The 144,179-nt window shown below is 37.4% G+C and overlaps 4 protein-coding genes and 1 long non-coding RNA gene across 7 annotated transcripts; 2 read left to right on the top strand and 3 right to left on the bottom strand.

Annotated features, from left to right (window-relative positions):
* Positions 1-55,266: 55,266 nt before the first annotated feature.
* LOC124169467 lies at positions 55,267-58,833 on the bottom strand. Its single transcript, XM_046548087.1, has 2 exons — positions 58,470-58,833; positions 55,267-56,952 (listed from the first exon to the last, which is right to left on the bottom strand). Exons 1-2 carry the CDS (start codon positions 58,648-58,650, stop codon positions 55,307-55,309), a joined length of 1,827 nt encoding a protein of 608 aa, XP_046404043.1. The 5' UTR covers positions 58,651-58,833; the 3' UTR covers positions 55,267-55,306.
* A 133-nt stretch (positions 58,834-58,966) lies between these two features.
* LOC124169466 (glycerophosphocholine phosphodiesterase GPCPD1-like) lies at positions 58,967-118,491 on the top strand. 3 transcript variants are annotated; one of them, XM_046548081.1, is made up of 15 exons: positions 58,967-59,450; positions 59,522-59,679; positions 60,547-60,603; positions 63,225-63,385; positions 65,687-65,827; positions 66,634-66,747; positions 70,885-71,034; positions 74,513-74,706; positions 78,489-78,756; positions 85,040-85,108; positions 97,349-97,504; positions 103,431-103,561; positions 111,507-111,642; positions 113,028-113,188; positions 117,935-118,491. In XM_046548081.1, exons 1-15 carry the CDS (start codon positions 59,302-59,304, stop codon positions 118,086-118,088), a joined length of 2,199 nt encoding a protein of 732 aa, XP_046404037.1. In that variant the 5' UTR covers positions 58,967-59,301; the 3' UTR covers positions 118,089-118,491. The 3 variants fall into 3 exon arrangements, with proteins under 3 accessions (XP_046404037.1, XP_046404038.1, XP_046404039.1); XM_046548082.1 differs by lacking the exon at positions 60,547-60,603; XM_046548083.1 differs by lacking the exon at positions 85,040-85,108 and having other exon boundaries at positions 58,968-59,450.
* Positions 88,480-92,438, bottom strand: LOC124169468 (piggyBac transposable element-derived protein 4-like). Its single transcript, XM_046548088.1, has 2 exons — positions 90,840-92,438; positions 88,480-90,729 (listed from the first exon to the last, which is right to left on the bottom strand). Exon 2 carries the CDS (start codon positions 89,958-89,960, stop codon positions 88,950-88,952), a length of 1,011 nt encoding a protein of 336 aa, XP_046404044.1. The 5' UTR covers positions 89,961-90,729; positions 90,840-92,438; the 3' UTR covers positions 88,480-88,949.
* A 2,407-nt stretch (positions 118,492-120,898) lies between the features above and the next one.
* LOC124169553 lies at positions 120,899-126,010 on the top strand. The gene is made up of 2 exons (XR_006867152.1): positions 120,899-121,283; positions 124,343-126,010. It is a non-coding gene; the product is annotated as an uncharacterized LOC124169553 (long non-coding RNA).
* A 4,436-nt stretch (positions 126,011-130,446) lies between these two features.
* On the bottom strand, positions 130,447-131,241 carry LOC124168712. The gene has a single exon (XM_046546977.1). The coding sequence runs from the start codon at positions 131,239-131,241 to the stop codon at positions 130,447-130,449; it is 795 nt and encodes a 264-aa protein (XP_046402933.1).
* Positions 131,242-144,179: the final 12,938 nt, after the last annotated feature.

Below are 144,179 nucleotides of genomic sequence, written 5' to 3'. Positions count from 1 at the left end.
ACACACTACAGCACAACAATCACATCAAGACTTCCACTATATATCACGGAAGAAACACACGAATGACCTAAAACAACGCTGTGGGGATCAAGCACAGGTTAAATAACAACGATACTAAATAGTCTTTTCTCCACAAGCAAAAAATTGACCACAACCCAGTCAACCATGTGCACGTAAACATATGAATAACGGTATAACGGTATTTTTGATTTCAATTGAGTATTTGAGATTTCAATGGAGTATTTGAGATTTCAATAGGATATTTGGGAATTCCATTGAAAATTTGAGAATCCAATGGAATACTTGAAAATTCAATTGTATCTTTCCTTCGAATTCCATTGAATTTCCTAATATTCAATGGAATATTCGTATTTTCAGTTGTAAATTTGAAAATCCAATGGAATTTTTGGATATTCCATTGAAAACAAGGAAATTCCATTGAAAATTGGCATTTTCAATTGATTTCAATTGGAATTTTCAATGGAATCGGATGATTTTTTCCAATAGGGTTATGCTTTTTCCACCTTGCCCATAGTTGTATTTTTGCCTTAACAAGGAAATGATCGGTGCATATATTTGCTCCTCTATATACATGTGTATCAGTTATCCTCGAGGCTAATTTTCGGTTAACAATTATGTAATCAATTAGGGATCGGTGACCCCTGGCTGACCAGGTGAATTTATTGATATCTTTTTTCTTGAAAAATGTGTTTGTTACTTTTAATTCGTTGAAAGTTATAAATTCTCTTAATTTACTTCCATTTTGGTTCAGATGGTCTTCTCCATGTACTCCAATCAATTGTGGAATTGGCTCTTTCCCAATTCTAGCGTTAAGATCACCAGCTATTATTAAGTAGTCCCTGTTATTTAACTTCCCTATTTCTTTTTGCAATTGCTCATAGAAAATCTCCGTTTCTTCCTTTTTCCCATCTTCAGGTGCATATGTTCCAAGTATTGTTAAATAACCCCTATCAAATTTGAGTCGCACCGTTATTATTCTTTCGTTTATGAAAGTGTATTCCCTGATATTATTTTTCCATTTTTTGTCTATTAAAACACTCACTCCACAACGTGCTCTTTTATTCTGATCAACTCCACTGTATATCATTACGTAATCTTCCAAGTCTTTTGTCCCTTTGAGTTTCTTCTTTGTTTCAGTGATGATCGCCATATTCACTTTGTATTCTTTAAGGGTGTTGTTAAGTTCTAACTCGTGATTGCCTAAGCCTTGTACATTCCATGTGGCTATGTTTAATATATCCGTTATACCCGTATTCATGTCCTTACTTTTGCCTAGTCGTCGTCTGTTGAATCCTAACCTATTCCGAGGCTCTCTGTGAAGCTTATGAGTTAACCCATTAATCCCCAGCGTTGCGTAAACGCAACATTATAAAATCGTAATTATTAGAAAAAATCTTTGCGTCAGGATATTTTTTTCTCTGGTTTTCTGAATTCCTGAAATACCTTTTGTTCTTATTCAGTTAATTTTGGACAAATTTTCATTAAAATAACAATTTTTATGTTACTTCGAAATTTGCCTATTTCGAATAGTTGGAGTACTACATATTGTAAATCATTTTTTACAAAGATTTTTTGAGTAATCTTACTATAGGTAATGTTTTCTCTTAGTTCGAAGTTTCTTTATTCATCATGGTTATTTTTGTCACAAACTTCCGTCTTTACTGGCATAAATATGGTTGTTGTAAATAATGTTGCCTTTACGCAACGATGGGAATTCTCTGGTAGACCAGAGGGCTTTTCTCAAAGCATAACGAAACTCGTCAGTATGGCTTTTTTTCGACAACTTAGTCTTTTAGAGGCAGTTTAGCTGCATTTTTGGCACTCAAAGGTTGTGAGTTTACAAAGAAAAGGTGGGCAAAATTCCAAAATGGCCATCGGTACGAATTTTACATTGAACACTGGTACTTCGTGAAGTCAAACTTGCGCGCACATGTGGAACCGATACAGGGCAATGTCACTCCCATGTCGTTTAGTAGACGTTAAATTCAGCTTCTAATGCATTCAGTTTCAGAGATGGTAGAATGAGAGGGTGAGAAACGTATTAGTTGATGCAGGATTGTGATGGAAGGTGGAGTGTTCCTCTATTCACTCATTGTAATTTTCTCCGTGCAATCCTGAGTTACCTATTTTTTCTTTTATCGCTTAGGTGATGTAAGGCTAATAATCTAGCTTCAGCTGGATTCGTACCAGTCAGAAAGTCCTCTGAAATGCATCTTTATCTCTCGTCCAGTAATCCTATCAATAATACTGCAGTACTTTTTGCTCGGTGTTTTGCAAAATGATTTATCCAGGGGTTTCATTCAGATTTAAATGTGAAGAAAATTTTACCCGTTATTTCTACGCCTCAGACGTATACTTTAGAAGAACCGTCAAGAAGGTACCTGAAGAATATAAATTAACAGGAGAGGTGATGTATAATATTTTCTAAGCTTTGGAACTACAATGGGGATTACATCTTCTCAGTATTTCAAATATGGATGATTGCAGTAGGCAATTCAAGGCAAATCACAGTTTACTCAAGTAGTATCTAAAGAAAAATCGTCCAGTTAACGCGCACGCCCAGGAAAAAAATGCAGAGAACAAACAGGTTCATCTAAATGTGAAAAAATAAAATCTACATCCGTAGTAGTCCCAAATTTCTGCGTGAAAAAAGTGATAGAAACACTTGTTACTCAGTATGGAGGCCACTCACCAATCTGTCACTTATTTCTCAGTCGAAAATTACTTGAAATAATTTTGAGGTACTCAAATAACTACGATGAGGAGATAAATAACCACGCATTTACTCAGAGTAAGGCAGATTAAAAAAATATAATTGGAATCCTAATGTTGTCGGGATATCATATATTACCGCGCACTAAGTTGTACTTGACAAGCTAAGAGGAGATGTCTGTCGCAATTGTGAGGCAATGTATGATGCGGATTCGGTTTGATGAATTACCTAAATAAATACCGACAGCTCTCCGATAATTCTCAACTACACAAAGTGATAAATTTTTGAAAGTCGGATCTGTTCTCAACAGACTAAACGAAAATTCCATTCAGTTAGGAATTTTCCTAACAAATGATTCCATATTTCAGGTGGCACACAGCTAAAATGTTATTGGTTGGGAACAATTCAGAGTAGGTTATACATTGTGGTGTCTGGTCTCTTCTACAGGCTATTTTTATCAATATTTGCCATATGGAGAGGCGGAACTTGAAAGTGATATTTCGTGAAAGGTGTTCACGAAGATTCCCGAGGAAAATCGAAATATCATCAACGATTACTATCAGGGAATGGGAGGGGTAGATTTACTCGATAATTATGTTGCATGTTACCATATCCAGATTTAGGGCAAAAAACTCTATTCCGAAAAGGGGTTGATAGTCCAAAGGTGATTCCGTGGTGATTTTACACCAGTCACGGGCAAAGCAATTCATTTGTTAGAATTTTGGTCTGAGATCGTAAAATTTTACTGAGGCAAGTAATCGTTTCCAATACAATGCTGATGAATATGCTGATTTGGCATAAAAATCGGTGCCCGCTGGCGGGACACCTTAGGAAAAATGACATACCAAGAGATGCCCGTGAAGGGAGAATTGGGCATTTCATCCGCAGGCATACTTATAACTTCCGGCAAAGATGTCGAGTGTGCAAATCAAAGATAAGTAATGTTGTGAAAAGTGCTACGTTTAATTCTACGCTGAATATTATTGAAAATTACATCAAAAAAGACGATAAAAATAAAATACGCAACCTAAGTTATAAAAGGTTATTTTTTAATTTTATTTAGCGGGGTTTTCCCAGCGTTGCGTAGACGCAACATTATGTAAATCATATATCATGATGAATATAACATTTTTTTCTGAAAATTAATCTTAATTAGGCCAAAATAAACCGTAAAATACGAAATAACCAAAGGTAAACGCCCTATATGCAGTCTGGGGAATAATGGGTTAAAGAAGGTTTTACATGGGCAGGTTACCGGCCTGTCGCACAACCCCCAACCTGGAGGACCAGTGGGCTACACTTAGTCAGTCCCCTACCCTTCGACCTGTCTGGCTTGGGTGGCCCTACCAGGAGCATACGCTCCCGCCAGCATAGCTCTCCGGGTCATTGGGGCACTCAAACCTCTCCACCACGATAAGGTGGTAGCCCTGGGAGAGGATCAGGAGATTCAGGTTCAAATTCCGACTGAGCCAAATTATTTTTTTAAAGTGAATTTCATCTTTAGGATATATAACTTTCCACCCGTGAACAAGACTGCATTAAAGTTCGTTATGACATGCAGTGCTTTGCTGTGCGATGGTAAATGCGATTCTCGGGCTGAAAATTTTGGATACCAATGGTATAAAGCAAAGACCCGTTGTGCTAAACGATTTTTGTTTTTTTTTCCTGCAGGTTTTACACCAGATTAATTCAGTCTAATTGTCCGACGTTTCGGAAAACGACTTGTCTTCCATTCTCAAGGCGTGTTACTGTCTGAATGTCCAATTTAAATTTGAAATTGAAGTATGAAAACAGAGTTACTGTCTGAATGTCCCATCAACTAGTGCTACAACCAGTGCTGTAGTTGGGCCGGTACGGCGTATCCCCTTAAATCCAAACTCGTTCTAAGCGTACCGTTTAAACTACCTTTTTAAATCTGTTAGAAATAGCCCTAATGTAAATTGTCCAATGGATTTTAGAAAGAAAAATCGGTAATGATTTTTTACATATTCAGCGTTATCTCGCGGCACAACTTGGCACTAATATAAGAGTTGGAGTTTGACATTTCAATCGCGGCCAGCTGTATAATGCATGTTCAGCTGTTGGCAAATTTTGGTGAGTACCGCCTAAATTTTTTTCCTAACGACTGCACTGGCTACAACTATTACCAACAAGTATTCTTACTCCAGATAGACCTTGAAAGACGGTGGTTTGGTGGTGTAACTGGTATCTGGAGATTCAGGTTCGAATCCCGGCTAAGCCAAATAATTTTTTCATTGCGAATTTCTTCTTGGCGTACATAACTTTACACCCTTGCGCGTGACTGCATCAAAGTTAATTGTTACACGCGGTGCTTTAATGTATTATTGTTTAAACGATCCATGTACTGAAAAGTGTAGAGGCCCCTGATATAAAGCAAATACCCGTGGTTCTAGTTTCCACTCCATATAAAGGGCATTTTTAATTTAATTAGTATTCGCTATGCGAGAGTTTTATTATTTTTTTAAACTTGATTTTTAGACCCCCGAATTTTTTTCCGTATTACCGTCATCCGCAATTAACGTGCCAGGGCGAGGGCTATTTTTTTCCACCTTTAAGACGCAGAATCCATTTAATTGAATCGAACATCATTTCCTCTTTTCTGATTCCCCCGAAGGGTTTTTTCTCCAATCCATCCGTTCGTGGTTGTAGGGAGACCCAGCGTGGATAACCAAACGAGCGCGTTGATAACAGTTTTTATCGGCTATCCACCGCGCAGGAAATGGGATCGTTCGAGGTTAGTTTTTTTTTTGTTCTCGGTGACAACGTAACCTTGGGAGACGCTAATTTTACAGCCTCGTTCGTCGGCGTTCTACCAATCCACCTTGAAATTTCATCACGGTCGGAATTTTGGCTTCGGAAATTTCAGCGGAGGGCCGAAAGATTGGATGGTTACCTTAGTCTTAACGACACTGGGAGCAACTCCTCATTAGCAAGTACAAAAGCGTTTTAGGCTTAAATTTTTTAATATTCTTGCCTGTAATTAGTGTTAAAATATTTAGACTCATTCGAGTACTTGGTAATTTTTGTTCCGTTTTTAATAATGAAATATCGTTACAGGGAGTGTAGAAATTACGGATGAATTCGTTTAAAACTCGAAAAGAGAAGGCGGAGTTACCCGACGGAAGCCGAAATTCGAAGCAGAAAAATTGAACCAAAAAAAATTAAATACTACAGTGATAGTAAGAATGGAACAACAAAGTGCGGAAACATGATATGTGTACGGAAAATATTATACGACGAAATAAAGTGGCTCAAAATATGAATGGAAAACCTTAAAACGATTTATAAAATTATTAAAAAATTAGACAGTAAGACTAGACTAAATAAGCATGAACTTAAAAATGCAAAACCAGAAAGTAAATTGCTAAAAGATAAGGAAATTTAAAAAGTGCACTTGTTTAAGAGAACGATTGATATACCATAAACTACAGAAAAGGAATAGACGCTAAAATTTCGAAACATAATGAGCTGCTACCTACTTAAGAAACAACATTGAATTAAATCTTCGAATTAAAAAAAAAACACCCCTTATAGCCCGGTCAAATTAGCCCAAAAAATAGGGGTAACCTTGCATAAATTGACAACAAGCTGAAAATTTGCATGAACCTCAAGGATACCACTCTAATGAAATTCTGAAAAGTCCCCATCGATCCCGTGTGTGCAAAAATTTTTATTCAAGGTCAAAGGTCACAAAAATGTTTTTTTTGCATTTTTTGGCCAAACGGTTAGTTTTATGATAAAAATTGCTCAAACCAAAATTGTAGATCAGAAATTTATCTACAAAATTGGCATTTCTATCTTTTCTAAGATTTACCGTTCTGAGAAAAAGCCTTTTAAATAATAATTAATGATGTTCCAATGATGTTCGGAGAACTCAACAATATAGTCGAGCATTTTACGGAGAATGCAGCTCCAGCCTACATTCGAAAGGCTTTTTCTCAGAAACGGTAAATCTTAGAGAAAAAATAGAAATAACAATTTTGTAGATAATTTTCTGATCTAAAATTTTTATCTGAGCAATTTTTCTCATAAAACTAATCGCCAAAAAATGCATAAAACTCATTTTTGTGACCTTTGACCTTGAATAAAAAATGTTGCACACACGGGATTGATGGGGACTTTTCAGGATTTCATTAGAGTGGTATCCTTGAGGTTCATGCAAATTTTCAGCTTGTTGGCAATTTATGCAAGGGTCAATGTCTATTTTGACCGGGCTATTATTTACTACTGCGAATACAGAAAGGTTGCCTAAGATACTGAAAGAATCAGAAAATGCTCTTCTCTGACATTCATGTAAAGGCTGTTTTTGGCTTAAATTTGTGAATATTCTTGTTTTTAAGTCGTGTTAAAATTTTGAGACTCATTCGAGTACTAGGTAATTTTTGTTCCGTTTTTAATAATGAAATATCGTTACAGAGAGTGTAGAAATTACGGATGAATTTGTTTAAAACTCGAAATTATAAGGCGGCGAACGTTTTACACGTGATTGCGCAGTTTAGAACAGCATTAATTTCTCATTATGGCGTGAAAATGCACGAATGCACGATCGAAATTAAAACGGGTTATTTTGCCATTTCACGCCCATGCATTCTCGCATGCGTTGTCGCAATTCTGCTTCTCACGATGTAGTTTTGACTGCGTATTCGTATACGCGTCAGATTGTGCAATGATGTGCCCCGTGTAAAACGGCCTTAAGAATTCAAACAACGGTTATTTTTTACAGCGGTCTTTTCAACTTCTCATCACCTGAAGTTGGTTTTTAGAACCTAAGCCATTATCAAAGGTGCCTATCGCGTATTCTGAGTTTTTACGGTATACTTGGATAAGAGGCAAATTCAATATATGGTTAGGTTTAGTCATTTTAAAAAAGGGACACCCTATGATATTTTATATTTGCAAGAAAATTGACATTGATGAAAAATAAGCAATATTATTAGCAAATAAGCACTATTAGTCGGAACGGGAGTTCCACGCAAGCTCTAATCGCTACACATTTTCCTCATTTTGGATGGGAGCTCCGTAGAGTTGTTCCATTTTAAGTCGTTGTGAACTAACAAACTCTCTTCTTCAGTTTTCAACCCTGTAATAACACTGCGACAAGTTAAGCTTTCGTGAATGAGGATTTAGTTGCATTCAGCACCGAATAAAATTGTATCTGACGTACTCGAATTCACGGAAAATGCTGGGAAAATTGCACAAATTTTAATTGTAATTAGTTCTGTAAAGTGGAGCCTTTGCATCTATTTGGTTGATTATTTTCATCGAGAATTTCATACGTATATACGTATCGACTCCCCTCACGTCTGGAAACTAGTCGATCGACGCAATGCAACAACTGGCCTTGGCTTTGTCCAGGAATCATGCTGCCCTTCGTCTTCTTTATTTTATTTTTCAGCCAAAACACGCTCTCAAGCCGGGTAAAAGAACATTGACTCCTACACCATTATCGTAAGTAAACAATCCTGAGATTGGTTTGACGCAGCTCCCCATTTCGCTCTCCTATCCGCTAGCCTTTTCGTAGTGACGTATTTTCTCTATTTTACATCCTTTAAAACCTGTCCTATGTATCTAATTCGGGGCCGTCCTTTGCCCTTCTTCCCTTCCACCTGTCCTTCTACGATTGTTTCTATCAGGCCGTCATGCCTCATAATGTGACCAACTAAGTTATCTTATCCTCTCATTGAGGTTTTAAGAAGATTTCTCTTTTCTCCCAGTTTTTTTAGCACTTCCTCATTACTCTGTCGATCCATTTTATCGTCATAATACTTCAGTGGAACTACTTCTCGAATGCTTCCAATCTTGAATGCGTCAACGTCCAAGCCTCGATCCCATCGAGAAACATGGTTCATGTGTGGCATCTGATGAATCGTTTCCTCACTTCTGTGCTGGTATTTTCATCCGTAAGTAGATTCTTCTTAATGTAGAAAGCCCTCCTCACCAGTGATATTATACTAATTTTTTTTTGCTTCGTCCATATCGAGTGAATTTCCACCAAGCTGGAGCGAAGCAATTTTTTGAAGCAAATTTTATCCGCGCAACAACTCTCAGGTTATCGAATGAAACTGGAAATCCTCGTCAAGTACCATTCAAAAAATTAATCATACCGAGATGACAGGGGTCAGATGACCGAATTAGGGAAACAAATTAATTGTGAGGCTCTTAAATATCTTCGAGCACTAGGGTCGGCTAATTTTTTACCACTGTCTTTCACGAACCCCTACTCGCACTCTCATATCACGACTTTGAATGTTTATTAGATGGTTTATTGGAATTTTTAATATAATTTTTTAAATATGTTCCACAACTTGACGAAATGACCAGAAAAATTTGAATGAAATCAGAGACATATTCCCGCTGAAATTATAGTCCCATTCAACTTTAAAATATCTTTTTCGTTTTGAAGTGCCGTGTTATAATAATTGTATAGTGAACAATACTTAAAAGGGTAACAGTGATGCATTTTAGCCGATTTTTTAACAATATTTTTGATAATGTATCAAAGATGAGTATTTTTTCTCACCTGAGTTTCTTCTCTCTTCTTCGTCATCAGAATTTTTTCTATTTTGATGATGCTGTTTGTGTTTATTATGTCTTAAATAGAAATAGAAGGTAATTCACTTCTTTGCCGTGCGTTTGCGTAAGGAATGACCGACAAAATAAGGAGAGTCCTTCGGAAATTTGTCATCAATGTAATTCTTGAACCCAATCCTTCTAAAACTCTTCTTTCATCATGATGTCGGCGGCATACACCGCCGAATTAAAGGAAAAAATATTTAAAATTATCAAGCATGAAGATTTTACACGTTATGAAATACTATGGTGTAATTTTCATGTTTTATATGATCGGAGGGTTGAATCGCTGTTATTTTCAAGTCCTTATAATTTGAAAAATAGTCAAAATTTTAAATAAGTCAATCGATGTGAAAAATAGCCGTTGGAGCGGAAGTGAAGCCAAGGGGGCGACATACCCATAAGGATAATGCGTATAGGTTTTGATACACCAGTGCCATCTATGCCAGTGGTCCAATGCTGCCGCGAAGTTTGAATGCACATCTCGGCGCGTGTTTCAATTTTTTTTACGCGTCACGATAGAGCGTGCTATTCAGGCCTAATAATGATACTGCAATTGCGAGAAACTTAAAAGCAGTGAATGTAGGAAAATCTTCCTGAAGAACTTCCCCAGGTTACTAAAGCAGTAACCATAATACAAGATTAATGTACAAAGTCAACTGGCGATCTGGTGGTTGGTAAGAAAAATGATCTCGGAAACTTACTTCAGTGGACATTAGTATTTATTGATACAATAACTGGCAAAAGAAATACAACAATAACAATTTCAATATGACATACTAGAGATGAAATCTGAGAAAGTTAACCATTCTACAAGCACATGAGATGCACAAGCAACAAATATCAATGACAACATGTGATGAGCAGCCTTTGCGTAATAGGAGAAAGATTCCATTACTTAAGTAAACACTCCACAGTTATAGACAAAGAGGGTGACCCAATTTTCCTTGAGGTAGATGTATCTTGCAATAGCTCTGGTACAGGGAAAACAATGCTAATCCTGAAACCATAGACCATAACAATACTTCACTAGAAATAAGCATGCAAGTTTGGATATCATTTCATGGAAGATAATTATTTAATTATGAAAGGAGGACATTATTTCGTAGGAAGTTGTTCATGATGAGTACCCATTAAGATATGCAACATATCTTGGCAGAGGAGTCTTAAAATGAAAGGTTCTTATAAGTTAATATCAATCACTTATACGAAAGAAAGTATTCCAAAAGTAGAAAACGAGAAAAGTGAAGAATATTTTATACCAATGTAGTAGAAAATAAGTTCTTACTTCAAAATGAAAGAGATTAAAGTTTTAAGAAATGTAAACATCGTAGAACACTTAATGAATAATGCTCAATTAATGACAATTAAACAGTTGAAAGGACAGAGTTGAAATAGCAAATTACATACATAACCAACAAAATGATTAGCATTAAACAAACGAAAGCATAGCACTAGCGATAAATGAGTAGTTTGAACACTAGAAAAACTGCTAGTACAATGAAAAACATATTGAAATATAAGGAATACAAGACACCATAAAATTTTGAAAACATGAGAAAAGGTTAGCTAATCACAGGTTGAAATCAAAATGGAATAATGAAGGAAACAGAATTACTCACATTTTCATCACCAAATACATTTCATACCCATGCAATTTTGCAATAACCAAGATCATTGAGACTCGTATCCTTCATCGAGCACATTCCAAAATCGTAAGGGACACTATAAGCAATAAAAAAAAGTCCGCAGTTAACACTAATGACTATCAATAAGCCTCAATATCACGTTTGTTTACATCGAGATTCAATATGGCAGCCCCCAGTTCATTACTGCACAGAAAAACAGGCTACACCAGCGCCTCTATGTTGGGTAGGCCGTTGGACCACTGGGGCTCCGGAAAAATCGAATCGAAAGAGGTTTTCTATACGATATATCGCAGTTCTGTCGCCCCCTTGGTGAAGCTTATAGTGATGGCAAAATCGATTTCGATTAAAATCGGATATCGAGTTTTAATAGTCCAATGCCCCGTTTACACCACGATCGTACCGACGTTGATCGCGACTACTGCACGTTTACACGTCTAAAAGTTACCATCGTAACTCAGTGCTGCCCTCGTTGTGGAATTGTGTCAGATAACAACTGACGACGACACTGCGTGAGAAAATTGAAATCCTGGAAATTAAGAAGCAAAAGAATATTAATGTTTTCATGTGCTAAAACTGAAGCTAGACCGAACTGTCGGTAAAACGTTAAAGAATGTAGGTTTCTTTATGGGAATCTGTCCAAAGTTTAGCAATATTCATGCGGTAAAGATAGTATATATGTCTCCTTGCTACGTTCCAAATTGGAATATTTTGCTAATTGGTCACTTTATTATAATATCGACTCAATCCGGATTGAACGTGTCCAAAATAAATTTTTCAAATTAAATAATTACGATTTATTAATCTCTTTGTCTGATTACAACACTTCATATATTCTTACCCTAGTTAATTTGAAAACTCTTGCACGACCAAGGATCCTCCAACAAAGGCATATTCATCTACAAAATTATCAATTAATATTTAGATTGTTCCTATCTCCTTTATTAGTAACTTTTAATGGATCCCGTCATAGCCATATAAATCCTCACCTGCTTGTTTTTAATTACCATAGAGAAAATTATGTCTTCAACTCCCAGCTATGATGAGATAAAACTAAAACTAGTCATAACAGTCCGTGAAGTCTTTAAGAAACTAGATTCTTCGAGAGAATATGTCAAAACATTCAAGAATATTCACGCATTAAAGACAGTACATATTGCTGCTATAATTTAACTAGAAAATGATTAGATTTCGGCTTGATTCGGCACAATATCACCATGTCCTCATCTAAATGTTATGGTTATTTCTGGCGAATTTTATTGTGAAATCCTGTATACAATGATTTAATTGGTTAACATTTTGTGCATGTTTGTTATTTTCCATCATCTGTGAAGTATAATGCAAGGATACATGGTTATGGGTTAACCTTTAAATAAAGAAATACATAAAACTGGTATAGTACAGAATATCCGATATCATTTGGTTAATAGAACATCAGAAAAAACTTTCCCATCACGTCCTTCCATTAGGTACCTGCTGAATAATGTCTTCAATCGTTGCCATATATCTTTGATATATTAGAGTTATTTATGAAATATCAATTATTGTATCAAGATTGCAACGGCGCGAAAGAATCGTATATGCATCGATCTTCATTTCCTAACTCTTTTTTCTTGGCACACTAGCGCTAACCATCGTAAGTTCGGCAGTGTTAGGTACTAAGGCCTACGATGGTAACTCTGCGCGTTTACACGACGTTTTGAGGTTACGATCGTAAGGATCAACGTCGCGACGATCGTTGTGTAAACGGGGCACAAGAACGAGGAAATCGACATCGATCTAAATGCGATTTTTTTACTTCGATTTTGGCCATTTTGTTTGATCTCAGCAGCGTCGCTACCGGCCTATAATGACTTCATCTATCCCGAGGGATAGAAAATACTTACGGCCGGTAAATTTGGAAAAGAATGCCCTTGATATTCAAGAGAGCATCTCAATCGGTTGATCCTTCATAAAAAATTTAGTGGAACCGAATGGTCCAAGCGGTAATCCCAAAAATTTAATGCGCATGTATTCGTACATTTTTACTACTAATAATCCTAGTATGTGTTATATGTACATTTTTTCTATTGATCGAATTTTTATTTTGAGTGTTTTTCGAATGAATAATAAACATATCTTGTCTGATGTTGGGCACGATATGGTGGAAGTTCTCAATATTATTAAAATTAGACATAGCAATATTTCCACTGAGTTTAATCATAAGAGTAAGTATACTCTTACTCTATGGTTTTATGTTGTTTGTAACGACGTAACGCGTTGTGTCATAATAAAACTCAGTGGAAATATTGCAATGTCCAATTTAAATAAGAATAATAAACATGTTTATTTAAGAACAGTGTAAAAAAAGGACCGTCGATTTTTTTTAGATTAATCGAGCTTTTGCTTCGAATTTCTATTTTTTTTTAAGTCGAGATTTTCTTTTCAATTAAAAATCGATTGATCGATTTGACCGACATTTTTCCATCACTAGATGCGTATCCTTGTGAATGTGATTCACTTCCCGAATGGCTCTTCGTCGCTTATGATTAATCTTCGAATGGACTTCGTGTCATCAACGTGTGATTGTTGTCCTCGTGACGCGCGCCTCCGCCTCTGCCAAGAAGGAATTTCTCCATCAGATATGGCGAGGAGACAAGCATCTGTCCTCCTCGCGACAAAAAAATATCCGCCCAGGAGGAAAATTGTATCTCAGGGAGTCCCCGCTCTCGCTCACAAGGGGTTGATTGATTGGAAAGTTTTCAATCCCTTCGCAGCGCGCAATTCCCCCACACAAGTCACGTGCCTCCGACGACGCCTATTCGAGAATCCAGACAAGCAAAACGTCAAATATCGGCCGAATTCGGAAGTAGAGCTCCGAGGATACCAAGCAGTTACCTAAGGAAATCACTTTGAAAAATCATTGGGATTGTTGGGTATTTTCTGGTTTTTCAAATTATATTTGCTATCATAACGTCGTAATTAATATGTTACATACATTCATAATAATGTTTAATGCCTTTCAGTTGCCATTCATTGCAAAAATTCATCATCATTTACTGTGACAGTGGTTTGAAGGTTTATAGCGTTTATGGTAGCCAACGTTTTAGACTTTTATTTTCTACCTCATTTAGAATATTGTTTTTTATCGATGTTAAGCAATTATGGTCATTAGAAAGTCTTTCAATAATCGCCGCGAGCTGTTACAGGCTATTTCAGATATATTTATTGATTCCTGAATATTAAATGCAATTTATGGTTGGTCCTAAAAATCGAAATACCTCCTCAAAACTCTTCCATGATATTTTCTACTTTAATATTCGCACCGGCTCGACGATTCATCCTATTACACCTATGTTATCATCACAAAAATATCCTCAATGTGTCGGCCATATTGGCCATATTGGCTCGACCTTCTGCCACGCCACTCATGAATGAGGGACAACCTGTGACTCTCAATTCCAAGGTGTGACGTCGCGATCCGTCTTAACCCTTTACAACCCAATGTTGCCTCTAAGCAACATCAAAAATGTTTAAGCTTTCAGCTCTATTTAGGAGATGTATAAACTACCCATTATTTTGTAGTGTACATTTTAGTGACGAAATATTTAGCTGCCAGGGTGATTATCAATGAGTGTAAAATTTTCAAGTTTTCAAAATGAAAAATCTCGAAATTTGATCTCACACAGAATCACCTCTGGGTTAGAACGAGTTAAAGAGTTGCGTTCTCGACTGCGTGGTCCAAAACAAAGATTATGCGAAAAAATGGAACTACGAATAAAGCGCAAATATATAAATGAGGGAAGAAAGTGCACCAAGGCTTATATACAGAATCCTTGTACCAGTGGCGCATCGAGGGGGGGACTTAGGGGGATAAACCCCCCCCCCCAGAGCTCAGAGAAATTTTTAAGTTTAATCCATTTTACTTAATTAGATCAGTATTACTTATAGCATAGTTTTAGGATTAATTAAATATCCCTCAGAAAGCCGTGAAACTCCCCATTTTGAACGATTATTCTTAAAATTTTTCTAGAGGAGGCCCCCGCAACTCCTGCTTACCCCTGAGGGTATGCAATACCTCCATTCCCCTAAGTATTAGTTGCGCCTAAAACCCCCCTAGCCTTAATTCTTGGCTGCGCCCCTGCCTTATACAACCTTATATACAGAACGTATATAAAAACCTTATATACTACGCATATATAAACCGTATACTTAAGGACCAACCCCTATGAAAAAATTGTGTAAACCTGTATAAAATTTGTCTACAATCTTATACATTGTCATGACAATTGTATGAGAATGTAGAAAAATTTTATACAGGTTTATACAATTTTTTCATAGGGGAAGCAAGGGCCAATGTGACAGTTGAGGGTAAGAGGTTACCAGGAAATGAATATTTGGAGCTGCTCGGAGGTGAGTCAATTCACGCATCATGGCAGCATCAAAGCGTGTTTAAAGACATGAAGACATTCATATCTACAAAAACTTAGCTTAACTTTCTGACAAGACAAGAAAAGAATTTAAAAAGTACACATATAATAGTGACGAAGTTACATTCATGCCGATTTAAAATGAGCCTAAGTAAACTGTAAAAATGTAAATTAATTGTTGAAATGTCCAGATGGCAACCAAAAATGATTTGCACCTTTCATTTTCTGTGTGCGTAACATTCTTTTTCCTAAAAAGATAGGGGCTGGATTCCTTATGTAAGCCCAACAGGTTTAACTGTGCACTTTCTTCACAATGCGCTTTTTTCGCGACTGCAAATCAAAAACTATGAGAAATGTATTGAATATGAATATGTATTGAATGAATTGCCTTGAAATGAAATATTAATTTGAGAAATACTTCGCGAAATGTGCCCTATTTCACTGAGAAAATAATTGTTAGTATAGAATTCAGAAAAGCCATAATATATCAAGGTTCTTCTCATTATTTACTTGCGGTTGAACATAAACTTTCCCTTGAAGTTCGTTCATAGCCGTATATCGTGCGTCATTCGTTTAAAATGCGATGCCGAAACGAATTTCTTTTCTGCTACCTAGCTTTTAATAAAAAATTAAAAAGGTGTAGTTTTTATTTGAGCCAATTTAAAAAAGTATGAAAAACAATAAGATAATCTAAAAAGTGAAAATCGCTTTGGAGTTACCTATCCCAGTCCACAATTTCATCGTTGCCATTGCGACTGAATCTGTAACATGTTATTTTTGCATTTTTGGCTCCGCTGGACTCTTCTTAGAAAACAAATGTTATATAAAACAATGTTACATGTAACTTGTTACATACACCATGTTTATATAACATGTTATACAGTGTAAATGCACCTTAAGACGAAGAGGTTCATGAACCACTACTTCAATCTGTCATTGGCTTAAATATCCATATGATCTAATCCATTGTTGGGATTTATATGTACTTAGTATGATATTTTTTGCGTTGCTTACCGTTCATATGAGTAATCACTGCTGCTGAGCGAAAGCTATAACAATAAAAAAATATTAGGTGTATGAAATCTCAATTTTCTTCTTTAGTATTTGTATATTTTTCTGTGCTAAACCCCATTTTCATTTACTAATTGTTAATGGAAGGGTTTCAACGTACTGACTGTAATACTTTATTTTTCATGTAGAAATTGTGAATATTTTAGTTATTATTTTGAGCCCGTAATTTCGGAATTCAAATCAGAAATAAAAAATTGTAAAGGCTAATTTTCAAATAACCTGTAAATATTAATTTCCGATGATATGATTGAACAGACGACTCACTAAAATATGAGAAGAAAAATTCTCACGATGATATATTATTTGTTTTCCATATGCTCATATACATTTAGCGAGGAAATTACCACGGATGTATTTTAAAATTAATATTTTAAGGATTATCTCAGTATTGATATTTTTCATAGGTGTCTTTGGGTAAAAAAAAACTCAAAAATCGCTATGAAACTAACAGCCTCAATCTGGTTGCTTGTTATCTTTCAAATCGTATTGACTTCTATGAGGCATGAAGGTTCATGGCCTCAGATAATTTATATTTCAGAATCTTAAATGAGGAAGCTGAGCATTTTTTTGTGTACTGCTTACTTTCAATTCTCGCAAGTTCCTCGGAAATATCAGGGCGAGTAGAAAAGCGTGAAAACCAATGCATCACGAGTTGGTCAGTGAATTGATCGCTTTGAGACGTGCCAAGACCGTTACATATTAATGTAGATCCCGGAGTTCGAAAGCCGTGATGCCCTTCTGCTTTTGAACCGGCAACCCTGGCTTCTGATTTTGTGAGCACTGAATTTCCATGTTCCATGCCTACGATAGCGGGTCGCAGAAGAGACAGGAGGAGCTCAAAATTCCTTTCACCAACTCCAGCTTCGAATTTTTGATTAAAGAAAAGTTATTTGAATAAAATCAGCGACGTATTTGTATTGAAATTACAGTCACGAACAACTTAACAATGTCTTTTTCGGTTTATAGAGTCGTTTTCTAATGATTGAATAGAAACTGATACCTAAAAACGCAACATTGATGCATATTTATCCGAAATAATTTACAATATTGTTTTAAACAAGTCAAAGCTGTGGTAATTTGTCTTACCAGAGATATTCTTGAGATTTGTATGCTGCTATGAATAGAATAGCAATCTTAAACGCATTATTGATGGATTTACTAGATAAATTTAATATATTTTGTGTCGTTCTTAAATGGATTGGTATTTCGAAAGAACATATTTGCTGTTCTAAATGTACTAAATTTTGGCAGAGGTATGAATTTTCACAAATCTGCACACAGAGGTAAAAAAGATATTTCCATTTTCTGATTCTATCTTGCACTCCTGATACATGACCCTCTAGTATGAAGCGTTCGTTTTTTTGTGATAATAATGATGACGATGGAAGAACTACTTTAAAAACCCGGAATTAATGGAAAAATTAAGTCAATCATGAATATTATCTCTTTACGCTCTTTTGGAGGGCTCATTTAAAATACCTTGTTTTCTGAGCGCCCGTTGGAAGTAGGCCAATGCCATCCCAAGTTATCCTTCCAACCTTCTTTTGTTCTTCCATTGACCTTCCCTGCTGAGCGTTTTTCCTCGCGTCAGGAAATGTATATTTTAACATCGATTCGAAAAGCGAGGGACCGTGGAGGAAGCGTAATCGGCCCGTAATGTTGTTTTTTTGGATTCAATTCAATTTTGACTGACTCCTTAGTCTCTCTTAAAATGAATTATTATTTGAAGTATGGATAAATAAGTTATCCTGTTCATTTTCCATTCACGTGATACTCGCAACGGGCTGCAAAGAGGAGGCCCAATTCCATCTCACAGAAGACTGATATCTGTTGCCACTTCGGTCGCATTTGAATCGGTTTCAAAAATGTCTGCGGTGATGAGTAGATGGATGTACTCAGTGGGGGGTACGAGGTGGCCCTCCACTGAGTACACCCGTGCTCCTTGACAGCGAAGTTGCCTACTCGTTGCCTACGGAAACGTTAATAACAAGAAAATTCAAATCATGCCTTTGTTACCAGAAATGGCCTTATGATGGCCAATCTCCTGCTGAGATAGCAGTTGCGCAGGTAGTGTCCTATACACTACAAGGAAATTAAGACAATTCAAAGATTTTCCACATAACTAAAAAAATATATCCCTGTCGTATGATGTAATTCGACATCAAATTAAGCGAACTATTTTAAGAGAAACCTAATTCCCCATAAAAGAATATCTGAACGATAAAATGTTAGTTGAAATGTGAATATATATAAACATTTAAAAAGGCCTAACGATATATTTCCCAATGCTAAAACCTTAATTTGAAGGATTTATATGTAAAAAATATCTGCCTGCCCCCAGAAGCATAAATCGCATGTGTGTTAGGAAAATCAGGACTGGATTGAAACGAAAAATTTCAACAAATTTTCCTTAATTCCATGAAAAATGATATTAGTATAAGACATGCAGATAAAATAATTTTTTAAAGCAGGTAATTTTAAAAAATAATAAAGTTCTGTTTTAATTTTCCTAAAATGCTGGGTTCATTCAACTTTTTCATGCTAAAATGTTATTATTTGAAAGACCATGGGTTGCCCCCACCTAGTTTTGATACTGGGTACACCCTTGGATGAGTGCAATGCGATACAATTTTTACCATTATTTTGCATTATAATGCTTGTAATATGCGAGGAATATCATTTAAAAGTAATGAATTTGATAAATCACATCAGCACGCACGCAAATTTCGGTTAACACCTTTAATTATACCATATTTCACCGTGAAACTCGGATCAATTTGTCCGTCAGCGACGCAAGTGACGACTTTTGTAAACGCATTTAAATGCGCAGTGAGAGACAACAATTTTAGAGGCATTTGAGGAACCTATTTTGTAATATTCGTGGATACTCGATTCACCCCAGATTGGAAGTTACTCACTTGATAGGCATCTTTTCCGCACCTGTCAGATAACACTAAAAAACAGTACGTAGGCTAGCAAACGTATTAGATATTACGAGAATATTATTTGAGCTAATTGAATTGGTAATTGGCAAGTTATCAGTTCGCTAATAATTCCAAGTAAGACTTAGTAGCCATCTAATCTTTCAATAGCAGTTGCCCCGTGTCCACCATTTTTGTTTCTCTCCGGCATAAGCAATAATTTAGCAATAATTCCTTCACTTCCTTGGAAACTAAAATTCAGTAATCGTATGGAACCGTCTAGAATGTTTCCTATTTTTCCTTCTTACCCTAAATTTATGGGTAAATAGTGAAACTTGACATTGAGGCTGTATTTTTCGTCAGAAGCCAGTGATTGAACGTTTAAACTAATACCACATTTTATCACTTTAGGTGTAGTATTAACGGAGCATTTATGGAATGACAGAAAATCACCTTTCTGTAATAATATTTATGATTAGATGCCCCGAGCATGTACTCAAAATTGTTAACTAACTTAGAAATGAAATTGTTTATTTAGTATTACTGTTTTAAATAATATAAAAGCGACGTTGCCTGCTCGCGCTTACCGGTGCGTAGTAAATTGTGTGGCTCGCAAAAGATATTTGTCGTGGCGCCAAGCTCGGCAGCCAAGTTGAAGTGGAGAGTGTTAACTCCATCGCTCGGTGCGTAAACGAAATGCAGTTACACACGCTAAGGGAAGTGGAGCAGCGAGCTTGAATCGAAGCCCTTCTAGATCAAACGCGGAAATCGGGTCAAGGGCGCGGAGTGCTTTTTTTGTCAGTTCCTCTCAAGCCAATTTTTATATATACGTTCGTCGTCCGTGATTCCAAAGTCCTCTGAAACTAAAGCGCTGCTGCTGTGATGGTTTCGTTAGGTCATCATCGTCTTTCCTCGTCACCCTTTTCGGTAAGCTGAAACTGGTTGAATGTATGACGCATAGCGGGAAAGCGCGTTTGTTTTTCTTCAAATATGAAGAATTTCTACGATAAGTCGCCTGAATGTATTCCAAATATTTCCGATTTTCAATTGCATGAAATGAAATGGAAATGTACAAATTATTTTAAATTCTCATATTTTTGTTTCAAAGCTACTAAAACTTTCTGTACTATGTTGTTTTTTTCTGTTTAGGAAGCTGTAACTTGTGATGTAATATAAATGCTATGCTTTCAATGTTGCCACTATGTAGGATAAATGGAACCTTCTAACAAGTCATATGGCTTAGAAGGGCCAAGTTTTTATATGCTAATAAAGGCAATCTAATATTTAAAAAAAATATTTTGCATTTATCTATACATATATTTCTATTTTTATTTGTAATTTTCAGTTATTTTGTATGTTTACCTTTTTATCGTTGATGTTTTTTTCCTCGTTGATTGGCGACCTCTTTATTTATGTACTCTCAGCAACAATACCTTCTTAATTCTTTAAATGAAGTGTCAGTCGATCTGAGTTGAAGTCTTCTTATTCATTTACGCTATAACCAGTTACTTCCACAAGGAATATAAGTTCACGTTATGAAAATAACAATTTCTCCTGCTATTTATTTTGCCGGCGTTCTCTTGGAAGACGTACGCTTGAAAATGAATGTTGCGCAATTAGGTTCTCTTTTCTCTTGCAATGGAGATATTTGCGGTTTCTATGGAGAACTGCCCTTATTGAGTTCATCGACCACTCAAAGATAAACGCTTGGGAAGTAAATGACACGAAATAGGTGAAATTTTAATAAATTCAACAGATTCAGGCGAAGTATCGAAGAAGTTCATCATATTTTGAGAAAATCAAATGCACTTTTCTGCTATTATGAAACGTTCCACCAGTTTCAGCTCACCAAGCCATATTCATATAAAAGACCTGCGAAGATGCAAAAGTGCATGTTTTTTTCAGAAATATGTATGTTAAAATTAATGCAAACAATATGCACATGTTGTTATCCAAAATCTAAATGCAGCGGTAAATTTATTTTTCAGGATGAGCTGAACCTTTCTTAATAAACATGCAAACGGTGTCATAGCTTCCTATTATAATGTAAGATTGTATAGTAATTAGTCCTTGTAATTAAATTAAGCACGATTGAATTTATTCTTAAATAATTTAGTACGAAGTAATTTAGTATCCTACGAAGTGAGTCTAAATACGTAAATTTTATCAATGTAAAAAGGGGAACATATACGTATTCTCTGCACGTATTTAGAAGAAATATCCTTTGCACAATGCTGCCCAACATGTATCAAAAAATAAAAGTATAAAATAGGTCAATTCATCAAAATTTCTTTATAGGCAGGTACGAGGATACTATTATATCGGTTGAAGATCGATGTTTTAACACAGAACTATTCCGCATATATAATATGCCAAATGTCTGGAACATTTGTTCAGTTACTGTTCTATGTGACATTTGGGTGAATCGGCATCAACCCATTTTTCATTTTGTTGAAAGCCTCAAGTGAAATTCTACATTTCATATATTAATTTTTCATTGAAGCAGATTAGCAATAATTCGCGCCGATATAAATTCCGCAACATGGAATGTGGACTAATGAACTGACAGTACTTTTGCCCAATGAGTATTCAAAGTTTGATTTGTAATGGGTTGCTACACGATAAACAGAGCAGCGTGAGCGCATTGCTAGATGAGTCAGGATCGGAGTAATTATTTGAGTGAGGAACGAGATATAAAGTGAGCCTACAAAGCAGATCATGTTCGCAGGTGACATGAAAGGTACCCTCACTCATCGTAGAAGGCATAAATAGAGGATGATACAAAAATTAGACTGCCGAAGAGAGGTGTTTATGATGCCGTTTTTTCTTACGACTATCAGGGATGATAAAATATGTGCCATGAATGTAATTAATCTCTGCACTCGTTAGGGCGACTAAATGTATTCATTTTAAGTTTTTTATTCTTTTTTTTATTTTTTCCCTTTTTCTGGTTTGGGCCTGTTGGCCCTTGTTTTCCTTTTCGACATCTAACTAGCTTAAGGTTGGATGGCAATATTTGGTGGAACTTGTTCGCAGGAAACATAATGAAATACACTTTTGTATGTTCCACAAGAGTTTTTAATCCCGACCTAGGTTTCGGCAGTACACACTGTCATTATCAAGGTGAATATACAAACATTTTGCGAGCTTACATAGCTTAGGGAGAGGGGGCTAAGGCAGGGAGGAGGTGGTCCCCCCCCCCCCCCCCCTCCCACCATCACCACCTCCTCCCTGCCTTAGCCCCCTCTCCCTAAGCTATATAAGCTCGCAAAATGTTTGTATATTCACCTTGATAATGACAGTGTGTACTGCCGAAACCTAGGTCGGGATTAAAAACTCTTGTGGAACATACAAAAGTGTATTTCATTATGTTTCCGACATCTAACTAATTTTATGTAAATTTTGAAAAAAATAACAAACTTTGCCTTCTACAAACTTTACCTTCTACACCTTTAATCTTTGACTAGTTTATATACACTGTATCATTTTCAAGACAGGTGCTAGTCCACTTGTCCACTACTTTCGAAAATGATACAGGGCATCGAAACTAGTCGGCGATTAAAGGTTAAGTTGTAGGAAGTAAAGTTTGTTGTTTTTCCAAACTTAAAGTGGAATAGGGTAGTTTCCTTCATCAAAGAAAACGAAAGGAATTGATTGCAAATCGTTACTCACTATTAGTGTATTCATAAAATACAAATTATTTGGTTTTAAAAATCCCAGTTTAGACGAATGTTAATCATCAATTTTAACATCATTTGAAAAAGGCCAGATTGGCGCTCATGCGATGCCAATCCACGTGACGTCACACGGGCCCACTAGTAGGTGCTATACGAGTAGTCAGAAGTCGAGTCATCGCCTGAGATTACCGAGGCACAGAGCTCAGGGAAACATCTCTTTATAATCACCTATTAAAATTGCCTATGGTCGGAAAGTTTCCTTCGTTTGATACGGTATTAATAATCCTTATTTAAGCCAAGCGCTAACTCCTAGCAGGGTAGTCTGCTACCTGCTAGCAGCCTGCATCGTAGCGGCGCTCAAAGCCTCACACCAAGGTGGCATCACACGGTGGCGGCTGGAGCCAGAATGACGTCACACGGGCTTTTCCCAGCGTAAGTACTTAGCCGTCGCGTTTTCGCGCGCTTGAAAATTTTCACTTTTCATTTAATCGCGAAAAATAGATATCGTCATTTAAAAATCTAAAAGCGTGAAATACGTATTCCAGGATTAATAATCTTTCGATTTAGGCAATAAAAATATAGGAAACCACCCTAATCTATAAGGTTAAGGCCTCAACAGTTCAGTGCATAATTTTATGTGCTTGTATGGATATTTATCCATTTAATAATTTTGTATATTTTACTTGGTTGGAGTCAGCTTGTATGGAGCAATACATGACCGCTGAGAGCTCACACCACCAGCTGGCAAGTGCATGTGTTATGGCTTTTTATCGATGAGTTCGAGGACGTAGCGTATTGCATGTTGCAAGTTGTAGTATACTCACCCTCTATCAACACTCTAGAGGTAGTTCGTATTATGTAGATTTAGATAGTGAGGTGTTTCTTGTTTAAGTTCATTATCCTATGCGTAATCATTATTATAATTCTATTGAAAATTTCTGAAAACAAAGGTAAGCTACAAGATACGGCGATATGCTTTCCTATTTCAAAACTTAATACAGTCTAGTGTAAGTATACCGGGACAAGCCGCGGTGAAAACCTTGATGATTTTTCGTTGAAAACTGCAATAATATTTCGCTGTGGAATTTTTACCCTTAGTAAAATCCATTGTATGAATAGCATTTTTGTTTTTTTTTATAATTAAGGAACATATCTAAAGTTCTGTTTTGATGAGTTAATGAGGTAGGTATCGTTCCCCATTCTCCTTACTGAGTAAACCTATTTCTTGTTTTTGTCATGACTCTTGCCTGCATAACAGGGGTTATATTGGAAATTTCCTCCTCGATGTCAGTCTTCATGGCTTGCAGGGCCCTTGGACGGTTCCTTTTTAGCCAGGAAGTTCGTTCGGGGGGGGGGGGGGGGGGGGGGGGGTTATTTTTGAAAAACATTGTACTAGGTAATGGGTTTTAAACTAATTTTAACACTTTATATAATCGAAATAACTTCATTTGTTAAAGAGATATTTTGTAAAGCTATGATTTTTCAATATTTTGTTTTCTTTTACGAAGGAAAATAAATGTGTTTTTATATTTCGGAGGGGATCCGTACCCCCCGCTCCCCCCTGGCTACGCCACTGGAATAAAGAATTCCATGCGAGTAAGATTGCGTTTAAGAAGGTGAGTTACACTTACAGATATGCTGGGTACTTTCTCTTTACAATCGTGAAATCTCAATGAACGCACCCACGAGAACACTTGACGATTGGCATCTTGGGATAGTGACTGCGTCTGAATGCTTTTCATGCGTTGCGTAACGAACTCAACAATAAAAAACCGAATGATGCAATCATTACGAGCGTGTTGATGTTGAGGAAAAGTGATCACAGGTGGACGAAGTGTTTATTTTTATCGGAAAAACAATGTCTTTTTTTAATCGCTTAGACCATTATCCCAGTGCGTACCGCAACGTAAACGCTTGCCGTGCGTGGTTTATTTTGAGAGTGAGAAGGCGATTTTCCTTCTGCGAGAGCGGCTCTCTGATTGGTCGCGATGACGTATCGCTGTGCAGTGCTTGCCACGCCCTTAAAAAGATCGAAACGCAATCTTCACTGCGAGTGCGATGTCTGGCGAAGGATATTGAACTCCGTGATGTGTCTCGCGGCCGCTAAAAGGAGCCACGTGTCCTACTTTTGACTCAAGGAGAAATCGGCTCCATTCAAGACGGATTCATTCCTTTTTATCAAGGTCCGATTCAGTGGTGGTTGAAGGAGTAAATTTTGACGTTGCATTCGGGATGTACGTTGACCTTAAAAATCTCGATAAGTCATGGCATTTTATTTTAAGTAGAAAATTCGTGGCACTTCCCTAAAACTTTAAAAATATACTTTGGGTCGCTTGAATTGTCGTGAGAAAAATTGACTTGAGCCTGGAATCGAAAAGCGTACCATTGGCTTTCGGGGCCACCAAGCTGTCCAGGTTCCTGATTTTCCAATGCACTATGATATCTACGCAGTCTGTTACTATAGGGTGAACTTTGGCGCATTAAAAACGCTTTAGTCAATCATAGGCTTGACAGAAGCAGAAAATTCAATAGTAGAAGCATTCGAAATATGCTGCTACCGAAGAGTGATGAAGATCAAAATGATCTACCCAGTAAATAAGGAGGAAGTGATAAGAAGGGTGGGAGAAAAGAGAAGTCTTCTAAAAACCTTAAGCAGAAGACTGGACAACCTAGCTGGCTACGTAAAGAGGCAAGGGTGTACACAGGATCATAACTAGGGGGCATGGTCTACGGAGGGGCAAGGCAAGTTGTGACATTTTAGCATGGAAAAGGTGAATGAAACCAACATTTTAAGAAAATTATAACAGCGCTTTATTAGTTTATGAGATTATTTCCTTGAAAAAATAGTTTTATTTCAGTTACATATCTTCTAATAATGCATATCATTTTTCGTGGGTTGAAGGAAAATTTGTTGAATACTTTCGTTTCGATTCAGCACTGATTTTGCTTAAAGACATTTGAGATTTTTGCTCTTGGGGGGAGCTGCCCCTAGCTGGGTACGCCCATGTAATGAGGCATGATGGCCTGATGAAAGCAATCGTTGAAGGACAAGTGGAAGAGAAGAAGAACAAGGGATGGCCCCGAATGAGTTACATAGAACAGTTTATGAAAGATGTGAAAGAGGAGGAATACGTCACTATGAAAAGGCTAGCATGCAGAAGAGAGGATTCGAGAGCTGCGTCAAACCAATCTTGGTATCGTTGAATAGGGTGGTTTCCTATTATTTTTTTATTGCCTAAATCGAAAGATTATTACACCTGGAGTACGTATTTCACGCATTTAGATTTTTAAATGACGATATCTATTTTTCGCGATTAAATGAAAAGTGAAAATTTTCAAGCGCGCGAAAACGCGACGCGTAAGTATGAATGCCGGGAAATCTCTCCGTGAGACTTATTTCTGGTTCCCGCTGCCCCCCTGTGAGGTGACCTTGAGGCGAGGCTTAGCGTTGATACGACGCAGGCTGCTAGCGGGTAGCTGAGTACCCTGCTGGCTGGTAGCGCTTGTCTTAAATAAGGATTATTAATACCTTATCAAATGAAGAAAACTTTCCGACCTTAGCCAGTTTTAATAAGTGATTATTAAGACATGTTTCCCTGAGCTCTGCGCCTCATGCATGCATTGGTAACCTCAGACGATGTATAACTCCTATCTTCTCGTATAGAAACTAGGTCCCTGTGACGTCACGTGGAGTGGCATCGCATGGGCGCCAATCTGGCCCTTTTCAAATGAGGATAAAAATGGACCATTGCCATTCGTCTAAATCGCTATTTCCAAAACGAAATAATTTGTAGATTATGAATACAGTAATGGTGGGTAACGAATCGCAATCAATGCCTTTTGTTTTCTTTGATGAAGGAAACTACCCTGTTATGGTGATGATGAATCGGATTATTGCAAATAATCGATTTAAAAACATCCCTTATTGATAAGTAACCGCCCAGCAATTCTGCAAACTCTTGAACAGACGTTACGATCGTATGGTGGTCCATGCATATGTGCCTAGATGCATCCGTTCACGCTTCAAGTTCAAGAAACTGTGTTGTCCTTGGTTTTGTGCGTTGACTTATTATCACTGCTTTTAAAATCATACAAGTTTCAGTCGCTACTTGAAAATGCACAGTATTGCCAACGACTCCCGATTTAAGTAGTTAAAGCAGTATCGGCTGAAGTCAAGTGATATACTCGAGCTACCTATTATTTGCACAAAAGAGTCGCCAATAACATTCAAACAAAACAAAACTAGAAATAAAATGCGATTGCAATCTTGCGCCTCAGAACAATGCAAACGTCGAAAATTATTTTAAAGGATATTTTATCTACTATTACTAAAAGGTATTTAAAAGGTATAGTAGTCAATTTACCTAGTTTCAACGCTGCTTTCAACCTTTGCGCACTGAACTGTTGACGACACACCTCGACTAAATAATCACAATCTAATTGGTAAATCCTAAATTGATATATATTTATTAGTACACAAAAGGTATGTAAGACGTATGTAAAATCCGCGAAACTAACTATATTTGCGAAATTCAAGCGAAGTCTATGTAGTGGTTTTCGTTTTGTAATGTTGGTATCATAGATTCCCAGCCGCCTTGCCAGTTTCAAGCAGTTTTTCGCAAATATCTTTCTTGTTTTATCATGGACATATACTTTCCCGTACATATTTAGATTTTCCACAATTTTTTGCTTTAAATAAGTGCCATTTCAACAATTTCTTGTTACAAACAGATCCGCTAGCTCGAAAAACCCGTATTTCCCCGTAAGAGTACATGTTACATTATCCTAATTTTACCGTCAAATATCTCAAAAACAGCACTTGGATATCTCATTTTCTTTGGATCATTGAAATTACGTCTTTCAAAGAATATGTGGCCAAATTTTCATCAAATTCTTGTTACTTTTACCTAGGCGCTCTAACCACCTCTTTGATTAATTGACCTTCCCCCATTCCTTTTCATGGACTCCATATCCCTAAAACGTAATAAATGTAAGCGAAATGCTTATACCCATTTTTACCCTAATTTTGATTTTTACCTGGTTTAAATAGGAGCTATCCCAATTTGGTATACCCTAATTTAGATATTTACCTGGTTGAAATAAAATTTATTTTAAATCGAACTTTTATGCAGAAAAAAAGAGATTAATTATGTCCGCGAATGTACAATCAAAAGAAACACTTTTCACGTTGAAAAAAATTTGCCTCCATCAAAAGATTATTTTCTTGGTGTAATCGATGGCTTGCTTTTCATGTAATACGTAGGAATTTGCTCATGATCTGAAGAAACAGTGTTGTTTCCTTGAAATTAATTTGGTTAACCTCGACACCAAGTAGTCGTAAATGCATATTTTTGTGTCCATTGAGGTGGCTGTAATTTTTCCAATAATATACGCAGTGACAAAATTGTCATGGCAAAATTGATATTGGCGGAACGCACTCTTCTTAACTTTTTTAGAACTGAAATATTGCTCTTTGTGTTTTTTTATCACAAGTTTTTATTTAAATTTTATAACATTTTTTTTGGATAAGAATGTATATGTTAGAAATTTTTTGGCAGCAAAAATTTATAGAAGTGCTATTTGTCCATTATGTCTTTTGTTAACCAGTGCCGGAACGGCGTTCCGGCACCATGCCACCATTGAAGAAAATACGTGAAAAGTGTTCTCTCTTGATTGCGCAGCCGCAGACCTGCGGAATGCCTTTCTTCTGGATAAAGGTTCGATTTAATCTAAACCATGCCTCGCGAGCGGGAAGTTCAGGGGATTCAAAACCCCTCCGAGACGTTTGAAAAATTCGAGATACGGTCATATGTTTACTTACTCCAAATGCAGCCCTCCTCCCTCAAAAATTCTCCCGAATTTCAAGGCCGTTTTACACGGGGCACGGAATTGTGAAGGTTAGAACTGCATTAATTTCTAAAATGGCATGGAATTGTGCGAATTGTGCATGAATGAAATTAAAAAAGGGGCTATTTTGCCATCTCGCGTCCACGAATTCTCGCATGTGTTCTAGCAATTCACCGCTTTACACGACGCAATTTTGACTGCGCTTTCGTTAACACGAATGTGCAAGTACGTGCCCCGCGTTAAGCGGCCTTTAGAGTTGATAATATCCATATAATTGCAATCGTGGGATTTGTATACTGCAGTCATCCCTATAACAAGCTATTTCTTTTACCTTCCCCGTATCAATCCTGATCACTCCTCGGTGTTATCTCGCAGTGTTCCTGTAGGGGCTTTTCCATAATTTTTTCCATCTTTTATTCCCCTCGTAACTGCTGTCTCATTACGTGGGTATCGGCTGTGTTCTTCTGTGGCGTATAGTGATCTATAGTGTCTTTTCTTCTATATTCCTATATCATCATCAATGGTCAACAATCCTAAGATTGGTTTGACGTAGCTCTCCACTCAATTGTCATTTTAGCTAATTTTTTCATACCTACATATTTATTCTCTTGCACATCCTTCTTTACCTGTTCCATGTATTTTGTTCGAGGTCTTACTGTTCTGTTCTTACCATATCGTCCCTCAACGATTGTCTTCATCAGACCATCATGTCACAAGATGTGGCCTATAAGGTTGTTCCGTCTTCTTATCAAGGTTTTCATTAGGCTTCTCTTCTCTTCTACTACTTCTTCTTCTACTACTCTTATTAGGACTTCCTCATTACTAACTCCATCAACCCATTTGATCCTCAACATTCTTCTGTAGTACCAAATTTCGGAGGCCTCTTGCCTCGATTTCTCCGCTGCTGTCATTGTCCATGCCTTTATTCTGCAGAGAACCAAACTCCAAATGTAAATTCTGACGAACTGCTTCCTTACTTCTATGTTTAATCTCCTATACACCTTTACATTCATCACCATATCCGTCCCTTTTATCTTCAGATTCTTCCTCCAACACCAGGCCTCCAAGGCCTATATTATTTTCTGATCACTTTCTCCGATGTTCCAAGCTTCTGAACCGTAGAGTGTCACTAACCACACGAATGCTTTCACGTTTACAAAAGTAGAAGTCCTTTTTTCTGGCATTTATGTTTTTTGAAACTGATATGCACCAACTTATAATAAGAAAAATGCAGAACTAAAATTCATTTTCTTTACCGTCATGGAAAATTCTCTTAAAAAATAGACGAACTGTCAAGCTACGTAACACCACCCGCAAATCTAATTCATTGGAGTCTGAACTCCTTTAGAACATAGCATTAAATTACAAGCTTTGCATTTACAATGGACAAAGGGGTAACAAAGAAATCCTACAAAAATTGGAAAAAACCGAATTTCTCCTTCTAACACTAAATAAACATTAAACGTATCCATGGATAAATAAAGCAATTAACTCAGTTTACAATAGACACAGGGGTGACAAAAAATCATACAGCAATATGAAAAGAGTTCATTTCTTCTTCTAGAATTAAATGAACATTAACGTATCCCTAAGCAAATAAATCAATTAACTCAGTCGACAATGGACTTAGGGCCAACAAAATATTCATACAAAAAACTGAAGAAAAAAAACTAAATTTTCTTCTTCTGACACGGCTCTGATTTAAAGGGAATGGCTGTTCTAGTATTTTCCATACACCGTAACACATTGCCCCCCATATCGAAGAGTCAAAGGTTTTCCAGCCGATGGGTACATCATGACGTTGATTAGTGACAAGACTGTCCCTCTTGGGAGCAGTTAGATAAAACATTTTAATGGTTCACAAGGTCGCGGCCAATATAAGCCAGTTTGACCTTCGCTGCTATTTATTACTCGTTAAGCAAGCGGCCCAACTTTAATAGAGATTGGAATGCAATTCACTTATAAATCAACGATAAATCACTTCGATACCTTTTTATCCATAGAGGTGAACGCAGAATAGGATGGAAAGAGTGACTAGCCGTAAAATACCTCTCTCTGTACCTTTCACACTGACATTTTACGTCCAATCATGGTTTCGACATTGTTATGTCACCATCAAAGATGCCACGGGCGCGTTAGAAGCTGTACCGGTGAACCATATTTAGCCCAACAACCCAATCATCAATATAATAATTTTGTAGAGCATTTCTTTATTGCTGTGTGAGTAATATGTCGTGTGTGACTACAGAAACTTATATATTACATTTAGCATATTTATCAGAAAACATTGATAGCAAAATAAGTTTTTTTGCAATTTTTCATTTTTTTCCATTTAAATTAATTTTATTATTTTTTCGTTGCAATCAGCTGTTTTTTTGTTATCTATTATGTATTTATTTTATCTTATCTTTTATTTTTTCGGCACAATTCATCAAACATTAACTTTTCGTACCAAGTGAATTTTCGTTATGTGTTTAAGCAGCGAATTGCGGCAGGAATATAGTATCGGACGTGAAATTATTTCCCGATTGTAAACTCGTGAGAGTAGCCTGGAAAGAAAGGATGTTTTGAGTAGTCAGCCACCATCTATCGCTCTTCAAGCGACATGTGATATGAGATTTCCCAACGGACCCCTTGGAGGTTTGGATTCGCGTCTAGCCTCTCGTCTGGCACAACGCGTAGTACTCAGCCAAACAGTGACGTCTCCGATGTGCACGGGCTAAGTTTAGAAACAAAAGCGAATGCGCTCCAAAGTCTCACCATATCCACAAGTGCACACTGTCTGTGCATCATTTCACCCCAACCGTTCGCAAGCCGTCGTCATTGACACGTGCCGGGATGCGAGTTTCAATTTTTTTTTCATTTGCTCCGCTTCGCATTTCTCGCTCTGGCGCGTGGATGAGGACAATCCACCGCGCGAAAGAAGGGCATACGTGTTGAAATCAGCGCCGCGTATTGTGATTGGTCGCGCACTAATACCGTGATGGACTAGTGGATAAACATAGATGATGCATACATATTTCCCACCCTCCTGCCGTTAGAAGACCTAAATAAATAAAAGAGTTTGTAAAGATATAGTTAACCGTAGAACTTCACGTGATGGATATAAATAGTTCATATTAATAAGCCTAATCTTCAAGAGAGCGGTTTGTGGCTAATAATTTTTTTTCAAAATACAGGATTATCATAAACAATGGTGCTATTTTAGTAATTCTCGGGAGCAGTGGCGTAAGTATGAGAGGTGATGAGGGGATAGACCCCCCCCCCCCCCCAAGCCTCAGAGAAATAAAAAAAAATATTTAAAGTTATCGTCTAGTTTTGACATATAATAACTTCATCTGTTTAAAGTTAAATTTTTAGTGCCAAAATGATGCAAACTGTATTTCCCGGTATGCCATTTTCAAAAATTTTCCCCGACCACCGTTGCCCCGGAGGGGGGTGGATCGCCATCCCCCCCCCCCCAAAAGCATATTTCTAGTTACGCCACTGCATAGGAGAATAGTAGGGATAGGGTGGCCTATATTTTTCAGAAGCTGCCCGGTCCCTGCTTTAGTACCTTCAGGTGCAGCACTTCGTCCGTCGGATGGGACGTTAAGCCGTGGTCCCCTTGGCGCCTTTCGTTAGGAGTAGGCTAATTTCGACGCCGGGTTTCTCCCTTGTCGAGCGAATAAGGGCGCACATATTGAACTTCATCAATTACGTAAAAAAAGCGTTTGAGACGACAAATTTTAAAAGTAAATAAAACATAAACTGTAAGTATATCTATTTTAATTTATACCAAGTTCAAAACCGCACCATTCTTTTGTGATAACCGGGTATTAAGCTTCATTATTTTCCAAAAATAGCATCTAAAATTATTTTTTTGTAGAAACAGCAAAGCAACATATACAAGAAAATGTAACTGGGTTACCACTAACCACTTAATTTTTCGGATATTTTTTATATCAATCATTACTAAATTAAGAAATGTAGCGCTTGGTACTAACACTCATTATATTCTTATCTAACACTATGTCAAGAATATTATATTGAATATTTTTTTGTAGTTTTGGCCCTGGAAATAATTTGTGACTTGAATATTGTGACTAACATTGAGGAACCAAACGAAGATTTCCCATAATCTACTCGCTTTCCCCCGAAAGTAATTATAATTGTTTAGATCTTTGTATCGGGTGATTAATTAGAATTTAATTTAGCCGATACCCGTAAGTATCTTCTGCTTTTCTAAGTCAATGGCTTCAGTACAATAATAGTGATTTTATAATTCGGCATTAATAAGCAATCATCGGTAAATGTGTTGGATTAATTCTTACAACTAAATTTAACATTGAAACTTAAAAAAACAAACGCCATTTCATGTTGATCGGCTGAATATCGGCTGATCGGATGAATTTCGGCGGTCTGTCTCAATAATTTCGTGTAGTCCCCTGTTGTGTAGTCGTGTTTCCCTCTGACATAACACCCACATGCTACGGCTTTGGCCGCAAGTATGAATATATAGATTTCCTAGAACTTCACGCGATAAGTCTAAAGTGATCATATAAACAAGCTCAACCCTCAAGAGAGCAGTTCATAGCTAATAATTTTCTCAAAATATTAAGCATTATTATTATTATCCAACAATAGCTTCAACACCAAAATGGTTTAATCCGTGAAATATCTAAGAGTTAGACTCAATAATTATCTATCGTGGAATAAACATATTCGAGAAATAACCGGTCAAGCTAATCGTAAAATGGGTTTTGTTGAAAGAATACTAGGAAAGTGCGACGACAAAGTGAGAGAAATTTGCTACTTTTCCCTCGTTAGACCACATTTGGAATACGATGCCAGTGTTTGGGACCCTCATGAAAAAGGCTTAATAACAGAGTTAGAACGCGTGCAAAGAAGAGCTGCCAGGTATGTGAAAGGTCGTTACGATAGTCTTGTTAGTGTAACTGGCCTCTTAGATAAACTCGGATGGGAATCTCTGTCGGACCGTAGATTGAAAAATAGACTAAACCTTTTAGATAAATTCAAGAGCAGTGTCTTTTCTGACGAAGTTAACCATATCTTACGGACGCCAACATACTACGGAAGATCAGATCATATAAATAAAATAAGAGAGATAGATTGTAGAACAGACAGATTCCGAATGTCATTTTTTCCACGATCAATAAGAGATTATAACGGCAGCAATAGAACTCGTAAATAGATTGCATGACTTGTAGTGTAGCCTACTAACCTATGTAAAAAATAATGCATGTTTCTTAATTCAATTATTATTTCTAACAGCATATAGTAGTATAGTTTGTTAGTATACGGGACGTTTTTTGGACGGTGTGGTGTGCATGTGGGAGTCCAAATGCATGCTGCATGCTGGTGATTGATCACCCCCTGCCAAACACCCTAGAGGTGGCTCGCAGGGTATTATGTAGATGTAGATGTATGTAGATGGTTTCTGTAAAAAAAATGAAAGCATTGGCAGGATTAATTTTTCAACCCCTAATTAAGGACTAGGGTCTCGTAGAAGCAAAAAATAGATCATCTCTAAGCTATGCAAATTATTGATGTCGATCTCCATCGCGCTTTGCAGTGAAGTGATATTCCGCCGTTCCATCTAAGCAAAAGCGGTTTGACACGCAATCCTCCGAAAAAGAAACTAAGGGATTTGGATAGGAAAAGAAGGAAATCTACTTACATCTACGAGGCACCGTGTAAGCTACGATCAGGGTGTGTGGCTTCCCTCCTAGCCTTAATCAGACACGCGCTTGTTCGCCTGACACAGGTCAAGCACACAGGACAACGACACACGGTCAGACCAGAAACTAGGATAGTGGTAAGGACACGGATGCTACTATGAACATGAAACTACCAGTTATTCGTAGAAAAAGCAAAATTTAACGTAGAAGGTGATTAATGCATGATTTATAACATGCCAGAAAATTCATGCTGATAGGATTTACGAATATAATAAGTTATAACTAAAGATTCTGAGCCTATTTTGCTTCAAGTCAAGCAATCTTTATGATAAACTATCGATAGTATTATGGTCCATTGTTAATTGTGGGTGTAAAAAACTACGTCTTAAACATATCGGTTCGGCGGCATTTTTCCCTAATCATGTTATCATTTCCACCATAATAATTAGGCTCTCTTAAAATATCTTGAATATGAAGTAAAAATCATTCAACTAGAAATTTCATAAATAATTAAACCTGAAATCTTCCCTTCAATCGGTCCGAATTTCCAACCATGAAATCTTAATTAATTCATTTACAGTATTATGTGCATCGTAACTAATGATACTCATACTAAATCATAGGGAGATTAAGGGAGGAGCACGGGGCATGTGCCCCCCTTCCCCCAGACGCTTAAAAATAGACAATATTTTTAATGAGGTTATCATTACGTTCATTTTGTTTTGAATATTACGTAGCCTCAATCATTTAAGCCGTGAGCCCAAGTTCGGTGGACAGATTTGTGGTCATTGGCCATTCGCCAGTCAGCGCTCGAAAGAAAGCGCCACCCAAGTGCGTAAGGGACACGAAAAGTGTCGTTATTATGTATAAATGTCGTTATTATGTATATTATCATCTTTCATATAAAAATAAAGAGAATATTTCGTTAAGTAATAGGGTAGTTTCCTTCATCAAAGAAAACGAAGGGCATTGATTGCGATTCTTCACCTACCATTAGTGTATTCATAATATACAAATTATTTCGTTTTAGAAATACCGGTTTAGACGAATGGCAATGGTCAATTTTATCCTCATTTGAAAACGGCCAGATTGGCGCCCATGCGATGCCACTCCACGTGACGTCACAGGGACCTAGATTCTATGCGAGTAGATAGGAGTTTTACATCGTCTGAGATTACCAATGCATGCATGAGGCACAGAGCTCAGGGAAACATCTCTTAATAATTACCTATTAAAACAGCCTAAGGTCGGAAAGTTTCCTTCGTTTGATAAGGTATTAATAATCCTTATTTAAGCCTAGCGCTACCTGCTAGCAGCCTGCATCGTATCAGCGCTCAAAGCCTTGCCCCAAAGTCACCTCACAATGCGGCAGCGGAAAGCAGACTGACGTCACACGGGCTTTTCCCATCATTCATACTTAGCCGTCGCGTTTTCGTGCGCTTGAAAATTTTCACTTTTAATTTAATCGCAAAAAATAGATATCGTCATTTAAAAATCTAAGAGCGTGAAATGCATTCTCCAGGAGTAATAATCTTTGGATTTAGGCAATAAAAAAATAAAAGGAAACCACCCTATTGTTAAATGTTGTTTTTAATCTGAAATATGAGAAGACCGCCTGCCTGTCAGACCCTTAAGGCCCCCCAGAAAAGATCCTTGGCCTTGCTTAACATATCAAGAACATTTTTTTTTAGTTTTTCACCTTTTAGAGCTCTAGAGAAGGTAGGATATAACAATTGGCGAATAGGTTTAGACGATTAAAATTCTTTCTGGTCGACTTCACACTTTTCCGGGATCGATGATCGCGTGCAATGCTCGTTGCTCATTGGTCGAAGCGAGATTTCCTCTTCGTCGAGGTTAGCAAACCACGCAAGTAGGTCGTATGAGGCATTCTATGTGTACGCTGCGGTCCAGATGTCGGCAGGCATATCACATTCGCTGCATTGCGAATGAACGGGCAACTTGCCAGGACTCCATAGCGGGGATAAATACACCTGTCTGTGAGACAATAGCATTTGTTAAACCTTGTACTTTGGCTTGCTCTGGAAAGCGACGCGATTCGTCAAAGCTGCTACGAGCGTGAAGAAAGCGTCTAAAAGTTTTTACTGGAATGATTCGATAGGGAGCCACTCAAGTCTCGGAGGCTACGTGCTAGGTGTACATTACGTGACCTATAAAGAACATATCGTTCTTCATAGCACAAGCAGGGGTGGGCCAAATACAGGTCTAGGAGTATTTGAAATAAATAATACAGCACCAAATGTATTTGAAATACAAAATACCTTTGACTTGAGTATTTGCAGAACAAACAACAAAATAGTATTTTAAATACCTTTTAAAAAACAAAATACATTTTTATGGAAGCCAAGAGATCTTTAAAAAATATAAACTGCCTTGGCATGTAATAGATAGTTGCAAACACGAAGAAAACGATTCTAGTAAAAACGAAGTAATCTCTGAATCATAAAGTTACAGAATTGTTATCAGAGCTACTTCAAAAGTATTTTACTAATGTTTTTTATTTAGAATGGGAAATTACCAAAAATCTGTATTTGAAATACAAAATACACCCAGTTCGTGTACTTGAAATACCAAGTACAAATTACAAATCTATTTCAAATACGTATTTTAAAATTATTGTTCTTGAAATACTGCCCAGCCCTGAGCACAAGTCATGCACTCGTCCGGTCAAATACTCACACGAACATGGGAGTGGCTTTAAACAGCCGCGGAGAGTAAACGAAGCCTATGACAACTCTTGGATATAAAATACTTACTGAGAAAATATTTACCGGATAATTTCAGCTGGGAATGAGCTATATCATTCCAGAATGTTACAATGCCCTGTAGAAGCTTGGATTCGTCTGGTGCGTTGTGGGAAGAGTTTTGGATGGAAAGGTAAAGAAAGGTGCTATTTTACACTCGTCCGGCCACACCTTGAATGTGCATCGAGCGTAAGGAACCCGGTCAGTGGTGTCATGGTGGCGAAACGCGCAGGAACGCCTTTCCGGTACTGGTTAGTAAAAGACATAATAGTCACATAACACTTTTATCAATTTTGTTGCCTCAAAATTTCTAACACATACATTCGCATTCAAAGCAAAAAGTTTTGTTAAAAAATGTAAATAATAATTTGCAATAAAAAAAACACACGGAGTAATATTTCACTTGTAAAAAAGTTTAGGAAAGTGCGTCAAGGCACTGCTAATTTTGCATGAATTCGCTGGACCCGGCGCGGAAATAATCAATCTGTGAGCTTTATAAAATACAAAAAAATCTACGCGATCCGCCAGAAACTTGTACGGACGCACACGTAGCGTAACACAGATGTTGAAGGAATAAGGTTGGGAGCCGCTAGACACTCGAAGGCTGCGCGCTAGGCTTGCTTGAAAAATTGTGAATGGATATCTTTAAGAGCGACACGGAGAATATAATATTAGAGCCGCATTATATTTCCAGGTCCGAAAGAAGCGATAAATTAAGAGAGATGTTTTGCCGAACAGATAGGCGTGGACATATTTTTTCCCTCGAACAATGAAGGACCTCGATAAATGCTAGGTGAACTTCGATAGGAAATTTCTTTTTTATTCGTAAACGGCTGGTGTACTAACACCCCTTAAAGTTTTTTATGTAATAATCGTATGGAGGACGGCTGAACGATGAGGTTATTTTTCATCGTAACTTATGTTTCCGTATCATCTGCCCAAATTCCTCCCATTTCGGGCCTGAGCGAGTAACCCATTCGGGCCCATTGAGGGGAGAGTTACGTCAGTTTCGTCAACCCAATATCAGTATTTTTGATCGATAATTGCCTTCAAAATGCATGACATTTTCATTTTAATCGCAGTTTGACGCGCCTGATTATTATTTTTTCAGTTAATGTTAAGTTATCCACACCAATCAGCTTAACGATATTTCATCCTTGTACTTCCTTTCGTTTTCTGCGCAGTATCGACATGCGGTTTATTTAGGTATATCCACCCAATTGTAAGAAGTGCCATTATAAACAGCAACCTTTCGGATTGAGTTGGTATCATAATTTGCTAAGCATTCATTATTTTTTAAATTCCACATCTAACGCTGAGCCTGGAAGTCGTGAAGTATGCCTCGCCTTTCATTTTTTTCCCTTACCCCAATGTGATTACATAAGCATTACGAAGAGATTCCTTAAATGCGAGTTCCCAGCGCCTCAATGAAAATATTTTCCTCCATGACAATGGAAACATTATTGGCGGACTGAATTTGCTTATTCTGATGTTCCATATCGTATACTTTATTCGAATTTTTTGCCGAGAATGAATATTCTTAAAAAAATAAAACGGAATGTTACGTTTACTAATATATAGGTTACTATGTACTTATTTTGCTTCCATATTGCACCCTATCGGATGCACTGATTTCAATCACAATACCATACCGTGGCTATTTACGCTTCTCTGAGTGACTATTTTATATGGTAGTGCATTATTTACTATCTATTATTCCTATTTGAGTGTTTTTATTATCCCTGAGCGTAGTTTTTTTTGGTGCAATGATTATTAGTGATGTATGATTCTAGAAGTACGTATATATGATGTAAAATTTAATTTTAAAAATAATAATAAGTTTATTAACTCAAAAAATTCAAAAACTCATACACATACAATAATACGAATCTGTAGTTAACTGCTAATTTGTTAATGACTTGTCAGCAGATGACTTCATTTGAATATATAATTACTTAGCAACATTTTACATTTTTATACATACATTACCCCATTCCAAAACTCAATATACAATAAAATATATAGTTTAAATACCTTATACGCACTATACATTATACCAATATCAACACATGAAAAATATTTAGTCAAAATTTTATTCTTCGACAATATTAGTAAATATATCCGTATTTCAAATCAATACAATTTTATTTTCATTTGGGTAATATCATTTTTCAATCAACCATCTTTTAATTTTTTACCCTAATTTCGTTTGGGTGATCTTTGTGGCCATAGGTATGCCTACTGGTAATATATCCGTTTATTCCCTTCCTCCAAATCAGCTAACTCGCGACATAGTACTTGCATTAGCAGAGGCAGACAGGAAAACTTTTCCGTTCATGCATGAGTAAAAACACTGCTGTGTAAAGACTAGAGCTCAGACTCCACGTCCGAATGCACTTCACTGCATTACGGTGGCATACAAAATCTTATCAAACTCGTAGCCGGGAGAGGGGAGGCCAGGGCTTGGGAGTTCAGTCCACCCTCCCTGCGAGTTTTTTTTCCCATGTAGCGACTACCCGCGATAAATGACCTCTGCTCCCGAATTAGCAGTAAAATACGTTTATTTGCCGACGACGCTGTATCTATCGCGAAATTAGTGATCACTCTGACTATGAAATTCTATCATCGGATTTAACGTTTATTTGTGGAGCCAAGAGTGGGGACTCGAACCTAATCTGAGGAAATACATGTCGGTGCATTTTTTGCAGAGTTCGCCCAACTTTAACCATGTTTATAATGTGGATGGTATTAACATAAAGGCAACAGACTAACTGAAGTACCTAGGAGTTACGATAACCTCGAACCTCACGTGGGGAACAAATATAAGGAATATTTGCGGCATAGCCCTGAAGAAATTAGGATTCGTCAAGCGTATTGTGGGAAGATTTTCGGATGAGAAAGTAAAAGAAAGGTGCTATTTCGCACTCGTTCGACCGCACCACGATTATCCAGCGAGCGTATGGGATCCGGTGCAGTAAGACTTTATCCGGGAACTGAATGAAATACAAAGGAAGCCTGCGCGGTTCGTCAAAAACTGCTACGGGCGTACAGACAGCTTTACCCACGTGTTAAGCAAATTAGGCTGGGAGCCGCTGGAGACTCGGATGCTGCGCGCTAGCCTTAGATTGCTAGAACAATTGAGAATGGATATCTTTAAGGGCGACACGGAGAACATAATATTAGAGCACCACTATATTTCCAGGTCCGATAGAAGCGATAAATTAAGAGAGGTATTTTGCCGAACGGGTAGATATGGGAATTCGTTTTTCCCCCGAACCATAAATGACTTAAATAAATGCTAATCGTAATTTCCTTAGAGCACTTCCTTCATATGTGTAAATGGCTGGTGTCGTAATACCCCCTGTGTCACACCTTTTAGGCAGCTTGAGGGGTAGTATGAAGAATCTAATGCTATGCCAGTTACAAAAACAGTTACAAAAGTTAGTATTATAGCAAAACTTGAATTGCGATGCCAAAATTAATGAATTTGCCGAAAAGAAGACAAGAAGGAAGCTTTTGAAGTAGTTCTCGTTGTGCTTGAGGCAGGCCCCGATATGTCATCATTCATGTTTTTAATCTGCACTGTAATTTCTCTATAAGATATTGCAGGAAGATATGCAGTTGATCGTTTTTTTATTTTAGAGGCTTTGTTCAATTGAAAATGTTGTTCGTGCCACTGCTCTTCATGCGTTTTAAAATTTGTTAATTTATATTATATTTCGTGCTACCGCAGTTCATTCAGTTACAGCAGTATGTAATGTTTTTATTTTTGAAGTCTACTCTTATTTTTTGTTGTATGAATTGAGGCTAGAAATGATTTTTGGAAAGGGTATTCATGAAGTGTTTTAGTTGCATAAAAGTTAAACTGTTTCATATAGTTATACTCCGAGCTGTTTTATTGTATTGAATCGTCTATGTTTGTTCCCTGCAAATTTCCCTAAAAAATCAAGCATAAACTTATGCGGTCAGCTATATATCTATTTATTCCTTTTTTACGAACCTTACGTCATGCGAGTGTCTATGCCTTATCATAAAAATCGGGGAGGCGGGGGCTCAAGTGAGGAGGGGCGCTCAATGGAGAGGTGCCTAGAGCGTAAATTTAGGTAAATCCGGCCCTACGTATAGCTACATTTCATAGTGTCTGCCAATAACCAACGATGAATTTAACGTCTAGCATTCTTCTTCTTTCTCTGCAGCTATTCCCGTAAGGGTTCGCTGTTCTCAACTATTATAGTCTTTTCCAAGTCATAAGATCGTGGCTATCCCTTTCAGTCAAACCCTTCTCCCTCAAACCATTCTCGACCTCAAGGTAAGGCCTCCGCGCGTCGCTCGTGATGTACCAGAGCCACCTAGAACTTTCTAGGTGGCTCTGGAGGTGCGCTCTAGCCGTTGCAGCAGTTTCCGTTAGACGACTCTCCACCCTGAGTTTTGGTGGGTTCTTTTACGATCGGACGCCCTTCCTGACGTCAAATCTCTCCATTTATACGGGCTTGTGACCGGCACCGAGTTGTGATTTGCTGCCCCGCCGGCTGTATTAAATGAATGGATAGAAAATGAATTTAACTGTCAGTATTATTTAAACGAAATATACTGCTGATTTAATGAAATTTATGGTTTACATATTTGCACGAATTGACAACAAAATATCAGTGTGAGCAACCTGCACAACACCAAAAAACCCCTAAAGTATTTTTTTGGCTACTTGCCTGCATCTCACTGTAGTATCTCCTACGTAACTGAATAACTACGCATCTGTTGCTGGTCTCCAGCGGCGTCAGTGGGAGAAGGTTAATATCGGCCTATGCCTCCAGTGATCTCATACTCAATCCAGCCGTGTAGTCACATTTACCTTAAGCGTTGAGAAAAAAAACTAGGCGTGGTAGAAGAAAACTGGCTACATTTTTAAAGTCAGCATACATATTTTGCCATGAAACAGCTCAAAATTCAAGGTCAACAGAAATTGTGTTTAAAATTGTTCCCCAGTGTGATTGATATCAATTACATATATCATTTGCATGTGCAGTAAATGTGGTAAGGGATGATTATATCACTAACTTTTTTCAAATTTTTTTTGCGAATGATTTTATCGTTGAAAACTATCAAGTTCAGCATACTACGATTCGATGAACTGTGTGATTAATTGCGATTAATTCGAGCCATATCACGGTGTATATGCGTCTCCAATCTTTTTTTACATGCCAAATAGTATCCGTCTATCTTATTTGAAGCAGGCGGAAGTGGAGAGATCATTAGGGAAGAGATTATAAAACCTTTTTGTAGGGATTATCAAGGAAAGATATCAAAATGCCAGGTTTGATGTAGAGGATATGACGCGCAGAGTGCAATTTTAGTTCATTATCGCTGTCACCAGAAGATGAGCAGGGCGTTTTTTCAGTTCCAAAGCAATTATGAAGTGCTCTGAATGGTACTCTTCGTTTCTATTGAAGCGAAGATTAACCAGTTAAGTTTAAAACCCCATTCAGCGAAAAGAAAAATTGAATTGTTGTGAAAATATTTAACCCAAGTATGTAGATTAGGATTTTCTTATACATTTGAACACCCTGGTACCCATATAGCTAAAACTGGAATATATGGCATATTTACGGTCTTATCAGTCAAGTATTTTATTTAATTCTCACAAAATATAATTTTATTAAAAATCATTATTTTCTACTTTTTAAAAATTATCAGTAAATGTCGCTGGGTGTATTTGTGGATACTCTATCTAAACTGCGAAAACTGTGATGAAGACTTGCGAAAATCAAATATTATAAATTATGTTTATCTCAGTAAATAATGCCGGTAATTAATCAATGCTTATTTGATGGTGAAATAATTAACATTGCAAAATAGTAGATTTAAAGTAAAAAATGAAGCGAATACGCGTGGATGAAGAATCGCGTGATTGTGGTTCTAATTAGCGGACTACAGCGATAACTTTTGTTTTCGTACTGTCTATTACGATTTAAACTACACTTAATTTCCACGAGGAAAGAGAAGTGTCAGAATTTAAAGTAAAGTTATTTCCTTTTAAATAATAATCTTTATTGGAAACTGATTAAATGAAACACACAAAATATTCCTTTATCTGGGAGGTAGATGGCACTATGACAGTTTTTCTAGTTTTTCAGGGGAGAAGTTTTAAGTTTTTTAAAAATTAAACCAGTTATCACTAGATGGTTAGGTTATTATACCAATAACATAATTATTTAAAAATCTTGTTCTAGTTATACTCGTTATATTTTTTTAATCTAAAAACTGCTTTCCTGAAAAAATTAGGAAAACGTAATGTCCTTTACCTCCAAGGTACAGATATATCGCTAATTTTACTAAAATATTGATTTTTTAAAAGATTATGCCTCACCTATCGTGCTAACCGCTTGCTGAGTTAAAGAGTCGATAACTTCTTTTACTGGCTTTTCTCCATCCACCATGAAAAAAAAATTAGGAAAACGGGCATAATGTCCTTTACCTCCAAGGTACAGATATATCGCTAATTTTACTAAAATATTTGTTGGAGTTTGTTTTTTTTTGTTAGACACGATACAACACTTTGACCAGCCATAAGAGAACCTGTTTCAGTATCTCCCTCAATTACAAGTAGGTTGAATTTTTTTTACATTATGAGTCCTTCTGAGCCATATGTGGCTCATCAAAATGTTATTTTCCCTATATTTTTCCCATTTTGCATTAATATACATAATAATCAATTAACACGACATAATAAACAAGTTGATGGACTATTTTGGTGGTAATGATGGTAATTTTGTTCCTGTAATAAAAATACGGTTAATGCATAATTAAATTAATAACAGCAGTACACTTGTCATCACATTAAAATTTCACAATTGAAAATTAGCAAAATATTTATAAAATTGTAAAATATTTAAAGGCGAAAAATAATATATTCACAATGCTTTATAAATCGTGCAATGGTCAGATGATTCATCATTTATGGGATTTATTTCATTAGCTAACTTTTTTCTTTTCTCCTAATACCAATGTTTAGAGTCCAATGCTGGCCTTGGGTTTTGGTAATTCTGCAGCCTCCTTGACCAATTTTGCTTATTATTACTGTATGGGCGACTGCAATGCATATCTGTCAAACAATACCCACGACAAGTTGGAGTCAAGTGTTTGTTTTGAACTGCGTAGTCGCGGTGGAACTTCTTCAAGCGCTGGCGAGGAAGGTTGGCGTGACTCCCTGTTTACTTACAAATGCCAACAAATAGAGAAGGGGAAAATTTGGTGGAAAATTTAAGGAGCGCAATGGAGGTCTGTTGCAAGAAGGTCGGAGTCCTAGGGAGGACTGAGTTGAGGAACCTTTTGTGAAGAGCAGGGTAAAGGGAGAGCGCAATGTTTGAAGGCCTGTACCAAGGGGCAAGGGCGTATATAGGATCAAAACTAGGGGGAGGGGGGTAAGCCATGGTTGCTCAAGTAGTATCATTTTAGCACGAAAAAGGTGAATGAAACCAACATTTAAAAAAAACTATAACAGCACTTTATAATTTTTTAAAAATTATTTGCTTGAAAAACAATATTTTCGTTACATGTCTTGTACAAATATCATTTTTCGTTAGTTTAAACAAAATTTCTTGAAAACTTTCGTTTCAATCCAGTCATGATTTTCCTTACTGACTTTTGAAATTTTTGCTTATAGGGGGGGCAGCTGCCCCCTCCTGTCCCTCGCTGGGTACGCCCATGGCAAGGGGGCTGCATATAGGATACCCAATTCCATTCCATAGAAGGCTGATTTCTGTTGCCAATTCGGTCGCATTTTAATCGCTTTTCATAGATATCCTCGGCGCGGTGATGCTTTTCTAGTACGTAGGTTATAGACGTAACTAAGCGACACGTTAAGTCCTTATTTGAGTGTGACTTAATTTTAATTACATTCGAATGATGCTACTCTTTTCTGATTTCGCCCTGTCATGAAAATGTGGTAAAAGTCATTTTCTCAAGAAGGGCTCAGTCATTTTTCGTTTTGGAAAATATATGATCCGGAATTTAAGTACTTTTAAACGCACGAAGGAAATTCAGAGGTAATTTTTGCTAATAATGTTTTTAAAAAAATAGTGGAAAAAAGGGGATGCAATGCGATGTAAACTTTCAGCTCTATTAAGGAAATATCTAAACCATCCATTATTTTTTAGTGTAAATTTTAATGATGAAATAGTTAGCTGCCACGATAATTAATTATCATTGAGTGCAAAATTTTCAAGTTTTCAAAATGAAAAATCTTGAAATTTGATTTCTCCCAAAATTAGCTCTGGGTTATAAAGGGCCAACATCCCCAATTCTACCTTGTTTTCCGGTGAAACTCGGGTCCCTCTGTCCATCAGCGACGCTAGTGGCGACTTTTGTAAACCCATGTGGGTTACAACACATCAGGAGGTCGTCTAGAGGATCCTCTTTTGTAATATTCGCGGCCTATACACACAATACATTAGCCCCTACAAGTTTATGTATGAATGCATTGAAGATATTGGTGGACCTTAACGGAACATGTGAATCATCGAGCCACAGTGAGATGTACGAAGTGCGTTTAGAAAATAACAGGAATTTTAGGTTTTTGAAAAAATATTTATTCATTCGTCTACATTAATATTTTCACCTTTAAAATAGTCCCTATTATATCAGTAACAGATACAGAAATAAAACTCAAGGTGAGAGGCGCAAAATATATCTTGAGACACCTTTACTTTTAGCGTAATGAAAAATTATCAAGTCACTGGCAACGTTTAAGTAAGTTTTATTTAAACTGATTTTACAAATATAGAAGACATTGCCATTTCATTATGTAAAAAAAGTTACAATTGTGGTTCAGCAACGTTAGGCAATGCGGGCAGCCCCGCAGGGGGGCGCCCCCATATATATCCGCCAATGCATTAGATATTCATTAGATTAGGTGTTAATAACCACCTCGTTCACTTTTTCAATGTTTTTATCGGTAGTTGATGTGCTGGGGCGCCATCTTCAACGTCTCCACGTGCTGTAATGCAGTAAAAACAGTTTCATGAAACCGGCGCAGTGATTGGTTCAAATACCTGGAAACAAATGACTAAAAAATATAATGAGTTGTATGTTATCAATGTAATGGGTGCTTTAACATTGATTTTCAATCTCGCATCTTTTCAATGTCCTTATGACTTTTTTTTAAACACTATACGAAAAAATTACTTGTACTGCGCTCTGTATCTCTAAAATTTCTTTGTGCGTTTAAAAGTACTTTACTTCCGAATCTCATATTTTCCAAAACGAAAAATGACGGAGACCTTTTTGAGAAAAATCATTTCCACGATATTTTCATGACAGGGCGAAATCAGAAAAGACGTTGCATAGTTCTAATGTAATCATAATTAAGTCACACACAAATAAGGACTTAATGTGTCGCTTAGTTATGACCTATAACCTACGTACGAAAAAATAAAATAAGTCTATAGCATAATATTAGTGTTTTTCAAAAAAATGTAACGCCTTGAAAGTCGAAACTTACAACGTACTTACATAAAGGCTTCTAATCACCCGTTTATATTCAGCGTGGCACATATTTTTAAGGGGTCAATGGCGTGAGGTAAGGCTTTAAAAAAACACTTTTACTATGTTAAAGATAGATATTAAAAATATAATTAGAAGCATAACCTGGTTCTACTTAAATTACTTATATTACCCGCAAGAGAATAATATTAAAAAATGTGCGCCGTATTTCTCGAATTTACATTATCATAAAAAAAGGCATTTCATTTTGGGGGATCAGATAAAATTAACTGTATGCATAAGATAATTATACGCATGCTTTTATTTTTCTTGAGAGCTGGTCAATTAAAAAAATGAATGCAGAATGATGTCTCGACAGCGTTTCAACAATTACGCATATTATGATACTCAGAGCTTGAAATTTATTCATGAAAATGGAAAACGAAAATCGACCATTCAGTTTTTTTTTTAATATTGTATGGCATTGTTATATGTTGCATATTCAAACAAGGGCGTACCCAGGGTCATAACTAATGGGGGGCAAGCCATGGTCTAGAGAGGGGCAAGCCATGTTGTGACATTTTAGCATGGAAAAGGTGAATGACACCAACATTTTAAGAAAATTATAACAGCGCTTTATTAGTTTATAATATCATTTTCTTGAAAAAATAGTTTTTTTTAGTTACATATCTTATACTAATACCTATCATTTTTCGTGGGTTTAAAGAAAATTTGTTGAATACTTTCGTTTCATTTCAGTACTGATTTTGCTTAAAGACTTTAGCGATTTTTGCTTCAAGGGGGGCAGCTGCAACCCTTTGCCCCTCGCTGGGTACGCCCATGTATTCAAATTCTGAATAGTTTATTTTAGTACCTCAGTTTCTTAAATAAATTCTTAGCCCTGACGATGACGGTATGACTGTCTAATGTTGGCGAGTAATTAATGTTCTTACATTTTTATTGGTCAATTCGCAAGGCAATTAAAATTATGCTTATATTACTTGGTGGTCAAGAGATGATCTCTTTAAAATAAATGAATAAGAGCCCAGAATATTAACTGTAGGTACACAACGTCATCACCGTCGTTTTATATCTTTTAGTGAACTTATTTAAATTTCGATACATGTGGAGCTATTAAGTACGCCTAGATATTGTAGTACCCGCCGCAAAAAGTTTTCTTTCATTTTAACCGAAAATTTCCGTTAATATTTCGAAACTTTAAATCGGTGGCCATTCCTGTGGTATTTCTCGCGAATACTCCGATTTATCGATCGTGGTTTCCTGTGGTATTCTTCTCAAATATTCCAATTTATCGATCGTTATAGCAGCAAGTAAATCGTAGTAAAGAGTGGTAAATTAGTTGAGTAGTAGTTGTAAAAGGTAAAGAAGAACAAGCAATATCACAAGACTAAGTAACTATCTTCTGGTGAACTATCCGATATTACTTCAGGCGTAGAGCTCGGATATCTTCTAATTCTGCTCTGATATAAATGATTCTGAAGCTTGATACAGCGTTTTATTGCTGTGCACACCTTTGCGAATTCAGATCGAGCGTAAACAAGTCTTTGTTTGTTCATCGCCGCGCGATAAGCGTCATATGTCTTCGATAACTCTCACAAGCGGCAACTCAATTGGCTTGAGCCTTTTACTCTTCTCCACATAGTCCAGCAACGCACATCCTATAGATCTTGAGAGGCAATTGAAAATACGTTTAGCCATCAACGACTTTTTTCCGTCCGATTAACCACTATTCCTAACGTAGTATCCAGAAAAAAGGTAGTCATCCCTTGATGGAAATTATATGAGCAAAAAAAAGCAAAAAAAGAGATGGGTGGTACTCATTGTCAGTACTCCGTGGTAACTACGGATCAGAAAAGGTGCAGTAAAACGAAATCACCGAAAACAAAACGAATTGACGATCGAAGTAATGAATATCCTAATTGGTCGCAGTTAAAAATTCTCATTGGAGCTATTTATGTTCCTTTTACCATCCAAAAGTGACAGGGTTTTGCATAAATTATAATATCAGCCCCTTGAGTACTCGCAGTATACGCTGAGGCTGTCATATTTTTATATTGCTTATGTTCTAGACCCGTTGTTTTAATTTTTATAAATATCTTGAAGAAAATGTTGCCGTGTCGAAAATTTATTTTCCATTCTCAAGGCTTATTACATGAAAAGATGAGAGGTACGATGTATACAAAAGCTGGTCAAGTATTAAAGATTAATTTAACATCGCAAAAAAATCCAGTGAAATATTTTAACTTATAGATTCCAAATTAATAAAAAAACTATCTTACTGTCGGCATCAAAATGATGTGCCACTTTACACTGCAAATTTATATCTGGACTTCAGAGCATGCCATAATAAGTAATAATACGTCTTTTAAAGGAAATTTTATTTTCAATTATGATTTATTTTTTTGTTTTAAGAAAATTTCAAAAATTAAGACTCGCGAATGCAATAAATAACTCCGCGCACCATAAAATTAGCCGTTTTGTCAACTTCATGAACTTTGTTACTCAACCTAGGGAAAACTACTTCGTCTACAACATTCATCTTCCACAATAAGTTGAAAACATCAATGTAGATTAATAAAATGGCTTTTGCATATTTTTAGAACGCATATTTCGTTGTAAAATAATTAAAATGTTTTAAACACTTTCTACTCATTCTAGTCAGCGGAGTCATTTATTGCACGCGCGGGTATTAATTTTTGAATTTTTAGTAAAACAATAAAATAAATCAGAATTAAGAATTAACTCTCCTTTAAAATGTTGTATTATTCATTATTATGGCATGCACTGAAGTCCAGATATAAATTTGCAAAGTACAGCGGCACATCATTTTGACGCCGACAGTAGTAACGTTTTTGTCCTCACATGGCGGACTGTGAAAACGACGCAAAGCTGGTGGCATCAATATTTTGTTGTTTGGCTACCCCCGCAGACAGGTCGAAAAAGGGAAAAATGTGGTTCTCTTTATTTGTAAATCTCTATCAAAATAGGAAAATAAAAAAAATGGTGAATGGCCCCATGCTGTTTTAACGTTCTACATTTTAGCGTATTTTGTACTGCATTTTGTCGAGAGCAGCTCGTAGCCTAACAGTGTGAGGGTATATCCTCTAAACTATAGCTAGCTAAAGGGACGAGGGAGAGATAAAATATTAGATGGAAGCGTCGCCTAAAAATAAAGGAAGGCACACTGGCGCATAAAAGCGGCAGCGACAGGATGAGAGTACTTTCCATTTTGCCGGGTCCCACCGAGCGAACACGAGATACATTCACAGATGTAACTGTTGACTAGATCCGCAATGGTGGTGTAGTGGAGCCGCGACAGCTATACAAATACCTCGATATAAAAAACAAAATATTATGAAGAAAAAGCTTACATTTGGCCGTTCAAATTTGGAGAAGTGTATATTAATGAGATTATGACGATATTGTCGTCCGGTTATCGCGATAAGTCGTTGGCCGATTACCGGGACACATCGAATTCCCATTATTTTTACGATTTCATTGCGCGCGTGATGGCCACTGTCACTGTTCATAAAAATTATCATTTCGCGATATCTGATTCGAGATGCCTCTCAGGCCTAGATTTATTACATACTCCAGATTTGGAGAGTAGTAGAAACATATTTCGTGATTCACGAGAGTACTCCACAATATATCCGCGCCATATGTATTACAAAGCATTATATGTGGAAACATTTTAATGCATGCACTTGAAAAACTGTATCTTCTCAATACTTAAGCGAACCAAACGCGCGATTCTCGAGAAAAAACCTTATTACTTGATGCAAGTGATGCAATGCACACGATTTCGCGATATTATAATTGATTTGGTTGTGACGCTTGCTTATCACCGGCAATATATAATTGGAAAAAAGAAGATATGATTAATGTGTAACTCTTCACTTAAATCGAAGAGGTATTGTGCAAGCCATCACCAAGGTGTTTGGCACGGGGCGATTCTACATTGGGCATGCAGCACTCATCCTAGCCTTAATCAGAAACGCGCTCATTCGCGGGATACAGCACTCGGGACAACGCCTGACCAACGGCACGAGGTCAGGCCAGAAACTAGGAGAGTACTAAGAACACGAACAGGCTACCACGCAAGAAAACTACTACTTAATTATAAAAGTTAGCTTAGTAAGCTATTAACTACACATGCAGAGCCTATTTTACATAGTCCTAGTCAAGCAACCCAAGAGTTAAACTATCGTAAGTATTATGGTATATTTATGTGCGCGGAAAAAATGACTTCTAAATCTATCGTTTCTTCAGTCTCTTTCCCAAATATTATCCACTTCATATTTTCTACCACAATAATTAGACTCTCTCAAAATATCTTGAGCATCAGGCTAAAAGTATTAAACTTGAAATTTCCTCAAAAGATGTAATACAAACTTTTTCCCTTCTATCGGACAGAATTTCCCATTCTTAATTCCTAATTCATTCAGTTACACTATTCGCTATGTTAATCGTAGTCTTGATTAAGCAAAATGCATTGTACATCTGAAAGAGTATTTTCCATTCCCTAGTGCTCAAAGTTTAAATTTAACTGTTAGTTATGAAATCGTTGGGGAGGGCTTCGATCAACGCCTGGGAATTCAGATATTCTGGAAAATTGTGCAAGCCGTAGCTTAAAACCGCCCTTCCATTGAAGTATGAAGGGAGTTTAAATGTGAATGACGTCCCGCACCAGTGATTCAGATTCACATATACATATTTATAACATTAATTACTACTAACTCCTCAAACCGCCGTTATTATAGGGTGGTTTCCTTCAACAAAGAAAACGAAAGGCATTTAATGCGATTCGTTCCACACCATTAGTATATTCATGATTATTTTTATTCATGATTATTATTATACAAATTATTTGGTTTTAGAAACCCCAGTTTAAACGAATGTTAATGGTCAATTTTAACCTCATTTGAAAAGGGTCAGATTGGCGCCCATGCGATGCCACTCCACGTGACATCACAGGGAACTAGATTCTATTCGAGTAGTCAGGAGTTTTACATCGTCTGAGATTACTATTTCATGCATGAGGCACAAAGTTCAGGGAAACATCTCTTAATAATCACCTATGACAATTGCCTATGGTGGGAAAGTTTCCATCGTTTGATAGGGTATTAATAATCCTTATTTAAGCCAAGCGCTACCTGCTAAGGATACTCTGCTACCTGCTAGCAGCCTCCATCGTTGCGGCGCTCATAGCCTCACTCCAACTTGGCCTCACAGAGCGGCAGCCGGAACCAGAAAGACGTCACACGGGCTTTTCCCAGTATTCATACTTAGTTTTCGCGTACCTACAAAGGAGGATTCTCAAGTCGGCCTCGAAAAGTGCTGTCTCCTACCGCGCATTTAAATGGGTTTACAAAAGTCGCCACTCGTGTCGCTGACGGACAAATTGATCCAAGTTCTACGGGTAAATAAGGTATAATTGGGAGTATTAACGGATATTTATGCATGTGATATATCAAATTCATTGCTTATCAATGTATTCCTCGCAATGGCAAACATTTTACAGCAAAATATTGGAAAAAAGTGGATCGCATTGCACTCGTCATCGCGCCGCGGACACTTTTGAAAGCCGATTAAAACGCGACCGAAGAGGCAACAGAAATCAGCCTTCAATGGGATGAATTTGGGCCTCCTCTACGCAGTCCCCTTGAGTCCATAAATATCATTCATTCATAGCCCTAATGGTGCTTAAATACGTTGGCAAAAACTTGCATTAAAAATTCTTCAAGGCCTATATTACAAGACACTGAATCAACATTCACTGATAATGTTGCTGACTCCTTTGAGAAATCTAATAGGAAATTGTAAGCTGATTTGGTAACTTCAAATTTGGAATCGGAGGAGGAAGCCCCCATCAGAAAGAAGTGGATGCCAGAGAGGTTCCAATATTCAGGAAGAATCCCCATAAGTCATCCTACCATTACCACCTGCTCCACCAGAGGGCTTTTAGTCGAAAATAAACTCTTTTTATACTGAAAAATATTATATTTTAGCCATTTATCCTGAATTTTACCAATGGATCCACTTTGAATGTCTAGAAAATATCTTCTCAAAGATATTTTGTAGATATTAGAAAAGCGGACATTCATATATCTACATCTAAAAGATATCTATAAGATATTTTCTAGACATTAGCTTAAGACATTCTAAATGTTTTTTAGACATCTAGAAGATATTTTGTGCTACGTGGAAAGTCCCCTCCCCGAAATATTTCCCCTTGTTGCGACCACCCGTCATACGTCTTCTTAGGAGACCACTGGGGAAGTACCTACACCTATTCTCCAACGCTCCATTTTTCGATTGTGGTTATTTAAGTACTTAATTTTTAAGGTAGGTTTCCATGGAGTACTTAATAAGTATTCAGGCCGCCTCCCCTTCTTTCATGTACTTCCCTCTTCAATTCACAGTGAGGCCTACTCCCTTTCATTCTACCTAAAATTCCTATACATACTCTTTCTTCCTCTCCCTCGTTTACCTAACATGCTACCCTCTAAGGCCGTTTTACACGGGGCACGTTATTGCGCAATCTGAAGTACGAGCGACGGCGCATTCAAAATTGCGTCGTGTAAAGATACGAATTGCTAGAAACACATGCGAGAATGCGTGGATGCGAGACGGCAAAATAGCCTCTGTTCTAATTTCATTCATGCATTCGCGCAACATGCAACTCTAACGTGTGCAATTACATGCCCCGAATAAAACGGCTTTAGCACTGTTTTCAACATCCTCTCCCGCTAAGTACTCCCTCCATCCTTACCTTCTGTCTCCTCCGTTTCGCAACAGCATAGTTATGTTTTATCATGACTACCAAAATAGACCGATGAATGTATTTCACTTTCCGAACTATGAAAACGTTATATTACCTGATGTATACACTTCGAAAAAAAAAGTTCTACACAATATTTTTGCCCCATAATGGGGCCAACGCAACAGGAGGATGCTGACCTTTAGAGCATTAATATCTGGTTACGCGACACATTAACATGTAAGTCATTCACGCAAACAGACATTTACTCGTGCGTGTTAATGCACCGTGTGACCAGGCCTTTAAGAGCCCTCTACCAAGATCCCGACACCATTGCCCAAATTAAAAGCAGAAGAATAAGATGAGCTGGCCACGTCAGTGGCGCAGCGAGGGGGGGTTTTGGGGGTTAAACCCCCCCCCCCCCCCCAGAGCTCAGAGAAATGCTTAAGTTTAATCCATTTTACTTGATTGGTTTGATATTACTAATAGAATAGTGTAAGGATTTATAAAATATCCCGTAAAACTCACCATTTTGAACCATTAATCTTAAAATTCCGCAATTTATTAATCTCGCATCTACCGCTTATCCTGGTGGGTATTCCACACCCCCAAACACTCCGGTATTAGTTGCACCTAAACCCCCCCCCCCAGCCTCAATTCCTGGCTGCGCCCCTGGGCCACGTAAACAGGAGGGAGTCGGACTCCACGCTGAGGATTGAGGCAGAAAAACATGCGTGAGAAGTGACAGCGTAATACCAGTACAGGCAACCCGCACACCACCAAAGCAACTTCCCTCCCTCTCCCCCTGAAATAAATGTAAGTCTTAAGCGCCTAATGCTGACTGAAATTTAAAAAAGTTTTCTATTAAAGAGGTGTGGCTGCCTCCCCTTACTTTTACCCTAGGCAAGGATTACAGACAATTAGGAAAAGGGATCTACTCATAATGTTCTACCTCCATGGCCATAGCTAGAAACAAATCTTTGAGAGGGATCAAATTCTTGGTAGCACTTAACAATGCATGGGCTTCCAAAGTATTTGCGCTGGTGTTTTGAATTCTCTGACCCCCTCCCCTGTCCTGCTCAGTATGACCTTGCTCACTCTTGGATTTTAGGGGATTCATTGGATCAGGAGCATAGTTGGATGTTTAAAAGGGAACCCGCCCTATTTAGATAGGTAATATTGCCAAGTACATATAAGTTGTAACCGTACTTGGAATGAATTCCATATGCCCCACCAGTAAGGTGTTTTTGTTCAGTCCATAAATAATCAGAATTCAAATGAAGGAGTTTTGGCTAAGAAACTGAGGGCTCAGAAACAGCGATGGTACTCATTATGCTTGAGCATGATGGAACATAAAATATAGTATCTAAATTCTCAAGAAAATCGTAAAGTTGCCACCGAGTACCGAATTTATCCTACACTTACTTCACAATAAGGATTTACATAGGGGTGGCGATTGAGAACCAGAAGAGGGGTGTGCAAAATCACAGGTAAATATTTTGCTAGAGTCCGGTCTGAGGGGAATTCTATTCTTCAAATTTATGGGTCGAACAGCACAACCACCACTTCAGAACACAGAATCATTAAAAAAATTCAAACAACATTTTTAGATGCAAGTATTTAACATCTAAAATAATGTATTAGGGTCATAAGGAAAGGTTTCCAGTTAAAAATGTTTCTGGTTTTATTCTCAATAGTAGCAGCAATTACTTCACACTTACACCAAGAATGTTCACCAGTCCCCATGCCAGAACTTCATTCTGAATTTTAACAGCAGATTTCCTATGCAAAGGCCATTCGTATGAACAGTATTTTAGTCTGTAACACCAAGAAGTTCGGTGACCTTGTGCGACTCTTTCGGCTGTCGGATGGTAACAATCAATCAATTCAACACTTATAACCACATCACCTAATAGATGCCACAAAAGACACCAAAATTCATCTTCTGAGTAAAACCCATTTTCTGAAAAGCACACATCAAGGGTAAATGTTGGAGGATATAAGCTCTCAGGGATAAATTTCATACCTTGATTAGAAACATGTGTTTTATCTTGAACAACTACCTTACTCCTAACACTTGAACATTCATCTTGAAATGGATGTCTCATAATACAAACACTTGGCAACACCTGACAACTGTTAGTCCTAATTTCTCTCCAGTCCATAATATTAAACATCAGCAATGCAACATTGTCCAGGTTAACTGTACACACATCTTCCAATCCTGGTAAGCCACAAAACACATGCCCAAGCACTAGCATTCGATCTAGAGAGATTATTTCAAAAGTTGGGGGGTTGAAGTTGCACCTTGTATAGTTTTGACTATAAGAGTGATTTGCATTCACAATTTTCAGAACACAGTGCCCAGGACCACCAGAAAGCTTTGTCAAGACACTGAGAACAGAATTCAGAGAGCCTTCTCCAAAGAACATGGCTTCAGTCCCAACTGGAGGCAAGGAAAATGTCTCACCAAGGTGCCGAAAAACACACCCTTTGAAAAGAATGACAGAATTTGATGGTGGGGATAAGTTTTCTAAAGAATACACCAAAGAGTCTCTGAGATATGCTGGAGAACCATCCACCATGCATTTTGCCAATTGTGTTGACCTTTTGCACTTAGGAGAAAATAAACTGCACTCCCTACAAAGGTGAGTATTCTCATGCATAGTTCTTCCAATGTGTAAAGGCACTTCTTCGTCTGCATTTATTACTTTTTTAGCATTAACTTGAGTCATTAAAAACTGCACCACATAAGATATTGGAGCACTTGCAATTGGTCTTTTAGAATATAAGGCAGAATGAACTCTTGAACAGTTTATTAATCCAGAGCAAGAGTTGATTGAATCAGGTAGAACAAGTTCGTGCAAACATTCTGGCATAAAAGGGTCATTGCCTAAAGGCAATCCAATTCTATGGGGTCGAGACTTACAAAATACATACGTAAGACTATCTTCTACATGGAAACCTTTTTCACCATGTTTCCCATAGCCACTAGGAGTGTAGCTAGGGAAAAGATTGGCTTGAAAATTTTCAACTCTCTTAAGAATTAGGCCACCATAAGCAGCCATTTCCACCACTTTCCATGTGTCTCCATACGCTCTTTGGCGACGAGGTAGATCACACGGGATTCCTCCTTGACCTTGGCACAGTGTTACGATCACACACGATGTTTTTTCTTCATCCAGACAGGATGAAGCAGAAATGAAGAAGGAGAGGAGTAATTCTCGATTGAGATGGATTCGGCTCTTACCTCCTACATGTGGAAAATTGAAAATTATGCAGTCATACTTATCTTCTAAGTCTTGGTTTTCTTTGAGCTTCGTAGCATCAACACCAAGCAGGATACGAACACCTAATGGTGGAAAGAGAAAATTTAATTTCACTAACTTTCATGGTTTTGCCTTCACTTTTTATGTAACTGATGAAAACCAAAAATTATTTTTGGGAAAGTACTTATTTCAAAATAATAATACTGATGTGAAGCTAAAAATTGTTCTTATAGAACAAAGACCTGCAGTACAGCAATATCTGTGTATTCTACTCAAAAATGTAAATAATATTTTACTAGAGGGTTAACCTAACAATTAGCCCAGGCTGTAGCCAGTGGTGATTACAGGATTCAATCCCTTTCTCTTTCTAGGGGGAACTATTTTACTTTCTTTCAATATACCCTCACTAACTGCTTTAGCTGAGGTTTTGCCATGAGTAAAGTCTCATGCATAATTTATGCACAAGGATGCAATTCTTTTAGAAACAAAACCCTTGCCATGGCAAATTGGCAGTCTCAGCTTCGGATCACACCAGAGGAGCCTAGGTACATAAAAGCGTTTGAGTTTTAAAGCATTTCCTATGAAGTTCACCGGTTGACGAAACTAATAATTTTAAAACAATTACCTACTACCGAAATCCAAATTCGCTACTTTGCATTTAAAACGTTACGTTTTGGTAGTTTTTTTTCCATTCAAATTCCACTTAAGTAAGTAACTATGACATACAATTAGGTCACTTGACTAGAATTATTTCTCCAGTTACTTGGAGGAGGCGACCGACAGCTGAGGTCATTTGCGCAATGAGGAAAGGGTATGGAAGGAAGGGTGGAGAGAAACCCGGCGTCGGCATTATCCTGCTCTTGTCGAAAGGCCCCCAGGGGACCACGGCTTAACGTCCCAACCGACGGACGGAGTGTTGAGCTTGAAATGTCCTCTACACAACATTTAAGCACGGATAAGACAGTCTCTAAAAATTCTCTGCAACCTCCGGGATTTGTTATTTCTTCTGACAGGAGAGGTAATTTCCTCTGATAAGGTATTTTTCCCGCTACTAATTTTTGGTGAAAATGTGCACACCTTTTGTGTGGTCAAAGAAGTGGCGCAACACTTGATCAAAGACATTGGCCCAAAATAGAACTATTGTAAGAATAAGCAAGGCGAAACGTAGGCTTATAATTACCAGTTTCGGAGGAAACGGGACGCTATAACACATTTTGAAGTGCATGTGAAAATTTTCTCATGCGTGAAGGATACACACAAACGCATATTGCGTCAGCACAAAACTCACGAGAGTGAAAGCGGGTAAAAATGTTTATTTCCATACAGTGTACAATAAAATACATCTTGGACTGTGGCATTTAAGTTTTTGCCGATATAAAACAGAAAAAAGACATGCAACATTCATCGCTAATTAGTCACATAATAATTGATAGAAGAGCCACAGCTAGTTGAAACTTAAGACGATTTCAAGAAATATGAACTCCAGATACAATATCTTGTATTTCACTGACAAACATTAACCTTAATCCATCAACAGCCATTTAAAATTAACACAAAATCTTTCAAGGAAACAAAATTAACCTTTAAACGATTACAGCACCTTTTTCACGCAGTAATGTTACATTCTCCTTCCTGGGTTGCTCCTCAGGGTCAGTTTCCAAACAGGTAGCAGTTAAAATAGACGGTTGGTCAACGATGTATAGCAAGCTCACGGAGAAGGAAAAGTTACATTCACCGACAAGTAACACAGCACGAGCATCTCTTAAGAGACCTGGCCACATGATTATGACTTCTATAATAAGATATTAAACGAAGAAAGTAGTTTTCAATCATATAATCAGTTGCCTCTCCGTAGAACTTGCCGACATCATGCCACGAGGCACATGCATACTGCCTCGAAATTTGGTAAACACCGCACACGCTTGTCGTGTTGTTTTTCATTCAAGAGCTTGGCAATGGCGAGGGGAGGAGGGGTTGGGGAGAGAACAAAGAGTGGAAGGGGAAGACAGGGAGAGATCTCTTGCGCATGCGCTGGTCATTGCGACTCAATTTGCGTGTTTCCTCGGCGACGGCAGGCAGGTACCGTGAGCTCGAAGGAGCATGCGCGCATTCGTGGTCCAGTATCTGCGGTGTATCTTTCTGTGGTTGTGAGTAAATTATTGTATTAGAGGAAATTTTGTTGCCCAGATTTAAATTTTGCAGTATTTCGCTGGGTAGAGGAACTTCATCGTTGACGGAAGTGCAACCGAGGGGCGTCATGGAATGTCAGCATAGCACGCAAGTTGTATTGGGCGTGTGGTATGCAGTGCAGTCACCGTTGTTTTGCACAAAGATGCATTGACAAGAAATCAGTGGACATTTTTAAGTTATTTAAGGAGTTTTACGGAAGACCCTTAAAGTGATATTATAGTGTTTCTTAACAATCAGTGGCAATGGCGAAAAGAGATTGGAAATTTCGTGTAAAGTGTAACGCAGGAGTTGGGGAAACTGTTTGTGTTGTGGGGAATTGTGAGGAGCTTGGAAGTTGGAAAAACAGGAATGCGGTCATACTTACAAAGGAAATTTGTTCTGGAGAAGATGAGTGAGTTTCAATTTCTGTGTTGTGTATTGCAATCTGTCTGTCAACATGCTAATAAGTCCTCTTTTCCTTAGCAATATTTGGTCGTGTGTGGTGAGCATACCCGCGGATGATGTTGAGTACCGGTATTTTATTTGCGTCATTATCGAGCCATTTGGTGATATGTTGGAAAGACAAAGCATTGTTCGTCAATGGGAAACCAGTTTCCAACCTCGCACAATATTACGTCAAGGTAAGATACAAAATTTAAGTATGTAAACTACTCGTAGCTCACGCTATTTAAAATTAATTCAGTTAAGTTATTGTGAAAATGATGTGATTTTCTAAACTTATGAGGTATAAAATTTTCGTTGGGCTAGTTTTTCTATTTATCATTACGATCGAATGAATTAAAATATGGCATTCTGTATAACTTATGTTGTAGCATCTCCTGCCCCCATGTTTTATGCCGCGAGAATACTTTGACTCGGTTAATAGTGAATTTAAACAATTAACGTGGTTTTTATGAATTATGGAGAATATTTAATCTCGATATTTGATCCCCCTCTATTTGTTATATATTTTATTCCCAGTTCGAAGTGGGGCTTCATTATTACCGTTTCTATGTAATACATCTCAATACCATTTCGTGTGGGTTCATTTGAATTTCACGGGTGAATGTTTTGTAGTAAAGATTACCTACCTTTTATGTCGGTTGCGTTTTCAATATTATTTACATTCAGTCAAAATCCTGGAAAGATGCCAAACAATAGTATTCATCAAGTTTTATATTTTGTTTACGTGGGAGGGTAATTAAGTCGGGAAGTCTCGTAGTAGGTGGGTGGGTATTTGGGTGAAACTACCCTAGAAATTTAGATGCATAGGAGTTAAGACAATAAATCATTTATTTCAGTATCTCTTTCGTTTTAGATTTTGAATTAAAGTGTGAATTAACTTAATTATAAGGCAATATCCCCCATGTATTACTATTGGTGCGTTTTCCATTTCATCATATATTTTGTTCTCTGCTGATGCAGCTATTTTATGATTTGCTTAAGCCATTTAGATAGTGGGGTGGATGCTATTATATTTGTTAATATTTATGGGTACGGGTTTTCAGGAGCTGAGAATGGGATGGATTTTCTAACTCAACCACCTCTGCCCCCTCAGCAAAGCTGTGAGTTGCTCATTGATGTGTTTTTCCCAGTTTTTACTCCCATGCTGCTAAAATTCTTAAGTAATGTAGATATTTCTTTAGCCTGCATCTAGGAACAATTTGAATGTATTTCCACTTGAAGGGGATGTATGATTATTTATTAACTGCTGAATAATTATCACCGTCTCTTTTGTTAATGAACTTGTGAAAATACCACAATGTAATTTCGAGGTGCTCATAGGTTTTCTGAGTGTATTTAGTTTACAGTCCGCAACTGAGGAACAAACTCAAGTTAACATAAGAAAAAATTCAGCAGTAATGGCTAAGGCTCTGATCTGTGTTTGGCATTTGGTTGTCTCCTTTTCAATAATTTTTTTTGCATTATCTACAGTGGAGAAGTACATGCCCCATGAGAACATATATTACTTATCTGATTAATGATTTGAGTTTGATTATGCATCATTATATAAAATAATGCTTGTAAATCTATGGGGGTAGCTGAGGCCAGGGAGGATTCAGAGCAGGACTGCACCATAAAATAAATTTAATCTACTTTGTCCTTCCGAGCAAATTCAGTTTGTGAATTGTCAACAAAATCTGTTATTAAGTCCCGATTTCACAATGCATGAATCAAATTATAACATTGGTTTCTTTTTCTGTTCATGCATTTGTACAATTGTGGTGGTTATGTGGTGAATTTTGATCATTTTCACATTCACAAATCCATTAATTTGTAGTTTTTTATGCATCATATTATCAGGACTTATGATATGGGAGCCGTGGCTACACCCTTGTATTAATTAGCTTCCTTTTTTATGGACTTATGGAGTTTTTCAAGTAGCAGTGTGATGATTGACTTAGAATACTGCTTTTTAGCTGATGCCTTGTTATGTTCAGGCATAAAAAAACTTGTTTTCTTGCATTATTTATTCTGGAAAATAAAGAAGCACTGTGATGGAAGATCTCGTGCTTGCCTGGTGATTTTTTTAAAGTACAGCTTCTCTCTTTTTTGATTTGTTGGAAATGACCTTGGAGTAGCCTGAGGCATACCTTAACAGAGCCACCTGCATGCTCACACAATGTGAAAAATTCCACCCCGAAAAATTCATCTTCTGAATCCATGATCCAATCTTTAGATTGTTGCGTAATGTACCATTTTCCTCTGTGGTCCATAGTCCAGCATGGTTGTTGTCATTACTACCCCTTATGCTGAGAGTCATGTCAAACCTTGAAATGATAAAGGCACTGGACCATCTCACCTTGCGGGAAACCCCAGAAGCCTTATTCCAACAGAACACAATTAGCTTGATTGTTTCAACCAACATTGTTGTGTTATTCACATGAATAGCTATGATAAAAAATTCCCCTGGACTGGGAATAAAATCACGGACCTTTGGCTTCCCACGCCACTGTGTAGACCACCATGCTCTCAAGGTTCCTCGATTTCCACGCCAATTGTGTCTTGGCTCTTGTTACTAGATGGAAGTCCTATCTTCCTCGTGTTGCCATCTTGGATGGATCACTAGGACCTAACATATAGTTCTATGAGCCTCTGTACAATTGCCATGGAATATCAGGAAGTTGGATAGCATAGTGATCTGTCCAGTGGCTCGGAAAGCCAAAAGCCCATGGATAAATTCCTTGTGCAGGGGAATTTTTGTTAAGACAATTCATGCAAATTTCATTCATCGCCCTTCATGAGGCAGGATAGAAATACATATTATGCATTGGTTAGTTATTCTCTACATCGTTGCATTTGCCTATAAGATACTGTTCTTTTATTCTACTCCAAATTTAATGCATTATCCTCCTGAAACTGCTAAGCTAATAGTCCTAATATTGATTTTATGAATGAAGTACACAGAGCATGTTTTTGCGCACAGAAATTCACTCAATTCTTCCATCAGTCACTGCATTTTTTGTATCTTTTCCACTTAACAGATTGTGTACCCTTTATGTTATTATATATTCTTGTTTTCAATAAGTTTTGTAGCTCATCTTAAGTGGGTCTGGTCAGGGCCAGTGATGTTTCTTGAGTAAAAGGGGCATGTTTTATGTAAAAAATAGTTTTTTTATCAAATTACCTTAATTTTGATACATTCATGTGCCTTTGAGTCCTTGTAATATCATCCAATTGTCCCCAAAGACTAATACTAATCCACTAATCATTGGCTACTAGTTACAACTAGAAATATAGTTCCTTGTTCAATTATTGTCAATCCAAATTGAAAAGTCGATTGATTTTTCTTCAAGTTGGTTGGTCTTTGGAATTTCAACAGTTTTTTGCATTAAGTAAAAGTTTGCTACTGTGGATTGAATTATGTTCAGAATTCATTATTTTTATATTTTCATTCATTCAGTCTGTAAGTTCATTCTAACTGCTCTGATATGATAGCCAATCACATAACTCAAGAAAGTTTTCAACATGCAGTTGCAGTTTTGAAAAAAATACTTCAGTGAATCTATTTTTATGTGGAAAGAAATTCATTCCTTTGACAAAGATAATGTCACTTTCATTAGAATGTTATAGTATTGGTCTTTAATAATGTGAACCTTGTAAATAAGTTTGATGCTATATGTCCTGGTTTTATGCTTGTGTTACTTTTGAACTTGCTAATAATGACTTGTTTTTCTTTTCCAAGATGGCTCTAACTGTATAGATAACCCTGAACCTGAGGAGTTTGGAATACATAACAATATGAGCCGAGTGGAAAGGGGTTGGTTAACAAGTGACACTGTACTTCAACTAAAACTCTTTGATAATCCTATCCAATTATGGAAAAAGAAACTTAAAGGCAAAAAGGTGAGTCTAAATCTTTGATAGGAGAAGTGAAAGCTTGATGATTTCTTTGTGCTTAATCTCAGCCTTACTGAATGAAATAGTTGATTGAACAATATGTTGATGGTCGTTTGGTAACATCACTGGGTACCTAACAAAACTATTTGAACTTCACCAATTGGCAGTAGTTATAATTTAGAGACTTATCTGCAATAGACCGAGTCAACCTTAAATCTACTGTTATAAAATATTTGCAAAGAATATACAGGGTATAATTGTAATAGATCAATGTTGCATTAGATCAATAAATATCATGGCTTTATTCAAGTTTAACGAAAAATATTGCAAAAAATTAGATACAATTTCCATTAACCGTTGACAATATGAATAACTATCAAGCAACCTCATCATAGAAACAGTACGCAATGTAAAATAAATTGATAAACTAAATAGGATACTCGCACACGGATCGAGAGCAAAAAAGGAACAACATGTACATTGTCATATTTTGCACAGACACAAACCTAAATTTTTTCTCCTAATTTATAACACTTCTATATTTTAGTTTTGAATAATTCCTGCAAAAAATAGAAAGGCCTTGAAAAAAGCCAATCAAACCATTTTCTTTAAACGAATAAATAGGTATGTATATTAACCATACTACATGGGAACTTATTGTAAATTCTCATCGCAATGCTCTTATGACTATTTAGTGATTTAGACAATCTGCAATGAGTGCTTAGGAAGGTACCACTCAAAAAGACTTCCAGAAAAATGACTGAGTGGTCATGCTGAGCAGCTGGGGTGTGATTGTATTATCTGAGAAATTCCATGTGTGTTGTTCAGGGGTGTCTTGAATGTTCATTCTCCCTGAATCGTCCTCTCTCTCTCTCCATTGTGTTGGTTGGTTGAGTAGTTAATCTTAGAAGATCTGTGTTCTTCCTTAAGCCAAAATGAAATATTAGCTAGGGATGGGTGGAATAGCATTTTACTCAAATTCGAATATCAAGTATACACGTACCTCAATCTTATATCGAATATTGCATTACTGAGTATGCATTTTTCCACCAATTTTAAATACAAAAAGGCAATGAAAATAAAAAAGCTGAACTCTTTGCAAGTTATTCTACTTCAATATGACTTCTAAATCCTAATGCAACTGTCATTCACGATTACATCAGAATTGTGTGCTTCGGGAGCACAGCAATTCTTTTGTTTTTTTTATTGCATGCATATTGAAGGTTATATAAATAGCAACGCTTTACTAAATTTATTGCAAACCTTAAATAAATAATTGACAATTACTTTAAAATTGGAATATGTTAAGTGCAAATTTCGTCATGTAACGGGGTGTCATGAAAGAAAAAGCCAATCTTGCGTGTATTTGAAAGTATGCATACAATCTTCTTAGTGTTGTTCTCTAGGAGTCATCAAATAATTGATAACTTTGTGTCATCGAATATCGAATTGTGGAAAAAGCTCATTATTTGAGGTATTCGGTGATTCTACCATTCGAACATCCCATCCCAATAAATTATTATTTTTTCTAGTCAAATGAGTCTTCTTTTGTTCCTGTGTAGGAATAGCTCAAAATATTGCTTATAAACTACTTTTTAATGTGAATGATCTGAGATGGCTACAATGATAGGGCTCCCCATAGCTTTTACCATTGCTGTGCAGATTACTTTTTTGATACCTAAAAACATAATTTAGTCAATCGGAGTCCAAATATCAGAAACACAACTATTTCCATTTTTCCACTTTTAAGGAATAAAAGTTGTGAGCATTGATGGCATGTAAAAAAAAACAGAAAAGTAAACTACCTATATGATCTTGCAGTTCAGGAAGTCTTAACTTTCACTATCCTTTTCACTGTAGCTGAAATAGCTATCCATCAGAGAGACAGTAGAAGTCGATCCAGGATTTAGCCTTGGTTCATCCCCACTAATCCACAATAAGATAACCTTATGCGTTTCATTGATTCAAGAGCGTGTAGCCTATTTCAGTTGATGGTGTTAACACTTTTCCAGTTGAATTATTTTTTCTCTGTGGATATTTCCATTATAGATATTCCAACTCATTATGAATTAATATATGATTAAAGGTCAAAGTACTATTTGATCACTTTTGACCGTTATTTAGGATTATTCTCCCATATGCTGCAGCTGATTTATGCTAAAATTCAGAATAGAAGTTAGCCAGCTCTCTCTTTTAGGTTGTTAGTTTAATGGTTTTGTACTTAAAAAAGTGTAAAATATCCTTTTCTGTGTCGTCTTGGTTCATTTCTATCTTTAATAATGTTAATTATGGCATATTTTTGCATAGGTGAGTGTGAAAGTCACACCAGTATCTATCAACACATCTCATGTGGGCATTCCAACATTTATGGAAAATTCTATGGATGAAAGTGTTGACACCGGAGATGTCACTGACAAACAGCAGTGCTGGCCAATTGTAGAAGTAGTGGTAAGTTTTCAGATATGCCTAGTTGAGAGGCTGAATAATCCTCTCTTAAATTTTTAGCAATCTTTAAATGTTTAAACTACCTAATTTTAGCACAAATTTAAAGTCTTAATCGATAAGATTTTCTTAATTTATGATTGGTTATCCATAGACGAAATCTACTTAAATTGATCGAGAGTTGTTTTCCACTGCTCATCATTTCCTGCAATACTAGAGTAAACTTGAAACATTCCTTGGCAGCAATTAAGGATTATAATTACGTTTTACTAAGGGAAAACTAGTAGAAATGACAACCCCTTGTGTATCCTTGGATTAAAATACAATAACACTTGTTTTTGAGTCTGATTTTCTTTTTAAAAAAGTTTGCAGAAAATATTGAAGGAGGAGGATACCCCTCCACAGATAGTTGAGAGTTAACTCTATACCATACTTTTAGATGTTTCAAGCTGTAATTATTCGAGTGAATAAAAAGTAATTAATTTGCCAATTTGATTAATACTTCACTATGGGAATATTTTTCTAACTACTTAGGGAGAAGAAAATGTGATTAGTCATAATCTATCAACCACGTTATTTGAAGCATAATAGTTAAGAGTAGACTTTGATGAATTGCATTGAAAATTCATGATTTTTTTAAATGCAACTCATTCATAAATTTTCAAGTTCCATATGCTGTGAAAATAATTTTATACGCGGAATTTTTATCCATTATTGCCTTAAAAATAGTTGTAATGGATTTTATTTGTTTTTCGTATTGAAATATCATATTTTATCACTCATTAGCTCAAATTTATAATTTGCAATTGCAGACCTTAAATGAAGACAGCAGTGGTGAACTAAAGAAGCAGACTCAGTTTGGGTGTCTGTACAATGAGGGCGATTTCCTTATGTTCCAAATCCATGTTACCTATTTAGAGCGAGTGGTGAGTAGTGCCTTTCATGTTTGTTGAAATAAGATAATAATCTTGGGTAATATTAGAATTACCTTTTAACCCATCAGCTTCAATTCAAAATTTGTCCGGTGTCCTCTGCAGAACCAGTTGAATGCTTTGTATAAAAATGACACCATTTGGCATAATCAAGCTCCGTGAGTCTGTCCAAGATGATATCAATTGGTATGATCCGCAGTGAATCTGTTTGTGTTGGTTAATGCAGTAAGGCCCTTGTATAACGAACCTTCATCTAGGGAAATGTAACAAAAACCTCCTTATAATGTAATCATAATCATGGTCCCAGACTCTTACCACGCATAATGAGTGGAAGAAACCTCATGTGGTGAACCTCTGCAGTTACAAAATGTCTCTTGTGGGCTCCAGTTTGAAAATCTCAGTTGGAAAATAGCCTTTAAAGGGAAATTTTTCTCCTTGCCATATTTTTGAATGCAATTTCACTTTCAAATCCCAAATTATCCTAAGAGTTTCTCTTTGTTGTGACCTATAGGCTTGCATGTAAGAGGCATTTTATATTATGGGCATACCTTATTTGTGCTACAGTCAGAATTGGTCATCCATTTTAAAAATGTACGAACAGGAATCCAATGCAGCTGCTATAATTGTGGCTAACATCTCAGTCTATGTCAACTCTTTGATTGTCCTGTGAAAGCACAATCCGCGAAGCATCCCCATTTACCAAACTTCCTCACAAAGATGTATCTATTTTCCAGTCCATTTGAATTTGTTTTTATGGAGATTTCACTCTATGGTAGCATACAGGTCAATTTTGTCTTTCATATCTTAGGACTCTGAATATCCAAACTTATCTTTCTGTTGGTGAACCATCTACACTTGAAGCTTATTCTGTAACTAAGGCATTTTGTGAGAATCACGTTATAACAAGTGATTGGTAGTGTATGGTCAGAAAGCCTATGATTAACACGTGAAAAAATATGGATATGATGTGGCCAAGATGTCCCTGCCACAGTATGCCCTCGGTAATACTAGATATATATCTCCAGAGCCCTGAGCAGATTACAGTGGAACCTCGTTAAAGCAAGTACGGGCTATAGCGACACCCCCGCTATTACGAGAGATAGCCGATGCACCGTCAATTGACCCCATAACATTCGTGTTAAAGAATTCGTTTTTACGAGACCCTTTCGGTGTTGGCTCTCGCCATAGCGAGGGTTTTACCGACGGAAGACTTTCATGAAGACTCCTTAACCTCTATAATTGCTAGCGATCTGTTAGAAATGAAGTTAACCTTTTCCCTACCGTACACGTATATATACGTGTGGACGTTTCCTGACCCGGGAGACCACGGACGTATATATACGTGTGAGAGCTTCCCGGTCAAGAAAACGAAACCCGTATAAATACGTTTTCTAGCTCTCCCCTTTTCAGGACGGTCGTGGGTTTGGGTCGCCTTTGTCTCGGGACCCAACGCTTCGGGGTTTAGGATTAACCCTCCGAATCCGGGAGCAGGTACCCGGACCCTTCGTCTTTTATAACCCCTCTCAGCGGTAAGGGACAGCGGTCATACAATTGTTTATAGAGTCAATTTTCGAAATAAATATTTGTTCATTTCTCAAGAAATATAAACTAAGAATTGAATTGTTTGTATTTTGAGCCACGTTTAGAATTTTTAAACGAAATTCTACGACAAATATTAACTTATATCTCGAGTTATGCATAAACATCAACATGGAAATTGTTGCTGCGTTAAATGCTTTGATAATGGCCTTAGAACTTCGTTTAAAATTTGACAATGCTCAGATAAAAATGAGGAATTATATTCTATGTCTGTAATTTACGTGCAAGCAACAATTATTCATTTGCTAAATACATATAAGCAATACATAAGTTGACCGCGAACCAATGCCGCAGGTATGGTCGTAAACCCGGAAAGGAGGGAGCACAACTACTCTCGGAGTCCGAGATAATGCGGAGTCCCACCGAGATAATGCGGAGTCCCACCGTGGAGGGGTCGAAAAAGGTTCAGCGAGACCCTTCTTAACGAATGCCCTCCAAAAATGCTCCGTACCACGAGAAAGAAGAGTCTCTTGGGGCTCGGTACAGCAGTCAAGCTAAGACGAAAACTCCGCGGTCTCGAAAGGGTTAATGGAGTGCTCAGTCTCAAATTTATGTGGTAAACTGTCGTTCGATAAATATAATGATGACGAAACAATGCTTTGCATGATTTTTATTCAGTGCGGCGCTTATAAACTGTTTGAATAGTTAGTCGTTATTTGAGTAATGAAATTTAGTGATGCAAAAAAACATCGCCTTTCGTCTGGATTTATGCTTACGTTTATCGGATAGATGTTTATCCGTCGCCGCACCACTCCTGTTCCTGTATATCTGTTCGCAACAGGTATATTGGCTATTACTTGCTCCACTTCCGGTAAAGCGACAATTCGCTATAGCGAGTGTTTATTAGTGCACCGTGGGGTGTCGTTATATCGAGGTTTCACTGTAGTTAACTTGACAGTCACCCATTATACTGGTGACGGCAGAAATAACGAACCTGGTAAACAATATTTATTTTGTCAGCCCCTCTACATCGAAGCATCATTAATCAATGTACGTCACCTCACTGATTGGGCACTGAGTCTTCACGAAAGATCTGCAGCATTAAGGCCAGAATATCTAGCCTGGAGGAATACTCATGTCTGCATGTCGTGCTGCTTGTTGTTGATTGGGGCCAGTGAGCTTACTGAGGCCGTGAGCCAGGCTGATTGGAGCCCTGGCACGCTAATCGACCCATTATCAGAGCTGGGCAGAGATCTTGGCACAAACTAATGCGTTTTATTGCAGTGTTGTTTGTCAACAAAAAGTAGGAATGCAAGATGTTCCACGTGTATGTTATGAATAGTCCGACCATCGCCTTAGTATTCACAACTTGTCTTAGCCACGCCACTGACTTCGAACCATTTCCTTGACATGAATATTTAATTTCAGACTTAGGTGCTCCCAAAATTGTCTCTTCACTTAGAAATTTATTTTGCTCTCCACTTCTAATTTCTTTAAGCAGAAATCATGGTCGTCAATCACTAATTCATGTTATGTAAGTGCACAGTGTTTTCAGTGAGTAGTCTCTGGCCCAAAGTCTGGAAAGTCTGGGACCGCCTGTAAGTAAATTCATCTATTTCTTGTGGTTTCAAACGATTAGAGTATTCATGTGGCCCAAATTGTTTTCATTATAAGTTTTACCATTATCAAAAAATTAGAGTATTTGAACAAATTAAACTTTCAATTTCCATAATCTTTCCACCATCTTATACCTTTTGCCTTGGCTAGTGTATTTGATTTTATTATGCCAATTAAATATTATTAAACAATAATTGGTGCTTGTTTCCAATAGATATGCACCCATGGCTGTGTGTTCTATAATAGGTAGCTACATGGTCATGGATCTGGGGTCTGCCAGGATTGGTAAGATAAGTTAAAGTGGTGTGCAATGGCAAAAACTATGTTCTATACGAAGCCCATTCGCAAGAATTGGCATTGCACAAAGTTGTATGAGAGGATGGTGGTCATAGCAGGATGCGGTGCTGTGAGCATGTGACACATGAAGCATGCTACCCGCAACTCTTGGAAACAATAAACAAAGGTCTATCGTAAAGGCAAATGGCACACAATATTACCGTGTTATTTTATCCATAAAACCAGTTATTATGGCAGTTGCATGGCCAGATAAGCTATGCACTGAAATGAAAACAATCTAAATACTGGAAAAAATCGTTTTTGTGGAATATCCGTGGCCCTGCGTGAACGTGTATCTGTGATCACGGGGCGCGGTTGCGTGCTGCGAGGCTTGGAAAGCAGGAACACGGAGCTCCCGTAAATGCTGTTCAGCTTTACGAAGGGGATTCTAATGGAAATAATTAGCCCGGTGTATCCTAGCATTCAAATGAAGTAATTCTGGTGATTTTGCGTCCGATTGTATTTTTTATAAAGATCGCGGAAAATATTGAGCAAGTCTGAAAATCATGCCCGGATAATCCGCAACACGGATATACCGCAGCCAGATCATCGGGAGTCTGCTGTATCTGTTTTCCATTGTACTTGATATTCAATTTAATTTATTACATGTACTTATTTTGTTATGAAATTTATGTTCAGGCTTACATCGTTGATTTCTACACTGGTGTTGAAGAGGACGTATGGCCAGAAGAGCCAGCATCATTTCACCCACCTATGTCGACCGAACTTCCCGAGCATGTTGGATCCTGCCACCTCCTTCCAGCAGCAATGGTGGAGAGCACTGGGAAGGTCAGTGTGATGGAAAATTGAGCTTATAAAGAAAGATACCATGCCGTAATTAGGGTTCCCACAAGTCTGGAAAGTCTTGGAAATCCAGGGAAAATGAAAGTGATGGTGGAAATTTTTGGCTGGTCTTGGGAGAATTGAGAGTGTTCCCATTACATCTGCCAACCATTGGGTATGATCCCAGCTTACTAGACGTTTTCCCCCTTTCACCACCGCTAGATCACTGCTGTGGACTAAAGGGCCATGTTATTCAAATTATGCACGGACAGTCACTTTTTTTTGTAATTATAGGTACAGTAGAGTATATTTAATGTGAACCACCTTGTTACGAAGTCCTCGTTGTTACAAAACAAATATCCTGAAAAAAATGCCAATCCGATCTATAGTAAAAGAAACATTATTACGAAATTTTAGTTACCGTATTTACTCGTGTAAACCGTGACCTTGTGAATCCCACGCACCTCCATTTTTGGACTAGCTCGTGAGGGAAAAAAACTTCCTAACGCGTTTTGGGTGCAGTCTTATATAGGAACTCGTGATTCGTTGCTAAATCAATAAATTTACGTTTCCTTGATTAATGAGGTTAAATAATGTTAGAAATGTAATTCCTGTGAAGGTTTTATAGTTACAATGCTAAACTCTGGAGAAATAAACGATAAGAATTTGAGGGAAAATGGTACGTGGCTTACATTACAATTTGGAAGATTCGTGCCAGCATTTCCGGTAAAAAAGTGTGGGGCCTCTACGGTTAAATACAATATTATGAAATTACGAACCTCAGTCTCGGTCCCAGCAGTTACAAGGAGAACTTTAGTACAAAGTTCCATGAACAAGCTAGGTCATTTAGGTGGATATACACTATGCTACGTTCTAATCATTGCGATGTGTTTAAGTGGTCCTCGTGTTCAGTGCCCAAGAGCATCAATTATGGTTCTTTCTTCTGTAGGAGATACTTCAGTACGTATGTATATCATGTAGTAAGCTTCATTCCTGTGGAATCATGGCGACCCACTCATTACTGCTCGTAAATTGGACGTACAGTAGGTCCTCTTCGTACGAACATTTGATTTATGCACTTTCAGAGATATGAACATTCGAAAAATTCAAGCGTGCCCGAAATTTCAAATTTGGTATCTTTATAGTTGGCTCATGCAACACACTGTGGCGTAGAGGAGGAATTCACGCTTTGGGCATAATCTGAACAAAGTATCATATAATCCGGTGTGAAGTCAGGAACTGTTCAGCGTTTTGTCAATTCTTCCCGCAGGTAGCGATCTTTTTCAGCTCTGGCTACGTTGCACGCCCAACTAGATCAGTTCGTCACAATCGTGAGTAAACGCACAATTGTAATGCAGTGTTGCATTCTGCAGGATATACCCTTTTCGATGCCTTGCACAGGTTTATCAACTTATGAGCGAGCCTTCGGAATGCATCTTTTTCGTATATCGAGGACTTTCTGTACCTGGTAAGATATCTACCCTTGATTACATCATACCACATTCTTTTATAGAGAAAATCGAACAAGTGTCCTTGTTTTCATATATTTGTGCGTAATTTAATTGTGTATATTATACACATGGCTCTAAAGTTCTTCTGCAGTGCAGCTACAAGTATATGAGATTGAAGAGACAAGAAATTTTGACTAAGTATGTATTTTGACTAAGTATGATTCCTGAAAGAAACATTCATACAAACTTCATTATTATGAACCTCTGGTGTTTCCATCCTGTAACTTTGTAGTTACGAGAGTCCACTGTACTTCCTTTTCTGTTAATTTGAGGTACCTCACAAACTCGTGTAAGAGGCATGCATTTTTTTCCACTGAAAAGCAGCTGAAAGTTAGGGTGTGCCTCTTATAATCCTGCCTAACTCATATCCCTGGAGAGCTGAGTGACCTTGGTGCCCAGCAAGAGGGAGGGGATTGTTCACTTGCTAGTTTTGGGGTGACGCAGGATAGCCTATAAACTTGTGATTGCTTATTGTTAAAGAAGGCTAGGATGTGTGGTGCATTTTCAGGAAACCGATCGACCGCAAGTCCAAGCACTTGTGTTTTCCACTCCCCTCTTTTTCTCACATTGAGAAACTTTGCCTCACTCTGCTGTATGCAGCTACCCTAAGCATAGCCAAGATAATGTTGTGATTATTCACATTTTTATATGCACCACAGTACCGTATATGTCTGAATATAGTCCCTCCTTTTTTTTCCAAAAATTCCTGTGGTAAAAGTGAAGGGGGGACTACCTATATTGAAACACATTTTTTTTAGCTTTTCCCGAAACTGAAGCCTCAAAATTAGGGGGAGAGGGACTATATTCGGAGAAATACGGTAAGTCAGTGTTATTCCAAAATGAACAAGGGAGAAAATAAGTGATCTTTTAGAGCAGCAGAAAAAAATTCAATTTATCAAAGCCTCTGAGGAATTTGGAAACTTCTCTGCCAGACAAAAGCATGATGTGCTTGAATAGGCAATTTATTTTGTAGTTTATTGAAGATATTTGTTGGGCCATATTGAAGATGTAAGTGCTTTCAATTCTAATGACAGTTATGATTTCTTTCAGCTTGATTTTTTTTCTGGTTTTCATGCCATATCCATGTGTTATGATTCATTTTTTGTGTTTTATGCTTGGGACAATTGTATTCAACATGTTCGTGATTCTGCTTATCATCACTCGCAGAAAAATCTGACTTGTATAATATATATGCAGTTACTAAGACCCCTACTAACAGCAACTAATGCTTGTGCATTCAGAAAATGGTGGGATAAAACAGAGTGAAAAATTAATTTGGTGGGGCTGTCAGCAGTTACCAACCAAACTTGAATTGTGGTAATGTAAGCTTTGTCTTGTTTTTAAGGAATATCAATTACTCGACTCATTCCATATTATAATTTAAAGGCTAAGGCTACTGCTGAATACATACCTTCTAGGTCTATACATGCCTGTGTAATATGCTGCATAAATTAAAGAGAATATTGCAAGCAGAAGCCTTTGGTATAGGCCAAAAGTTTGAAGTGTGGATTATTCAAAACTCCAGGGTTCAAAGTTAGGTGTGCACAATATAAGAAAAAGAGTCCCAGATTTTTTTCTTCAATTTAATCTCTTACACATTTTTAGATGGCCCACTAGTCACACAAAAACCATATGTTGAATGTTGGAAAATTGTAGATTTTGACCTGGGTGAATGTACTAATTGCTCGAGATCATTAAAATATAATTTTTACCTTTCTCGACGATCTCTTGACCTCACCAATATGTAGTTCTTAATAAATATGTGTTACAAAGTCCTAATATTGGTCATATTATTCAGGTGTTATGTATCAATTATCAGTATATGAAGAGAAATATCTATTAAATTATTTCCTTCATGAAGGGAAATATTCCATAACAATGAATTGGTCTGGAAAATTATAAATGAGCTATTAATGGGAGATGAGCCAATGAGTTTTCATATGTTTTTAATTTTTGTTGTCTTTTGTCCTCAGGTTCTTGTTCCTATTACTGATAGGCGGCATCGTCCGGTGGGACAACTCTGTCTTGAGTATGTTGTTATCCGGCCAGTTCAGAGTTTTGAGTGTGATATGGCTGCATCATATGCCAGGCATTGGAAACATACATGGAAGGGTCTTGATGTTGGTCACCGAGGAGCTGGCGTGTCCTTCAAAACACAGACCAAGCAGTGAGTTATTTGTTGTCAGAAATGGGTCTTTAATGGAAATGATCTTTTTCAGATTTGTGATCCACGTGGAGAAGCATATTCTGCATTCGTATAATCATTCATTGTATGTGAGAGAGAGGCATCTTAAGGCTTTCATTTTGACTACCACACAGGGGGCGCCGACTTATAAAAAAATATTGGGGGGGCCCATATCGGAGGTCTTGCCCCAGGAAGAGGTTAAATTGAAAGTGTGTCGCAGCACTGAAACACTACCATGATTCACACCACTTGATTCAGCAGGTTAACTAGTTAACCTGCTTAACCTTATAATTATTTTTTTCAACACTCATTGTTGAATTTATTTTAAAAGGTAACTATCGTCAAGCATGGGAAATAAAAATCACCAATACATTTTTGTGAATTCACAAAGCATAATATAACTTAATTATTTTCTTGAATTATTGAGGGGGCTCCGCCCCCCCCCCAAACGAATCTTTGAGGGGGCTCGGGCCCCCTCAGGCCCCATGGAGTCGGTGCCACTGTTACCACAGCTGAAGGATAAATGTAAATTTGTGGTGGTTGAATAACCATGATACATATTAGCCACACTGTTTTCCCCTTATATCCCATATCCCATGGAACTATTGTAATGCCAGTTTTTTTAGACACAATGGATAGTGTGGCTGTCTCCTCACAATTACTGGCTAGACAAGAAGGTAGTAATTGTTGGTAGTGAAGGGATACATTCAATTCTAGCGGAGAACAAGTTCCAATGGTATTTTCATGTCGTATTACGGGTCTTATATTATTCTGTTCCACCATTCTAATATGATATTATTTCACCCATTCTCATGCACTTAGCACAATATCTAATCTACTCTACTATGTTCCCACTCAACCGTGAAAACCTTAAAACCGTGAGTAAGCCATGAATTTAGTCAACTGTGAAAAAACCTGGAAATAGCTGTGAATTTCATCATAAAACCTTAAAAATCTCTCAAACTAGATTGTAGGACTACGATTGACTGTTGAAAAGAAAAATTGATGTTTGGATCATGTTTCAAGGCCGAGTCACTTGCAGACAGTGTCCACACATTTTATCTACACACGTGTATTCGAAGAGCAGTTATTGGTCTGTGAGCCATGGCGACAGATTGACCTTAAGCCTGTGATTGGAAGACCGGTAACCGGTAAAGTGTTGTTTAACCCTGGCAAAAAATCAGACACTTCTTCACTTCTCTGCCACCCTGCTCCTTCCATTTCCCCACTCACAACCAGGCCCTGCATTTTGCTAACGATAGGTGACGTTATAAGAGATAACCTTTTCATTGCTGCATTTGCATTCATAGTGTCTGTCGCGTTTGTTAAATTTGTAGTTAATGTGCGACCGATGATTGTTACATGATCAATATTTCTGTCTAAAATGCCTTATCCACAGACCGTGAATTTGATGACATTTAGATCATGAAAACCTGAAAAAAACCGTGAATTTTATAATTTAGTTATTGTGGGAACCCTGACTCTAGCAAAACTTAGTACTTCCATTTTTCATCCTAATAATCTCTGGGCCAATGCTTTTCTTTAGGTGGCATCACAGTTTTTCTCATGCCACCACAGGCAATAGGGTAGTTTCCTTCATCAAAGAAAACGAAAGGCATTGATTGTGATTCGTTACCCACCATTAGTGTATTCATAATATACAAATTGTTTGGTTTTAGAAATACCGGTTTAGACGAATGGCAATGGTAAATTTTATCCTTATTTGAAAAAGGCCAGATTGGCGCCCATGCGATGCCACTCCACGTGACGTCACAGGGACCTAGTTTCTACACGAGAGGATAGGAGTTTTACATCGTCTGAGATGCATGATCAATGCATGCATGAGTCACAGAGCTCAGGGAAACATCTCTTAATAATCACCTATTAAAATTGTCTAAGGTCAGAAAGTTTCCTTCGTTTGATAAGGTAGTAATTATCCATATTTAAGCCAAGCGCTACCTGCTAGCAGGGTACTCTGCTACCTGCTAGCAGCCTGCTTGTATTGGCACTCAAGCCTTGCCTCAAGGTCACCTCACAGGGTGGCAGCGGGAACCAGAATGACGTCACACAGACTTTTCCCATCATTCCTACGTAGCCGTCACGTTTTCGCGCGCTTGAAAATTTTCACTTTTCATTTAATCGTGAAAAATAGGTATTGTCATTTGAAAATCTAAAAGCGTGAAATATGTACTCCAGGAGTAATAATCTTTCGATTTAGGCAATAAAAAAATAATGGGAAACCACCCTATTTGCTTCCTCAGAACTTACATAAGTCTTAAGGCTCATATAATCCACCACCTCCTTATCGCCTTCCATTGACACCCTTTATACGTGATATTTATGCTTGTATACTAACAAGCTTTTCACAGAAATCCACCCACCCCTTCCTCTTGCGATAGACCATGGACAAGTGTATGGTATACGGGTGAATCAAAATAATACAAGGGGTTCGAGCGCATGGCTTGGGCCTTGTCCAATGACTGGGAGAATCTGGAATTATGCTCGAATTTTTAGTCCCTGGAATTTTGCAATAATTATTCATGAATTTTTGTTACAGCCTGGAATTTTAAAATCTTTAGTTTCAAATTATTTCACCCAAATTTTTGCAGTTTTAACCATTTTTTGGCCTAAATGTGTGGGTCATAATTTTAAGTTCTGTAGCTTAGTAGAATTTTTATAGTCGCATCAAAGCGTGTAATGTCAGACAAGACAACAGAATCGAAATGTATAGCAATTTTGACTCTAGTAAGATTCAAAAACATGATGAATAGAATGCCAGGCTATGTCAATGTGTGATGATGATTGTTTTTGTGGTTAATGCCACGTTCACTCAATTTGGTGGACGACCGTTTCGGGTGCATTCCAGCTCCAGTCTTCGGATCAGAATGTCCAAGCAGTTTGTTGGCTTGCATTGAATAAACATTAATGAATTATTTAAATTAGGAACAAGAAGAAAGCATTAATATGATAGAATTTAGTAGTATTGAAGTAATTTAATAGGTTCTAAAATCCTTCCTATCTATCGCAGTAATCATGTAAGATTAACCTGGAATTTTGTGAAATTTCCCTAAAAAATCTGGAATCATGCTTGAATTTTTCTGCTTTGATTGGCTGGGCATCCTGATAATAGATTTTTCTGTCTTCGCGGTAAAGGGGGGAAGGAATTACAATGTCTGCCCACCCACACCTTTCTTGACCATTGTCCCTTCAGCTGGGTTTACCTGGCTTCACCTAACCTTGACCTCCATGGGTAAAAGGGGTACTCATATGAATCCGAATTTCGGGCTTCCAGCAGTAGCAGCTTCAAGGCCCATAAATGCACTTAACTAAACACATTTGCACCCTGGAAATCGTATTTTGTGGACTGAGAGACTTTTCATACCAATCCTTTTCTGGTAAAGATGAGTTTCGAATATGCACTTTTTGCCTTTTCAGTTATTTTACTTCTGAGGGTATGCCACTTTGAAGGATGAATTTTCAAGTGCCAGGTCACATCCCTGCATACAACTACCAGTATGTACCTGGAGGGGGTAGCTTGTGAAATACAATTTCTTGTTTCAGACACTGTGAAACCCTCTTCATTTAGCTTAGATAGTGTTGAATTGTTTGGAGTCTGAATGACATTTGTAAAGAGAACATATCACTCCCACTCAAATGGTCTTTTTTCATCCTGCAATGATGCTTAGAGCCCTGAATAGTAACCCCTCCGATTCAGGTACCACTCACTAGATAATTAATAGAATCTTTGACATGTTTCTCCTTAGGTGTGCTGAAGTGCGTGAGAATACTATAGCATCATTGCTGAGGGCTGCCAGGCATGGAGCGGACATGGTGGAGTTGGATGTGCAACTGTCAAAGGACCTTGTCCCTGTGATTTACCATGATTTTAATGTTTGCATTGCCATCAGAAAGAGGAAATCTTCCCAAAGAGATGTTGAGCTTGAAAAAGGGGGACCGCTTTCAGATGGCGAGCATGATTGCTTAGTTCTGCCGGTGAAGGATTTGACGTTGGAGCAACTGCACATGCTGAAGGTGAGTTTCATAAATCAGTTTCTCTTTCTTTCTTAGTTAGAGGTGGGTATAGAAAATTGATAAATGTGTTTTTTAGGTGTATGTATTCTCTTCCGTACTGCTCATATTAATATAATTATATATTAATGCTCACTCGTAATGTTAATTACTATGGGTGCAAATTTATGGTGGTGGATGGAAGTGTACAGTAGACTCTCGTTTATGCAAACAACCTTATTCTTTAGTTCTTCTTATTATGAAGCAGGTCATTAATCCCGACCGAAAGGCCTATCCTAAGTATAGTAAAAGAAATATCATTATAAAATTATGAATTCAGTCCTGGTCCCGGCAGTTATAAAATGAACTTTATTATGAAGTTCCAGAAATATGCAATGATATTTAGGTGGATATACACTATGGTACGTTATAATAATTTGCCCTACGTTTAATTCCTCCTCATTTATGGTCAATCATGGTTCTTTCTTCCGTAGGAGATACTTCTGTATGTATGCAATATCACATAATAAGCTTCATTTGTGTGGAATCATGGCGACCCGATCATTACCGCTTGTAAATTGGACGTACAGTTAGTCCTCTTTGTACGCACATTCGATTAACGAACTTTCAGAGTTACGAACATTCGGAAAATTCAAGCATCTCCAAAATTTCAAATTTGGCACCTATGGAGTTGGGCGATGCAATGCGGTGTGGCGTAGAGGAACTCACACTTTGGGCATAATCTTAACAAAGTATCATTTAATCCGGTGTGAAGTTAGGAACTGTTCAGCGTTTCGTCCATTCTTCCTTCTTGCAGACGGTGATTTTTTTCGGCTCCAGCTGCGTCACATGCCCAGCTAGATCAGCTTGTCACAATCATGAGTTAGTGCACAATTGTGATTCAGTGATAATATGTAGGGCGTCTGCTATCCTAAATGCCTTGCATAGGTTTAGCAACTTACGAGCAAGGTCTCGGAACGCGTCTTGTTCGTATATCGAGGACTTAACTGTATTCGGTTAGATATCAACCCTGGATTGCATCTTACCACATTTTTATATTGAGAAAATCAAACGACTGTGCTTGTTTTTATATATATGCACGTAATTTAATCACGTACATGATACACTTGACTCTGAAGCTATATTGCAGTGCTACTATAGGTATGGGAGATTGATGAGACAAGATATTTTGACATATTATGTGTTTTTCGATGATTTCTAAAAGAGACATTCATATGAACTTTGTTATTACAAACCTTTGGTTTTTTGCTCCTGTGAATGTCGTAGTAAATAGAGTCTACTGTACTTGTTTATTGGCCAAGTTGTGGAATGCCACCACCTCACTGCTCAACTTCTTGGTTATTTCTTAAGGAGTTTTGTTTCAGGGATCATTGGAACTATAAATGTTTGTTTAATTGAAGCTTCTTATGCCCTGGGTGCTCACTTAGTGCACTGAAAATATTCAAAAGGCAACCTTTTTCCAGCATTTTTGGAGTAAGTCAAGTAAAATGTGGACCTTACTCCTATTTAATAAAGAAACATGGAGAAATTCAACTTTTATAAATAATAATTTAGATGGAGTATTTTTATATTTGATTTATAAAATATTATTTGATTTTTCTTGCTTTTAACTTTGGTAACATGGAACACAAGTAATCAGCAGCCAGTATAGGTATGACATTTTACATATCCCCATTATTTTGGGGGTCGTGCATTTTTGTTGATCCCCTACATTGCACTGCTTTATTAGGGTACATGTTGGGGCTTAATTATCAAAATTAATACAATGTTCCCTCTTTAATTTCATTCCACTTTTGAGTCATTTTATGTATTTATTTACACAATAATTTTGCTGAACTGCCCTCTTTGAATTGAAATGGCTTTAAGCTCTAGGAAGATTGTTTCCTTGTGAAAAGGTATTCAGCCAAGAAATCGGTGCTGCTTAATGCTGCAGCTGTAGGTTTGTCTTTGAAATCGATTTGTAGTAACAATTATTCCAAAATAAGTACAAATATAATTGATTTCACACCAGTGGGTCAATAACATTAATTGCATGGGCTTCATTTGTGTCAATCATAATTTTGGACCATTTATCTCTTGTAGTCAATTTATTTTACAGCATATCATAGCAGCAATCGCTTTGTTACTTTTGATATCCATACAATGGACCTGCTGGGATGTGTAGCTTCCATAGGTCTTTGCTTCAAGACTCAATGGTGCTTCACTCATAGGGCTCCCAGCATTGCCATTGTGAGGACAAGTTGGTAGATTACGCTTTATTATAGGGGCCTGAAAAGCCTCATTATTAGGAGATGAGTTAATTGAACTCATGAAAAAATAGTTTTTTCAATAATGAGACATTTTTGCCTATTTTGTTCAAGTTATCAACTTCAGGCATGATTTCAGACAAATGCATGTAGCTAGAAATTTAAAAATGTACGTGGAATTCTTAAGAATACAGGATGAATATGAGCTGAATTTCTGCAGTATGACGTGATTATCTTTGTGATAACTCAATAGTATTGGAACTTTTTTAGGCACTGTGCCTAAAAATATGCTAAAATCATTTAAGCCTTATCTTACCTTTAAACATAGCTTTCTTAGTGGTAATATTTCTGTTTTTAAAATGTTTTTTATGCTCAAGGTTAAGAAAAAGACTTCGCTGTTCCACAAAATAAAATATATTTGCCACCGGTTTCGATACAGTGTATCATCATCTGGCATATATTTTATTTTGTGGAACAGCGAAGTCTTTTTCTTAACCTTGTGAATCATGAAGGAGTTCCACCATGTTACGCCAACCACCATCGCATTTTATTTTTTTTTGTTACAAGTTACTTGTGTAGTTCAGTGTGTTATGTAAATCAAGCACTTTTTTGCATTCATTGCTGGTATATAAATTTTTCATCTGCTTGCTTCATCTAACTTGCTGAAGCTATGCCTAAATCGTACTTCTTATAATAACAGCAACTTTCTGAATCATGCATCCTTGATGATTGGTTTTCCTATTAGTATGGTAAAACCTCAATATGATTATTATTATTTGTTTTTTTCTCCAATTTTTGTATCGAATAGATTTTGTTTTTGTAAGTGTGTGAATCTCTATCTTCCCATAGGATATATTGCCTTTAGAAATTATTCTGTAACAATATTTGGCAATGCTTGTTTTCTTAAAAATTTTGCATGATTACCAAGTCTTCATTTTCTTTTCTGTAAATGAAAAATTCTCTTTCCTAGCCAAGAGGACTCTAGCATTCTTATATGTGTTATTGCTGTTCGTGTTGTTGATTGTTTTGGATAATTGATTTGATGGGATGCTTCAAATTCAGTTCTCTTACAATTATTTAACTCAGGTGTAGTACTCTGACCACTGCTATTTGACATTTTGCCATCAAACAGGCACCCAATCAGTGTCTTTTATGCCAATAGGGTAGTTTCCTTCATCAAAGAAAATGAAAGGCATTGATTGCGATACGTTACCCACCATTACTGTATTCATAATATACAAATTATTTCGTTTTAGAAATACCGGTTTAGACGAATGGCAATGGTCCATTTTTATCCTCATTTGAAAAGGGCCAGATTGGCGCCCATGCGATGCCACTCCACGTAATGTCACAGGGACCTAGTTTCTACACGAGAGGATAGGAGTTATACATCGTCTGAGGTTACCAATGCATGCATGAGGCGCAGAGCTCAGGGAAACATGTCTTAATAATCAGTAATCACTTATTAAAACTGGCTAAGGTCGGAAAGTTTTCTTCATTTGATAAGGTATTAATAATCCTTATTTAAGCCAAGCACTACCAGCCAGCTGGGTACTAAGCTACCCGCTAGCAGCCTGCGTCGTATCAGCGCTCAACTTGCCTCAAGGTCACCTCACACGGCGGCAGCGGGAACTAGAAATACGTCACACAGAGAGATTTCCCGGCATTCATACTTACGCCTCGCGTTTTCGCACGCTTGAAAATTTTCACTTTTCTTTTTATCGCGAAAAATAGATATCGTCATGTAAAAATCTAAAAGCATGAAATACGTACTCCAGGAGTAATAGTCTTTCGATATAGGCAATAAAAAAATAATAGGAAACCACCCTATTGTGTGCGGTGGGGTAAGGTATTGCTCATAGGAGGGGGTTGGGGATTTTGTTTACATCAGGTGATATTGTCACATCTGCATACTGTGTCTTGCTAAGAGGATGCTAGATTTCATTAAAATATGTGTTAAATTCAGTACTTGTATCACCTTTAATGAGGCCGCATAGACTTTGTGATGTAGGATACATGCAGAAGCCAGTGTTCGTAGAAGAGGGTTTGTAGCTTATTTTATTTATAATTTCGACTTATAGAACAGTATGTACCTGTCGAACAGTATGCGAAATTTTCATTTTTTTACTAAATATTGCATAAGATTGTTCATGCCAATCATTTCATCTTTATATAGTGATTTTTGAGTAACTGATACTGCTAATAATTTCAATATCATTGAGTTTATCATAAATAGTGGCACCAAATTTTCATGAAGATCAATAATGTGACAATACAGTAATATTAACTCGCTTTTAGAATTTACTCTGCTTCTCAAAAATTTGGATTTCGGGACGTCGTGGCATAAAATGTTGATCTGACCTCTTTTGCGTGAAATGCAATCATTCGCTAATCTAAAGTTAAACACAATAAAGAGTCACTGTGACTCGCAGGCAATTAACGTTTTTTCTACTATTTTCGTCTTATTTTATGAAGTCTGGAAAAATACTGTGAGGAAACGCTAGAAAGACACTTTTAGGATGTTATGCATTGGTATTAGTGGTATTCAGTGCTACCAAAATCCTTACATAATTGTGCTAAGATGTCTAGTAATTCATATGTAGGAGTAGGGATGCTCTCCTGAAAAAAGGAGTAGGTAGTAATTCCGTGAAATGGGATGAGATGTCTGTCATGCTAGTTGTTAATATGTACTACATTTTTTGTGCCCACTGTGTTCATAAACTTTGACATGGGATCTGGTGAAGCATCACGGCTCTCCTGGACCCTTGAATGCTTGCTTGGGTTGGACAAATTGTGATGTTCTTCTTGGGGAGAAATGCACATCTACCATTGCGATTTGGCCAGTTGAAGCTGATGACGTGTGGGAGAACTGAGTTTGTCCCCCTGACCAGCCCTATTTTGCAGTGCCCCGCGCCCACAGGGGTTGAAACTTAATTTCACCGTTTAGTTCTTTTTCATCCTTATGTATTGCGAAGGTTTTTAATTAATTTGGAAATTATTTGGACGTCATTGACTTATTCTGAGAATGTAATAATAATAATAATAATATTTTATTGGTCACAGAAAAGATATGAATATACATATATAGGACCCGTCAGGAAAACATAAAAAGCAAATCAAAAGTACAAAGAAACTCACAATATATTATAATACATATACATATATATTACATTAACTGCGAGGCATCCTCAAAGAATTCATCAATTGAATACTAGCAATGATCTAAAAGATATTTTTTTAATTTTGCTAAAAAGGCCAGGTCTGATTTCGTCTTTGATCGATTTAGGTAGAGAGAGCTTAGAAAAAAACTCCAACAAATGAGTGTGAAAAAGTTCATTGAAGAAAAAAAAAACAAAAATTTTGTAATTTTCTAAATGAAGATATTGTTTTATGAAAGTAAAAGATTTGTTTACTTAATTTTGAAAATTTTAAATGCATTGAGGCAATTGATTTTAATTTGTGAAAAGGAAAATTATCAGTCTTTCTTTTCTGAAACATGTGTAGAGTGATATTTAGTTGAAGAGAAATATTAGTATTTTAATGGCGTTGAATTCTTAATTTTTGGAGTGAATCAGCATATGTAATTTTTATTAATGTGGGTGATGTTTTGCTATAATTATAGGTTGAAATTTTCATGGACGAACATAACTTTAGTTCTCTATGTTGCTAAAATTATCTGGTTCAGCATTGAAAATTACAGCATGCACTATAAGTTAGCTATAAATCATGTAGTTCAGTCTCAATTATGATCATTATTATGTTGATAAACTCTTCTTTTAGGGTATCTACTGTGATTTTTGTGTCTGATTTCAAATGAGGTTTTACCATACTCATGTTTAATAAATTTTATCGGGGTTGAGCGCATTATAGTTGCCTCGAAAGATAATTAATTTTTATCATAATTTTTTTCATTTGATTAGGAAGGTAACTTCATGTGACATATTTTCAGCACAAACTCATTCCTAAAATTATATCATTCTCATCAAAAGTGGTTTTATGACATAATTGATCATTCTGGATGATTCGCTTGACCCCTGCAGGGCTATAATTTTCCTCAGTTGAGCAATGTTCTTCAATTTTTCGACCTTGACATGGAGTATCCTGATGGGGTAAGGATGAAAAGACTGTAGCCTGTGTGGTGCACATTCTTGTAAGCATGGGCTAATGGTCATTTCTATAGCATTTTCTGAAATCCTGTGTATGCTTTTAATCCTGTTCGTAACTGATGTGCACACCGAACTTATTTCATAATTGCTTGAGGTGAACTGCTATTGATGCATTTATCCCACTCTTTCATGTATCTGTGGTTTAGAGAACGCATAGTTGAAACACTTTTCCAATGTGATAATGCTATTTAATTCACTGGATATTTTACTGTAGGTGCTTCTGCCCCTTTTCACTCTAAAAACTGCCCAAGTGACTCTTAGCATTCTGCAATGGTATGTTGCTAACTTGGGTTTTGCTTGGATGGATATATTTATCAATCTTCTTGTGCTTTTGCTACTAACAGTTTAACCTGAGGTTGATCTAATGCATTTTCTCTTCGTTATTTATGAATTTGAACTATTTCTTTAAAAAATGTCTATTACATCTGTTCTTTTCCTTTCCCCTCTTTAGATAATGGTTTTAAAAGTGTAACGGATACTGTCAATATCAACTGCTATTGTCCTTAAGAACAGTTTTCCCCTCAGATTGTCATGCCATATGAAACTTAGTTGGCTCTATATTTTGTGTTTTATGCACAATATTTTTTTGTCCTTGAAATAAGTGGAGCATTTCTGTACTCTTCTATCCTTCTGAGAAGCAAAGTGTTTCTGCTATGGGAATTGAAAGTTGTCATGATTGAAGACTAAATACTTTTTGGAAGGAAAATAGCCTGAATCATGCTTTCTATGCTGCCTCTATATTTAACTGTCAGTGGTATCAAATGGACCTTGAAATCAAATGGACTTATTAAATTCTCATATAATTTTTGGTGGATAAATATAAGTTCATTACTGTGACTGAATGGGAAGTTTATGTGTCTGAGACATTTTTGTCTGTGATGTTTCTGTAAATACTGAAAGTTTTGGAAATTTGCCTCTATCTACATTCCTTGGCTCATGTTCTTTTACTGAGCGTTAAACTTTTCTGTTGAATTTAATGTCACTGCCCAGTTTAAGATTGTCAGGCTCAGGTTAATCATGCTTTCAGGCTATTGTTTAATGACTCTTTTCTTATTTTTTTCTATGGTGCCTCCTCTATTTTCTTCGCTCCTTATTTCGTTGCTCATATTGCATTTTTGTCTGTGCAGTTATGCAGAACTTCTTTTTCTGCATATTCTCGGAATGGACTTAAGTTTGCACGGCTTTGTGAAATTGAGGTTTATTCTTAAATAGGCTTTGAAATTTCTTCCCATATTGAAGCTGTCATATTCTTCAACTTATATACATTTCGTATCTTCAACCTTAGAAAGCACTCTTTGGGCTAAAAGAAATCCAATGTAGCTGTTTCCTTGGAGCTTATTTTAAATCATCCCCCAGTAAATTAACCCATTACATTCCTATTCTCATAATCAAAGAATGTAACAATATTTCCTCAATTTTCCATTTTTGCTTTGGCCTTATTAAGGTCATTCCCTAAAAAAAATACACATCCGTCTAAATTTTGCGTCACAATGTTTTTTAATTTCTAAATGGAAGGTCTAGTTGTTAATCCTTAGGTTATATTTACTCATTTTGCGTAGTTATTTTGCTACACATGTTTATGAATTTTAAATATATGCTCAGAAATACTTTGAAAAAGTTCTTTGTGATCACTTAATTAATTATTAGTAATTTTCACTGCATTCGAACTTCGACCACAGTCAATTGATTGGAATACCAGCAAAAATTGAATGTATTTGAATGATGTGAAATCTTAGAAACAATGGAGAGATCTACGGAGCAATGTGAAATAAATGTGCTTTAATTGCTTTTTGTGAATACAGTGGAACTTGTTTAGTACGTTTCTGAAGGGACCACAAAAAATGAACGTACTAACCAGGAAAACGCGCTAATGAGGAAAGTAAATAATAGCAGTCGGGGTAATTACAATCTGTGGAAAAGTCGTCATATAATTACAACTACTATCGGTAGTTCTCGTAGGATCGCCTTCCTGAACTCTTTTCACCTTTAAAATCAAGAAAATGAGTGCTACATTGAAAAAAAATATCATGTGACTAAAAATCACTATGTTTCATAGATTTCCCGAAGACAGTTGCATGAAAACGGCGTCTATGTCCCCTAATTTATCCTATTTATATTTACAGAAAGAGGACAAGTAAAGCTAAATCATTTCTTCTTTCTCACAGCATACTCGGATAATATAACACAAACCCTGGGTATATCAACTGGTTGTTTTTAAATATCATAAAAATTGGACAAAATCATATTACCCTTAAATTACGGCGACAGCCGTACACATTCGCTTCTGGAATAATACCATATCCATTGTTATATCGATCGATACATCGATTAATAACACGCAAGATTATAAGATTACGGCGCAATTACAAGAAAATTTTATATGATACAGTTGAAATTTACTTTAAAAATTTGTGTAATGTCGTCTGCTTTCGTGCCGAGATCAAGTATTTTTAAGCTAAGCTTCGCGTGGAGATCCAGAGCATCGTCTGCTCCCGCAGCAGTAGTCAAATACGCACGTACTCCATAGCATTGACGTCGAGTTTATGGAGCATGTGCAGTACTGCTTTAGATAAAGTTGGAATTGGATAAGACTCATATCTTCATCATTATAACTCGTGCAATAGCAAAAATTGCCCACTCGCAAAATTTATGCGCAGTGGGCACTCCAGAGGCAACAGAAGGTGAGGAGCTCGGGGTGGGGAAAATTGGGGCTTCTCATTGGCTGCAGTTTTGCATAGTCAGAAATTCCTGATAAAAGGCCGCATTTTATTATTCATCACGTCATAAGAATTGAGAAATGCATTTAGATAAATCACGGTCAAAGAAAGAGATGTGGAATGAATGTAAGAATGTTAATGGCTAGTAATTATAAATTAAATCATGAATTCGGAGGTTTACGACCCTTAACACTTTGACTGCGACTGTTCAGGTGCCTTATGATCCAAAAATGCGGAATTTTTTTTTCTCGCCAACAGGTTTGAAATAGGATGTAATGAACATCCAGTATCACCAAACTAAAATTTTCAATTTTTTTTCGGTATAATTGGATAATTTATTTTCCACGTCGATCGACGTGGTCCGCCGTTGACAATGGTCCGTGGTTATGCAACCCGTATTACAGAAGGTTGTAAATTTTCTAATGCATAAATACATCATCTTTAGTTGCTAAATATCGATGATTTAAACAAGTAGATAGTTAATCCGTATTTAATTACTAGCCTCGTACCATTAACTGAATATTTGAACTCGGAATCCCATCTCACGCTCTTTTTTTATCGTACATTTTGTGTACAAAACATTTTTGGACGTTCACCTTAGCTGGGGAGAATATACATTTTGATGTTGATCTTCTGCACATATTTGAGGTAAATACCGGAATTAGGTACTTTCTAAGCCTAGCCTTACATACTTACCTTGGAAACCTATCTTAGACCACGATCTTTTATGCTCTCCGCTTGAATGGTTATTCAATCGATGGTTCTTGAAGAGTGGTGGAAAAGAGTAGAGGTATATTACTATTCATGCACTCCTCTATGTTGAAAATACACTAATAAATTGGTAAAAGTTTAATTTGTAGGATAATATGTATTAATCTCGAATTAAGATTAACAATTTGCATTCTTAGCAAGTAAAATTATAAAAATAGAATGACTTTTACAAATGGTTTATCAGGTTTTATGACAATCAAAAAAATAAAACGTCAGTAAATAAACAAGAATATGATAAAAACACTCACATAAACAAACATATCTGAAACATATTCTCCAAACATGATGCACGTAATTTAATCAATCCTTCCGTGAAACTCTTTGAAGCAATTTTCCAAGCAAAGAGGAGGATTTTCTGCGCAATCAGGGCAGTAGTATATGGTTTGCTGGCATTTTCCTTTTTTTGTACATACCCAGCAGTTTTTTTGTTTTCTTCTATCCCCTTTAGTTGTCATGGGGTTGAACTTGGGAAAGTGCATCTCTAGTGGTTGGGTATTGATTTGGGAAACGATGACGTTTTCCTGAGTCCGGCCAAAACTGACGAGTTTTCCTACAATACTGAGTCTAAAACTCTGTAGACTCATTTTCTCTCCCTTTGAATACATTTTATACAGTTGAAAGCTGTTTAGTAACATTATTTGCACAATATAGAGAGCAACCTTTTTATACCAACGCAAGGTCTTTCTTGAGGTTATGTGGTAGGACAAAAGTTGATCTAACCTATCAACACCACCTATGAATTTATTATATTCCCTCACCGCTTCAGGAACCCTCCTTTCAATTTTCCTTTTGCTGACACTATTCACCAACTTTCCCGAGTGCTGTGTGCTAATCATTGTCACCTCCCTTTTGTCCTTCCATTTTAGCACACAAACCCCGTCGTCCGACCACATTTCCACCACTTCTCCTTTTTTTATTTTTTTCGCAGTAACTTCCGCGGGATTACCTATCCGGTAACTCCTCAACGTGCCAGTGCACAACATTTTATTTGCTGCTAAACTTGCAACAATGTCCACACTGGTGAAGTAGTTGTCCATAAATACACAGTGTCCTACTCCTCCATATGCCTGCAAAAGTTTATGAACAACACAGCCCGCATGTCCAAGTCCTCCCTCGGAGTTTTCCCCGGCTCCTGTATAAACTAAAATTTTTGTGACAAGACCACTGGGTTCAGCCAGCATGTATAGCTTTACACCAAACTTATGCTTTTTTCCTTTGATGTACTGCCTGAAAGACAGTCGCCCCCTCCATAAAATCATGGACTCGTCTATACTAAATTCGCGGGAAGGGTAATATATTTCATCCATTATGTCATCAAAATAATTTAACAATGGCCTTATTTTCTAAAGGCGGTCAGATGAACGTGGTTTTTGTGTCCCTTCGGCAGGTGCAAAATGCAATACACGTAAAATTATTTGAAACCTGTCCCGAGACGTGAGAGGGAAAGAAAGGGATGTTATAAAACTTGTCTTTCCGCCAGTAATCCTGAATCTGAGAAATTTTTTATCAGTCCCATGTGCAGTAGTAGCCCCAAAAACACGAAAAAACTCATCCTTTGTGACAGGTTTCCAACATCCTATGCGTGCGCGAGGAGATAGCCTCTCTTTCAAGAAACGGTCCGCGTTATTATTTGTTTCTTGAATAATTTTTTCTACTATTTGGTCTGTGAATACCAGTCAAAAAAATCCCATGGAGTGTCTCCATTTGGTTTCACTTTCAAATTCCTCTGTCTAGTGAAAGTCATTTCCGGCAATGTGGGTGTTTCCATAGACCAAGTGCGGTCAGTGCGACGCGCGTGGATAGACAAACCCGGAGTCACAGTTGAGCCATGGCTTAGGGAACTTGAGGAGCTATCACACATACCTATGATTGAATCTTCGAAAGCGTCACTATCCTCTGGATATACGCAGTCTTCGGACTTGGTGCTTCCATCATCCTCCATATCGTCGCTACTTAGAAGAAAGCTGTCATCACTGTCCCCTGAACCGGAAATATCATCTTCCAGGATCGCTTCAATTTCTTTCTCTGGTAAATTTCTATCTCTGTATCCCGAAATTGCGTTGGGTGAAGGCATTCCTACATTCGTCGACAGAATAAAATAAATTATATAAATAAAAAACAGGCTGTGTAAATTTAACAGGCAGATGTTTTGTCATCAATTTTTGAAAAATGTTTGCTTTTCTTACCAAGTATTGATGAAGAGGCATTTGAAGGACCAGCTGGAGACTCTTTGGGTATAGACACAGGATCCAACGACGGATCAGAATCTAAAACGTTAATGCAAAGAGTGAAAGAGCTAATAGTTTGTCTGAGTGTGTCCGAGCAATCTCAATGAAACTGATGAAGTAATAAAGCTATAATTACCTGGAGTTGACTGCACTTCAGGAGTAGATGATAATTTGTTTTGGGAAATCCCTATTTTTAAAAATTTTTGTTTCGATGATTCCCCTAAATATTAAATTTGTTTTTTAGCTTAGAGAAAATGAAAACTTGAGAATTAGGACTGCACAAAAACTATTAAAATGGGTAAAAACTTGCCTAGATATTGGGGAGATATTTCTGCTTGGCGTCTTCTTTTCCCCATTATGGATACCACTGACCAAATGTACTGGAGTTAAAATTGCACTGTTCGATGTCAGAACGTCTCACCTCCACGTTCACGTCTGTTCTGCGTTCTTGAATCTAAAACTTCAGGCTAATTTTCCACCGTACCGTCACTTTGTAGTACATTGCTTCTGAATTGTTACTCACCGACTAGTAGGTCAGAAGCACAGCTAATGTAGCTAAATGTTGAATCTGTCGTGTATTTTACTGATTACAAAACAGAATGTGACACCAGCAAATGTTTCCTTTAGGACGTAATGGTATCCTGTTCCAGAAATAACAATCACAGCGAATTTATACCGACATACATTCTCCGTATTCTCATCTTACCGTTTCGGGTCTGAAAATATTTTCGGCAGCATTGCTTCATCATCACGGTAGAATTTTTATAACGAAGTTTCCACTTTGTATTCATTGTGTACCGATGGGTTCTTTAGTACTCAAAACATAGCTGTCTCAACTAAATCTGAGAAAAAAACCTCCGCTAACAAAATCGACTGGTATAGCAGGATTCAACCAACAGTTACAACTGTGTGTGTGTGTATATACATATTTTTTTTTCATCTACCACAGCACCGTCGTAGAAGTAATCATTTTTAAAGCTGTGATATTAGTCTTCACACGTTAAGAAATATACTAAAGATGGCGAAAAAAAGGAGCAATGTGTCGTTGTCTCTAAGATCATCAATATTTATTATGTATGCATTAGCTTACCACGCGGTATGAACTTTTCGTAAATATAATTTAAAATTTCATAATATTTCATTTATAAAGTTAATTACGGATTTTTTAACTAAGAAATTATGTGAAACACCAATTACCTCGCAAAATTCTTATATTGAATCTCAAAAGAGAGCATTGGAAAATGATAAAAGTTACTCAAGGTAATGATAAACATAACTTTCAATGCAAGAAAGGTACCTTGAAACGGATCCGAATATATGATGGCTGGGTCATAAAAAAGAAGAATAATTAAGCACGTGTCGGTATATATAGAATTAATCCAATCAGAAGCCATTTCATACGCCAGTGTGTTAGCACGTCGATCGACGTGTTCCGCCGCTGGCAGAAGATCACGACCACGTCGATAGATGTGTTCCGCAGTGAAAGTGTTAAGAAGATACTAGAGAACGAATTGCGGGTTGCGTCACGGCAAGCAATTGAGCGTACTAACCAGGAAAGCGCAATTTTTTCAAACGTACTAACCAAATACTTTTACCTGTATTTTGTTCGGATGGTAGCGGGACCGAGAGAAATCGCCGTACTAAGGAGGAAAACGTACTAAGGAGGAACGTACTAACCAAGTTCCACTGTATTCTGCAAATGCCGCTTTCTCCCAGATGATGGGTGTTAGTACATTACTGACTTACATTTAAAGAGGATGCACCTTTCCCTCTTGACCAATTGTATACGTATTGCCTTTTTTTGTGGGATGACTTGTGCTTAAAACTGTATTATCAGGCTACATATCAAAGTGAAATTTAATGAGTGTGCGTGGAGTAGACTTGATAAAATAAAAATACTTTCTTATATCCCACACTTCATTTCAAATGTTACAACCCGGGCACAGTGCAAGCCACCCACTGAATTGTACCTCATGATAGCATGATATGCAGTAACCCAGGTCTTACCATTTGAAATGTAGTGTGGAATATAACAAATTATTTTTATTTTAACATGAAACAGTTCCACAAAGTAACGCCGGAGACTGTGTCTTACATATAGTAGACTTGTTTCAACATTTTCCAGTATCTTAATTATAAAAAAATGACCCCTGAGGAAATGCAGAGGTACAATGGTGGAATGACATTTGTGGACCTGAGAAGGTATAAACAGATTTGGTCTCATAGTTGATTTTTGAGACCACGTCACTCGTCTGCTTGAGTGTTGCAGTATACAGAAACTCAGGTTAATGTTTTTCTGAGCCATCATTTTAACATGTGTATATTCCAGATAGACATTTGTCCTCTCATTAATTCATTTCCTCTAAGATAATTATTTTACTAACTGTTCATAGTCTGCTAATTTAAAAAGTTTACTGAGATGGAAAAAGTCGCATTACAGGCATACCCCGAGTTACGTAAATCCGTACTTATGTAAGCGATATCCGTATTTCAAACGATTACGTTAATTTTCCAATGCGAGCGCGAAGAAGTAGATATTAGCTCGTACACCTATGGTAGAAAAAATATCGAATGGTTATCGAGTTTTTTACGTGCTAAAAATTACGATGTGACCCATTTTTGTCATTCCTCGAAGGAATTTTCATTAATTTCTGTGGAAAAATCGCTTATAAATCCCAAGTCAGCAATCAACATGAAAATTTGCAGTTCTAGCGATGGATGTGGTTGCGCTCATTCCTGTAAGATACAACTTGTTATACAGCATGCACACCCGAACTCCGACTTTCAACTATTTGAAAATTGTATGCTTAAGTTTGGACATTTCCATCTGTGGAATTAAAAGAAAATGAAGTTCAAGCAGAAATCTTTATTGCAGAAAAGAATTATTTAGTACCCACGTAACGGCATTGAAAAAAGTGTTGGCGGTGTTGGTAATGAACGCCGTGAAAAAGTTAAGAAAAAGTTGACACACGATATTAATTGCGTAATTGTTTACATGTTTCTGGTGGAAAATTTTATTAAGCTGCATTTTCTCGTTCTCTCATATTGTGTGCAACTGTAAATGAATATTGCGTCAATGAAAGCTTTTCCCCACTAACTTTGTTGCACGTTAATGACGGAGTTGGCTGAATAAAAGCTCACTTTTAATTAGCTTCCTGCTTTGGAAATACTCTTCGATGTTTCCAGCGAAGTAAATATTCAAATGATGATATTTTCACGTTATTTTATTGAGATTTGAGAGAATGAAAGTATCTTTCTGTGCGTGAAAGAGTGAGTGTATGTGCGTGTGAATGTATCTAAGAATATAGTTATTTACTGGTATTTTTTTGTGTGTTATTTGCTCGTAATCCTAGACTCCTCCTACGTGTATTAACTGTGACAGTGAAACCACCAGATTCATCGATCAACGTAATATATGAAAGGCAGAAGATATAATGATTAAGGTAGGTAGACGATGCATTCTTTGAGCCCTTAGATCGCAGTATAACATAATGAATCAATTTAAGTATTCAGTTTAGAAACTTAGCGTTGAGATACTGTACTTTCCCGAATCCACGCGATCGGTCAACTCTGGGAATAATATTACGCATTTTGATTGGCAATGCTCGAGATGCAACTCTCAGACTATATTAATGATTATCGATTTTGTATCTAATGTAATTTTGCATCTAATAACGTAAGAATACGCGGTAGAGTTCATGAATATCGCAGTGAATTGAATGAAACTTCACCGAGAATTTACCGCGCATTTCTCCGCTGAGAATTTCACCGCGCCGATCGCAATCTCTGAAGCACTAACGCAAAGGTTCGACTTACGTAAATTTCGACTTACGCAGAGTCTGCCGGAACGCATCTCTTACGTAACTCGGGGGATGCCTGTGTTATGTTACTATCTTTTCTATGATCACTATTTTGCGAGATTACTCAGCAGATATTCATCTCTTGTTGACTTTCATAATTGAAAGAATGTATGAGGCAAATTATATACCTATGTCAGAGTACAGTACACTCCCGATTATCCGGGATAACGATGAGGAGAGACGGCACGAATAATCGAAAAACACAGATAACCCAAACTTTCACTTTAATGCCTTGTAATGTTCATAATTTACGAAAAACAAACAAATTATTATTGGAAGTAAGGAAATAAAACTTTGTAAGGTTCACTGTTATTTAATTATGGGCACGACCCGGGTTTCGTAACTTGGTTACATCGTCAGGTGACTGATCTTGCATGCATCATACACAAGTGACTGTGAGGACATCTATTGGAAAGGAAAAGGACTGGTTGAAAGAGTGGGGGGGGGCGGGTATAAACACGGACTGAACTAGGGAGAGGGGGTAGGGGAAAGGGGCAGCCTTGATTTGGGACGAGGGTATTTCCTGTGAGGATCTGACCAGCCAGGGGAGGGCGGGGTTAAAGTGGGTGAGGAGACGAGAGCTAAAGAAGGTGGCGGTGTTGGGGAAGAAAGAGAGGATTAGCGGGGTGCATTGAGTTTTCTAAATCACAATAGTCTATGGGAGGTCGTTGAGTCTGGCTGTGGAAGGTGCTGGTATGGGTTAATGATTTCCCCGAAGGACATGGGTCACTGGGGGAATTTTGGTAAAGGCACTGCTTAGTATTCGTTCTTGGAAAGTTTAACGGCACACAGGTGGATAGGCACTTGAAAATTTAAAGGTTGTCACTGTAGGAGTTCATTGAAGGGGATGGAAAAGAGAGGGGAGTGGGAGGGGAGCACTTGTTCGTTGGCAAGGGGGGTGTTGTTCTTTAATTATTATTGTTTATGTAGTTATTCTGTTATTTAAGAATGCTTCCCAGACCCATTGAGAGCTTTCTTTGCCAGTCTGTAATCTTTTCAGCGGCGATAACAAGGTTTTACTCATAATTACGGCTCCATATAAACTGCTTTTGAAAACCACACATCCGCGGCCTCATAATCACGGAAACAGAAAAGTGGTTTGTACGAATGCTTCAAAACCTCTGCTCCAAGTTGGAAACTACACTGTCAGGCAGCACGCCACGTAGTTGCATCTCCCACAAGTTGCCGGGTTGCAACTGCTATGCGACGTGTATCAAGGACCGCTTTCGCGCACTGCGAAGCTTGGAAAACAGGAACACGGTGGTCCCGTGAATGCAGCTAGCACGTGATCGCTTCCGTTTTACGAAGGGGATTCTAACGCAAATAATAAGCCCGGTGTATCCTAGAATTAATGCCGTAATTCCGATAATTTTTTGTCTGATTTTCTTTTTTAAAAGATCGCTGAAAAAATTGAGTGAGGGTGAAAATCATGCACGGATAATCCGCAACCCGGATAATCGGGAGTCTGCTGTACCTTTATAATTTTTTACCGTCTTCTTTGCATCACTCCTTTTAAGTTATTCACATTTATTGCTGTATGTTCGAAAAAAAAAAATATGTAGTATATAGCTGGTCAAAGGTCAGTGGCAAAAGAATGTTGATTCGTCAGATTTCACTATGCATATTTTTTGTTTCTTCAAGTTGTTGTATGATGCAGAATACTTTATCAACTTGTCCTGTTCAAGGTTTAAGCAGGCAGGTATTTCATGGTTTATGTATAGGTATGAGACTTGATGAAGTTCTGCCAAAAGCAATCAATTTTCATTCATATACTTTTTGCAGATGTTTCCAGATGATTTTGGTCATTTTATCATCTCTGGGTATGTATAATGTTGACTGGAATCTGGTCAACATTATCCAAGGAGGTATTTAATCAGCTTGATATATTCGTAGGCAACTCCTGTGAGAACTGAGTTTCCTACGTTTTTAATATAACAGCTTTGTTCCTTGTGAATAACTATTTGGAATATTAATTACTCATTGTTCCTGGACTAGCAATAGATGTTCCTGCGTCACATGTTATTACCTCTGTCATTCCAGTCATAAATTGAACCTTCATAAATGCATTTTACTGCCCCTTATAAGATGTTATGCTTGGCCATTTGACCGCAGATTTGCATGGTTTATCCTACAGCATTTATAACTACATTTACTTTTTATAGTGCCTCCCACATTTGCTTGTTCTACTCTAGTTCTCAATATGTAGTGCTATTCCTGGATATAGGATCATGCTCAGCATTTTTGAGCATTTTTCTGGTGCATGGAATCAGTATGAAAAGTTAAATTTTCATTTTTGCATTTATGGAGAATTAAATATCTTGTGTACGGTCATCTGCTCCACATTTTCCATGACCAATTAATTACTTGACTCTCTAGTCGTGTCTATTTCTAAATATGTACTGTATCCTAAGTTGGCCATGGCTTCTCCTTTGTCTAATTTTCTGAGTACTTATATCCAGTTTTACTATGACAAGGCACAAAATGTTTGTGAAGCCGTATTTGTGTCTTACGTTAAATTATTTCTTTTTCTTCAAATAATGGGAATTAGGGAGAAATGTTGGTTGGTAAATGTTATTAATTTACGTTTTTTCTGACTTTGTAATGAAGGTCTATCATTTGGAGGAAGGTACAAGCAAACAGGAGAGGTTTACGGATGAAGACCTGGCAGATCACAGTCCATTCCCTACATTACAACATGCCCTGGAAGTTGTGGACCCTCATGTTGGCTTCAATGTGGAGATCAAGTGGACCATGCAACTAAAGGTATATACTATCGCTGCTCTTATCATAATTAATAAGCTATTGCATTTAGTCTTGCCTTATTGTTTTTGCTTCTAGGGCTTAAATTTGAGCTTTCTTTGCTTTCGTGATGAAATGGATCCTCACAGGTGTATTTGAGAATGTCTTCCTGTGTACTTAGAAATTGGAATGTAGGAATTTGTGGTTGGGGTTTTTTCCATTTGCTTTCTAGCAGGTTTGCACTTTAATGAGGGTGAATGCCATCCTAGCCTTCATTTTATTTGTTCCCAATTGGTGTATCTTGGCCAGGCTGATGACTAAATCTGTTACTGCACCATCACTATATAAGTAATGTATATGCTGTAAATTCTAAGTCCTAAATGATGTAGGTGATTGTCAGAAGTTGAATTATTGCTTGATTATATTCTACTCCAGATTATCTTGAATTCAGAAGTCAACTTTAAGCCTCAGGATACATATTTGCCTTTGCAGTTTTTTTTTTATATGTACCTCTTTATTGTTACCATCAGAGGAAAAGGTGGATTGAACAATTTGCTCTTGTTTTTGCTGGGAATCATGTCTGTTTACTGGTTTACAACTTAATGTCCTTGTATACTTTGGATGAAGTTTTTGTTGCTATTTCATTAACAGAGGCTCGAAACTTCTGTCAAGGAATATGCTGTAGAGGGCTGTTGATACGGTGATGTTTGTAGGACTTGTGCTTGTACATCAGTTGATATCTGGAGCAGTCTCACGCTAATCAATGCTTTCCCTATGTCCTTATCTTCTTTCCTCATCTGGTGGCAAACCATCTCAAGCCTAGATATGCCTGAAATTTTTCTTTGGACTAAACTGAAAAGATCTCTCAATATATTTCCTTTAGTTGTGCATTGGCTTATGGCAGGACGTGGTTCTTTGTTTTTATACTGGCCCTGATTCCACAAATTCTGATTTACAGGCTTATGGAGGATCTGTTGTAGACCTTGTTGTTAAGTTCTTAGAAAGCAATGGGCTCTTGTGTAGCTGAGGGACAGGTTTTAATACATTTATAAAATATATGCTGTTTATAAATTCTTTTTCAGTGCTTCATCAGACTTTGATTTCATTCGGATGCTGTAACTGCGGAAGCCGGTGTCTTTTCTCTCACCTTAAAAATTTGGCAATTTTTATTTACAAGGAACTAGGTAATATTTGTTGTGATTCCTTCTAAGCTGAAAAATTTGAGGGTAGCAAAATGTTTTGTCAATACGTAAAATTAATGATGGTGGATTATATCTGCTGCAGCTCAAAAAAAATGAACAAATGGGTATTGGCATGAATGACTGTTAGGACAACGTACTCCTACTGTTGATGACATTCCAACTGTGAATGGCGATGGGGAGCTGAATGATGAGGGGTGATATCAAAGTAAGTAAGTCTAAATATATATGTCCTTTACTTTATGAATATCCTAATTACTTTTAAAGTGGATGACAGCATTTTTTTGACAGCTCCGAGGATATGCCTGGCTGTAAGGGACGAACCTGATTACTGAGGTGCGAAAGATGCCGGTTCTAATTATCAAATGAGTAAGCATTTGAATTATACTGTGATTGACATCACTTAAGTACAGCTCTATGAAAACAATATTTTCAAATATTTTTGCTTTGGAAGGAGGAAAGAATCGCTTCTTTTACCGTAACTTGAGGTTGTGACATGTTATGAAAGTGCATCCATAATTCATTGTACATTGAGTGTTCTTAGGTGGTTACTCTCCAGGCAATTTTTAATTTGTTAGCATGGTGATTTTCTGGGATAGAGTTGAATTACCCCCAAATTCTTCAAAGTGGGTAACGGGCATTTTTAGGAATTTTTAAATTATGAGTGTGATGGGCATGAGTCACGGTACAGCTAAAACCTTATCGATACCTCCACTGCATGAAGGCCCAACAATCGCCCACGGAATCGAATCCGCTTATTTAACCTTTTCCCTACTATACACGTATATGTACGTGTGGACGTTTCCTGACCCGGGAGACGACGGCCGTATATTTACGTGTGAGATTTCCCTGGCCAGGAGAACGAAAGCCGTATATACACGTTTTCTAGTTCTCCCCCCTTTAGGACGGTCGCGGGTTTACGTCGTCTTTGTCTCGGGACCCAACCCTGCGGGGTTTAGGATTTACCCTCGGAATCCGGGAGCAGGTACTCGGACCCCTCATCTTTTATAACCCTTCTTAGCGGTAAGGGACAGCGGTCATACAAATGTTTATCCAGTCAGTTTTCGAAATAAATATTTGTTCATTTCTCATAAAAAATAAACTAAGAATTGAATTAGTTGTCTTTTGAGCAGCGTTTACAATTTTTAAACGAAATTCTACGATAATTATTAACTTATATCTCGAGTTATGTATAAACGTCAGCGTGGAAATTGTTGCTGCATTAAATGCGTTAATATTGACCTTAGAACTTTGTTTAAAATTTGACACTGCTCAGAATAAATTGAGGAATTCAATTCAAAGTCTACAATTCACATGCAAGCAACAATTATCCCTTTGCTAAATACATATAAGCAATACATAAGTTGATTTTGAACCAATGCCACAGGTATGGTCGTAAACCCGGAAAGGAGGGAGCACAACTACTCTCGGAGTCCGAGATAATGCGGAGTCCCAGCGGGAAGGGGTCGAAAAAGGTTCCGCGAGACCCTTCTTAACGAATGTCCTCAAAAAATGCTCCGTACCATGAGAAAGAAGAGTCTCTTGGGGCTCAGTACAGCAGTCATGCTAAGAAAAAAACTCCGCCGTCTCGAAAGGGCTAGATAGCCCATATAGCACTAGATGAGCGGCTTTGATTCGGTGGGCGATTGTTGAGTATTTATGCAGTGGAGGTATCGTTATGACTTATTTTTCTGTGAATTCCAAGCTAATGAGAGACTTGGCCATTCCAAAATATTGATATAAATACTTGAAGTTTTCCACAATTATAAAATTTATCAGGACCTGGTTTTCAATGTTACCACAGTACAACTTGGTTATTACGGCCTCGGCCAAAAATTCAACACTGGTATAATGTCATTCATTCCTAAGACCAGCCAAAATTAAAGTACCAGCATTGATAAAAACTCAGATTTATTGTCAATGCATTCCAAAACCTCATGTATAAAGTCAAAAAAGTCTGGCTCTGAGCAACTAAATAGCCTTTGAAAAAATGGCTAAAATAAGCTACGTTCACGACATCTTGCAGCTCATGTGTATTCATCAGTCACGCCCAAGTCTATTTTTGGATAAGGCCTTCCCCCTGCATAACATTGCACTCCATGATGGTGACTTCATTTAAACGTGCTTGTAAGTTTTGAACTTTTATTAACATACTGTATTTTGCCTTTACCTAAACATTATACCATAATCGTCGCATAAAAACACTTAATTAAATTACACAACAGTATTACTCATACATTTAGTTGAATTTTCACCATTAATCTCACTAAAGTTTGCATCCCATGAAAAATCGTAACTTTTTATTTCTCCTGAGTTAATGATTAATGAATTCAATAACCCTATTTCAGTGTCACTTTGAGAAAGCATCAATAACAGGAGGGAACAATCAAAATTAAAAATGAGTTTTCGTTATTTAAAACCAAAAAGATATGAAATGAAAAACACACACACCGAATTTCAGGGCAAAAATTCGATTTTTAACGGAGATAAGTAGCTTTAATTTAGCTTAAACTTTAATTTAACTTAAATTAGTAGCCGTAGCCTAGGTCGTAATAAATTTTTAAGTCGTGGAAAATTGATAGTATTTATTTCAGTATGGAAAAATTTCCCTCCATCATGCTCGAATATTTGGATTTTATTATTCCAATAAAGTTTTTCCACGAAAATGCTTCTTATTTTCAGAAACTATTGGTTACTTTATGATCTTTTGATTGCTTGGCCTTCATTGCTCTCCTTCCATGGAATGTTGTCCTTGGTAATAATAGTCTGCCCATAATTTAATGCTAGCTGACTTTCAGCAAGTGTTTTGCTCACTCAGAGACTGTGCGAATCTCAATTGGTAGGGCAGACTGAGGATATGGAGATGCATATTTATCTCACAAATTTAGCCTCTCTGCAAGTCAATAGAGATCTATGGCCAATTTTATTTTTTCGTGTACTTTATGAGGCTCTCCAATTTTGCTTTCATGGTGATCAGGAAAAATAGAGAAATAAAAGCATGCATGCTAGACAGTTGCCTTTATAACTGTATGTTCTTTAATTTTTTAATAATTGGTACATTGGTGGGGTATCACTTTTGAACTCACTTTTTTGTATGTTTTTCATAATTTTTTGCCCCATTTAAAAAGTATGCCTTCTAATGTTGATAATTTTTCCAGAATAATTAGCATAATGGACAATTTTCAATCTTGACACTCAGAATTGTTGATTAGAGTGCCTCTTTAAAATGAATTTTATCATTTTAGGTGATGGGTAAAAATTTTGTTGGGGTTAATTTCAGTTAACCAGGTTGCACTTTGGCTATTAGGATCCTCATGTGCGTCTCATTGCTCATTTTGAAACAATTTATAAATGATAGAATTTTCGACTCCTTAATTGAAAATATAATGGTATTCAAGATACATATTCTATTATTTGAAGGCTCTCATGATGAAATGGTCTTAAGCATTCATGAAACAATCATTATTGCCTGCGAATTACTTGGGGATTCACAGCATTAGTGAAACTTCTAGTTGCAAATCAATGTGTAGTTAGGTGAATTTAGCGTAGAAATATTTGCATTCACACTTTAGAGCGAGGTGCTAGTAAGGCTTTAGCGGAATACAGCATATTCATTGACTTTTAGTGGATACAGAAGTGCATTATCATTAGAATTTTACTGTTATATATGGTAGTTTATATTTGTATCTATTAATCATCAGCTGGCCATGTAACATACACCACAAACTTAAGCAAAAGGTTTAATATTAAACTGGGAATCAAGTCCATGTTTTGTGATGAAAAGATGCTGATATCCATTAAATGATGGGCAAGGATGTACTAATGGCTATGGCTAATCCCAATATGTGAATATTATTTATTAATAAAGTAAATTTTGGAGCTTAAATCATATTTATACTTCACATTTTCCCATCTTACTCTTTCTTTGAAAGTTTTTCCAGCAGGATCTAAAATTCTAATGCTGTTATTCACATTGTCTGTGCTTTCTGGCACAAATTTGGTCACTAATAAACATCAATCAGTTTCGAGGCATTACACCATCATTGAAGCCTTGGTGTACACCTTCCTTAGTTTGAGAATGGCATCAATAGCCCTATCTCATAGCAATGTTGTTTAGGAAAAATACTTGAGTATGGCTTAATTGATACATGAGCAATGTCTGCGAAATAGGGGAGTAATTATTGTAGCTAATGAGCAAGGTGTTTTACATTCTTGCCATTGCATAGTTTTGCATTTTACACTGTTTGTAATTGTAATAAAAGATTGAATTAATGCATTGACTGACTGTGTAAGTTATGGAAGTTTGTTTGAAATGATAGTGTGAATGTCAGTTGTCTTCCTAGCAGGCTACGTTAGTTTTACAATTATTTTGACTCACTTAAGATTCAACATGAGAGCATCTACCTGAAGTAAGAGACTGGAGTCACACAATGCATGGCCATGACGGAAAGCAGCGATCACCTTTTTTTGTTCTTCCTTTTATTTTATTAAAGAAATGAGAGAGGTTCAGTTGAGAATTATGAGCATGTTGCATGCTTTTGGTGTATGGTAATTTTTGATTTCAGGTCATCCCACATGGATTTTGAGGTGGGAGAGAGGCTGTGCTCGTAAATAATTCTTTTTTGCTTTCATGAGGTTAAATCTGATTCTGAAATTTTTTTTTTCATCTCCCCCTTGTATGTACACATGTTTCACTACTTTTGTCTAATGAATGCTATGTTGACCTAATTTTATTCTTCCTTTTCTTTCAGGATGGCACCTACGAGCTGTACCACCCGTTTGACCTTAATTTGTACGTCGATCTCATACTGGAGACAACCCTGAAGCATGGCGGTCACAGGAAGATTGTATTCTCCTGCTTCAATCCTGACATCTGCTCTATGTGAGAAGCCAGGTATCCCTTTGATTTACCTGTCCATCTTTCCCTGGCCAATGGAAAATGCAGTCACTTCCCAGGACTCTATCCCTTGCATATCAGCCCCTGTCTTTCCAAGGTGTAGTTCATTGCTTACAGAGTTGCTTTTCTGTATTGACCAAGAGATTGGCCACAAATGTCGGAGTTAGAAAATTGTTTGGCTTATGTAATTTTTGTATAGTATTTTCAGGGAAGAATTTAAATATTATTTGAGGTCAACAAGATAATATTCAGGGTTACTGAAGCACCTGCTAAGTATAGAAATGTCTGTAAAATCACAGCACATCACAATAGCACAGAAAACAATGATTGAGACCTTAAGTTTCACTGATGAATTTTCTTTAGTGTAACATAGTAAATAAAGCTTCAGCATTTTCCTATGCACAAACCATGGAGTTTAAATTTGGCAGAGGATGTGAACCTTAGCCATTAAAGAAAGCTGGTTGGTTACTTTTGCCTGCCCTCCAGGGTTTTAAGTAACTTTTCCACTGATGAATTCTTCATATGCTGGAAAACATTTTTTAAAGTTGAGACAGACAGATATCAGACACTCACATAATTTTGGTTTGCACTTAGTAAAATTCTGGAGAGACATTTCAGGTCTTAATGGTAATGTTACTGTTAATTGTGATCATTTGGAAATTTTATTGCTTTGAGGGTTTTTAGGCACCCCTAGAAATTGTTCTTCCAACCTGAGACATTTGAAAAATATTCTTTCTTAGTAAATTTTAAATAAAAGGTGAAACTTAATAAACATATATCAACTTAAGCATTTGTGACCATCATTGGGTCAATGTAAGCAGCTGTCTGAAGCCCCATGAATGATGATGGCTGTCTGAGATGGTAGTGATAGGTGTTGTTTCACGTAAAAGTGTTAGTTCTACTGCATTGCATTCACACTGTGATTGAGGAGGATGCTGGTCAGACAAAAATATTTAAATTTACCCTTAAACAACAGTATATTTATGATTAATGCTCCAAATTCAGACAGGTGTGCTATTGTATGATTGTCTTTGCATATTTGCACAAGATAGAGGGTTTTCATGATGCTCCTATTAAATTATTTTATTCATACATTAATCATCAGAGATGAGTGCATTTTGAATCAGTACCGTATATCTCCGAATATAGTCCCCCTCTGAATATAGTCCCCCCCCCCCCCCTAGTTTTGAGACCCCAGTTTTGGGAAAAATTTTAAAATGCAAAGGAAGGCAGTTTTTCTGTGGTTAGCAAGCTAAGATTCTAGAGTCAATAAAAACTATTTTTTTCTGTGAATAATAAGAACAAATCTGTTCACACATTTTCCATCACAACAAAATAACTATTCCTAAAATATGTTGTTATCCATTGCATGTATCAGTAATTTATAGTTCCTTAACCAGATGTAATGAAGTAATGAGAAAAATTTTCAAGTATCCAAGGCTATTGTATTTTTTTAAACACTCGCAAATTATTAATATTTTTGATTTCGAAATGACTACAGACAATGTAAATATATAAGCTTTAACATAAAGCCCATAAAGAGTATTGCATTTGGCCCTGAAACTTCCTTAGACCCAGTGTTTCACACCCATCGCAAGTCATGTCAAATCCAAGTGACTAGAAGAATTTAGGAAATCTAAATAAAATTGTGTTAAATAAATTATAAATATTATAAAAACATTGCCATCTAATGCCTGCTAAGCAAAATAATTAAACTACAGGACTTACAAATATCAAAGTAATAAAATTAAGAAATAAACTTTTTCCACCAAACATGAACACTGAAAAAATATGTTATCAATTTTCAATGCATCGTTGCGAATCATTGCATAAGTTACACAAAGAGTTTCTGCTCTGCATTTGCGCACAAATTCGACGATATTTTCCTCTAATTCTATGAATCTGCCGCATCGAGACCCCCGAAATGACTTCCGCGATGTATTAGCGCTTTGCAATCTTTCCAAAGACTTTCTTTCCACGCCAAATTTTTCAGCCGTCATATGAATACTATGATTTACGGCGCATTCTGCAACGGCTATGTTTAAATTGGCATCGAAACTCCGTCTTTGATGGCTTCTAATCTGCCGCAGGATTGATCCTCATCTTTCTACTTGATCCATCACCTCACTCTTGAACGTAAAATTATTTTTAATAAATAAAATATCGCGAAAATAATTGCGAAATATTATGTGACGTAATTTATCGATCCTACTTACCCTGGCGAATTGAAGATATTCCTCCATAAATTGATCGCACTTCCGATGCTGAGTCGCTGGATTTCGATCAAATGCAGTAATGCCGGCGCTTCTGGTTTAAAGCCATTGATTATTGCGCCTTTTCAGAAACAAATGCATAACCATTGCGCATTCTTGTTCTGTGATGGCGGTAAAGGCAGTGGTTGTAAACACGAACCGCACGGGCACATGGACATATAGTAGCTACGGCCGCAATGAAATGCGAAATCGTCACGAAAGGTTTACTTTATCTGTTTATTTTTCGCAATGATTTAAATCGTGTTACTATTAAATGAGCGACGGGTACATATACTATTGATTCAATTCCAGTGTTCGATTAGTGTGATAGTGTGTGTTTAGTTTTGATTTTAATTATTTATTGTTTTGCGTCATAAAGTGATCAGTGTCGATTGAATTATTCTAACAATACTTTTCCAAGAAAAATTAACGGCTACCCCATGGATTCCGTGAAAACGCGTATTCGATATGCTATTTGAATCGGAAGAATCGTATCTTTACAACATTTGTGGCAAAAATTGTCTTAATTTCCGGTAAAACGTGGCAGTATATAGTCATATCTTTGATTATAATCCTCATAATTATACTCAAATAGAAATACTACGAGAACATTAGCCATTATGCCGTTATTTATAACTTGATGGTCACCTTTAGTATGCATAAATTGGATTACACTCGATTATAGTCCCCCCCCCCCCTTACTTTTCCTCGGCCATTTTTGGAAAAAAAGGGGGGACTATATTCGGAGATATACGGTATATGGCATAGAAAAATTGTAGATATAAAAAAATCTATGGAAGCATTAATTACACTTGTTGAGGAAGCCTGAATAATGAGAAGTTTTATTCTGGAGATTCACCTCAATGATCCAATGCTCCCGAGGCCTCAATTGAATTATATACTGCATATTCACCTCCTTCTTCAGCAAAATTTAGCAGAACTATTTTTATGCACTTAGTGTAGTAAATTTGTAGACTTGAATATGGCTACAAGGACAAACTCAAGTGGTATGGGATAGAGGGATAGAATTGGGTACATGTGTGGTGGTAGAAAGAGGATATTGGTGAATAATGTGGGTGATTTATTTCAGAGAGTCGTGACAGACAAATACTCTGATGGTTGGTACTCTGCTTGTCAAATAGTTGGAGCTTTACTTTTTAATAATCATCTCTTCAAATGCAGATCTAGGGAGTATTTCCTGTTTTAGATTCTCGTGAAAATTTAATGACAATACATAGTCAGTTCTTACATTGGATATTAGGAAAACTTTTGTTTGCTCCTTGTTAGATACATCTCCAAGTTACTTGTAGTTTTTTGCAGCATTTGCTTCATTAACCATTAATAAACAGCATTAGTTATAAAATTACATGAGTATTTGCACTTTTAGTGGCTTTGAAAAAATCTTCATTGGCGTTGGGTAGTCATCAAGTATCTGCATGACAACCTTTGCTTGTATCTATCTCCTCCATTCTCATACTTTTATATACATGTACCTATCTAAAGTAATTTCCCTGTGCATTCCTTTGTAGTTTTATCTGTTGACTGCTCAATTTTGGCTGAAGTATTCTTTTTGCAATAGTGTTGGAAATGCTTTGAATTTAAATTTTTATGTTTGTTTTCCATTGCTGTTTGGGATGTAGATGGACTGGTAAATCAAATTCTCAATTAAAATATACTTATATGATGCTTAAATTTATAGAACTAATATTAATAATTGGGCTTAAGCTGGAAAGATGTGATTCTATGAAACAAGTAACACTTTGAATCCACCTTTTTAGCAGTTTTTTGTGTCAAAGTAAGTTTAAAGTATTTGCTTTTGGAATGAGTTGTGACTCTCTTTACATACTGCATACAGTAAATGTTGCTGATTATTTGCATAGTTCTCTTCTGTGTGGTACACTCTTGATTCCAGGCTTTTTTGGATCATGAGGTTGCTTGATCTCACAATTATTGCTCATACCTGTCTCTAATGCTCAATAAACATATTACAGTAAAACCCCTCTTATACTATTTGGAGTGGGATACAGAAAAAAGGGTAAATGGAGTGTAGGCAAAATTCAATGAAAATAATTTGTTAAAGTATAAATAAATGTTATATTTTTCAAGTGAATCATATCTTAAATGAATAGTCAAAATAAAATTTGTAATTATGGCAACAATGAATTTTAACTTAACTTTTCGTTATTTTGCCTTAACTTTTCACCACCATTAGTGGTAACAATACTGTCGGACGGCCTTTGCTATGCTTTCCCCCATGCTAGAGTAGGAATTTCCCCCATGCATTGCATTTTTACCTCATATTAATTTCCAACAAATGTTCGGTTGATAATGCAGCTTACTGGGTTACACATTTTATTTTATCTTAAATTCACACCAAGTTTTAGGTTCCAGAGTCAAATGTTTGGCAGTGAGGAATGCTATAAGGCTCGTTAACTACAGAAAAGTTCCTGATGTGTGTAAAATTCTCATTTGTGTGAATTTCTCATTCAGCATTAATGTATATTTTGTGAAATATGTACTTTTTTGTTGGGGCCAAACTTGCTATTTTGGTACATAACAACAGACTCAGTATTTAAATTATAACTTCCTGTTTTTCTTGTTTCTTCAATACCATTATCATTTTCATCAATTGGTTTTAAGTATTGCTGCATTATTTGTCTTATTTCATCTGTGACTTTCCATCATCAACGTTGAGCATGGGTCACCTTATTGGGATCTCAGAACTGATTATTACAACCAATTGAGGCCTTAAACTTTGGGACTGGCAAGATCTTTCTAGACCATATTGTGTTAAGAAATACTTTTTTCAATTCAGACTTAAATCTTGAAGTGTATTGCAGTGATACTTTGTTTAAGGCATCTTTGATGAAGGCATCCTAAAAAAATATCTGAAAGAAAAAAAGCTATTACTCCAATAGTGGTTTAATTTAAAATTTTGGAAAATATTGAGGAAATGGCATTCAAAGTGGAGCTACCATTTTCTGAATATCATGAACAATTTTTTAAAATGCAAATAGGGTAGTTTCCTTCATCAAAGAAAACGAAAGACATTGATTGTGATTCGTTACCCACCATTACTGTATTCATAATATACAAATTATTTCGTTGTAGAAATCCCGGTTTAGACGAATGGCAATGGTCCATTTTTATCCTCATTTGAAAAGGTCCAGATTGGCGCCCATGCGATGCCACTCCACGTGACGTCACAGGGACCTAGTTTCTATACGAGAAGATAAGAGTTATACATCGTCTGAGGTTACCAATGCATGCATGAGGCGTAGAGCTTAGGGAAACATGTCTTAATAATCACTTATTAAAACTGGCTAAGGTCGGAAAGTTTTCTTCATTTGATAAGGTATTAATAATCCTTATTGAAGCCAAGCGCTACCAGCCAGCAGGGTACTCAGCTACCCGCTAGCAGCCTGCATCGTATCAGCGTTCAGCTTCGCCTCAAGGTCACTTCACAGGGCGGCAGCGGGAACCAGAAATACGTCGCACAGAGAGATTTCCCGGCATTCATACTTGCGCGTCGCATTTTCGCGCGCTTGAAAATTTTCACTTTTCATTTAATCGCGAAAAATAGATATCGTCATTTAAAAATCTAAAAGCGTGAAATACGTACTCCAGGAGTTGTAATCTTTCGATTTAGGCAATAAAAAAATAATAGGAAACCACCCTATTTGGAAAAACAAATATGCTATGATAATTTGCTGATTATGTTGAGGTAATGTGGGAATAAGTTTCCTCAAATTTCCAGTTTACTTCATTGTACCTGACCCTTCAGCTCCCATAGTTTTTTTAAAATCACACATCTTTCACTTTTATAAAATATGATACTTATGAGCTCAACACAATGAACACAATTCAAGCTCACTGAATAATAGAGGAAACCTTCTACTACTGTCGGCGTCAAAATGATGTGCCGCTGTACTTTGCAAATTTATATCTGAACTTCAGTGCATGCCATAATTATATACAATACGTCATTTTACAGGAAATTTTATTTTCACTTCTTATTTATTTTTCGTTTTATGAAAAATTCAAAAATGTAGACACGCCATTGCAATAAATGACTCCGTGCACCGTAAAATTAGCCGTTTTGTCAACTTCATGAACTTTGTAACTCAACCTTGGGAAAACTACTTAGTATACAACATTCATCTTCTACAAAAAGTTGCAACCATTAATGTACATTAATAAAATGGCTTTTGCATATTTTTATAACGCATGTTTTGCTGCAAAATAACGAAAATGTTTATGTACTATCTAGTCCTACAGTTTACCCCAAAAGAAAAAATAAAATTTATAGAAACACTTCTTAATTTATTTGAAAATTTTCTATGATCCATAATCTATAACAATATTTATATTTGTGAATTACAATAACTTCTATTAATGTCATGTTGCCAAACGGGGCCGCGCCAGGCCAGTGCTGGTTACCAGGAAGTAAAGTTTAGCGCACAAGACGTGGCAACGCAGCTTTCGTTTCCTCCGGCGTATTTTTTTAATGACCATGCATAATCTATAATACATAAAAATCATGTATTTTTGGATCATAGAAATTTTTTAAATAAATTAAGAAGTGTTTCTATAAATTTTATTTTTTCTTTCGGGGTAAACTGTAGGACTAGATAATGTTTAAACATTTTCGTTATTTTACAACAAAATATGCGTTTTAAAAATACTCAAAGGCCATTTTATTAATGTAAATTAATGGTTGCAACTTCTTGTAGAAGATGAATGTTGTAGACGAAGTAGTTTTCCCTGGGTTGAGTTACAAAGTTCATGAAGTTGACACAACTGCTAATTTTATGGTGCGTGGAGTCATTTATTGCACTCGCGTGTCTACATTTTTATATTTTTCATAAAATAAAAAATAAATTAGAATTGAAAATAAAAAGACTTATTGCTCATTAGTATAGCATGCACTGAAGTCCAGATATAAATTTGCAAAGTACAGCAGCATATCATTTTGACGCCGACAGTAAGTATCTGAACCGAAATGTATGCTAAAATTCACATATTAACTGCATTGCAGGAGTATTGGCTAGGCACTGCTCTGGGTGCCATATGGCACCCGTGGGCGTTGATGGGTTAAGAAGTTCAGAGGAAGGTTTCTGCAGTCTTGTAGTGAATGAGTCTGTTTTTCCACATCTTCCTCAGGAACTGTGCAGGGACCCCTCAGCACCTCTGATACAACTATAAATTGTGGGTCCCTTCACAGTTCACAATGATTTAGAAAACCGTGGACTTTTAAGGTCTCATTATGTGGGCTATGCATGTCACTTGACTGCCAAGTGTGCTAGTTGGCTTCCTGAGATCCTCTGAAGTGGACTTAACTGGGCCTCAACTTTTATTTCATTATGAGAACCCGAGGAAGCTAACAGGGGCATTAGAGGAATTGTCCAAGAAAATAGACCTAAAGAGAGACTGGGAACAACAGATTCTTTCATACCTGATAGGATTGTTACCAAGGTGCAACTCTTCAAATTAGAGTATCATGACACTCTCCAAGGATAGTAAAAAGTGTCATTTCATTCATTTGGTGATTTGGCCATGTAATAAAACCAGAGTTGTCATTATAAAATTAATGAAAAAGTTATAAATCTGGTTGCATAGACATTAGGAAATAAATGATGGATTCCATGTTCAATTTTACTTTTTCTCTTTCGTTGCAGGATTCGTCTCAAGCAAAACAAGTATCCAGTGTTATTTTTAACACAAGGGATTACGTCTAAGTATCCAGAGTATCATGATCCTCGAACTCAAAGCATTCCAAAAGCAGTAAGATATGCTGTATCTGCAGGTATTTTGGTAGGTGGAAATGTTTTCAATTTTTTTAAATATTTAATATATTTATAGTTTATTTTTGTCCTTTGTGGTGCCCTGTGGTATAAAATTACATTAATATTCAAGTTTTTATGCATATTTGTTAACTGCACTGGAAGTGAGATGTTTTTAAGGTATTTTTTTTAAGTATTTAAGTAATCTGAGATATATATCATAATCATGTGTCAGTACATTATTGCATGTGGATTGAAGAACAAGGGAGGTGTTTAGAATGTTTTTTCAAGTATGAATTACTTTCTTCAACTACGATGGTTAATAGAGCATAGGTATAGAAAAAACTTTCTTTGAAATTATTGATTACCTAATTGATCTCTTTTACCCACTATTGTTCTGTCTACTCTCACAATGAAGTAGGACTATCAATGTATGTTATCATGGAAGTCATATAATTAATATTACATAATGTTAAAACGAGCAGTTTCACTAGCTATTCATGTTTGTATAACATTTTTGTATGCTAAAGATGATGCGTATCTATTTAAGTCAAACTTGAAAATATTGTTGATCTTCAAAATATCAGTTTGTGTCATTACTGGCATATTGCTTTCTCCGTAAAACTTTACCACTGGTTATGGGCATTGCTGTGATGACTTTTGCCCTCTAATTGTTAAGCATAATTGTTAGCAAGCATTTAAGCACATTTAATTTAATGGTACTAATGGGGATTTTAAGGGTATGCCTAAGTTCCTTGTGATACCCTTAGTGGTGGTGGGATAAGGTCCTCCCTCGATGGTCAAACCGAAGGTCGTGGGTTCTAATTCCACTTGAATAGGTTGTCCTTATCCAGGGCATTGGTGTTGGTGATTGTCTTTACATAATTGTTAAAATTCCCTCATTTAAAGGCCTTAAAAGTGTTCTTTTTGGGGAGTTGAAGATAAGTAAATTAATCAATAATTCTATGAACAAATATTGTGCTACCCTTCATGTGCATACTGGATTAGATATTTTTGTGATTGCTGGAATCACCACATCTTAATTTGGTGTTCTTCAAATCATGAAAATGACTGGCACTTATGCAAGTGGGTAAAATTCATTTCAATGAAGGTTATTAAGTTCATCATTATGTATTGCATTTTATATTTTTGTACATTTCACCTTCACCATGGGAATATCTTTTCATTATATGTGATCTTTATATGCCCTTAGTGTTGTTATACATAATTTAGCCCAAGACCATGAAACCCCAGCCTTTATAGGCTACAGTACTGGCATGCATAACATCATTGGTTACCAGTGATCCATGGGGCACTGACCTTTTATCGTTTGACTCCATCCTGTCAGCAGGCTTGATTAACCCACCTAAAAGTGGGCAAGTGGGAAGATGCTCTAAAACATATTTCTATTTTTAGGGTATTAATGTGCACACAGAAGATATATTACGGGATTCCAGCCAAGTCAGTTTGGCCAGAGATGCTGGTTTAGTGATTTTCTGTTGGGGAGATGATAACAATGATGCTGCCACTATTCGTCATTTGAAGGAACTGGGATTGGATGGTATTATTTATGACAAGTAAGTCCTTTAAGCATGCTTCATTGGGAATTAGTCATTTATTATAAATGACTAGCTGACCCGGCGAACTTCGTACCGCCTAACAATCAATGAACTTACAGTTTACTTACACCATTTATAAATCAAGAGCGGCTGTATCGTTTTTAATCATGTTTAATTTATTATAATAAAATAAGGATACAAATTCAATAAAACTACGTAAATGAGTACCAAAATTGCTTGTCAGAAAGACATTTTCTTTATTGAATCTACATGGGGTGGATCGGAGCATGTTTACGCGGATTTTTTTCAACAAATTTTCTTACGTTTTGGCTTAAGAAATTTTGGGCATTGTGGTTTAATAGAGCAGTTTATGAAATAAAAATTATACGCATTCAGTTGTTGGCTATTTGCGTTATTAGCTGTAAAAAAATGTTTTTAGGTACAAGTCTGTTGCATACACTTGGCCCATTCAGGGGGCAGGTTGACACGACCCCAGACCGACGCTTGACTGATGCTCAAAATCGTGCAAGAAAAGCCCCTATGAAGCAGCATTCGCATTAAATGACTTAAGGCGCGCCAGTTTTAGTATCTCTGTTTGAAAAACATGCACTGCGTAAACGTACTGCATGCGTAAACGCACCACGGTGAGCCCTACACATTCGGGTTTAATGTCTTGCGTCAAGCACCTTCTGAGAAACAACAGTTTTTGTTTTGTTATCAGGCGCAAGATGAAGCGGATGAAGCTAAATAAATATAGCGAAGCAAAGCAGTGACGCAGCGAGGGGAGGCTTTGGGGGATAACCCCCCCCCCCAAGAGCTTAGAGAATTTTTTAATGAAAGATTTTGTTATTAATATTAGGGGGGCGGATGACTAACAAACAAAAAATATTTAACTATTCACACAGCCACAAAACCCACTATTTTGAACCATTTATCTTTAAAAAATTTTCTATACCCTACAGACCCGTGGTATTAGCTGCGCCCAAAACCCCCTATCCTAGCTACGCACTTGAAGCGAAGGAAGAAATACAGAGGATGGTTTATCGACTCGTGAACATAGCACGCTAAATTGACCATGAGAAAATCATGGGTTTTCATTAGCACATGAGCACAAACAACACAAAAACTGAAAGAATGACCATGCGATTTTTTAATCGTTATCACGAATGCAACACGAATTGTAAATTGAATACGTTTAAGCTCAAAAGGGAATATGAGTTGAGATCATGGAATCTACGGAATGAGGACTTCCTAACCTTTGAATTTTCCTTTGAGTAAAGTTGCGTGAATCACATTCATCACCAATTTTTTTATGATCAAACACGTTCCGTTGGATAGTTATGGTTGGTTTAGGCTTCGAAATATTATGAGCACAGAAACTACATTTTTCTGTAAATCGTGCCTTGGTGAGCCAGGTACGTCCAAGGACTTAAAATATTCAGATAGATAGTTGGTGATTTCGTCTTCGTTTGTTACACATTTAAAAGATTCGAATCCATGCAGAGTACGAACTATTTGAATTTACCTCGTTTTAGTCATCCACATCTTCGTTCTTGCTCGCTAAATCAACCATCTTTGATTCTTTTGGTGATCAATCATATTCTGGAACTCTTTGTTGATGAGCTCACTGAAACTAATTTGCAATCATTCCAAGGAAATGAGTTAAAACTACTCGATTCCTCGACAGGAACACGGAAATTACCGTTTGTCAACAATTGCTTGGAGATTTGTTTACAAACACGGTAGTGAAGTGTCAACTCGAGCTGGGCCACGGCTGGGCTTACAATCAGCTCGAATTAAATTTTAAAAATTTAATTTCAATTTAATTAATATTTTGAATATATTTAGTAATTAAAATGTTATATTGTTACTAAATTCAGTTATTAAAGTGGTGAAAACAAAACAAAGTATTTAATTTGTAGTTTTGTCCGACTTATCAATTGTTGTGTTACTAAACCTCCTAAAAGCATGTCCATAGGAAAGATATGATTTTTTTGTGTGAAATTATCCTTTTTTTAATGGCCTATATGTTAACCCCGCCTGAGACGAATCCAAAGAACCAAATCTCATTGAAATCGGTGCAGCCGTTCTCGAGTTATAAGTGTTCTAACTAACACGATTTTCGACTTTCTTTTATATATATAGATAATGAAAAAGCTTTGATTTAAAGTTTGTCCTCAGTTTGATTAGTTTACTATTTGGACTAAATTTTTTGGTATTTATTATTAATCAAACTATGAAATAAAAGTTTGGACCAATTCTTAGGCAGAGTGTTTGAAAAAAGTTTATTAACATTTTTATAAAAAATAGATATAACATTTTTAAGAAAGGGAATTTATTAAATTTTTTGCAAGTATAATTTCTTTAGTGAAGTCGTATATCTGAAATATGTCATGATTTATGACTCCAAGATATTTTGGTGGAAAGATAGAGGGTAATATTAGATTTAAGGCACTTTTTATGGCATAAATTTTAAATTATTAAAATTTGCGTAGTGCACACAAATACATAAGTGTTCGGTAGATAGGTATAAACCTCTAGAGAATTTTATTTCATCAAAACACGCCACCGTATGTTACAAATATTTCTTGAATTGAGAAGGAATGATCCAGATGCAAAATTCAACATACAGTGCAACCTAGATATAACGACACCCCACGGTGTACTAATAAACACTCGCTATAGCGAATTGTCGCTTTACCGGAGGTGGAGCAAATAATAGCCAATATACCTGTTGCGAACAGATATACAGGAACAGGAGTGGTGCGGCGACAGATAAACATCTATCCGATAAACGTAAGCATAAATCCAGACGAAAGGCGATGTTTTTTTGCATCACTAAATTTCCTTACTCAAACAATGACTAACTATTCAAACAATTTATAAGCGCCGCACTGAATAAAAATCATGGAAAGCATTGTTTCGTCAATCGTTATGCCAATGCACAACCGACGAAGCCATTTTTCTATGCACTTAATTAGTTCATTTACGTGATCATTCTATTATTTTGGTATTTTCCACTGAAAATTCTAAAATTAATTGATGAAACAGTATCGCGGTTATTTAATGCCTCAAATGTTTCCATTGGTGTATGTTTATTGTTTCTGTACGTTATGCGGCAGTGAAGTGAAATAACGCATTACATTTGTTTCTACAGGTGAAAACGGTGGAAGGTTGTATAATGTTCCCGCCTTGGAAGACTTTTTCTATCAAATAATGTAATACCTACATAATCTACGGTAAAAAGTTTGCTAAGCTTGAAAAATGATGTGATTAAAATTGCCGTTGTTGAAAAAAAGTTTCTTTTTGAGTGTTACGCTCGCGACGTATTTGAAGTAATACACCGAGTTTACCACGGCACTGCAAACGAGAGTTAGTTGTTCTGCGAGTTCTTCCAGCGGCCACCAGGGGATGCTCGGCTACCCACGTGACAAAAGAGAGCGCCAGTACGACTCCGACCACTGACGCGAATAGTTCACCCTTGTAAATCCGCAACGGAGAATAAATACGTCCATCCGGTCAATTCACGCTGAGTATCATTGCTTCGTACATCCTACATCATCGCTAAGGCGCACTACCTACCTTTAGAGGCATCATTGCAAGAAGTACCTCATACTGCAAGGGTTTTGTCGAGGAGTTGTATGTAAAAAAGTTCCGTTTCGTCTATGTTATATGACGCGGGGAATACTTCTAAAGATACTTACGATCCTTTCTTCCACGACTTCGGGTTTACACCGCAGGCATGACCAGCAATTATGAGGGGAGATAACGCTTTGGTGCTTCGCATTAGTATAATCAACCTTCTGCACTCTTAAAATTCTCGATTCGCAATCTATCCCTGAAATGTTCCGCTTTAGGCTTGGGCGTAGCCCCTTTCTCAGAAGTTCCCGCAGATTGGAATGGGCAAAACCACCCGAACAAAGCTCCTTATAACTATTCATCGTCTGCATTCCTTGGGCGCTTCTGTGTTTTTATAATTTTGCAGAGCGAATAGGAAGATAAATTAATTTCGACACTCTCATATTACTCCTTTATTTTTATTTTCTCACTTAGACGTGTTTGGTGTTTTTTTGGCCATGGTGACTGCCATCAAATGCTTTCTATTCACGCAACTCACGGACGTGCGGGTATGCTGCCGACTGCTTTCTGCTGTCCGAGGAACAAAAGAAGATGAAGCATTCGCGAATGCTAATGCCACAATATTTTCACCAAAATTAACTACTTATTTATCGAACGACAGATTACCACATAAATTTGAGACTGAGCACTCCATTAACTTCATATCTAACAGATCGCTAGAAATTACAGAGGTTAAGGAGTCTTGATGAAAGTCTTCCGGCGGTGAAACCCTCGCTATGGCGAGAGGCAGCACCAAAATGGTGTCGTAAAAACGAATTTCTTAACACTCTTATTATAGGGTCAATTGACGGTGCATCGGCTATCCCTCGTTATATTGGGAGTGTCGCTATAGCCCGTACTCGCTTTAACGAGGTTCCACTGTATCTATTTGTTGCCATAAGTATGGGTAAAAAATGAAATGTAGGTCTCTCATAGTAATACCTGTAATATGCGTATACATAATATGAAGTGGATGGAGAAGGAAAAAATAATGTAATTTTTGGCCAAACATCATTGGTTTCTCAGCACAATTTGTTTTGGAAATTTTCAAGACACATTCATGGAAGGATTTTAAGAAATGAATGCTACTTAGATTTTTAAAGTCATTGAGGGAAGTTTATACTGATATTTCCTTTCTTGTTCCAGGATTGATTACTTGGCTGACAAGAAGGAGAGTATTTTCCTAGTGGAGGCTCGAGAGAAGGAAGATGCTATGCTCCGACAAGTGTCTCTTGATAAATTTGTTCAGCCTGTTGGAGTGGTGGGGCATACACAATTTCTAACTAAACTTGATTCATGACATTTCTGCTCTATAATTTGTTTGCTTTGGCTTTAGATGTGCTTTAAAGAATACTATAGATGATAAATTTCTGGTTGCAAGGAAAAATGGGATGATATTTAATGATATTATTTATTTTGTTTGTCTATGTAAATATGCATCCTATGTGTAACATTTGTCTTTTTCCTTGGTACCTGAAAAGTTAATTTGAAAATTCTTACCATAATGGTAAAATTCTTGGAATGAAGGTTCTTAAAGGAGTTCTTGATTGCAAATGAAAGCATAAATTGAAGTGGATTGAGGATGTTTTTATTCCTGAATTGTGTCACCGTATGAATTGTAATTTGTATGACTTAATGAAAAATTGTGAACGTAATTACTTTGCAATGTAAACAGCTAAGGAATACATACTATATAGTGCTGATCCATTAAAATTATTCCAAGTATTACCACTTTTTCCTCTCCTTTTGAATTTCATATTCCTTATGCAAAAATACCCCTTATCCATTTTTCTAATGCTTAACTTAGGATAAATGGAATTGGTATGATATGTTTTTTAAGGAAAGGGAGTAAATGGTAAAGGTATTCTCATACTTATTTCAGTCACTGTGTGTGCATTGATTAAAATTTTTGAGTTGAAGCCAGACTGCCTCTGTTCTGAACATTGTCAAGTCACAGGGCCTGATCAAAGAGGGGTGGCAAGGAGCCCAGGCACTCGGCCACCCCTCAACTCAGGTATGAGCCTTCTGCCAATATAGAAGTGAATCGCTAATAATCGAAAAAAAAACCATCAGGTATGAGGGGATTTGATGTGAAGCTGGGTTCTTTTTTTTTGTTAACATATAGTTGTCAACATTGGCATTAATAAATGGTTAACACCTTCCACTTCAGTTTACATTCTGAATATCATGCCCCTATCCTCTCTAATTATGATTTTCTGTGGTTCTATGAAATGATATTTTGCAGTTTGTAATCAACAAAGAACAGTGAAATTAGTAAGTGAATATTGAACATGGAGAATACAGCCATCGATACTAATAAAAAATCATTTTATTCCCTCCAATTCATCATATTTCATGGAATTTAAATTCTTCATATACATTATGGATGATTTAACATTGTATAACTTTCAAAATATCTGTATTTTTTCCATAAACAGTGCTAAAATTATGAGCAAAACAGTGGACCTTCCACCAAGATGGGCCCCGAGCCAACCACATCATGAATCCGGCCCTGTCTATTCATCATTTTATGTTCCAAAGGTGATAATTGGGTCATTGTGCGCTCTTGTTTCTTAGAATGAAGAATAACATGATATAGAATGGAAATATGGTATTCTCCAACATATTGGTCACAAAATTCCTTAGATTTGGCATTCTCACAACCATCATCTTTATGTCTGAACATACATCATTGAAAAATGAATCTCAAGCATTGCTTTATAAAATGGAAAGACATCTAATGCAACTGAATTTATGTGCGTATGGAAGAAAGCCTTGTTTTTGTCCAGGGCTCAGATTCATATTCTGTCAATGGCAGAGATTTTACAGTGGAAGCCTGATCCCTATTGGATGCTGTGTGGAGGGTACTTCTACTACTTTCAGAACCCAGTCAGTCTGATTGTGAGGGGGATAAAGCTCCAGTCTTCTAGGTGCCTATCGTTAAAAAGCAGACTGAACTAATGCTGCAGTTGTCAGTTACTTCCTCCAAAAGCCATACTGAATTACTTGTGGAATAACTTAGTTGGACCTTTAACTCAATATATCCTCTGGGGAATTATTATCATGTTGGTAAAAACTTGTATTCAACTTTTTGCTATTCCCTAGAGCAACCATGAGGTTACTAGCACGACCAGCTCTTAGCTGCTCTATGTTTCACCTTTACCTTGCTATGGCTACGTAGTTATTGTCATGATAGGAAGGAGGAGAAAGTGAAAGCATGTAGCCTACCTGTGAAGTTCACATGCACAAATATTAGAAGATGGCACTATGCCAGGGATGCAACAATCCTGGCAGGTAAATTTGTGAAATGCAGAACTGCGTTAGAGAAAATTTTGGGTCAGAAAGGTGGAAGTAACAGGGTGAGGAATTCAAACTGTGCTTCTTTGCCTGATGAGGGCGAAAGGAACTTTGGCCTTTTTTTGAAATGTCAGTAAATGCTGACATTTTTCTTAAAGTAAAACTGTTAATATGATATTTAGCCATCAATTTTTGGTAAGGAATATTGACAGTAGTTAACTATCAACGAAAACTTGAGTGCTGTACTACTCTACACGTGCAGCAGAGAAGTCGATGCATTGATCTACCACCATGAAAAGTGTTTGTGTGTGAATGCAGTGTCAGCCAGGTATGCTGGAAGGTCCACAGTTCAGCTAAATGAGTTGTAAATGGATTGTACTTTAAACCATTTGATCACTTTTCAGACATCCATGCGAGAGGGTAGCCCCACACATGTCAACTGAAGAAACCCTGATGTGAAATAACTATTGAGCTGGTCGCATTCAGTTGTGCTTCAAAATGATAGATATTTAATCTGTGTGCTAGATTGCAGATTTGAGAAAATTTTAAGGTATCTAATTAATTCTAAAAGCTGTTTTTTCATGAAGTTGACCATCTCCTCCTCTTTCATTTGAAAAGATTAACGGTGAATTATGAAATTGCCTGGAATTTTTCTTTCATACAGTTGCACTAAGCATGAGTTAAAATGTATCTTATGCAACAATCTTGAGAAACTGACTCCACAATGTGCACTGATCCTTCCAAAAATTAAAAATCATAATTTCATCATGAAACAAATTGAATTTAGTCGGCTGACGTGGTATATACTAAAAATGTACAGAAAAAATCATGTAACTTGACTAAATTTAAAAACGGACAAGTATTCCTCACTTTATTTCGTGAGGGAAGATATCGAATTCCCGGCAGAAGTTTGAATACTGGCCGCTGCCGCCGCTATGGCGCTGTTATCAAAACAACATCAAATCGAAACAAATGAAGCGTAGAAATGATCACGTGGGGCAACGAGCGGCGAGGTGAATTGCGAGCTTTTGAAATTATTTCATTGCTTCGGCGTAACTGGATGGTGATTCGATATGCTTCGACTAATTACTGGCAAGAATTTAGTCCACATCAACTAGGTATGGAAATGCTTATATCACAGAAATTCCTTCGACTGTTGGATTCAAGACCTTTCAACATTATCATGACGTTACCGAAGGTATGTTCTTCAATTATAATCGTTTATCTATATAGAAATCGCTCTAGTAAGTTCATTAACTCCTCATCAGCATTAACTTTTCAGGATCATGTTTTGTATTTGCGTCCTATTTTAGTAGTATTAAACTCTTTTAGCATTTGGAGCTCATCTTTAGCCAGAAGTTATCCTTGAGGCATACAATTGTAATCAGTTGTTTGTTGATCAAATCAAGCTTGCATTTGAAGAAGGGTTGGGGTCGGTGACGAAAGTTCACAGTTTTGCGGTTCCTACGTTGTTCATGGGAAAGGTGTTCTGTGCTTGATTTTGCAATTCTTTGCCCATCGTGAAGTCAATGCCTCAGCTAACATTTTACTGAAAGAATCCCTAATCTGCCTATTCTCTAAGACCCTGTGAGGTTGGCAACTAATTTTGCTACAACTTTTAATCAGAAGTTTAACACAAGCACTCTATCTATTGATAAATATAGGAAGTGAACTTATTGACAATGTATTTTTTAAACTTTTTGTCATGCATAGAGGAGACGAAATGAATAGCCTGCGTTGGGAGCATTTGAAAATATGTACATCCATTCATTTGTTATTTAGTGTTATTTTCTTGAAGTTTTTATCTATTTTGTTAGTTCTCATTTTAAACAGAGGATTTTGCAGGAAATAGTGGTCACATCCTCTTGGGAAGAAACCAAATCTGTTCTATGCTTTCTACCATGTGATTACCAACTCATCCTTCTTTATTCAAAAGTCACATCAGTCGATTTCTGCCATGCATTTGAGTGGGCAAATCTTTAATTTGTGTTGTTGAACATCAAAGAGTGCAAATACATAGGAAACTGTGTGTGGATTTAACTATTCAAACATACTATCTTCACTGTGACGACCTACATAGTTAAGTAATTTAGAGGTGCTAGTGATTCCTTAATAGTGACGTTGTATAGATTTTCTTTTTGCTGATTTTTATTTGTTGTAATGTGGATGATATGATATGGAGAGTTGAAATCTGGCCTCGGTTAACCCTTTAACATCTAAGGGACATATATGTCCCAAATTTTTGATATTCTCTCAAAATTAAATGAGAAGGTCTATGATTGTAAGAATTGGTTTTATTGGAGAACAGGCTATTGGCTCCTAGTTTTTAATTCTTCTTTTGCGATATCCTTTGGATGTTGCTGTTTCCACATTGTTAAGAACTTTCACTGGAAATGCTGTTTATGAAGCGGGAATGTATTTCATAAAAAAATCAATGTGGTCAATTATAATGGAACTTTCGGTTTATCCTTAATGTGTATCTAACCTATGCAGTGAGTGCAAAAAACTTTGCAGTTGTACTTTAATTTTGACAAATTTAGTGTTCTTATGCCATGGGACACATAAGCCGCTATAGACCATTAGGGAGCGAGAATTGGTATTATTTCACGTAAATTGATTTGTAGTTGAATGGCTGCCGATATTAGCACCGTATAAACAGTAACTCAGGTTGAATGCAATATCTACCCGACATGGAGATGGGTTTTAATTTTTGCTTAGTGACTGTTCTGGAAATGGAAGGATGGGAGTACAGTAAAACCTCTTTACATCATAATGGAGGGGACCAAAATTTGGGCAATTTGATGTATGGAGGTTCACTATAGAGAGGTTTCAGTGACAGGCACTGGATTTTTTATTTCCTTCGGAAATGAAGGCACTACTGTCTTTTAAACCATTATATTTATGTGTTTAAACAAACATGCATGCATTAGTGAACATGTATTTATTATTTAATAATTACTGAAAGCGAGTGCTATTGCATGATTTTTACCATGATTCGGGAGAAAACGATGTGATCTCTCTTAATTCAACAGTCACCCAAAATGATTAGGATAGTTGGATATCTTTTTTCTTATTTACTGTTAGGTATGCTCTCATATGGAACAAAATGACCACAACTATTGGTTAATGTGAAAATTACAGCAAATGAAAGGTGTATAAGAAAAAAAATAAGCGTGAAACATTTATCGTTGAAAATGTCATTCCATGTACGTAATTGCTGCTGCATTAATGGCCTCTAGTTGTCTCGGTACGATTTGTGGAGGTAGTTAGGCTGTCTCGGGGGGTATCTCCTCAGGTATGATAAGAGGAGGTTTTATGAGATAAAGAGGTTCACTACAAAGAGGTTTGCCTATAAATTTACATGTAAATCTGATGGGACCGTAGCAGTGGTAGGAGTAAGTATGGAGGTTTATGATGTAAAGAGGTTCATTACATAGAGGTTTTACTGTAATATGTTGCATGCTGTGTCCCAACTTAGAGGTATTGTTTCTCGTATTCCTGCTGATGCTTGCATGCAGTATTATAACCTGCTCTCGGCATCATGTCCCCTGGTAGAAGGGAAAATGCCTTACGTTTTGTATGCCGTGTGTTATCTCGTGAAGTAGATAGACTTACAAGACACTGCCCCTGGGGAAAATTTACTTATACTAAACTTCACGTAAACTAAAAATACGAGTTTGAGGGACTATTGGTCTTCTTATCTTGACATGCATGTGCCATACATTGCCAATATAATTACTGGAAGACATGTTGAAATATCAGGAGTACTTTGCATTTTGAAATTAATAAAAAAATGCTTCCCAGTAGAGTTGGCCAATTATGACCAAGCTTTCCAAGGTCGGCCTCTGCTTTCAGTGGAACACTGTGTCCAGTAGGAAACTAAAAAATGCACAAGAGATCCAAATTCTTTGTCTAGAGGTAATAATTGCTTTGAAATCCAGGCATCAATATTAGCCTAAAAATATATTTTGTTATGCAAATAAATCGCTGCAATCCTTATGGATCTTAAAGGATTAATGAATGTAGATTAATGATATTTGTTGGACAGTGAAGACCGAGGTCTTCAAGGAAGTAGTATGTGGACTGTAAAAAAATCTCTTCTTTTCTTGAATCTTGTTGTTTTTTTTGCCGTAAATTTATATGCTCACCTGTTTTCTCAAAATCACATGTTATCACTGTAGTGGCCTATCCAATCTTCATTTTTATTCATGCTGAAATTAACTTCCGTATTTTACCATTTTTTCCCGTCTTTTACAGAGTCTACTCCTGCTGTGTTGCAGTATCTCTGTGGCAGGATTGGAACCAGTCAACCAACAGCTTGAGTGCTTGCTGCCCCAGTTGGTGTATTTTATGTCAAATTTGCCTATAAATGCAATGCTCTATGAGCGTGTCCACAAAAGTGAGTCTTAGAATTCAATCAAACTTGATAGTATTTTAGTCCATTGAGACCTGTCCTTGAATGACCCCTCATATGGGGTTGTACAACCAATAGTTTAGGCTAGGGATGGTCGGATCGGGAACATTGGATCAAAATATCTGCGGATATTTCCCTTCACTGGATATATTTTATCCAAAGTTGAGGAAGACATTGAATCTGTATCTGAAATTTTAAATTAAAGCTTCAGTAAATGCCCAATTTGAGTGGAAAAGAGTTCAGATTCTTTCTTCGCATGTGCCAATACACTATGATGCTTGTCCTACTCATGAACCATTTTGTTTTAAAGCTCTTGCAGCTCTCTATGTAATAGAATAGGGTGGTTTCCTATTTTTTTAAATTGCCTAAATCGAAAGGCTTGGAGAAAGTATTTCACGCTTTTAGATTTTTAAATGACGATATCAAATTTTCGCGATTAATAGGATCACCTATTGGACCCAAAGGTGTCTAATTATAGCTTTCGGCAATTGGATGACTCACACGAGATTCAAAAAAGCATGAGACTATACAGGATGCATTTCTGACTGTATTAATGTTTCTTATGCTCTCATTGATTGACACAAAGCTTTCTAGTTACAATAAAGCTAACCTATGCTCAAAACTGTCCAAACAGCACAGTTTTCAAGCATTGCATGAGCACACTCACATGAGATGGGATAGACTGTAAATGCAAACTTCATATGTTGCATTACTTGATATTGGGTCCAAATGGCCGGCCTACCAAATTAATTTATCTCGTCTCTTAAACGTAATGACAATAGTTAATTTTGGTCTTTAATTAAGCAATGAGCTAGTGGAAATGAGTTTTTTTTAGCAATATGGTTTGAGGCATAAATTTTTCCGTCATAGGTTATTGGGCGTTTAACTTCCAGGTAGAGGGTCTACGCTAAATCCTTCAAGGTCATCAGTATTCGCAGGGGATAAATGGAGCAGTGGCCAAGTTGCGTATGAATGGCATCAATACATAAAAGGGTCCGCTGTAGAGTCTCAAACACAATGCCTTCATTCCCTCCCAGAAGATGTAGGCCCTCTGCGCCTCAGGAATACAGTCCAGCAGTAGAAGTTGATTTCGATAGAGCCAAACAGAGTAAAAATCAAGAGAATAATGGCAATAATAGGAATGTGGGTAGAAAAATCAAAAATTTATCGAGAAAAACCATGAACTTGGAAGAGAAATTGAAAGAAGTCAATTGCTTTGAAAATTGAGAGCGTCAAAGCGATATTTTGCGGAAGTTTAAACTGCCTTATTCTGAATAAAGACAAAGTTAAAACATCAGTGACCTCAGCTGCACCAACTTTAATCAAGCAGTCAACACATACGGAAAGTTCATTGTGAATCTGTACAAGAAGATGAGGGTGGTAATCGCTCCGAGACATTAGGTGAAAGCTCCTGTTGGTTCCAGAATTTTAAACGGCTAGCAGGTATTTTCAGTGTGGCGATATTAGGTGAATCAAAGTGTTGATAACGCAGTCACCGCAACATTTTCTGATGAACTCCAAGCTGTGATTGAAAGTGGCTCCTTTCCCCCTCAACTAGGTTTTAGTTTTGACGAGACGATATTGTTTTGGAAAAGAATGCAATCTCGTTCATTCATTGATAGGGAAGAAAAACTGTCAGGTTTCAAGGCATTTAAAGACTGTTTCATGTTGCTTCTAATGCCTTGGGGGACTTAAAATTAAAGCCAGTGATGATTTATTTTTCACAAACTCCACGAGCAATGAAATGGTATTGAAATTAGCACTAGACTGTTATTTGGATGAGCTACAAAGAGGCCTGGGTGACACTAATTGTTTTTAGACTGGTTTGAAAATTCGTCAACTACCGGCAATGCATTACGAACACCTGAGATAGCAGATGTTAGCCCACCCGCATAACAGGAGGGAATTTCAAAAGCATGTACGAATTATTTTTACGTGAATAAAAGTCTTTGAATGCGTGTCTACGATCTTTAAAGATATTTTAAACTTAAGGAGTTTATATGAATAAGGTTTTCTAAGGCTATTAATAGGAATATACATGGGGTAGAGGAAATTCGATACCCAACACCTATGCTACCAGGAACACATCCCTATCTTCCAAATGTTAAAATGCTCTCATATAACACAAATTCGTATAGCGCAAAGACCCCAAGGAATGAATCCCTTGTGCTATACGAGGCATGGGTGTGTAATTGACTGCATTGGGCCTAGTTCACGAGGAGAACTTTCATGTTGCAAAATGGTTATAACAAAGCATCGTGTATATCCACGTAAATGCTGTTGTTTATCTGTGGAAATTTGTAATAAAATTAATTTTATAACCACTCTGACAGGGATTGAGGTTCGTAATTTCGTATTAATGTTTCTTTTGCCATAGATTGGATTAGCCTTTTCTTTGGGACCAATGATTTGATTTGCAAAAAGGAGAACTTCGTTATAATTTTGTTATATAAAATAACAAAAAGCTACTGTATAACCCCATATGGTGGGTAATTCTAGGACAGCTCTGAATGGGCTACAAAACTGCAGAGTTAGATTGAATTCGGAGACCTACTTTTCAGACACTCCTCTTTTAAGTCATTTAGATTTTTATGCTGTTGAATTTTGTAATTTTTCGCATTCATTGTATCTATACATTCCTATTTTGTGTGATAGCCATCTGCAGCAGGTAATTTACTGTTAACATTGATTTATATTTTCATTACGCAGTTTATTGTAGCAAGTTGTTGTATTGTGCTGACTATTGTTAAATCTTTTTCGTTGTTTTGGTTGTAAGAGAGTAACATTTTAGTTTTGGGACAATGTGCGTCTTGTATTTGTATTTAGTGTGATTAAATCAATTTACCCAGGACCACATTTATTTATATCATATGAACCCTGCCAAATAATGGTGACTCTGGTTTTGTTCTCTTGTAATCATTTTGCTCTTGTAATCATTCTTAGGAGTTACCATACCTTTTAGGAGTTACTATATGCCAATTAACCACCGCCTGATGTGCAGCAGCCTCCGATAGTATTCCTTCAAGGATGCAGAACAGTACTGCATATGGAACCTGCATATGAACCTGGAGGTCATCTGTGTGGAGTATTCTTAATAACTTCATGTCATTGCAGTAGATCCTGTGTTCATATACAGGATAGAGAGGGGTGCAAGATATACCAGAGACCTCACTGAAATTGAATTGGATATTTATTGTTGCTGGCTGCTCATCATAACCTGTGGCTATATCATCTTAAGTTTTATTAAGGTTGTTTCACTATCCTTGTTTCTTGAAGTACATGTGCTACAGGATGGTAATGATCGTAATTGGGCAAGTGTTTCCAGACTTTAAAAAAAATAACATAGCTAAATAAGGGTATTGAAAATGTGGATTTCACCAAGCTTTATTTGGTAAAACCTCAGCTGGTATCAAGACTCCTGTTCCAATCTTCAGAGGAAATACCTGGTATTGACTTAAGTTTCATGGTGCCATCATCTGGTTCTTTTCAGGAATTTTTGCATGAAGAATGATTCTATATTTGTAAGTTTGCAGGAATGGGTTCAACAATAATTGGTACAAGTAATCTATAACCAACTGCAGTGATTCTAATGTAAACAGGCCAGATACAATGCATCATAGATTAAAGATAGAAGTTCTTGAAATCGTAGTGTCAAATTTTGGCATAATTTGTCCATTGTCCTACAGTTATCTATGAATAATTAGAGTCAATGTTAAATGTTAGCCCTGTGGGTAGGGGCTTGTAGAATACTACCACAGTATCCCTGCTTGTCGTAGAAGGCGACTAAAAGGGTGGAGACTCTCTTTGCCTCTCCAAATTGCCCAGCGGAACAAGTAATTATTATAATTTATTTATTTGCCCAGAGATTGATAACAGCATTGTGCATCAATATAAGGCACGTCAATGAATTACACAAAGTGCATTACAAGATAATATAAAATACATGTTAAAAAATGGTATATATAACTGAAATTAATCACTCATTCCACTCCTTAAAAAATTTGAATCAAAGAATTCTTTTAAAGAGTAAAACATTTTGGAGCGGAAAAAGTTCAACGCCATTTTCTTAAATACTGCGGTACCTATCTTAATTTTGAGGTCCTGGGGTAAATGATTGTAAATATTTAACCCCATGGACATTGGTCCATGCTTTGCAATAGTAGTCATAACAAAATTTGGGTGAAAATCCTTCTGCTTTCTGGTATTATAGTTATGAATCCTATCACTTGTCACTTAGTCTACTAGATTTTTTTGGACAGACACACAAACAGCATACATATAAACACTAGGAATTGGCAGTAACTGAAGTCTCTTAAACAGCAGGAGACATGGTGCATGCACTGGAACGTTGCACATAAGTCTTATTACACGTTTTTGTATCTTGAAGATAATGTCTGCATGGGGAGAGGAAACCCAAAACAGGATGCTAAACATAACTTGCGTATAAAATTCACCATGGTAAATGTGTTAACACGCTTAAGAATTGGTCACTGCTTATTAACCCATTCATACCTCTTCACCGAAGAGAGAATACAGCCCCAATGCTTAAATTGCAATTGTTCACTAACAGTGTGACATATCCTGACGGACTGTGCAAGATATCGTACTGCACGGGTGAATCACAACCACGGAGTCAACCTAGCTGAGGTACTAGGAGACACTCCCGAAAACATTTCCCGACTGATTGCATTCCTACACTCAACTCGACTTTTCAATAAAATATAAATGATACCTCTTGTAAATTATTGACACGTTAATTTCAGAACGGGCCTAATCCCCTTTATCAATACCAGTCAGTGAGTGGTGCAAAATGGCCTTAGCCGCCGACGCACCCTATAAAAGAAACACTACCAAACACGGTAACCCAAAAATGTAACCACAGGTTGGGCAAACATGCACTTTGATGGATTAATAACAACCCCGTACTCATTGAGGCGTGTGAGCAGTTGGCGGAGGTGCTCTTCGTGTTCTTCCTCGGATGCGGAAGCAACTAAAATGTCATCTACATATGCAAAACAGAAGTCTAACCCTCGTAGCACCTCATCCATAAATCGCTGAAATTACTGTGCAGCGTTACGAAGGCCAAACGTCATGAAATTGAACTCAAAGAGCCTGAACGGAGTTTTGATGGCGGTTTTTGGGATATCCTCGGGGGTAATGGGTATCTGATGATACGCCCGCACTAAATCTATTGTAGGAAACACTGATTTTCCAAGAAGATTACGGGAAAAATCCTCAATGTGAGGCACGGGATACTGATCGGGGATTGTCCGTGCGTTAAGCGCTCGGTAATCGCCGCAGGAAGGTGGAGGGGAGATGCCCAACAGCTCTCCGAGGGGCGTGCCACTCCATCTCGTATCATGGTCTCAAATTCCCGTTTCGCCAAACGGAGTTTGTCGGCTGACAATCGCCTCGCCTTGCAGGAGATAGGTGGTCCAGGTGTGGTGCGTATGTGATGCACAGTGGAATGTGATGTCTGCCTCGGTGCACCACCAGGATCACATTAGGGAACTCCGCCAGGATACTATGATATTTGTTTCCCACGCATACGGCCTTTATGTGGGGGAGAGGGTTTCGCACAATGCCGCCGCTTACCTTCAGAGAAGTCGTGCTGTCGATGAGCCGTTGATTACGGATGTCCACCAGGAGTCCGTAATGCCTTAAGAAATCGGCTTCGACACGTCCGCCACCACGAATCTCCACACAAAATCCCTGCGAAGGCCAAGATTTAGATGCTGCTCAAGCAAGCCGTAAGTGGCAATGACCGTGTCATTCGCAGCGAATAATTGATACGTGGATTTTTGGCGGGGACCTTTGAGTAAAGTCCGGGGAAAAACGCTCAAGTCGGATCCCGTGTCAATAAGATACTGTAATTTAGAGATGGTGTCCGTGATGAAAAGGCGGCTGACAGCAGGGTGGGAGTCGGTTGCCGCGTTTACCAACTGCCCTACTTGTTTTCCGCGAAGTTGCATGGGGGTTCGCAGCGGTGCGCCTTCTCCGCAAACCTCGCGTGATACCAGCATAGCCCGTCGCTAGATGGGGGACGGGAGTTCGCCCGGGAGCGGCTGCGGGAATTGCCTCGGGATCGCCGTCGAGAGCGGTTTGCCGAAGCGTCGGTGATCTGCGCGGTCACGCTGGCGGTCATTTGGGCCATCTGGCTCATCAGGGTAGCCACCTGCAGGGTGAGATCCTCTACTCTCTTTAGCACTGCGTCGTTGGCGGAAATGCTGGCTACCTGAGGCGTTGGCGTGACGTCATGTACCCTGTCCGCCAAGGCAGCGAGGGTATTCAAATCGGCGTCCTGCTGTACCGTTAGGATGGTCTGGATATGGGCGGGCAGGCGGTTGAGCCACAGCGTCCGGAGGAAAGTGTCGGGAATCGATGTGCCGGCGAGGGATCGGAGATGACGCAAAAATTGCGATGGTTTGCGGTCTCCTATCTCCTCGTGCTCGAGAAGCTGCCGAATCCGCTGCTCTTGGGACGCCGTGAGACGGCGTATCAGCTCCTCATCCAGCCGCGCGTATTGTCCTTCCGCCGGGGGTGAAATAATGATGTCACTCACTTCCGCGGCGTATTTCTGGTCCAGTTGAGACATGATGTAATAAAATTTCGTGGTATCCTGCGTGATCCCGTTCAGGTGGAACTGACCCTCGACTTGGGCAAACCACACTGCGGGGTCTTCGGGCCAAAACGGAGGCACGCGCATGGAAATGCGCTCGACACGGTTATCACCGTCTGCCATCGCGAACACGACACAAATATTATAAAACACAATCGCATAAATACTCTACACAATCGATGAAATTATCACTCACGTGGTCCTACAACTATCACGTCGGCGTGGTCACCACTTTTGAGGTCCGAAGTACGGGCGATTGAGACGTAATCAGACTCCGAACACCAATTGATGTAATGGGAGTTTATTGGCTCCAAAAGAACAAAAGAAAGTTTACAATGCACTGTAACACATCGAGTATATAATGCACTGACGCTCAGCCGGCTCGCACGTATGTCTCTCCTTAAAACTATGGGACGCTACTCCCCATGCTAGGGCGCCAAATCCCCAGGGTCCCGTTACCCTGCCGGCGCCAAGGGCCTTCCGCCTGTCTCCCTCCAGGCGGTGCTGCCTTCCGGCAGTGGCGCGCTATGATTTGAACGCCCGCCACACCTGTCCTGAAGATAAGATTTGACCCACTGGTTAGAAATTCCTCTCACGCCAAGGTGATTAAGTTTACATAATAGCAGATCATGGTTTACATTGTCGAACGCTTTGCTGAAATCAAACATCAAACCAATTGTTGATAATTCTTTATCAAGGGAAGAAAGAATATTGTCGATTTCATCAGCAGTAGCTGAGGTAGTAGATCTGTGCTGGCGATTGCCATGTAGACTATTAGATAAAATGTTTATTGATTCTAGAAATGTAATTAAACGTTTGTAAAATATCTTTCCAAAAAACTTTGAGAACTGATTTTGAATGCTAATTGGGCGATAAGAATGAATATCCTGAGGATTTCCTTATTTCTTGTAGAGAGGAATTACTTTGGAGATTTTAAGGGGACTTGGAAAAATTCCCAGATGCAAAGAATCATTAATCAAGTGGAGAAGAGGGACTTTGAAAGCATCAATACATTCATTTAGAATCAATTAGGGATTTCATCAAAGCCAGAGCTGCTTTTGGAACCAAGGTTGTGAAGAGAAAGTCTTAATTCAGATTCAGTACAAGGTGATTAGAAAAGTGACGTTGTAGCAGGAGGAAAACCAAAGAAATTGTAATTATCAGACAGTTTTGGGTGGAGAGTGAGATTTGTGAAATGGTCATTAATGAAACAGGCCAAGGAATGTGAACTGGAGAAGGGAACGCCTGCTGGATCAACAACTTGAGATACTGAAAGGGTAGCTGCCCTCGGATGAGTTAATAATCTTCCAGACTTCTTTGGATTTGTTACTGGCATTCATAATCCTTCTGTCATTAAAAGAATGCTCTGCTGCAATTAAATCTTTACGATAATAGGATTTTAATGATTTATACTCATTCGGAAGTGAGTCATCTTTTGATGCCCGGACAAGAAAGGCGTTATGTTTGAGGTTGGTAGAGAGACTGCGGACTTCATCAGTGATCCACTCCTTCTGTTTTTGTTTTCTGCTGGTTTTCTTATAAAACGTGGGAAAGGCTACATTGTAGAAATATACAAACTTATAATAGAAATGAGAAAATCTGGTTTCAAAATCAGCATCAGTATAAACGAAGGACCAGTTCTCGGCTTCAAGCAGATTGAAAAAATGAGAAGCATTAGTATTGCAGAAGGATCTTGATGGATACTGTATTGTATAGAAGGTATACAATTGCATGGAAGTTGAATTCAGCCAACACAGGATAGTGATTAGAGATGTAATTTAGAACAGAGACATTTACCAAAAACTGGTCCATATTCGATATGACTAGGTCCAATAACGTAGCAGAGTGAGAGGTATATCGAGTGGGGATATCATTATTCAATACATTCAAATTGTAACATTTCAAAAGACGGAGGAAGTCATCTCTAATCTTATGATCTGTGAGCAAGTCACTATTAAAATCACCAGTAATAACAACATTAAATCTATTACATCGGCTAAAAATTGCGTCAAGCAAGTTGTTCAGTGATTTTAGAAACATTTGGAAATTACTTGCTGGCGAACGATAGAAAGTGATGACAAAGATTTGTTTGTCACCAACAGGAACATTAACACAGGCATATTCAAAGGTACACTCCTCAATTAAGTGCTTATAAGGCACATTGACCACTTCTGAGGCAATGTCAGATTTAACAAGTACCATAACACCACCATTTTTTAAAGTCGAACGACAGAAAACATCCGCAACACTATATCCCGGAAAGTTTGGATATTTAACTTCATCAATCAGCCAATGTTCACAGACAGTTAAAACTGTTGGATTGGTTTGATCAATTAGAAAACCTAATTCAAGAGTCTTGTTTCTGATGCATTGAGCATTTAAGTTTAAAATTGAAAACACTGTGGATGCACGATGTGTATCATTTGAGGGAATAGCAAAAGGGTTACACCAATCATTTAGTCACAACGATTTTTTGTTATTTTTATTCGCCTTCAAACGCGTGTTTGGGCCTTCTTCATTTCTTGAAGCGTCACTTCCTACTGACGATTGATCACTCACATTGTTCACATTGGTGTTGGCTGAAGTTGTTTGAGGGAGGATTAAATGGTCTCATGAAGCGAGAGACCACGGCACCAGGGGGCCAAAGAGACAAGTTTTTCAGCTTGTAGCACAAAGTGTAGTCAATTCCTATTTTGAAGGCAGCATGGGCACTTTTACCCTTGATTTAATCGCAAGATTCACATGTTATGTTGAAATAATCTTTCACGTGTGTAATCACTTCTTCACGTGTGGTCGCGTGATCCAGTCTACCAACATACATGTAGCTAACGATCTTCCCAGCACGAAGCCCATTTCTATCATCTTTAAGTAATTATTTTATTTGCCACATACATTCTTTTAATATATTCTGAATTGCTGGATTTCATGACCCTATAGTCAGCTTTAAGTTGATCAGCCAGAACTCAATTTCAGGAGTGACCCAATTATTTTTAACTCGCTCAGTTGCAACACGCCTGACAAATTTAAGGGGGAAGTTGCAGTCAAAGTGAAACTTAAAAATGTTAAAGAAATTATCAAATTTTTCCTAAAAGAGGAGGCAAAAAACAGTCCCACTTCTCCTTCTCCAGATCCATGGACAAGGACATCCTGGCCCAGTCTGAAAACACTCATATATTTATAATTTGGTGCAGGATCACAATAATTGCCATTCAATTGAAGAGTAACAATTATTTTGACTGCAATTAGTTGTGAGAGAGGTGTTTTTTTATGATAAGATGTTTAGAATATCCTTGACCACAATTTTAATCTCTGCCTTATCCCTTGCCAACTTTGAACATCGGCCTGAAAAAAGTTTACATCATTTAAATGTTGTTTTCAGCCCTGGCGTAGTTAAATATTTTCTACTTGCATTTAATAAATACCCAACAATGACCAAGTGGCATTAAAATGCAAAGTGATGCTTTGGAAATCCCTATTATCAACATTTCTGCGTCGATAAATAATTGGAAAACTTCATAATATAATAATTTGAGCAACAAAATGCTTAGAAAATAACGAAATGCTTTTGGTGCAACAACCATAGATGTGTTTTTCAACATTGTTCCCTCAGGTATGTGAATCCAGGACCGTCGCGTGGTGTGGCCGCGCCCGGGGCGAGATTCTGTCAAGCGCCCCCCCCCCCCCCCCGGGCGACCGCACCACAACTTACACTCAAAACCAAACACAATGCGAGCGGCAGGTGTTTACAGGAATCCCGAATCACCAAATAACGACTAACATATTTGTCTTTAGCATTTATTCACAATCCACGTACAGTATTGTTGAAAATATTCAAACCAAGATAATATACATATGTACCTACGAATGTTAAAGTTGAAAGGAAATAAACAGAGGCACTAAACACTGAACGGCATTCGCCTGGCTTTTGCATGAGCTAATTTTATGAGCATATCCTTAAAATCTATTTTTCTCGCCAGTTCGTTTTCAATAGATAAGATGGCTAGTGAATTTAGTCTTTCCTGTGACATTGTTGACCTTAAATACGTTTTTATAAGCTTTAGCTTGCTGAAGCTTCGCTCCGCACTGGCGACTGAAACTGGCGTGGTTAACAATACTCTTAAGTCAATCCAAAGATTCATAAACAAGTCTTTGCTGTCTGTTCTCTTGATTGTTCGTAAGACTTCGATGGGATGAACTTGAGGTTCTATCAGTTCCAAGATGGTGTGGATATGTTGCAGTTCACAAAAAAGTTCATTGCCATTAATGTCTGAAGCGCCGTCAGTATTTTTTAACGTAGAATCAATATTCAAACAATTTTGTTTCAGCATGTCCTTTGCTGGGAGGTTAGCCACATTGTACAAGAAGCCCCACTGTACATTATGGTTTTCAATTGCAGTTGACCTACTTTTCACTGACGTGCTAACTGTGTCCACCAGTGGATAAAATACCTCCCACTTGAATGTCTCAGATGCAGATGCTTGCACTTCCTCTTCCTCATTATTTTCATTAAAAAATAATCGTTTCTTTTTTCGTATTCTTTTTTCTTGGAAGACTGGTTCGATTTCTAGCTCTTCTGCTATCTCTTTCGCTGTAATTACCGCGTCAACGAATCCACTTTCCCGTAATTTGTCCAAGAAGTCTAAACAATTACTGATCTTCTTGGCAGCATCACTTACACTCTTAGCCTTCCCTCGAAGAGTTTTGCTGATTATGTTGATTTCGAACAGCAAGTCATGCCATATGACTAAGCACACTAAGAAAGAAAAATCCTCCATCTGCTTGACCAAAGAAAGTACTTCACTTGCGGTCTTAGGGTCATCCGTCTTCTCGTTCAGTTCGATCAAAGCATCCCGGACTTCGATGTATTGATAACGAAGAGCTTGAACTGCAGATATGCGGGCTTCCCAACGTGTTTCACATACTTGTTTCACAGTGAGATTCGTGACATGTTCACTGATCACACACCAACGCTTCGTAGAGCCCGCACATATGGTGTAAATACGGTGAAGAACTCCAAATAGTGATGTTGACTTTACGGAGGATTTTGCTCCATCGGCAATGACCAGGTTGAGGCTATGACAACTACAAGGCATGAAAAAGGCCAGAGGAAAGTCTTCAAGCACACGTGCTTGAACTCCTTTATGTATGCCTGCCATGTTGGCACCATTATCATAGCCTTGCCCCCGACAGTTTCGTATTGAGTCCACACTCTGCGATTTCTTCAACTATAAGGTCAGTGAGCGCTTCTCCGGTGGTTTCAGATGCTGCTCGGTATGCTATGAAGCTCTCCTCAAACAAAAAGGGTATCCCGTTGTATGAGGTCACAAGAATAATTAAACTCTTGTGACCTCATACAATGGGATACCCTTTTTTGTTGGAAGCGCTTAATAGAACTCAGTAAGCTTCCTTAAGGTAAAGGAACTATGAGCGGTGCAAATGACCTTGCTGTCGACACACCCCTAAAAACGCATCTCTACTACTACTATTTTTTAAGTACTCTCCATTTGACTTCAAGTCAGATAGTTCTTCAGTCAATTTTAGCTTTGGCTTGGCCAATTCATAAGTTGCTGAAAAAATATCAAAAGATTGGGTATAATAGGAGACAATGTCAAAAGATTCATAAAGGGTGATGAAGATCATTCAAAAGTCACATAGAAAGGTGCAAGCATACCCACAATCAGTGACATTTTGTAATATTAAGTATCACTTACCAAAAGAGGCTAGAATTCTCGCCTGATGTAGTGGCCATTGAGGGTTTGCCTCCTCAAGATTCTGAACAGCGGTATTATATCTACTGTCACTTTAAAAGAAGGCCAACAACATTTTTCACTCATCATCATTAGTCAACAATCCTAAGATTGGTTTGACGCAGCTCTCCATTTCTCTCTCCTATCCGCTAATCTCTTCATAGCTACATATTTATTCTCTTTTACATCCTTTATAACCTGTCCTATATAACTCATTCGGGGCCGTCCCTTGCCCTTTTTCCCTTCCACTTGTCCTTCAACGATTGTCTTCATCAGACCATCGTGCCTCAAAATGTGGCCAACTTAGTTGTCCCTTCTTCTGCTTAATGTTTTTAGGAGGCTTCTCTTTTCTCCTACTCTCCTTAGCACTTTCTGGTTACTCACACGGCCAATCCATTTTATCTTCATCATTCTTCGGTAGCACCACATTTCGAATGCTTCCACTCTTGACTTCTCTGCTGCTGTCAACGTCCAAGCCTCGCTTCCATAGAGAAATTAATCCAATTTTTGAGCACTATCTGGACCCCATCATCAAATGCGACGATAACAAATGGCTTTATTTCAGTCATTTTATAATTTTTTCACTACCCTGAAATATCTAATGATTTATGAAGCAAAATGAAAACTCTGACTGTCTATTTTAGCATTTTATATAAAGTATTAGATGGGGGAAACATGCCCAGCGCCCCTTTTGGTCATTAGGCTAAAATTAAATGAATGCAATGGCCTGCTCTTACACAGTTATATTAATAAATTACAAATTATAGGAAAATGGCCCTAATCAAGATGCAAAAGTGGAATAATGGAATATCCATTCTTCCGTGGTAACTTCATGCACTTAACAACATTCTCATCTAAAGGCCATTCTCCTAATTCAAGTGATAATTCTGTCACATAAGAACACCCAAGCAATGTTGAGTCGCATGGATTTTTGTACAGGGTTTCACTCCTAAAAACTTATGCGCAATGATTAAAATATTTCCTATTTGTATGTGACAGATGTTTTTCACTATGACATATTCAGTTTGATAATGAACTGCGCTGCAATTATCTGGTTCATAAATAGACAGGCAGAATTCATCACTGTTAACAAATTTGTACTGATGACAGTCAGCATATTCGTCAATCAATGGTCCATCACTGTTCTTTTTTCAGCACAAAGTTCATTTTTGCAGTCACAACCTTGGCAGCAAAGTTTCCAACCTCTTTCTTTTCCAAATAGCCTCTATAGAATTGGGACAAGGGTCGGTCATGTTTCCTCAATCCTTTCTTAAAAGTTTGCAAGAAATTTTCAAATGGGAAAGCACTAAAATAGTCCAAAGTCCCAAACAGTCTAGCATCATCAACCAAATGTATAAGCCCATGAACATTATGAGATACAAACTGTCTGCCACAAATATTTCCAAAAGTTTCCACAAAGTGATCTAAAAGTAACATAGCATAATTATTATGTTTATTTACCAATGACTTGCTGGTTAATATTCTCAGAGCCACGTGAAGAGTCATGAAATGTTGAAATAATATAGGATGCAAAACATTTTTCAATACATTGCAGCAAGAATACAAAGCAAATCGCCGCAGTTCTGTAGCTTTCCATTTACCAACATTTTCTATTGGCTGTGGCCTCCGAGCAAATTCTTTCACAATATATGGCCAATAGTTTCTCTGAAATTAATTTCACTTTTGCCCTGCTGAGTCTTACATTACATGGGCCTTTCACCCACATCAAAATAGTTTTTTTTACCACCTCTATGCATACCAAATGCATGTAGTCCAAAGGAATTTGAGAAACAACCCCAAAATTGAGGATAGAGCTTATAATTGAATCACCCATATGATATTCTTCTTGAGTTTTTAACCTAAAGCTTTCATCAGTTCTTTTGGCACTGTCTCTTTCCAAGTAGCACATTCTTTTGCTTTGAAAGTCTCCTTCTTTAATACATTTGCAGCATCCAAAATAAGCATTATGTGCTTTGGTTTTTAAAATAAAAGATTTAGCAAGAGCATCACATATAATTGAATGGAGGTAAACATTCTATGATTTGCCAAAGCATTCAAATCCATTTTTGATCAAATCATTCATTTCTTTTACAAATTCATTGAGGAACACATTTGAGTCCCTTGGCTTTGAATAACCATGGTATAAGCCGATAACAAATATTTTCTTATTAGGGATAACACAGCCTAGAATTGGCCATAGCTGGCTTGTATTAGATTCTGATAGAGACAGGCAATAAATGCCTACTTTGAGTTTGATAACTGACACAAAAGCAGTACCCTCAAATTCAAAAGTCTCTTTTAATCCATTTTTAATTCCAAAATGGCAATAAGTACCAGGATGCATGTCAACTAATTCGGTAAACCTTGGCCTTTTTAAGAGTGTACGGGGATCTTTTGGGAGTGAAACTCCAATTAATTACTTTTTAAGAATTTGAAGAAGACCACTTAATGCTGACTGGGGAATTGAATAATTTATAGCCCATTCAGCAAGTTCCGACTCAAATTTACTAGTGGAGTAGTTTTCAGAAGATTTTTTGTGACATCATTGTGGTTAAAACTAACACTTGCCGCATCAGGGTTATCATTGCATTCTCTATCACTGAGAAATGCCGAATTATCACTAGAACAATTATCACTGTTAACTTCTTCAGCATTGTCAACATGCATATTTTCTGAATTATTTGATTGCTCATTTGGAGAACACATAGTTATTTCAGTTCCATGAACAATAGCTGCGCTGCGCTGGACCCCTCACTTGATGTTCGTGACGTGGGCCAACCGGACCACCTTCTGTTGTAGAAAATGTAAAAGTTTTCAATTGCTGATTTGACTTGTTTTACGTTTTTCTTTGCTCTTTTGTTTTTTTTTGGCTGACTGGGTTTTTATCGTGATTATTCCCTGTATGAGTCTAGTCTTGTTCTGCGCTGCGAAGAAGCAACAAATAAATTCATGTTGAGATAAGTCGATCTTTCATTACGGAACCTCAACATGGTAGCAGAGCGTGGCTCCTTGCGTTCCTTGGTTGCTTAAATAGTCTTCGTTGCTTTCAATCGTGTTTTTTCGCGAGTTAAATAACGTTTTCGCGCCACGTTCTCGTTTGGACATTTGCTTGGTTGCACTTGTGAACGAACTGTTTGCTGTTAAGTGTAAAGCATGGAGCTCCATGGAATCGAGAAGTTACGCGGTAGTGAGAACTGGACAATTTGGAAATTCTCGGTGAAAAATGTACTACGAGGTATTGAAAATGCATACGAGGTCTGCACTGGAGAGGTCTCAAAACCAGAGGTTGTGGGAAGCAATTCATCCTCTAATGAGCGCACTTCCTATGATGCAGCGTATAGAGTTTGGGACAAGGCGGATCGAGCGGCATGCCAAGTCTTGGTAAGGTCTATTGAATCTAAAGTGGCTGCTCTTCTCGTCGCGTGTGACTCGGCGAGAGACATGTGGTGCAAATTGCATGCTGTATTCGAACAACAGACTAAACAAGCTGCTCACACTGTTCAAGCGGAATTTTTTGGCTTCAATATGAGCCTCGCCGACGATATGGTCACTCATATCGCGAAGTTTGAAGGGTTAGTCTTACGAATGCAGCAGTTAAACGTGAAGCCGGATGAGTCATCGTTGATGGTTAAGTTACTGGACACATTGCCCGACGAGTACGAGAGTCTGAAACAGGCATGGTGGGCGAGACCTGAAGATCATCAGACCTTCGCAAATTTGGTGGCAGTGCTGACTTCTGATGAAATACGTCGTTTGAAACGAGCTGAAAGAAAGGAAGAGGCAGTAGCACTGATGACTGTAAAATCTAAAATTCAGGGAAATAGCAATTTTTCCACTTATGCCGCAGGTTCAAGTAGAAAGAAAGGGGAATCTTCACGAGAGAAAGTAAAAGATCAAAGGAAAATCAAGTGCTATGGTTGTGGTGGACAAGGGCACATGAAAAAGGATTGTCATAGTTGGAAACAGAAGAGGGTACAAAATAAATATAGTGCGCCAGACCGTAATGATGAGGCTGATCAGGCTTTCATTAGTGAACTTTTGAATGCAGAGACTGTTGGTGATATGTGGGTTGTAGACACCGGTGCCACCGATCATGTATCTAACCAGAAAGAATGTTTCTCTTCTTTTGAACAGTTTTCAACGCCATTGAAAATACATATTGGCGACAAATCCACAATGGATGCACTAGGTAAAGGGACAATCAAGTTTGAATCCTGTGTTAACGGTAAATTGCTACCGTGTCGCATGGAGAATGTACTATATGTACCCACTGCCCGGAGAAATTTGTTCTCTGTTGTTTCCGCCCTTGATAAAGGCTTGTCTTTTAAGTCGTCGAAAACTAAGTGTGAATTTCTTAAAGACGGTGTAGTGAAAGCTTGTGGCGTCCGGTATGGACAATTATTCAGACTCCACATCCGTGTGCTGAAGTTAGATGTAACGGGTGCCAACGAGATGAATGTAGCATCGAAAGACACACTACAAATTTGGCATGAGCGTCTTGGTCATCAAAATAAAAGACATGTCCTGAAGTTTCTCAAACAACGGGGAATCGAAGCTACTGAAGGTGAAAGTTTTTGTGCCGCTTGCGTTCAAGGTAAGCAGCACAGGAGTAGCTTTCATTCAAGAAGTCAGCGAGCCAAAGAACCTGGGGAGTTGATACACGCTGACATCTGTGGGCCGATGGAGTGTGAGTCTCTGGGTGGAGCACGTTACTTTCTATGCTTTACATGCGATTACTCGAGGTTTCGCATGGTCTACTTTCTGAAGGAGAAGTCAGAAACTGCACAGAAGATTACAGAAGTGTTACAGATCGTGAGGAATCAATGCAGACGACCTGTGCGTGTATTTCAATGCGATGGTGGTCGAGAGTTTGTCAATCATGAGGTAGAAAAACTGTTAAAGTCAATGGGTGTGGATTTCTGTGTCTGCAATCCATATACGCCAGAGCAAAATGGTTGTGCAGAGCGTAGTAACAGGACTGTGGTTGAACTCGCTCGCACTATGCTATTAGCAAAGAATTTGCCTAAAACATTGTGGGCAGAAGCAGTTAATACGGCTGTTTATGTTCTCAACCGAACAGGCCCAAGCAGTGTGGATGGAAAAACACCGTATGAGATCTTTACAAGGAAAGAGTTTCATTTAGACAAACTTCGGGTTTTTGGTATCAACTGTTACATTCACATACCAACAGTCCGTCGGAAGAAATGGGACCCAAAGAGCCAGCGTGGGGTTTTTGTGGGGTATTCTCAGAATATAGATGGATTTCGAGTGTGGATAAAACCTGGAAACAAGATAGTTCGGAGTTGTGACGTCGTATTTGAACCTGAGACTTGTGGGGGGCTGCTGACGTTATTTCCAACTGACGTGCATGATGAGCTGGAGCCTTCAAATGATCCTGAAGAGGACTGCGTTACTGAACCCACTGATAAATGTGAGAGAAACCTACGGGATCGTTTGAAAATCAAACCACCTGAACGCCTCATTGAGTCAATGTTAGCTGAGGTTGATGAGCCAAGCAGCTACTCGGAGGCAATGAAATCTGATCAGCGATTACTCTGGGAGAAGGCTATGGAGGAAGAGATGGCTGCCTTAAAGGAAAACTTGACCTGGACCCTCACAACGCTACCTGGTAATCGCAAATCCATCTCTAATCGATGGGTTTACAAAGTAAAACGTGCAGATGATGGTCACATTAATAGATACAGGGCTCGACTTGTAGTGCGAGGGTTTAGCCAGCGAGAAGGAGTAGATTATAGTGAAACTTTTAGCCCTGTTGCCCGGCTCGATACTATACGAGCTGTATTAAGTATTGCTGCCAAGGAACACATGCATTTGGCACAATTTGATGTTAAAACTGCTTTTCTCAATGGGGTTCTTGACGAAGAAATATTCATGAAGCAGCCAGAGGGGTATGATGACGGCACTGGCAGAGTCTGCAAGCTTCACAAAAGTTTATATGGGCTAAAGCAATCCCCCCGGTGTTGGAATAAGTGCTTTAAGGAAGTTCTTAAGGACTTTGGACTGTGTGAGAGTGAAGCAGATCCTTGCTTATTTTATGGGACAAATTGCCATGACAAACTGATAGTGGTCATTTACGTTGATGATGGACTTGTGGTAGCATCAAATAAACATAAAATTACTGAATTTATGCAACGTTTAGAAATGGAGTTTAAAATCACTAGTGAACCAGTGGGATACTTCTTGAACTTACACATAACTCAAAAAACAGATGGTTCAATCTTCATAAACCAAAGTTCTTATGTGGAAGAGGTGCTGCAGCGGTTCAATATGGCTGAAGCAAATCCAGTTTCTACACCAATTGAACAGTATTTGAAAGAAGAGGAAAGGAAGGATGCTGAGAAAACAAGTGCACCTTATCGAGAGGCTGTGGGCTGCCTGTTGTATCTGGCTGTTGCTACTAGGCCAGATATAGCATTCTCGGTGAACTATGCATCCCAATTCCTTGATAACCCAGAGGTAAGACATTGGGGTTTAGTTAAACGGATTTTGAAGTATTTGCAGTACAGTGTGTGTCGCTGTCAACCACAGAGGCTGAGTACATTGCTGCTAGTGAAGCCGCAAAAGATGCTGTCTGGTTGAAGAGACTCTTTGACGAAATTTCCCCATTAAAGTGTCCCCCGGTGTTGTTCTTTGATAACATTAGTTCTATTAAGCTTGCTAAAAACCCTGAATTTCACAAGAGGTCTAAGCATATTGATGTACGTTATCATTTTGTTCGTGAACAACTCCAGAAACGACAATTATCAATTGAGTATGTTCCAAGTAAAAATCAAGTTGCAGATGTTTTTACTAAGCCTGTTCCAAGAGTACCATTTGAAAATTTGCGTTCTTTATTGGGCATGTGTGAACTTTAATTTGAAGTTGAATGTGAATTATTTATTTGGAATGTAAGGGTTTTCTTTTAATTTTGCTACTGATGAAGTAAGAGTCATTTTTGAGCAAAAGAGATGTTATTGATATTTGATGTATTTCTTTTGTTTGTTATTACAGCAATGTAAACTTTTTGGGGGAGTGTTGTAGAAAATGTAAAAGTTTTCAATTGCTGATTTGACTTGTTTTACGTTTTTCTTTGCTCTTTTGTTTTTTTTGGCTGACTGGGTTTTTATCGTGATTATTCCCTGTATGAGTCTAGTCTTGTTCTGCGCTGCGAAGAAGCAACAAATAAATTCATGTTGAGATAAGTCGATCTTTCATTACGGAACCTCAACACCTTCCACTGCCCTAGTCACTTCTCTCGGGGACAAAACTGTATGAATATTAATCACTTCCACCGAACCAGCACTTTGAAACTGG

Source organism: Ischnura elegans, chromosome 12 (genome assembly GCF_921293095.1).
Source record: "Ischnura elegans chromosome 12, ioIscEleg1.1, whole genome shotgun sequence".
Taxonomy (NCBI): Eukaryota; Metazoa; Arthropoda; class Insecta; order Odonata; family Coenagrionidae; genus Ischnura; species Ischnura elegans.
This window is presented reverse-complemented; position numbering and strand designations above follow the sequence as displayed.

Bases quoted from the DNA above. Each gene is read 5' to 3' on its own strand.
- LOC124168712 (XM_046546977.1), bottom strand. From the start codon at position 131,241: ATGGCAGACGGTGATAACCGTGTCGAGCGCATTTCCATGCGCGTGCCT.
- LOC124169467 (XM_046548087.1), bottom strand. From the start codon at position 58,650: ATGTGGCCAGGTCTCTTAAGAGATGCTCGTGCTGTGTTACTTGTCGGT. The intron at 56,953-58,469 runs GTGCTGTAATCG...TTCCACCATTAG, and splicing joins AACATTACTGCGTGAAAAAG to GTGTTCGTATCCTGCTTGGT.
- LOC124169468 (XM_046548088.1), bottom strand. From the start codon at position 89,960: ATGGATGAAATATATTACCCTTCCCGCGAATTTAGTATAGACGAGTCC.
- LOC124169466 (XM_046548081.1), top strand. From the start codon at position 59,302: ATGGCGAAAAGAGATTGGAAATTTCGTGTAAAGTGTAACGCAGGAGTT. The intron at 85,109-97,348 runs GTAAGGATGAAA...TTTGTAATGAAG, and splicing joins ACATGGAGTATCCTGATGGG to GTCTATCATTTGGAGGAAGG. The intron at 111,643-113,027 runs GTAGGTGGAAAT...TTCTATTTTTAG, and splicing joins CTGTATCTGCAGGTATTTTG to GGTATTAATGTGCACACAGA.